Consider the following 144,179-nt stretch of genomic DNA (forward strand, 5'->3'; position numbering starts at 1 on the left):
AACAAACTGTAGAGAGAGAACGTGAAACTATTTTACTTTGTCAAGTTTCAAGAAGCTAGCACAAACCGTGTTGGATTTAGAGTTCCAAATACATGTATCAATATAGGAGAAAACACAGTGATTCCTAAAAATTCAAACTGTTACTGGAAATGAACGCTTCAACATAGAAGAACGAAATTTGGGGAACCAAGTCGCCTTAGTGTACTGATCATTACCTGAAAGTATCATCCAGTTTGGGTGAAAAAATATTTGCTGAGATTTCTGGAGATTCGTAATTTTTGGAAGCTGGGCAACCCCTTTCCATGAAAGTGTTTCTCGCCAGTCACTGCTTAGGGCTACATCAAGAGGAAACAAAACATAGAGATAGAACGTGAAACTACTTTACTCTGTCAAGTTTCAAGAAGCTAGCACAAACCGTGTTGGATTTAGAGTTCCAAATACATGTATCAATATAGGAGAAAACAGAGTGAAACCTAAAAATTCAAACTGTTACTGGAAATGAACGCTTCAACATAGAAGAACGAAATTTGGGGAACCAAGTCGCCTTAGTGTACTGATCATTACCTGAAAGTATCATCCAGTTTGGGTGAAAAAATATTTGCTGAGATTTCTGGAGATTCGTAATTTTTGGAAGCTTGGCAACCCCTTTCCATGAAAGTGTTTCTCGCCAGACAGTGCTTAGGGCTACATCAAGAGGAAACAAACCGTAGAGAGAGAACGAGAAACTATTTTACTGTGTCAAGTTTCAAGAAGCTAGCACAAACCGTGTTGGATTTAGAGTTCCAAATACATGTATCAATATGGGAGAAAACAGAGTGAAACCCAAAAATTCAAACTGTTACTGGAAATGAACGCTTCAACATAGAAGAACGAAATTTGGGGAACCACGTCGCCTTAGTGTACTGATCATTACCTGAAAGTATCATCCAGTTTGGGTGAAAAAATATTTGCTGAGATTTCTGGAGATTCGTAATTTTTGGAAGCTTGGCAACCCCTACCCATGAAAGTGTTTCTCGCCAGTCAGTGCTTAGGGCTATATCAAGAGGAAACAAACCGTATAGAGAGAACGTGAAACTATTTTACTGTGTCAAGTTTCAAGAAGTTAGCACAAACCGTGTTGGATTTAGAGTTCCAAATACATGTATCAATATAGGAGAAAACACAGTGATACCTAAAAATTCAAACTGTTACTGGAAATGAACGCTTCAACATAGAAGAACGAAATTTGGGGAACCAAGTCGCCTTAGTGTACTGATCATTACCTCAAAGCATTATCCAGTTTGGGTGAAAAAATATTTGCTGAGATTTCTGGAGATTCGTAATTTTTGGAAGCTTGGCAACCCCTTTCCATGAAAGTGTTTCTCGCCAGTCAGTGCTTAGGGCTACATCAAGAGGAAACAAACCGTAGAGAGAGAACGTGAAACTATTTTACTGTGTCAAGTTTCAAGAAGCTAGCACAAACCGTGTTGGATTTAGAGTTCCAAATACATGTATCAATATAGGAGAAAACAGAGTGAAACCTAAAAATTCAAACTGTTACTGGAAATGAACGCTTCAACATAGAAGAACGAAATTTGGGGAACCAAGTCGCCTTAGTGCACTGATCATTACCTGAAAGTATCATCCAGTTTGGGTGAAAAAATATTGGCTGAGATTTCTGGAGTTTCGTAATTTTTGGAAGCTGGGCAACCCCTTTCCATGAAAGTGTTTCTCGCCAGTCGCTGCTTAGGGCTACATCAAGAGGAAACAAAACATAGAGATAGAACGTGAAACTACTTTACTCTGTCAAGTTTCAAGAAGCTAGCACAAACCGTGTTGGATTTAGAGTTGCAAATACATGTATCAATATAGGAGAAAACAGAGTGAAACCTAAAAATTCAAACTGTTACTGGAAATGAACGCTTCAACATAGAAGAACGAAATTTGGGGAACCAAGTCGCCTTAGTGTACTGATCATTACCTGAAAGTATCATCCAGTTTGGGTGAAAAAATATTTGCTGAGATTTCTGGAGATTCGTAATTTTTGGAAGCTTGGCAACCCCTTTCCATGAAAGTGTTTCTCGCCAGTCAGTGCTTAGGGCTACATCAAGAGGAAACAAACCGTAGAGAGAGAACGTGAAACTATTTTACTGTGTCAAGTTTCAAGAACCTAGCACAAACCGTGTTGGATTTAGAGTTCCAAATACATGTATCAATATGGGAGAAAACAGAGTGAAACCTAAAAATTCAAACTGTTACTGGAAATGAACGCTTCAACATAGAAGAACGAAATTTGGGGAACCAAGTCGCCTTAGTGTAATGATCATTACCTGAAAGTATCATCCAGTTTGGGTGAAAAAATATTTGCTGAGATTTCTGGAGATTCGTAATTTTTGGAAGCTTGGCAACCCCTTTCCATGAAAGTGTTTCTCGCCAGTCAGTGCTTAGGGCTACATCAAGAGGAAACAAACCATGGAGATAGAACGTGAAACTACTTTACTGTGTCAAGTTTCAAGAAGCTAGCACAAACCGTGTTGGATTTAGAGTTCCAAATACATGTATCAATATAGGAGAAAACAGAGTGAAACCTAAAAATTCAAACTGTTACTGGAAATGAACGCTTCAACATAGAAGAACGAAATTTGGGGAACCAAGTCGCCTTAGTGTACTGATCATTACCTGAAAGTATCATCCAGTTTGGGTGAAAAAATATTTGCTGAGATTTCTGGAGATTCGTAATTTTTGGAAGCTTGGCAACCCCTACCCATGAAAGTGTTTCTCGCCAGTCAGTGCTTAGGGCTACATCAAGAGGAAACAAACCGTAGAGAGAGAACTTGAAACTATTTTACTGTGTCAAGTTTCAAGAAGCTAGCACAAACCGTGTTGGATTTAGAGTTCCAAATACATGTATCAATATAGGAGAAAACAGAGTGAAACCTAAAAATTCAAACTGTTACTGGAAATGAACGCTTCAACATAGAAGAACGAAATTTGGGGAACCAAGTCGCCTTAGTGTACTGATCATTACCTGAAAGTATCATCCAGTTTGGGTGAAAAAATATTTGCTGAGATTTCTGGAGATTCGTAATTTTTGGAAGCTTGGCAACCCCTTTCCATGAAAGTGTTTCTCGCCAGACAGTGCTTAGGGCTACATCAAGAGGAAACAAACCGTAGAGAGAGAACGTGAAACTATTTTACTGTGTCAAGTTTCAAGAAGCTAGCACAAACCGTGTTGGATTTAGAGTTCCAAATACATGTATCAATATGGGAGAAAACAGAGTGAAACCCAAAAATTCAAACTGTTACTGGAAATGAACGCTTCAACATAGAAGAACGAAATTTGGGGAACCAAGTCGCCTTAGTGTACTGATCATTACCTGAAAGTATCATCCAGTTTGGGTTAAAAAATATTTGCTGAGATTTCTGGAAATTCGTAATTTTTGGAAGCTTGGCAACCCCTTTCCATGAAAGTGTTTCTCGCCAGTCAGTGCTTAGGGCTATATCAAGAGGAAACAAACCGTATAGAGAGAACGTGAAACTATTTTACTGTGTCAAGTTTCAAGAAGTTAGCACAAACCGTGTTGGATTTAGAGTTCCAAATACATGTATCAATATAGGAGAAAACACAGTGATACCTAAAAATTCAAACTGTTACTGGAAATGAACGCTTCAACATAGAAGAACGAAATTTGGGGAACCAAGTTGCCTTAGTGTACTGATCATTACCTCAAAGCATTATCCAGTTTGGGTGAAAAAATATTTGCTGAGATTTCTGGAGATTCGTAATTTTTGGAAGCTTTTCAACCCCTTTCCATGAAAGTGTTTCTCGCCAGTCAGTGCTTAGGGCTACATCAAGAGGAAACAAACCGTAGAGAGAGAACGTGAAACTATTTTACTGTGTCAAGTTTCAAGAAGCTAGCACAAACCGTGTTGGATTTAGAGTTCCAAATACATGTATCAATATAGGAGAAAACAGAGTGAAACCTAAAAATTCAAACTGTTACTGGAAATGAACGCTTCAACATAGAAGAACGAAATTTGGGGAACCAAGTCGCCTTAGTGCACTGATCATTACCTGAAAGTATCATCCAGTTTGGGTGAAAAAATATTGGCTGAGATTTCTGGAGTTTCGTAATTTTTGGAAGCTGGGCAACCCCTTTCCATGAAAGTGTTTCTCGCCAGTCGCTGCTTAGGGCTACATCAAGAGGAAACAAAACATAGAGATAGAACGTGAAACTACTTTACTCTGTCAAGTTTCAAGAAGCTAGCACAAACCGTGTTGGATTTAGAGTTCCAAATACATGTATCAATATAGGAGAAAACAGAGTGAAACCTAAAAATTCAAACTGTTACTGGAAATGAACGCTTCAACATAGAAGAACGAAATTTGGGGAACCAAGTCGCCTTAGTGTACTGATCATTACCTGAAAGTATCATCCAGTTTGGGTGAAAAAATATTTGCTGAGATTTCTGGAGATTCGTAATTTTTGGAAGCTTGGCAACCCCTTTCCATGAAAGTGTTTCTCGCCAGTCAGTGCTTAGGGCTACATCAAGAGGAAACAAACCGTAGAGAGAGAACGTGAAACTATTTTACTGTGTCAAGTTTCAAGAACCTAGCACAAACCGTGTTGGATTTAGAGTTCCAAATACATGTATCAATATGGGAGAAAACAGAGTGAAACCTAAAAATTCAAACTGTTACTGGAAATGAACGCTTCAACATAGAAGAACGAAATTTGGGGAACCAAGTCGCCTTAGTGTACTGATCATTACCTGAAAGTATCATCCAGTTTGGGTGAAAAAATATTTGCTGAGATTTCTGGAGATTCGTAATTTTTGGAAGCTTGGCAACCCCTACCCATGAAAGTGTTTCTCGCCAGTCAGTGCTTAGGGCTACATCAAGAGGAAACAAACCGTAGAGAGAGAACGTGAAACTACTTTACTGTGTCAAGTTTCAAGAAGCTAGCACAAACCGTGTTGGATTTAGAGTTCCAAATACATGTATCAATATAGGAGAAAACAGAGGGAAACCTAAAAATTCAAACTGTTACTGGAAATGAACGCTTCAACATAGAAGAACGAAATTTGGGGAACCAAGTCGCCTTAGTGCACTGATCATTACCTGAAAGTATCATCCAGTTTGGGTGAAAAAATATTGGCTGAGATTTCTGGAGATTCGTAATTTTTGGAAGCTGGGCAACCCCTTTCCATGAAAGTGTTTCTCGCCAGTCGCTGCTTAGGGCTACATCAAGAGGAAACAAAACATAGAGATAGAACGTGAAACTACTTTACTCTGTCAAGTTTCAAGAAGCTAGCACAAACCGTGTTGGATTTAGAGTTCCAAATACATGTATCAATATAGGAGAAAACAGAGTGAAACCTAAAAATTCAAACTGTTACTGGAAATGAACGCTTCAACATAGAAGAACGAAATTTGGGGAACCAAGTCGCCTTAGTGTACTGATCATTACCTGAAAGTATCATCCAGTTTGGGTGAAAAAATATTTGCTGAGATTTCTGGAGATTCGTAATTTTTGGAAGCTTGGAAACCCCTTTCCATGAAAGTGTTTCTCGCCAGTCAGTGCTTAGGGCTACATCAAGAGGAAACAAACCATAGAGATAGAACGTGAAACTATTTTACTGTGTCAAGTTTCAAGAAGCTAGCACAAACCGTGTTGGATTTAGAGTTCCAAATACATGTATCAATATAGGAGAAAACACAGTGATTCCTAAAAATTCAAACTGTTACTGGAAATGAACGCTTCAACATAGAAGAACGAAATTTGGGGAACCAAGTCGCCTTAGTGTACTGATCATTACCTGAAAGTATCATCCAGTTTGGGTGAAAAAATATTTGCTGAGATTTCTGGAGATTCGTAATTTTTGGAAGCTTGGCAACCCTTTCCATGAAAGTGTTTCTCGCCAGTCAGTGCTTAGGGCTACATCAAGAGGAAACAAACCGTAGAGAGAGAACGTGAAACTATTTTACTGTGTCAAGTTTCAAGAAGCTAGCACAAACCGTGTTGGATTTAGAGTTCCAAATACATGTATCAATATAGGAGAAAACAGAGTGAAACCTAAAAATTCAAACTGTTACTGGAAATGAACGCTTCAACATAGAAGAACGAAATTTGGGGAACCAAGTCGCCTTAGTGTAATGATCATTACCTGAAAGTATCATCCAGTTTGGGTGAAAACTTATTTGCTGAGATTTCTGGAGATTCGTAATTTTTGGAAGCTTGGCAACCCCTTTCCATGAAAGTGTTTCTCGCCAGTCAGTGCTTAGGGCTACATCAAGAGGAAACAAACTGTAGAGAGAGAACGTGAAACTATTTTACTTTGTCAAGTTTCAAGAAGCTAGCACAAACCGTGTTGGATTTAGAGTTCCAAATACATGTATCAATATAGGAGAAAAAACAGTGATTCCTAAAAATTCAAACTGTTACTGGAAATCAACGCTTCAACATAGAAGAACGACATTTGGGGAACCAAGTCGCCTTAGTGTACTGATCATTACCTGAAAGTATCATCCAGTTTGGGTGAAAAAATATTTGCTGAGATTTCTGGAGATTCGTAATTTTTGGAAGCTGGGCAACCCCTTTCCATGAAAGTGTTTCTCGCCAGTCAGTGCTTAGGGCTACATCAAGAGGAAACAAACCATAGAGATAGAACGTGAAACTACTTTACTGTGTCAAGTTTCAAGAAGCTAGCACAAACCGTGTTGGATTTAGAGTTCCAAATACATGTATCAATATAGGAGAAAACAGAATGAAACCTAAAAATTCAAACTGTTACTGGAAATGAACGCTTCAACATACAAGAACGAAATTTGGGGAACCAAGTCGCCTTCGTGTACTGATCATTACCTGAAAGTATCATCCAGTGTGGGTCAAAAAATATTTGCTGAGATTTCTGGAGATTCGTAATTTTTGGAAGCTTGGCAACCCCTTTCCATGAAAGTGTTTCTCGCCAGTCACTTCTTTGGACTACATCAAGAGGAAACAAAACATAGAGATAGAACGTGAAACTACTTTACTGTGTCAAGTTTCAAGAAGCTAGCACAAACCGTGTGCGATTTAGAGTTCCAAATACATGTATCAATATAGGAGAAAACAGAGTGAAACCTAAAAATTAAAACTGTTACTGGAAATGAACGCTTCAACATAGAAGAACGAAATTTGGGGAACCAAGTCGCCTTAGTGTACTGATCATTACCTGAAAGTATCATCCAGTTTGGGTGAAAAAATATTGGCTGAGATTTCTGGAGATTCGTAATTTTTGGAAGCTGGGCAACCCCTTTCCATGAAAGTGTTTCTCGCCAGTCAGTGCTTAGGGCTACATCAAGAGGAAACAAACCATAGAGAGAGAACGTGAAACTACTTTACTGTGTCAAGTTTGAAGAAGCTAGCACAAACCGTGTTGGATTTAGAGTTCCAAATACATGTTTCAATATAGGAGAAAACAGAGTGAAACCTAAAAATTCAAACTGTTACTGGAAATGAACGCTTCAACATAGAAGAACGACATTTGGGGAACCAAGTCGCCTTAGTGTACTGATCATTACCTGAAAGTATCATCCAGTTTGGGTGAAAAAATATTGGCTGAGATTTCTGGAGATTCGTAATTTTTGGAAGCTTGGCAACCCCTTTCCATGAAAGTGTTTCTCGCCAGTCAGTGCTTAGGGCTACATCAAGAGGAAACAAACCATAGAGATAGAACGTGAAACTACTTTACTGTGTCAAGTTTCAAGAAGCTAGCCCAAACCGTGTTGGATTTAGAGTTCCAAATACATGTATCATTATAGGAGAAAACAGAGTGATACCTAAAAATTCAAACTGTTACTGGAAATGAACGCTTCAACATAGAAGAACGAAATTTGGGGAACCAAGTCGCCTTCGTGTACTGATCATTACCTGAAAGTATCATCCAGTGTGGGTCAAAAAATATTTGCTGAGATTTCTGGAGATTCGTAATTTTTGGAAGCTTGGCAACCCCTTTCCATGAAAGTGTTTCTCGGCAGTCACTTCTTAGGACTACATCAAGAGGAAACAAAACATAGAGATAGAACGTGAAACTACTTTACTGTGTCAAGTTTCAAGAAGCTAGCACAAACCGTGTTGGATTTAGAGTTCCAAATACATGTATCAATATAGGAGAAAACAGAGTGAAACCTAAAAATTCAAACTGTTACTGGAAATGAACGCTTCAACATAGAAGAACGAAATTTGGGGAACCAAGTCGCCTTAGTGTACTGATCATTACCTGAAAGTATCACCCAGTTTGGGTGAAAAAATATTGGCTGAGATTTCTGGAGATTCGTAATTTTTGGAAGCTTGGCAACCCCTTTCCATGAAAGTGTTTCTTGCCAGTCAGTGCTTAGGGCTACATCAAGAGGAAACAAACCATAGAGATAGAACGTGAAACTACTTTACTGTGTCAAGTTTCAAGAAGCTAGCCCAAACCGTGTTGGATTTAGAGTTCCAAATACATGTATCAATATAGGAGAAAACAGAGTGAAACCTAAAAATTCAAACTGTTACTGGAAATGAACGCTTCAACATAGAAGAACGAAATTTGGGGAACCAAGTCGCCTTAGTGTACTGATCATTACCTGAAAGTATCATCCAGTTTGGGTGAAAAAATATTTGCTGAGATTTCTGGAGATTCGTAATTTTTGGAAGCTGGGCAACCCCTTTCCATGAAAGTGTTTCTCGCCAGTCAGTGCTTAGGGCTACATCAAGAGGAAACAAACCATAGAGAGAGAACGTGAAACTACTTTACTGTGTCAAGTTTCAAGAAGCTTGCACAAACCGTGTTGGATTTAGAGTTCCAAATACATGTTTCAATATAGGAGAAAACAGAGTGAAACCTAAAAATTCAAACTGTTACTGGAAATGAACGCTTCAACATAGAAGAACGACATTTGGGGAACCAAGTCGCCTTAGTGTACTGATCATTACCTGAAAGTATCATCCAGTTTGGGTGAAAAAATATTGGCTGAGATTTCTGGAGATTCGTAATTTTTGGAAGCTTGGCAACCCCTTTCCATGAAAGTGTTTCTCGCCAGTCAGTGCTTAGGGCTACATCAAGAGGAAACAAACCATAGAGATAGAACGTGAAACTACTTTACTGTGTCAAGTTTCAAGAAGCTAGCACAAACCGTGTTGGATTTAGAGTTCCAAATACATGTATCAATATAGGAGAAAACAGAATGAAACCTAAAAATTCAAACTGTTACTGGAAATGAACGCTTCAACATACAAGAACGAAATTTGGGGAACCAAGTCGCCTTCGTGTACTGATCATTACCTGAAAGTATCATCCAGTGTGGGTCAAAAAATATTTGCTGAGATTTCTGGAGATTCGTAATTTTTGGAAGCTTGGCAACCCCTTTCCATGAAAGTGTTTCTCGCCAGTCACTTCTTTGGACTACATCAAGAGGAAACAAAACATAGAGATAGAACGTGAAACTACTTTACTGTGTCAAGTTTCAAGAAGCTAGCACAAACCGTGTGCGATTTAGAGTTCCAAATACATGTATCAATATAGGAGAAAACAGAGTGAAACCTAAAAATTAAAACTGTTACTGGAAATGAACGCTTCAACATAGAAGAACGAAATTTGGGGAACCAAGTCGCCTTAGTGTACTGATCATTACCTGAAAGTATCATCCAGTTTGGGTGAAAAAATATTGGCTGAGATTTCTGGAGATTCGTAATTTTTGGAAGCTGGGCAACCCCTTTCCATGAAAGTGTTTCTCGCCAGTCAGTGCTTAGGGCTACATCAAGAGGAAACAAACCATAGAGAGAGAACGTGAAACTACTTTACTGTGTCAAGTTTGAAGAAGCTAGCACAAACCGTGTTGGATTTAGAGTTCCAAATACATGTTTCAATATAGGAGAAAACAGAGTGAAACCTAAAAATTCAAACTGTTACTGGAAATGAACGCTTCAACATAGAAGAACGACATTTGGGGAACCAAGTCGCCTTAGTGTACTGATCATTACCTGAAAGTATCATCCAGTTTGGGTGAAAAAATATTGGCTGAGATTTCTGGAGATTCGTAATTTTTGGAAGCTTGGCAACCCCTTTCCATGAAAGTGTTTCTCGCCAGTCAGTGCTTAGGGCTACATCAAGAGGAAACAAACCATAGAGATAGAACGTGAAACTACTTTACTGTGTCAAGTTTCAAGAAGCTAGCCCAAACCGTGTTGGATTTAGAGTTCCAAATACATGTATCATTATAGGAGAAAACAGAGTGATACCTAAAAATTCAAACTGTTACTGGAAATGAACGCTTCAACATAGAAGAACGAAATTTGGGGAACCAAGTCGCCTTCGTGTACTGATCATTACCTGAAAGTATCATCCAGTGTGGGTCAAAAAATATTTGCTGAGATTTCTGGAGATTCGTAATTTTTGGAAGCTTGGCAACCCCTTTCCATGAAAGTGTTTCTCGGCAGTCACTTCTTAGGACTACATCAAGAGGAAACAAAACATAGAGATAGAACGTGAAACTACTTTACTGTGTCAAGTTTCAAGAAGCTAGCACAAACCGTGTTGGATTTAGAGTTCCAAATACATGTATCAATATAGGAGAAAACAGAGTGAAACCTAAAAATTCAAACTGTTACTGGAAATGAACGCTTCAACATAGAAGAACGAAATTTGGGGAACCAAGTCGCCTTAGTGTACTGATCATTACCTGAAAGTATCACCCAGTTTGGGTGAAAAAATATTGGCTGAGATTTCTGGAGATTCGTAATTTTTGGAAGCTTGGCAACCCCTTTCCATGAAAGTGTTTCTTGCCAGTCAGTGCTTAGGGCTACATCAAGAGGAAACAAACCATAGAGATAGAACGTGAAACTACTTTACTGTGTCAAGTTTCAAGAAGCTAGCCCAAACCGTGTTGGATTTAGAGTTCCAAATACATGTATCAATATAGGAGAAAACAGAGTGAAACCTAAAAATTCAAACTGTTACTGGAAATGAACGCTTCAACATAGAAGAACGAAATTTGGGGAACCAAGTCGCCTTAGTGTACTGATCATTACCTGAAAGTATCATCCAGTTTGGGTGAAAAAATATTTGCTGAGATTTCTGGAGATTCGTAATTTTTGGAAGCTTGGCAACCCCTTTCCATGAAAGTGTTTCTCGCCAGTCAGTGCTTAGGGCTACATCAAGAGGAAACAAACCATAGAGATAGAACGTGAAACTACTTTACTGTGTCAAGTTTCAAGAAGCTAGCCCAAACCGTGTTGGATTTAGAGTTCCAAATACATGTATCAATATAGGAGAAAACAGAGTGAAACCTAAAAATTCAAACTGTTACTGGAAATGAACGCTTCAACATAGAAGAACGAAATTTGGGGAACCAAGTCGCCTTAGTGTACTGATCATTACCTGAAAGTATCATCCAGTTTGGGTGAAAAAATATTTGCTGAGATTTCTGGAGATTCGTAATTTTAGGAAGCTTGGCAACCCCTTTCCATGAAAGTGTTTCTCGCCAGTCAGTGCTTAGGGCTACATCAAGAGGAAACAAACCATAGAGAGAGAACGTGAAACTATTTTACTGTGTCAAGTTTCAAGAAGCTAGCACAAACCGTGTTGGATTTAGAGTTCCAAATACATGTATCAATATAGGAGAAAACAGAGTGAAACCTAAAAATTCAAACTGTTACTGGAAATGAACGCTTCAACATAGAAGAACGAAATTTGGGGAACCAAGTCGCCTTCGTGTACTGATCATTACCTGAAAGTATCATCCAGTGTGGGTCAAAAAATATTTGCTGAGATTTCTGGAGACGTAATTTTTGGAAGCTTGGCAACCCCTTTCCATGAAAGTGTTTCTCGGCAGTCACTTCTTAGGACTACATCAAGAGGAAACAAAACATAGAGATAGAACGTGAAACTACTTTACTGTGTCAAGTTTCAAGAAGCTAGCACAAACCGTGTTGGATTTAGAGTTCCAAATACATGTATCAATATAGGAGAAAACAGAGTGAAACCTAAAAATTCAAACTGTTACTGGAAATGAACGCTTCAACATAGAAGAACGAAATTTGGGGAACCAAGTCGCCTTAGTGTACTGATCATTACCTGAAAGTATCACCCAGTTTGGGTGAAAAAATATTGGCTGAGATTTCTGGAGATTCGTAATTTTTGGAAGCTTGGCAACCCCTTTCCATGAAACTGTTTCTTGCCAGTCAGTGCTTAGGGCTACATCAAGAGGAAACAAACCATAGAGATAGAACGTGAAACTACTTTACTGTGTCAAGTTTCAAGAAGCTAGCCCAAACCGTGTTGGATTTAGAGTTCCAAATACATGTATCAATATAGGAGAAAACAGAGTGAAACCTAAAAATTCAAACTGTTACTGGAAATGAACGCTTCAACATAGAAGAACGAAATTTGGGGAACCAAGTCGCCTTAGTGTACTGATCATTACCTGAAAGTATCATCCAGTTGGGGTGAAAAAATATTGGCTGAGATTACTGGAGATTCGTAATTTTTGGAAGCTGGGCAACCCCTTTCCATGAAAGTGTTTCTCGCCAGTCACTGCTTAGGGCTACATCAAGAGGAAACAAAACATAGAGATAGAACGTGAAACTACTTTACTGTGTCAAGTTTCAAGAAGCTTGCACAAACCGTGTTGGATTTAGAGTTCCAAATACATGTATCAATATAGGAGAAAACAGAGTGAAACCTAAAAATTCAAACTGTTACTGGAAATGAACGCTTCAACATAGAAGAACGAAATTTGGGGAACCGTGTCGCCTTAGTGTACAGATCATTACCTGAAAGTATCATCCAGTTTGGGTGAAAAAATATTGGCTGAGATTTCTGGAGATTCGTAATTTTTGGAAGCTTGGCAACCCCTTTCCATGAAAGTGTTTCTCGCCAGTCAGTGCTTAGGGCTACATCAAAAGGAAACAAACCATAGAGAGAGAACGTGAAACTACTTTACTGTGTCAAGTTTCAAGAAGCTAGCACAAACCGTGTTGGATTTAGAGTTCCAAATACATGTATTAATATAGGAGAAAACAGAGTGAAACATAAAAATTCAAACTGTTACTGGAAATGAACGCTTCAACATAGAAGAACGAAATTTGGGGAACCAAGTTGCCTTAGTGTACTGATCATTACCTGAAAGTATCATCCAGTTTGGGTGAAAAAATATTTGCTGAGATTTCTGGAGATTCGTAATTTTTGGAAGCTTGGCAACCCCTTTCCATGAAAGTGTTTCTCGCCAGTCAGTGCTTAGGGCTACATCAAGAGGAAACAAACCATAGAGATAGAACGTGAAACTACTTTACTGTGTCAAGTTTCAAGAAGCTAGCACAAACTGTGTTGGATTTAGAGTTCCAAATACATGTATCAATATAGGAGAAAACAGAGTGAAACCTAAAAATTCAAACTGTTACTGGAAATGAACGCTTCAACATAGAAGAACGAAATTTGGGGAACCAAGTCGCCTTAGTGTACTGATCATTACCTGAAAGTATCATCCAGTTTGGGTGAAAAAATATTGGCTGAGATTTCTGGAGATTCGTAATTTTTGGAAACTTGGCAACCCCTTTCCATGAAAGTGTTTCTCGCCAGTCAGTGCTTAGGGCTACATCAAAAGAAAACAAACCATAGAGAGAGAACGTGAAACTACTTTACTGTGTCAAGTTTCAAGAAGCTAGCACAAACCGTGTTGGATTTAGAGTTCCAAATACATGTATCAATATAGGAGAAAACAGAGTGAAACCTAAAAATTCAAACTGTTACTGGAAATGAACGCTTCAACATAGAAGAACGAAATTTGGGGAACCAAGTCGCCTTAGTGTACTGATCATTACCTGAAAGTATCATCCAGTTTGGGTGAAAAGATATTTGCTGAGATTTCTGGAGATTCGTAATTTTTGGAAGCTTGGCAACCCCTTTCCATGAAAGTGTTTCTCGCCAGTCAGTGCTTAGGGCTACATCAAAAGGAAACAAACCATAGAGAGAGAACGTGAAACTACTTTACTGTGTCAAGTTTCAAGAAGCTAGCACAAACCGTGTTGGATTTAGAGTTCCAAATACATGTATTAATATAGGAGAAAACAGAGTGAAACCTAAAAATTCAAACTGTTACTGGAAATGAACGCTTCAACATAGAAGAACGAAATTTGGGGAACCAAGTCGCCTTAGTGTACTGATCATTACCTGAAAGTATCATCCAGTTTGGGTGAAAAAATATTGGCTGAGATTTCTGGAGATTCGTAATTTTTGGAAGCTTGGCAACCCCTTTCCATGAAAGTGTTTCTCGCCAGTCAGTGCTTAGGGCTACATCAAGAGGAAACAAACCATAGAGAGAGAACGTGAAACTACTTTACTGTGTCAAGTTTCAAGAAGCTAGCACAAACCGTGTTGGATTTAGAGTTCCAAATACATGTATCAATATAGGAGAAAACAGAGTGAAACCTAAAAATTCAAACTGTTACTGGAAATGAACGCTTCAACATAGAAGAACGAAATTTGGGGAACCAAGTCGCCTTAGTGTACAGATCATTACCTGAAAGTATCATCCAGTTTGGGTGAAAAAATATTGGCTGAGATTTCTGGAGATTCGTAATTTTTGGAAGCTGGGCAACCCCTTTCCATGAAAGTGTTTCTCGCCAGTCACTGCTTAGGGCTACATCAAGAGGAAACAAAACATAGAGATAGAACGTGAAACTACTTTACTGTGTCAAGTTTCAAGAAGCTTGCACAAACCGTGTTGGATTTAGAGTTCCAAATACATGTATCAATATAGGAGAAAACAGAGTGAAACCTAAAAATTCAAACTGTTACTGGAAATGAACGCTTCAACATAGAAGAACGAAATTTGGGGAACCAAGTCGCCTTAGTGTACTGATCATTACCTGAAAGTATCATCCAGTTTGGGTGAAAAAATATTGGCTGAGATTTCTGGAGATTCGTAATTTTTGGAAGCTGGGCAACCCCTTTCCATGAAAGTGTTTCTCGCCAGTCAGTGCTTAGGGCTACATCAAGAGGAAACAAACCATAGAGATAGAACGTGAAACTACTTTACTGTGTCAAGTTTCAAGAAGCTTGCACAAACCGTGTTGGATTTAGAGTTCCAAATACATGTTTCAATATAGGAGAAAACAGAGTGAAACCTAAAAATTCAAACTGTTACTGGAAATGAACGCTTCAACATAGAAGAACGACATTTGGGGAACCAAGTCGCCTTAGTGTACTGATCATTACCTGAAAGTATCATCCAGTTTGTGTGAAAAAATATTGGCTGAGATTTCTGGAGATTCGTAATTTTTGGAAGCTTGGCAACCCCTTTCCATGAAAGTGTTTCTCGCCAGTCAGTGCTTAGGGCTACATCAAGAGGAAACAAACCATAGAGATAGAACGTGAAACTACTTTACTGTGTCAAGTTTCAAGAAGCTAGCCCAAACCGTGTTGGATTTAGAGTTCCAAATACATGTATCATTATAGGAGAAAACAGAGTGATACCTAAAAATTCAAACTGTTACTGGAAATGAACGCTTCAACATAGAAGAACGAAATTTGGGGAACCAAGTCGCCTTCGTGTACTGATCATTACCTGAAAGTATCATCCAGTGTGGGTCAAAAAATATTTGCTGAGATTTCTGGAGATTCGTAATTTTTGGAAGCTTGGCAACCCCTTTCCATGAAAGTGTTTCTCGGCAGTCACTTCTTAGGACTACATCAAGAGGAAACAAAACATAGAGATAGAACGTGAAACTACTTTACTCTGTCAAGTTTCAAGAAGCTAGCACAAACCGTGTTGGATTTAGAGTTCCAAATACATGTATCAATATAGGAGAAAACAGAGTGAAACCTAAAAATTCAAACTGTTACTGGAAATGAACGCTTCAACATAGAAGAACGAAATTTGGGGAACCAAGTCGCCTTAGTGTACTGATCATTACCTGAAAGTATCACCCAGTTTGGGTGAAAAAATATTGGCTGAGATTTCTGGAGATTCGTAATTTTTGGAAGCTTGGCAACCCCTTTCCATGAAAGTGTTTCTTGCCAGTCAGTGCTTAGGGCTACATCAAGAGGAAACAAACCATAGAGATAGAACGTGAAACTACTTTACTGTGTCAAGTTTCAAGAAGCTAGCCCAAACCGTGTTGGATTTAGAGTTCCAAATACATGTATCAATATAGGAGAAAACAGAGTGAAACCTAAAAATTCAAACTGTTACTGGAAATGAACGCTTCAACATAGAAGAACGAAATTTGGGGAACCAAGTCGCCTTACTGTACTGATCATTACCTGAAAGTATCATCCAGTTTGGGTGAAAAAATATTTCCTGAGATTTCTGGAGATTCTTAATTTTTGGAAGCTTGGCAACCCCTTCCCATGAAAGTGTTTCTCGCCAGTCAGTGCTTAGGGCTACATCAAGAGGAAACAAACCATAGAGATAGAACGTGAAACTACTTTACTGTGTCAAGTTTCAAGAAGCTAGCCCAAACCGTGTTCGATTTAGAGTTCCAAATACATGTATCAATATAGGAGAAAACAGAGTGAAACCTAAAAATTCAAACTGTTACTGGAAATGAACGCTTCAACATAGAAGAACGAAATTTGGGCAACCAAGTTGCCTTAGTGTACTGATCATTACCTGAAAGTATCATCCAGTTTGGGTGAAAAAATATTTGCTGAGATTTCTGGAGATTCGTAATTTTAGGAAGCTTGGCAACCCCTTTCCATGAAAGTGTTTCTCGCCAGTCAGTGCTTAGGGCTACATCAAGAGGAAACAAACCATAGAGAGAGAACGTGAAACTATTTTACTGTGTCAAGTTTCAAGAAGCTAGCACAAACCGTGTTGGATTTAGAGTTCCAAATACATGTATCAATATAGGAGAAAACAGAGTGAAACCTAAAAATTCAAACTGTTACTGGAAATGAACGCTTCAACATAGAAGAATGAAATTTGGGGAACCAAGTCGCCTTAGTGTACTGATCATTACCTGAAAGTATCATCCAGTTTGGGTGAAAAAATATTGGCTGAGATTTCTGGAGATTCGTAATTTTTGGAAGCTGGGCAACCCCTTTCCATGAAAGTGTTTCTCGCCAGTCACTGCTTAGGGCTACATCAAGAGGAATCAAAACATAGAGATAGAACGTGAAACTACTTTACTGTGTCAAGTTTCAAGAAGCTTGCACAAACCGTGTTGGATTTAGAGTTCCAAATACATGTATCAATATAGGAGAAAACAGAGTGAAACCTAAAAATTCAAACTGTTACTGGAAATGAACGCTTCAACATAGAAGAACGAAATTTGGGGAACCGTGTCGCCTTAGTGTACAGATCATTACCTGAAAGTATCATCCAGTTTGGGTGAAAAAATATTGGCTGAGATTTCTGGAGATTCGTAATTTTTGGAAGCTTGGCAACCCCTTTCCATGAAAGTGTTTCTCGCCAGTCAGTGCTTAGGGCTACATCAAGAGGAAACAAAACATAGAGATAGAACGTGAAACTACTTTACTGTGTCAAGTTTCAAGAAGCTAGCACAAACCGTGTTGGATTTAGAGTTCCAAATACATGTATCAATATAGGAGAAAACAGAGTGAAACCTAAAAATTCAAACTGTTACTGGAAATGAACGCTTCAACATAGAAGAACGAAATTTGGGGAACCAAGTCGCCTTAGTGTACTGATCATTACCTGAAAGTATCATCCAGTTTGGGTGAAAAAATATTGGCTGAGATTTCTGGAGATTCGTAATTTTTGGAAACTTGGCAACCCCTTTCCATGAAAGTGTTTCTCGCCAGTCAGTGCTTAGGGCTACATCAAAAGAAAACAAACCATAGAGAGAGAACGTGAAACTACTTTACTGTGTCAAGTTTCAAGAAGCTAGCACAAACCGTGTTGGATTTAGAGTTCCAAATACATGTATCAATATAGGAGAAAACAGAGTGAAACCTAAAAATTCAAACTGTTACTGGAAATGAACGCTTCAACATAGAAGAACGAAATTTGGGGAACCAAGTCGCCTTAGTGTACTGATCATTACCTGAAAGTATCATCCAGTTTGGGTGAAAAGATATTTGCTGAGATTTCTGGAGATTCGTAATTTTTGGAAGCTTGGCAACCCCTTTCCATGAAAGTGTTTCTCGCCAGTCAGTGCTTAGGGCTACATCAAGAGGAAACAAACCATAGAGATAGAACGTGAAACTACTTTACTGTGTCAAGTTTCAAGAAGCTAGCACAAACCGTGTTGGATTTAGAGTTCCAAATACATGTATCAATATAGGAGAAAACAGAGTGAAACCTAAAAATTCAAACTGTTACTGGAAATGAACGCTTCAACATAGAAGAACGAAATTTGGGGAACCAAGTCGCCTTCGTGTACTGATCATTACCTGAAAGTATCATCCAGTGTGTGTCAAAAAATATTTGCTGAGATTTCTGGAGATTCGTAATTTTTGGAAGCTTGGCAACCCCTTTCCATGAAAGTGTTTCTCGCCAGTCACTTCTTTGGACTACATCAAGAGGAAACAAAACATAGAGACAGAACGTGAAACTACTTTACTGTGTCAAGTTTCAAGAAGCTAGCACAAACCGTGTGCGATTTAGAGTTCCAAATACATGTATCAATATAGGAGAAAACAGAGTGAAACCTAAAAATTCAAACTGTTACTGGAAATGAACGCTTCAACATAGAAGAACGAAATTTGGGGAACCAAGTCGCCTTAGTGTACTGATCATTACCTGAAAGTATCATCCAGTTTGGGTGAAAAAATATTGGCTTAGATTTCTGGAGATTCGTAATTTTTGGAAGCTGGGCAACCCCTTTCCATGAAAGTGTTTCTCGCCATTCAGTGCTTAGGGCTACATCAAGAGGAAACAAACCATAGAGAGAGAACGTGAAACTACTTTACTGTGTCAAGTTTCAAGAAGCTTGCACAAACCGTGTTGGATTTAGAGTTCCAAATACATGTTTCAATATAGGAGAAAACAGAGTGAAATCTAAAAATTCAAACTGTTACTGGAAATGAACGCTTCAACATAGAAGAACGACATTTGGGGAACCAAGTCGCCTTAGTGTACTGATCATTACCTGAAAGTATCATCCAGTTTGTGTGAAAAAATATTGGCTGAGATTTCTGGAGATTCGTAATTTTTGGAAGCTTGGCAACCCCTTTCCATGAAAGTGTTTCTCGCCAGTCAGTGCTTAGGGCTACATCAAGATGAAACAAACCATAGAGAGAGAACGTGAAACTATTTTACTGTGTCAAGTTTCAAGAAGCTAGCACAAACCGTGTTGGATTTAGAGTTCCAAATACATGTATCAATATAGGAGAAAACAGAGTGAAACCTAAAAATTCAAACTGTTACTGGAAATGAACGCTTCAACATAGAAGAATGAAATTTGGGGAACCAAGTCGCCTTAGTGTACTGATCATTACCTGAAAGTATCATCCATTTTGGGTGAAAAAATATTGGCTGAGATTTCTGGAGATTCGTAATTTTTGGAAGCTGGGCAACCCCTTTCCATGAAAGTGTTTCTCGCCAGTCACTGCTTAGGGCTACATCAAGAGGAAACAAAACATAGAGATAGAACGTGAAACTACTTTACTGTGTCAAGTTTCAAGAAGCTTGCACAAACCGTGTTGGATTTAGAGTTCCAAATACATGTATCAATATAGGAGAAAACAGAGTGAAACCTAAAAATTCAAACTGTTACTGGAAATGAACGCTTCAACATAGAAGAACGAAATTTGGGGAACCGTGTCGCCTTAGTGTACAGATCATTACCTGAAAGTATCATCCAGTTTGGGTGAAAAAATATTGGCTGAGATTTCTGGAGATTCGTAATTTTTGGAAGCTTGGCAACCCGTTTCCATGAAAGTGTTTCTCGCCAGTCAGTGCTTAGGGCTACATCAAGAGGAAACAAACCATAGAGACAGAACGTGAAACTACTTTACTGTGTCAAGTTTCAAGAAGCTAGCACAAACTGTGTTGGATTTAGAGTTCCAAATACATGTATCAATATAGGAGAAAACAGAGTGAAACCTAAAAATTCAAACTGTTACTGGAAATGAACGCTTCAACATAGAAGAACGAAATTTGGGGAACCAAGTCGCCTTAGTGTACTGATCATTACCTGAAAGTATCATCCAGTTTGGGTGAAAAAATATTGGCTGAGATTTCTGGAGATTCGTAATTTTTGGAAGCTTGGCAACCCCTTTCCATGAAAGTGTTTCTCGCCAGTCAGTGCTTAGGGCTACATCAAAAGGAAACAAACCATAGAGAGAGAACGTGAAACTACTTTACTGTGTCAAGTTTCAAGAAGCTAGCACAAACCGTGTTGGATTTAGAGTTCCAAATACATGTATTAATATAGGAGAAAACAGAGTGAAACATAAAAATTCAAACTGTTACTGGAAATGAACGCTTCAACATAGAAGAACGAAATTTGGGGAACCAAGTTGCCTTAGTGTACTGATCATTACCTGAAAGTATCATCCAGTTTGGGTGAAAAAATATTTGCTGAGATTTCTGGAGATTCGTAATTTTTGGAAGCTTGGCAACCCCTTTCCATGAAAGTGTTTCTCGCCAGTCAGTGCTTAGGGCTACATCAAGAGGAAACAAACCATAGAGATAGAACGTGAAACTACTTTACTGTGTCAAGTTTCAAGAAGCTAGCACAAACTGTGTTGGATTTAGAGTTCCAAATACATGTATCAATATAGGAGAAAACAGAGTGAAACCTAAAAATTCAAACTGTTACTGGAAATGAACGCTTCAACATAGAAGAACGAAATTTGGGGAACCAAGTCGCCTTAGTGTACTGATCATTACCTGAAAGTATCATCCAGTTTGGGTGAAAAAATATTGGCTGAGATTTCTGGAGATTCGTAATTTTTGGAAACTTGGCAACCCCTTTCCATGAAAGTGTTTCTCGCCAGTCAGTGCTTAGGGCTACATCAAAAGAAAACAAACCATAGAGAGAGAACGTGAAACTACTTTACTGTGTCAAGTTTCAAGAAGCTAGCACAAACCGTGTTGGATTTAGAGTTCCAAATACATGTATCAATATAGGAGAAAACAGAGTGAAACCTAAAAATTCAAACTGTTACTGGAAATGAACGCTTCAACATAGAAGAACGAAATTTGGGGAACCAAGTCGCCTTAGTGTACTGATCATTACCTGAAAGTATCATCCAGTTTGGGTGAAAAGATATTTGCTGAGATTTCTGGAGATTCGTAATTTTTGGAAGCTTGGCAACCCCTTTCCATGAAAGTGTTTCTCGCCAGTCAGTGCTTAGGGCTACATCAAGAGGAAACAAACCATAGAGATAGAACGTGAAACTACTTTACTGTGTCAAGTTTCAAGAAGCTAGCACAAACCGTGTTGGATTTAGAGTCCCAAATACATGTATCAATATAGGAGAAAACAGAGTGAAACCTAAAAATTCAAACTGTTACTGGAAATGAACGCTTCAACATAGAAGAACGAAATTTGGGGAACCAAGTCGCCTTAGTGTACTGATCATTACCTGAAAGTATCATCCAGTTTGGGTGAAAAAATATTGGCTGAGATTTCTGGAGATTCGTAATTTTTGGAAGCTGGGCAACCCCTTTCCATGAAAGTGTTTCTCGCCAGTCACTGCTTAGGGCTACATCAAGAGGAAACAAAACATAGAGATAGAACGTGAAACTACTTTACTGTGTCAAGTTTCAAGAAGCTTGCACAAACCGTGTTGGATTTAGAGTTCCAAATACATGTATCAATATAGGAGAAAACAGAGTGAAACCTAAAAATTCAAACTGTTACTGGAAATGAACGCTTCAACATAGAAGAACGAAATTTGGGGAACCAAGTCGCCTTCGTGTACTGATCATTACCTGAAAGTATCATCCAGTGTGGGTCAAAAAATATTTGCTGAGATTTCTGGAGATTCGTAATTTTTGGAAGCTTGGCAACCCCTTTCCATGAAAGTGTTTCTCGCCAGTCACTTCTTTGGACTACATCAAGAGGAAACAAAACATAGAGATAGAACGTGAAACTACTTTACTGTGTCAAGTTTCAAGAAGCTAGCACAAACCGTGTGCGATTTAGAGTTCCAAATACATGTATCAATATAGGAGAAAACAGAGTGAAACCTAAAAATTCAAACTGTTACTGGAAATGAACGCTTCAACATAGAAGAACGAAATTTGGGGAACCAAGTCGCCTTAGTGTACTGATCATTACCTGAAAGTATCATCCAGTTTGGGTGAAAAAATATTGGCTGAGATTTCTGGAGATTCGTAATTTTTGGAAGCTGGGCAACCCCTTTCCATGAAAGTGTTTCTCGCCAGTCAGTGCTTAGGGCTACATCAAGAGGAAACAAACCATAGAGATAGAACGTGAAACTACTTTACTGTGTCAAGTTTCAAGAAGCTTGCACAAACCGTGTTGGATTTAGAGTTCCAAATACATGTTTCAATATAGGAGAAAACAGAGTGAAACCTAAAAATTCAAACTGTTACTGGAAATGAACGCTTCAACATAGAAGAACGACATTTGGGGAACCAAGTCGCCTTAGTGTACTGATCATTACCTGAAAGTATCATCCAGTTTGTGTGAAAAAATATTGGCTGAGATTTCTGGAGATTCGTAATTTTTGGAAGCTTGGCAACCCCTTTCCATGAAAGTGTTTCTCGCCAGTCAGTGCTTAGGGCTACATCAAGAGGAAACAAACCATAGAGATAGAACGTGAAACTACTTTACTGTGTCAAGTTTCAAGAAGCTAGCCCAAACCGTGTTGGATTTAGAGTTCCAAATACATGTATCATTATAGGAGAAAACAGAGTGATACCTAAAAATTCAAACTGTTACTGGAAATGAACGCTTCAACATAGAAGAACGAAATTTGGGGAACCAAGTCGCCTTCGTGTACTGATCATTACCTGAAAGTATCATCCAGTGTGGGTCAAAAAATATTTGCTGAGATTTCTGGAGATTCGTAATTTTTGGAAGCTTGGCAACCCCTTTCCATGAAAGTGTTTCTCGGCAGTCACTTCTTAGGACTACATCAAGAGGAAACAAAACATAGAGATAGAACGTGAAACTACTTTACTCTGTCAAGTTTCAAGAAGCTAGCACAAACCGTGTTGGATTTAGAGTTCCAAATACATGTATCAATATAGGAGAAAACAGAGTGAAACCTAAAAATTCAAACTGTTACTGGAAATGAACGCTTCAACATAGAAGAACGAAATTTGGGGAACCAAGTCGCCTTAGTGTACTGATCATTACCTGAAAGTATCACCCAGTTTGGGTGAAAAAATATTGGCTGAGATTTCTGGAGATTCGTAATTTTTGGAAGCTTGGCAACCCCTTTCCATGAAAGTGTTTCTTGCCAGTCAGTGCTTAGGGCTACATCAAGAGGAAACAAACCATAGAGATAGAACGTGAAACTACTTTACTGTGTCAAGTTTCAAGAAGCTAGCCCAAACCGTGTTGGATTTAGAGTTCCAAATACACGTATCAATATAGGAGAAAACAGAGTGAAACCTAAAAATTCAAACTGTTACTGGAAATGAACGCTTCAACATAGAAGAACGAAATTTGGGGAACCAAGTCGCCTTACTGTACTGATCATTACCTGAAAGTATCATCCAGTTTGGGTGAAAAAATATTTCCTGAGATTTCTGGAGATTCGTAATTTTTGGAAGCTTGGCAACCCCTTCCCATGAAAGTGTTTCTCGCCAGTCAGTGCTTAGGGCTACATCAAGAGGAAACAAACCATAGAGATAGAACGTGAAACTACTTTACTGTGTCAAGTTTCAAGAAGCTAGCCCAAACCGTGTTGGATTTAGAGTTCCAAATACATGTATCAATATAGGAGAAAACAGAGTGAAACCTAAAAATTCAAACTGTTACTGGAAATGAACGCTTCAACATAGAAGAACGAAATTTGGGCAACCAAGTTGCCTTAGTGTACTGATCATTACCTGAAAGTATCATCCAGTTTGGGTGAAAAAATATTTGCTGAGATTTCTGGAGATTCGTAATTTTAGGAAGCTTGGCAACCCCTTTCCATGAAAGTGTTTCTCGCCAGTCAGTGCTTAGGGCTACATCAAGAGGAAACAAACCATAGAGAGAGAACGTGAAACTATTTTACTGTGTCAAGTTTCAAGAAGCTAGCACAAACCGTGTTGGATTTAGAGTTCCAAATACATGTATCAATATAGGAGAAAACAGAGTGAAACCTAAAAATTCAAACTGTTACTGGAAATGAACGCTTCAACATAGAAGAATGAAATTTGGGGAACCAAGTCGCCTTAGTGTACTGATCATTACCTGAAAGTATCATCCAGTTTGGGTGAAAAAATATTGGCTGAGATTTCTGGAGATTCGTAATTTTTGGAAGCTGGGCAACCCCTTTCCATGAAAGTGTTTCTCGCCAGTCACTGCTTAGGGCTACATCAAGAGGAATCAAAACATAGAGATAGAACGTGAAACTACTTTACTGTGTCAAGTTTCAAGAAGCTTGCACAAACCGTGTTGGATTTAGAGTTCCAAATACATGTATCAATATAGGAGAAAACAGAGTGAAACCTAAAAATTCAAACTGTTACTGGAAATGAACGCTTCAACATAGAAGAACGAAATTTGGGGAACCGTGTCGCCTTAGTGTACAGATCATTACCTGAAAGTATCATCCAGTTTGGGTGAAAAAATATTGGCTGAGATTTCTGGAGATTCGTAATTTTTGGAAGCTTGGCAACCCCTTTCCATGAAAGTGTTTCTCGCCAGTCAGTGCTTAGGGCTACATCAAGAGGAAACAAACCATAGAGATAGAACGTGAAACTACTTTACTGTGTCAAGTTTCAAGAAGCTAGCACAAACCGTGTTGGATTTAGAGTTCCAAATACATGTATCAATATAGGAGAAAACAGAGTGAAACCTAAAAATTCAAACTGTTACTGGAAATGAACGCTTCAACATAGAAGAACGAAATTTGGGGAACCAAGTCGCCTTAGTGTACTGATCATTACCTGAAAGTATCATCCAGTTTGGGTGAAAAAATATTGGCTGAGATTTCTGGAGATTCGTAATTTTTGGAAACTTGGCAACCCCTTTCCATGAAAGTGTTTCTCGCCAGTCAGTGCTTAGGGCTACATCAAAAGAAAACAAACCATAGAGAGAGAACGTGAAACTACTTTACTGTGTCAAGTTTCAAGAAGCTAGCACAAACCGTGTTGGATTTAGAGTTCCAAATACATGTATCAATATAGGAGAAAACAGAGTGAAACCTAAAAATTCAAACTGTTACTGGAAATGAACGCTTCAACATAGAAGAACGAAATTTGGGGAACCAAGTCGCCTTAGTGTACTGATCATTACCTGAAAGTATCATCCAGTTTGGGTGAAAAGATATTTGCTGAGATTTCTGGAGATTCGTAATTTTTGGAAGCTTGGCAACCCCTTTCCATGAAAGTGTTTCTCGCCAGTCAGTGCTTAGGGCTACATCAAGAGGAAACAAACCATAGAGATAGAACGTGAAACTACTTTACTGTGTCAAGTTTCAAGAAGCTAGCACAAACCGTGTTGGATTTAGAGTTCCAAATACATGTATCAATATAGGAGAAAACAGAGTGAAACCTAAAAATTCAAACTGTTACTGGAAATGAACGCTTCAACATAGAAGAACGAAATTTGGGGAACCAAGTCGCCTTCGTGTACTGATCATTACCTGAAAGTATCATCCAGTGTGTGTCAAAAAATATTTGCTGAGATTTCTGGAGATTCGTAATTTTTGGAAGCTTGGCAACCCCTTTCCATGAAAGTGTTTCTCGCCAGTCACTTCTTTGGACTACATCAAGAGGAAACAAAACATAGAGACAGAACGTGAAACTACTTTACTGTGTCAAGTTTCAAGAAGCTAGCACAAACCGTTTTGGATTTAGAGTTCCAAATACATGTATCAATATAGGAGAAAACAGAGTGAAACCTAAAAATTCAAACTGTTACTGGAAATGAACGCTTCAACATAGAAGAACGAAATTTGGGGAACCAAGTCGCCTTAGTGTACTGATCATTACCTGAAAGTATCATCCAGTTTGGGTGAAAAAATATTGGCTTAGATTTCTGGAGATTCGTAATTTTTGGAAGCTGGGCAACCCCTTTCCATGAAAGTGTTTCTCGCCATTCAGTGCTTAGGGCTACATCAAGAGGAAACAAACCATAGAGAGAGAACGTGAAACTACTTTACTGTGTCAAGTTTCAAGAAGCTTGCACAAACCGTGTTGGATTTAGAGTTCCAAATACATGTTTCAATATAGGAGAAAACAGAGTGAAATCTAAAAATTCAAACTGTTACTGGAAATGAACGCTTCAACATAGAAGAACGACATTTGGGGAACCAAGTCGCCTTAGTGTACTGATCATTACCTGAAAGTATCATCCAGTTTGTGTGAAAAAATATTGGCTGAGATTTCTGGAGATTCGTAATTTTTGGAAGCTTGGCAACCCCTTTCCATGAAAGTGTTTCTCGCCAGTCAGTGCTTAGGGCTACATCAAGATGAAACAAACCATAGAGAGAGAACGTGAAACTATTTTACTGTGTCAAGTTTCAAGAAGCTAGCACAAACCGTGTTGGATTTAGAGTTCCAAATACATGTATCAATATAGGAGAAAACAGAGTGAAACCTAAAAATTCAAACTGTTACTGGAAATGAACGCTTCAACATAGAAGAATGAAATTTGGGGAACCAAGTCGCCTTAGTGTACTGATCATTACCTGAAAGTATCATCCATTTTGGGTGAAAAAATATTGGCTGAGATTTCTGGAGATTCGTAATTTTTGGAAGCTGGGCAACCCCTTTCCATGAAAGTGTTTCTCGCCAGTCACTGCTTAGGGCTACATCAAGAGGAAACAAAACATAGAGATAGAACGTGAAACTACTTTACTGTGTCAAGTTTCAAGAAGCTTGCACAAACCGTGTTGGATTTAGAGTTCCAAATACATGTATCAATATAGGAGAAAACAGAGTGAAACCTAAAAATTCAAACTGTTACTGGAAATGAACGCTTCAACATAGACGAACGAAATTTGGGGAACCGTGTCGCCTTAGTGTACAGATCATTACCTGAAAGTATCATCCAGTTTGGGTGAAAAAATATTGGCTGAGATTTCTGGAGATTCGTAATTTTTGGAAGCTTGGCAACCCCTTTCCATGAAAGTGTTTCTCGCCAGTCAGTGCTTAGGGCTACATCAAGAGGAAACAAACCATAGAGACAGAACGTGAAACTACTTTACTGTGTCAAGTTTCAAGAAGCTAGCACAAACTGTGTTGGATTTAGAGTTCCAAATACATGTATCAATATAGGAGAAAACAGAGTGAAACCTAAAAATTCAAACTGTTACTGGAAATGAACGCTTCAACATAGAAGAACGAAATTTGGGGAACCAAGTCGCCTTAGTGTACTGATCATTACCTGAAAGTATCATCCAGTTTGGGTGAAAAAATATTTGCTGAGATTTCTGGAGATTCGTAATTTTTGGAAGCTTGGCAACCCCTTTCCATGAAAGTGTTTCTCGCCAGTCAGTGCTTAGGGCTACATCAAAAGAAAACAAACCATAGAGAGAGAACGTGAAACTACTTTACTGTGTCAAGTTTCAAGAAGCTAGCACAAACCGTGTTGGATTTAGAGTTCCAAATACATGTATCAATATAGGAGAAAACAGAGTGAAACCTAAAAATTCAAACTGTTACTGGAAATGAACGCTTCAACATAGAAGAACGAAATTTGGGGAACCAAGTCGCCTTAGTGTACTGATCATTACCTGAAAGTATCATCCAGTTTGGGTGAAAAGATATTTGCTGAGATTTCTGGAGATTCGTAATTTTTGGAAGCTTGGCAACCCCATTCCATGAAAGTGTTTCTCGCCAGTCAGTGCTTAGGGCTACATCAAAAGGAAACAAACCATAGAGAGAGAACGTGAAACTACTTTACTGTGTCAAGTTTCAAGAAGCTAGCACAAACCGTGTTGGATTTAGAGTTCCAAATACATGTATTAATATAGGAGAAAACAGAGTGAAACCTAAAAATTCAAACTGTTACTGGAAATGAACGCTTCAACATAGAAGAACGAAATTTGGGGAACCAAGTCGCCTTAGTGTACTGATCATTACCTGAAAGTATCATCCAGTTTGGGTGAAAAAATATTGGCTGAGATTTCTGGAGATTCGTAATTTTTGGAAGCTTGGCAACCCCTTTCCATGAAAGTGTTTCTCGCCAGTGAGTGCTTAGGGCTACATCAAGAGGAAACAAACCATAGAGATAGAACGTGAAACTACTTTACTGTGTCAAGTTTCAAGAAGCTAGCACAAACCGTGTTGGATTTAGAGTTCCAAATACATGTATCAATATAGGAGAAAACAGAGTGAAACCTAAAAATTCAAACTGTTACTGGAAATGAACGCTTCAACATAGAAGAACGAAATTTGGGGAACCAAGTCGCCTTAGTGTACAGATCATTACCTGAAAGTATCATCCAGTTTGGGTGAAAAAATATTGGCTGAGATTTCTGGAGATTCGTAATTTTTGGAAGCTTGGCAACCCCTTTCCATGAAAGTGTTTCTCGCCAGTCAGTGCTTAGGGCTACATCAAGAGGAAACAAACCATAGAGATAGAACGTGAAACTACTTTACTGTGTCAAGTTTCAAGAAGCTAGCACAAACTGTGTTGGATTTAGAGTTCCAAATACATGTATCAATATAGGAGAAAACAGAGTGAAACCTAAAAATTCAAACTGTTACTGGAAATGAACGCTTCAACATAGAAGAATGAAATTTGGGGAACCAAGTCGCCTTAGTGTACTGATCATTACCTGAAAGTATCATCCATTTTGGGTGAAAAAATATTGGCTGAGATTTCTGGAGATTCGTAATTTTTGGAAGCTGGGCAACCCCTTTCCATGAAAGTGTTTCTCGCCAGTCACTGCTTAGGGCTACATCAAGAGGAAACAAAACATAGAGATAGAACGTGAAACTACTTTACTGTGTCAAGTTTCAAGAAGCTTGCACAAACCGTGTTGGATTTAGAGTTCCAAATACATGTATCAATATAGGAGAAAACAGAGTGAAACCTAAAAATTCAAACTGTTACTGGAAATGAACGCTTCAACATAGAAGAACGAAATTTGGGGAACCGTGTCGCCTTAGTGTACAGATCATTACCTGAAAGTATCATCCAGTTTGGGTGAAAAAATATTGGCTGAGATTTCTGGAGATTCGTAATTTTTGGAAGCTTGGCAACCCGTTTCCATGAAAGTGTTTCTCGCCAGTCAGTGCTTAGGGCTACATCAAGAGGAAACAAACCATAGAGACAGAACGTGAAACTACTTTACTGTGTCAAGTTTCAAGAAGCTAGCACAAACTGTGTTGGATTTAGAGTTCCAAATACATGTATCAATATAGGAGAAAACAGAGTGAAACCTAAAAATTCAAACTGTTACTGGAAATGAACGCTTCAACATAGAAGAACGAAATTTGGGGAACCAAGTCGCCTTAGTGTACTGATCATTACCTGAAAGTATCATCCAGTTTGGGTGAAAAAATATTGGCTGAGATTTCTGGAGATTCGTAATTTTTGGAAGCTTGGCAACCCCTTTCCATGAAAGTGTTTCTCGCCAGTCAGTGCTTAGGGCTACATCAAAAGGAAACAAACCATAGAGAGAGAACGTGAAACTACTTTACTGTGTCAAGTTTCAAGAAGCTAGCACAAACCGTGTTGGATTTAGAGTTCCAAATACATGTATTAATATAGGAGAAAACAGAGTGAAACATAAAAATTCAAACTGTTACTGGAAATGAACGCTTCAACATAGAAGAACGAAATTTGGGGAACCAAGTTGCCTTAGTGTACTGATCATTACCTGAAAGTATCATCCAGTTTGGGTGAAAAAATATTTGCTGAGATTTCTGGAGATTCGTAATTTTTGGAAGCTTGGCAACCCCTTTCCATGAAAGTGTTTCTCGCCAGTCAGTGCTTAGGGCTACATCAAGAGGAAACAAACCATAGAGATAGAACGTGAAACTACTTTACTGTGTCAAGTTTCAAGAAGCTAGCACAAACTGTGTTGGATTTAGAGTTCCAAATACATGTATCAATATAGGAGAAAACAGAGTGAAACCTAAAAATTCAAACTGTTACTGGAAATGAACGCTTCAACATAGAAGAACGAAATTTGGGGAACCAAGTCGCCTTAGTGTACTGATCATTACCTGAAAGTATCATCCAGTTTGGGTGAAAAAATATTGGCTGAGATTTCTGGAGATTCGTAATTTTTGGAAACTTGGCAACCCCTTTCCATGAAAGTGTTTCTCGCCAGTCAGTGCTTAGGGCTACATCAAAAGAAAACAAACCATAGAGAGAGAACGTGAAACTACTTTACTGTGTCAAGTTTCAAGAAGCTAGCACAAACCGTGTTGGATTTAGAGTTCCAAATACATGTATCAATATAGGAGAAAACAGAGTGAAACCTAAAAATTCAAACTGTTACTGGAAATGAACGCTTCAACATAGAAGAACGAAATTTGGGGAACCAAGTCGCCTTAGTGTACTGATCATTACCTGAAAGTATCATCCAGTTTGGGTGAAAAGATATTTGCTGAGATTTCTGGAGATTCGTAATTTTTGGAAGCTTGGCAACCCCTTTCCATGAAAGTGTTTCTCGCCAGTCAGTGCTTAGGGCTACATCAAGAGGAAACAAACCATAGAGATAGAACGTGAAACTACTTTACTGTGTCAAGTTTCAAGAAGCTAGCACAAACCGTGTTGGATTTAGAGTCCCAAATACATGTATCAATATAGGAGAAAACAGAGTGAAACCTAAAAATTCAAACTGTTACTGGAAATGAACGCTTCAACATAGAAGAACGAAATTTGGGGAACCAAGTCGCCTTAGTGTACAGATCATTACCTGAAAGTATCATCCAGTTTGGGTGAAAAAATATTGGCTGAGATTTCTGGAGATTCGTAATTTTTGGAAGCTGGGCAACCCCTTTCCATGAAAGTGTTTCTCGCCAGTCACTGCTTAGGGCTACATCAAGAGGAAACAAAACATAGAGATAGAACGTGAAACTACTTTACTGTGTCAAGTTTCAAGAAGCTTGCACAAACCGTGTTGGATTTAGAGTTCCAAATACATGTATCAATATAGGAGAAAACAGAGTGAAACCTAAAAATTCAAACTGTTACTGGAAATGAACGCTTCAACATAGAAGAACGAAATTTGGGGAACCAAGTCGCCTTCGTGTACTGATCATTACCTGAAAGTATCATCCAGTGTGGGTCAAAAAATATTTGCTGAGATTTCTGGAGATTCGTAATTTTTGGAAGCTTGGCAACCCCTTTCCATGAAAGTGTTTCTCGCCAGTCACTTCTTTGGACTACATCAAGAGGAAACAAAACATAGAGATAGAACGTGAAACTACTTTACTGTGTCAAGTTTCAAGAAGCTAGCACAAACCGTGTGCGATTTAGAGTTCCAAATACATGTATCAATATAGGAGAAAACAGAGTGAAACCTAAAAATTCAAACTGTTACTGGAAATGAACGCTTCAACATAGAAGAACGAAATTTGGGGAACCAAGTCGCCTTAGTGTACTGATCATTACCTGAAAGTATCATCCAGTTTGGGTGAAAAAATATTGGCTGAGATTTCTGGAGATTCGTAATTTTTGGAAGCTGGGCAACCCCTTTCCATGAAAGTGTTTCTCGCCAGTCAGTGCTTAGGGCTACATCAAGAGGAAACAAACCATAGAGATAGAACGTGAAACTACTTTACTGTGTCAAGTTTCAAGAAGCTTGCACAAACCGTGTTGGATTTAGAGTTCCAAATACATGTTTCAATATAGGAGAAAACAGAGTGAAACCTAAAAATTCAAACTGTTACTGGAAATGAACGCTTCAACATAGAAGAACGACATTTGGGGAACCAAGTCGCCTTAGTGTACTGATCATTACCTGAAAGTATCATCCAGTTTGTGTGAAAAAATATTGGCTGAGATTTCTGGAGATTCGTAATTTTTGGAAGCTTGGCAACCCCTTTCCATGAAAGTGTTTCTCGCCAGTCAGTGCTTAGGGCTACATCAAGAGGAAACAAACCATAGAGATAGAACGTGAAACTACTTTACTGTGTCAAGTTTCAAGAAGCTAGCCCAAACCGTGTTGGATTTAGAGTTCCAAATACATGTATCATTATAGGAGAAAACAGAGTGATACCTAAAAATTCAAACTGTTACTGGAAATGAACGCTTCAACATAGAAGAACGAAATTTGGGGAACCAAGTCGCCTTCGTGTACTGATCATTACCTGAAAGTATCATCCAGTGTGGGTCAAAAAATATTTGCTGAGATTTCTGGAGATTCGTAATTTTTGGAAGCTTGGCAACCCCTTTCCATGAAAGTGTTTCTCGGCAGTCACTTCTTAGGACTACATCAAGAGGAAACAAAACATAGAGATAGAACGTGAAACTACTTTACTCTGTCAAGTTTCAAGAAGCTAGCACAAACCGTGTTGGATTTAGAGTTCCAAATACATGTATCAATATAGGAGAAAACAGAGTGAAACCTAAAAATTCAAACTGTTACTGGAAATGAACGCTTCAACATAGAAGAACGAAATTTGGGGAACCAAGTCGCCTTAGTGTACTGATCATTACCTGAAAGTATCACCCAGTTTGGGTGAAAAAATATTGGCTGAGATTTCTGGAGATTCGTAATTTTTGGAAGCTTGGCAACCCCTTTCCATGAAAGTGTTTCTTGCCAGTCAGTGCTTAGGGCTACATCAAGAGGAAACAAACCATAGAGATAGAACGTGAAACTACTTTACTGTGTCAAGTTTCAAGAAGCTAGCCCAAACCGTGTTGGATTTAGAGTTCCAAATACACGTATCAATATAGGAGAAAACAGAGTGAAACCTAAAAATTCAAACTGTTACTGGAAATGAACGCTTCAACATAGAAGAACGAAATTTGGGGAACCAAGTCGCCTTACTGTACTGATCATTACCTGAAAGTATCATCCAGTTTGGGTGAAAAAATATTTCCTGAGATTTCTGGAGATTCGTAATTTTTGGAAGCTTGGCAACCCCTTCCCATGAAAGTGTTTCTCGCCAGTCAGTGCTTAGGGCTACATCAAGAGGAAACAAACCATAGAGATAGAACGTGAAACTACTTTACTGTGTCAAGTTTCAAGAAGCTAGCCCAAACCGTGTTGGATTTAGAGTTCCAAATACATGTATCAATATAGGAGAAAACAGAGTGAAACCTAAAAATTCAAACTGTTACTGGAAATGAACGCTTCAACATAGAAGAACGAAATTTGGGCAACCAAGTTGCCTTAGTGTACTGATCATTACCTGAAAGTATCATCCAGTTTGGGTGAAAAAATATTTGCTGAGATTTCTGGAGATTCGTAATTTTAGGAAGCTTGGCAACCCCTTTCCATGAAAGTGTTTCTCGCCAGTCAGTGCTTAGGGCTACATCAAGAGGAAACAAACCATAGAGAGAGAACGTGAAACTATTTTACTGTGTCAAGTTTCAAGAAGCTAGCACAAACCGTGTTGGATTTAGAGTTCCAAATACATGTATCAATATAGGAGAAAACAGAGTGAAACCTAAAAATTCAAACTGTTACTGGAAATGAACGCTTCAACATAGAAGAATGAAATTTGGGGAACCAAGTCGCCTTAGTGTACTGATCATTACCTGAAAGTATCATCCAGTTTGGGTGAAAAAATATTGGCTGAGATTTCTGGAGATTCGTAATTTTTGGAAGCTGGGCAACCCCTTTCCATGAAAGTGTTTCTCGCCAGTCACTGCTTAGGGCTACATCAAGAGGAATCAAAACATAGAGATAGAACGTGAAACTACTTTACTGTGTCAAGTTTCAAGAAGCTTGCACAAACCGTGTTGGATTTAGAGTTCCAAATACATGTATCAATATAGGAGAAAACAGAGTGAAACCTAAAAATTCAAACTGTTACTGGAAATGAACGCTTCAACATAGAAGAACGAAATTTGGGGAACCGTGTCGCCTTAGTGTACAGATCATTACCTGAAAGTATCATCCAGTTTGGGTGAAAAAATATTGGCTGAGATTTCTGGAGATTCGTAATTTTTGGAAGCTTGGCAACCCCTTTCCATGAAAGTGTTTCTCGCCAGTCAGTGCTTAGGGCTACATCAAGAGGAAACAAACCATAGAGATAGAACGTGAAACTACTTTACTGTGTCAAGTTTCAAGAAGCTAGCACAAACCGTGTTGGATTTAGAGTTCCAAATACATGTATCAATATAGGAGAAAACAGAGTGAAACCTAAAAATTCAAACTGTTACTGGAAATGAACGCTTCAACATAGAAGAACGAAATTTGGGGAACCAAGTCGCCTTAGTGTACTGATCATTACCTGAAAGTATCATCCAGTTTGGGTGAAAAAATATTGGCTGAGATTTCTGGAGATTCGTAATTTTTGGAAACTTGGCAACCCCTTTCCATGAAAGTGTTTCTCGCCAGTCAGTGCTTAGGGCTACATCAAAAGAAAACAAACCATAGAGAGAGAACGTGAAACTACTTTACTGTGTCAAGTTTCAAGAAGCTAGCACAAACCGTGTTGGATTTAGAGTTCCAAATACATGTATCAATATAGGAGAAAACAGAGTGAAACCTAAAAATTCAAACTGTTACTGGAAATGAACGCTTCAACATAGAAGAACGAAATTTGGGGAACCAAGTCGCCTTAGTGTACTGATCATTACCTGAAAGTATCATCCAGTTTGGGTGAAAAGATATTTGCTGAGATTTCTGGAGATTCGTAATTTTTGGAAGCTTGGCAACCCCTTTCCATGAAAGTGTTTCTCGCCAGTCAGTGCTTAGGGCTACATCAAGAGGAAACAAACCATAGAGATAGAACGTGAAACTACTTTACTGTGTCAAGTTTCAAGAAGCTAGCACAAACCGTGTTGGATTTAGAGTTCCAAATACATGTATCAATATAGGAGAAAACAGAGTGAAACCTAAAAATTCAAACTGTTACTGGAAATGAACGCTTCAACATAGAAGAACGAAATTTGGGGAACCAAGTCGCCTTCGTGTACTGATCATTACCTGAAAGTATCATCCAGTGTGTGTCAAAAAATATTTGCTGAGATTTCTGGAGATTCGTAATTTTTGGAAGCTTGGCAACCCCTTTCCATGAAAGTGTTTCTCGCCAGTCACTTCTTTGGACTACATCAAGAGGAAACAAAACATAGAGACAGAACGTGAAACTACTTTACTGTGTCAAGTTTCAAGAAGCTAGCACAAACCGTGTGCGATTTAGAGTTCCAAATACATGTATCAATATAGGAGAAAACAGAGTGAAACCTAAAAATTCAAACTGTTACTGGAAATGAACGCTTCAACATAGAAGAACGAAATTTGGGGAACCAAGTCGCCTTAGTGTACTGATCATTACCTGAAAGTATCATCCAGTTTGGGTGAAAAAATATTGGCTTAGATTTCTGGAGATTCGTAATTTTTGGAAGCTGGGCAACCCCTTTCCATGAAAGTGTTTCTCGCCATTCAGTGCTTAGGGCTACATCAAGAGGAAACAAACCATAGAGAGAGAACGTGAAACTACTTTACTGTGTCAAGTTTCAAGAAGCTTGCACAAACCGTGTTGGATTTAGAGTTCCAAATACATGTTTCAATATAGGAGAAAACAGAGTGAAATCTAAAAATTCAAACTGTTACTGGAAATGAACGCTTCAACATAGAAGAACGACATTTGGGGAACCAAGTCGCCTTAGTGTACTGATCATTACCTGAAAGTATCATCCAGTTTGTGTGAAAAAATATTGGCTGAGATTTCTGGAGATTCGTAATTTTTGGAAGCTTGGCAACCCCTTTCCATGAAAGTGTTTCTCGCCAGTCAGTGCTTAGGGCTACATCAAGATGAAACAAACCATAGAGAGAGAACGTGAAACTATTTTACTGTGTCAAGTTTCAAGAAGCTAGCACAAACCGTGTTGGATTTAGAGTTCCAAATACATGTATCAATATAGGAGAAAACAGAGTGAAACCTAAAAATTCAAACTGTTACTGGAAATGAACGCTTCAACATAGAAGAATGAAATTTGGGGAACCAAGTCGCCTTAGTGTACTGATCATTACCTGAAAGTATCATCCATTTTGGGTGAAAAAATATTGGCTGAGATTTCTGGAGATTCGTAATTTTTGGAAGCTGGGCAACCCCTTTCCATGAAAGTGTTTCTCGCCAGTCACTGCTTAGGGCTACATCAAGAGGAAACAAAACATAGAGATAGAACGTGAAACTACTTTACTGTGTCAAGTTTCAAGAAGCTTGCACAAACCGTGTTGGATTTAGAGTTCCAAATACATGTATCAATATAGGAGAAAACAGAGTGAAACCTAAAAATTCAAACTGTTACTGGAAATGAACGCTTCAACATAGACGAACGAAATTTGGGGAACCGTGTCGCCTTAGTGTACAGATCATTACCTGAAAGTATCATCCAGTTTGGGTGAAAAAATATTGGCTGAGATTTCTGGAGATTCGTAATTTTTGGAAGCTTGGCAACCCCTTTCCATGAAAGTGTTTCTCGCCAGTCAGTGCTTAGGGCTACATCAAGAGGAAACAAACCATAGAGACAGAACGTGAAACTACTTTACTGTGTCAAGTTTCAAGAAGCTAGCACAAACTGTGTTGGATTTAGAGTTCCAAATACATGTATCAATATAGGAGAAAACAGAGTGAAACCTAAAAATTCAAACTGTTACTGGAAATGAACGCTTCAACATAGAAGAACGAAATTTGGGGAACCAAGTCGCCTTAGTGTACTGATCATTACCTGAAAGTATCATCCAGTTTGGGTGAAAAAATATTTGCTGAGATTTCTGGAGATTCGTAATTTTTGGAAGCTTGGCAACCCCTTTCCATGAAAGTGTTTCTCGCCAGTCAGTGCTTAGGGCTACATCAAAAGAAAACAAACCATAGAGAGAGAACGTGAAACTACTTTACTGTGTCAAGTTTCAAGAAGCTAGCACAAACCGTGTTGGATTTAGAGTTCCAAATACATGTATCAATATAGGAGAAAACAGAGTGAAACCTAAAAATTCAAACTGTTACTGGAAATGAACGCTTCAACATAGAAGAACGAAATTTGGGGAACCAAGTCGCCTTAGTGTACTGATCATTACCTGAAAGTATCATCCAGTTTGGGTGAAAAGATATTTGCTGAGATTTCTGGAGATTCGTAATTTTTGGAAGCTTGGCAACCCCATTCCATGAAAGTGTTTCTCGCCAGTCAGTGCTTAGGGCTACATCAAAAGGAAACAAACCATAGAGAGAGAACGTGAAACTACTTTACTGTGTCAAGTTTCAAGAAGCTAGCACAAACCGTGTTGGATTTAGAGTTCCAAATACATGTATTAATATAGGAGAAAACAGAGTGAAACCTAAAAATTCAAACTGTTACTGGAAATGAACGCTTCAACATAGAAGAACGAAATTTGGGGAACCAAGTCGCCTTAGTGTACTGATCATTACCTGAAAGTATCATCCAGTTTGGGTGAAAAAATATTGGCTGAGATTTCTGGAGATTCGTAATTTTTGGAAGCTTGGCAACCCCTTTCCATGAAAGTGTTTCTCGCCAGTGAGTGCTTAGGGCTACATCAAGAGGAAACAAACCATAGAGATAGAACGTGAAACTACTTTACTGTGTCAAGTTTCAAGAAGCTAGCACAAACCGTGTTGGATTTAGAGTTCCAAATACATGTATCAATATAGGAGAAAACAGAGTGAAACCTAAAAATTCAAACTGTTACTGGAAATGAACGCTTCAACATACAAGAACGAAATTTGGGGAACCAAGTCGCCTTAGTGTACAGATCATTACCTGAAAGTATCATCCAGTTTGGGTGAAAAAATATTGGCTGAGATTTCTGGAGATTCGTAATTTTTGGAAGCTTGGCAACCCCTTTCCATGAAAGTGTTTCTCGCCAGTCAGTGCTTAGGGCTACATCAAGAGGAAACAAACCATAGAGATAGAACGTGAAACTACTTTACTGTGTCAAGTTTCAAGAAGCTAGCACAAACCGTGTTGGATTTAGAGTTCCAAATACATGTATCAATATAGGAGAAAACAGAGTGAAACCTAAAAATTCAAACTGTTACTGGAAATGAACGCTTCAACATAGAAGAACGAAATTTGGGGAACCAAGTCGCCTTCGTGTACTGATCATTACCTGAAAGTATCATCCAGTGTGGGTCAAAAAATATTTGCTGAGATTTCTGGAGATTCGTAATTTTTGGAAGCTTGGCAACCCCTTTCCATGAAAGTGTTTCTCGCCAGTCACTTCTTTGGACTACATCAAGAGGAAACAAAACATAGAGATAGAACGTGAAACTACTTTACTGTGTCAAGTTTCAAGAAGCTAGCACAAACCGTGTGCGATTTAGAGTTCCAAATACATGTATCAATATAGGAGAAAACAGAGTGAAATCTAAAAATTCAAACTGTTACTGGAAATGAACGCTTCAACATAGAAGAACGACATTTGGGGAACCAAGTCGCCCTAGTGTACTGATCATTACCTGAAAGTATCATCCAGTTTGTGTGAAAAAATATTGGCTTAGATTTCTGGAGATTCGTAATTTTTGGAAGCTTGGCAACCCCTTTCCATGAAAGTGTTTCTCGCCAGTCAGTGCTTAGGGCTACATCAAGAGGAAACAAACCATAGAGATAGAACGTGAAACTACTTTACTGTGTCAAGTTTCAAGAAGCTAGCCCAAACCGTGTTGGATTTAGAGTTCCAAATACATGTATCATTATAGGAGAAAACAGAGTGATACCTAAAAATTCAAACTGTTACTGGAAATGAATGCTTCAACATAGAAGAACGAAATTTGGGGAACCAAGTCGCCTTCGTGTACTGATCATTACCTGAAAGTATCATCCAGTGTGGGTCAAAAAATATTTGCTGAGATTTCTGGAGATTCGTAATTTTTGGAAGCTTGGCAACCCCTTTCCATGAAAGTGTTTCTCGGCAGTCACTTCTTAGGACTACATCAAGAGGAAACAAAACATAGAGATAGAACGTGAAACTACTTTACTGTGTCAAGTTTCAAGAAGCTAGCACAAACCGTGTTGGATTTAGAGTTCCAAATACATGTATCAATATAGGAGAAAACCGAGTGAAACCTAAAAATTCAAACTGTTACTGGAAATGAACGCTTCAACATAGAAGAACGAAATTTGGGGAACCAAGTCACCTTAGTGTACTGATCATTACCTGAAAGTATCACCCAGTTTGGGTGAAAAAATATTGGCTGAGATTTCTGGAGATTCGTAATTTTTGGAAGCTTGGCAACCCCTTTCCATGAAAGTGTTTCTTGCCAGTCAGTGCTTAGGGCTACATCAAGAGGAAACAAACCATAGAGATAGAACGTGAAACTACTTTACTGTGTCAAGTTTCAAGAAGCTAGCCCAAACCGTGTTGGATTTAGAGTTCCAAATACATGTATCAATATAGGAGAAAACAGAGTGAAACCTAAAAATTCAAACTGTTACTGGAAATGAATGCTTCAACATAGAAGAACGAAATTTGGGGAACCAAGTCGCCTTAGTGTACTGATCATTACCTGAAAGTATCATCCAGTTTGGGTGAAAAAATATTTGCTGAGATTTCTGGAGATTCGTAATTTTTGGAAGCTTGGCAACCCCTTTCCATGAAAGTGTTTCTCGCCAGTCAGTGCTTAGGGCTACATCAAGAGGAAACAAACCATAGAGATAGAACGTGAAACTACTTTACTGTGTCAAGTTTCAAGAAGCTAGCACAAACCGTGTTGGATTTAGAGTTCCAAATACATGTATCAATATAGGAGAAAACAGAGTGAAACCTAAAAATTCAAACTGTTACTGGAAATGAACGCTTCAACATAGAAGAACGAAATTTGGGGAACCAAGTCGCCTTAGTGTACTGATCATTACCTGAAAGTATCATCCAGTTTGGGTGAAAAAATATTTGCTGAGATTTCTGGAGATTCGTAATTTTAGGAAGCTTGGCAACCCCTTTCCATGAAAGTGTTTCTCGCCAGACAGTGCTTAGGGCTACATCAAGAGGAAACAAACCATAGAGAGAGAACGTGAAACTATTTTACTGTGTCAAGTTTCAAGAAGCTAGCACAAACCGTGTTGGATTTAGAGTTCCAAATACATGTATCAATATAGGAGAAAACAGAGTGAAACCTAAAAATTCAAACTGTTACTGGAAATGAACGCTTCAACATAGAAGAATGAAATTTGGGGAACCAAGTCGCCTTAGTGTACTGATCATTACCTGAAAGTATCATCCAGTTTGGGTGAAAAAATATTGGCTGAGATTTCTGGAGATTCGTAATTTTTGGAAGCTGGGCAACCCCTTTCCATGAAAGTGTTTCTCGCCAGTCACTGCTTAGGGCTACATCAAGAGGAAACAAAACATAGAGATAGAACGTGAAACTACTTTACTGTGTCAAGTTTCAAGAAGCTTGCACAAACCGTGTTGGATTTAGAGTTCCAAATACATGTATCAATATAGGAGAAAACAGAGTGAAACCTAAAAATTCAAACTGTTACTGGAAATGAACGCTTCAACATAGAAGAACGAAATTTGGGGAACCGTGTCGCCTTAGTGTACAGATCATTACCTGAAAGTATCATCCAGTTTGGGTGAAAAAATATTGGCTGAGATTTCTGGAGATTCGTAATTTTTGGAAGCTTGGCAACCCCTTTCCATGAAAGTGTTTCTCGCCAGTCAGTGCTTAGGGCTACATCAAAAGGAAAAAAACCATAGAGAGAGAACGTGAAACTACTTTACTGTGTCAAGTTTCAAGAAGCTAGCACAAACCGTGTTGGATTTAGAGTTCCAAATACATGTATTAATATAGGAGAAAACAGAGTGAAACCTAAAAATTCAAACTGTTACTGGAAATGAACGCTTCAACATAGAAGAACGAAATTTGGGGAACCAAGTCGCCTTAGTGTACTGATCATTACCTGAAAGTATCATCCAGTTTGGGTGAAAAAATATTTGCTGAGATTTCTGGAGATTCGTAATTTTTGGAAGCTTGGCAACCCCTTTCCATGAAAGTGTTTCTCGCCAGTCAGTGCTTAGGGCTACATCAAGAGGAAACAAACCATAGAGATAGAACGTGAAACTACTTTACTGTGTCAAGTTTCAAGAAGCTAGCACAAACCGTGTTGGATTTAGAGTTCCAAATACATGTATCAATATAGGAGAAAACAGAGTGAAACCTAAAAATTCAAACTGTTACTGGAAATGAACGCTTCAACATAGAAGAACGAAATTTGGGGAACCAAGTCGCCTTAGTGTACTGATCATTACCTGAAAGTATCATCCAGTTTGGGTGAAAAAATATTGGCTGAGATTTCTGGAGATTCGTAATTTTTGGAAACTTGGCAACCCCTTTCCATGAAAGTGTTTCTCGCCAGTCAGTGCTTAGGGCTACATCAAAAGAAAACAAACCATAGAGAGAGAACGTGAAACTACTTTACTGTGTCAAGTTTCAAGAAGCTAGCACAAACCGTGTTGGATTTAGAGTTCCAAATACATGTATCAATATAGGAGAAAACAGAGTGAAACCTAAAAATTCAAACTGTTACTGGAAATGAACGCTTCAACATAGAAGAACGAAATTTGGGGAACCAAGTCGCCTTAGTGTACTGATCATTACCTGAAAGTATCATCCAGTTTGGGTGAAAAGATATTTGCTGAGATTTCTGGAGATTCGTAATTTTTGGAATCTTGGCAACCCCTTTCCATGAAAGTGTTTCTCGCCAGTCAGTGCTTAGGGCTACATCAAGAGGAAACAAACCATAGAGATAGAACGTGAAACTACTTTACTGTGTCAAGTTTCAAGAAGCTAGCACAAACCGTGTTGGATTTTGAGTTCCAAATACATGTATCAATATAGGAGAAAACAGAGTGAAACCTAAAAATTCAAACTGTTACTGGAAATGAACGCTTCAACATAGAAGAACGAAATTTGGGGAACAAAGTCGCCTTCGTGTACTGATCATTACCTGAAAGTATCATCCAGTGTGGGTCAAAAAATATTTGCTGAGATTTCTGGAGATTCGTAATTTTTGGAAGCTTGGCAACCCCTTTCCATGAAAGTGTTTCTCGCCAGTCACTTCTTTGGACTACATCAAGAGGAAACAAAACATAGAGACAGAACGTGAAACTACTTTACTGTGTCAAGTTTCAAGAAGCTAGCACAAACCGTGTGCGATTTAGAGTTCCAAATACATGTATCAATATAGGAGAAAACAGAGTGAAACCTAAAAATTCAAACTGTTACTGGAAATGAACGCTTCAACATAGAAGAACGAAATTTGGGGAACCAAGTCGCCTTAGTGTACTGATCATTACCTGAAAGTATCATCCAGTTTGGGTGAAAAAATATTGGCTGAGATTTCTGGAGATTCGTAATTTTTGGAAGCTGGGCAACCCCTTTCCATGAAAGTGTTTCTCGCCAGTCAGTGCTTAGGGCTACATCAAGAGGAAACAAACCATAGAGAGAGAACGTGAAACTACTTTACTGTGTCAAGTTTCAAGAAGCTTGCACAAACCGTGTTGGATTTAGAGTTCCAAATACATGTTTCAATATAGGAGAAAACAGAGTGAAACCTAAAAATTCAAACTGTTACTGGAAATGAACGCTTCAACATAGAAGAACGACATTTGGGGAACCAAGTCGCCTTAGTGTACTGATCATTACCTGAAAGTATCATCCAGTTTGTGTGAAAAAATATTGGCTGAGATTTCTGGAGATTCGTAATTTTTGGAAGCTTGGCAACCCCTTTCCATGAAAGTGTTTCTCGCCAGTCAGTGCTTAGGGCTACATCAAGAGGAAACAAACCATAGAGATAGAACGTGACACTACTTTACTGTGTCAAGTTTCAAGAAGCTAGCCCAAACCGTGTTGGATTTAGAGTTCCAAATACATGTATCATTATAGGAGAAAACAGAGTGATACCTAAAAATTCAAACTGTTACTGGAAATGAACGCTTCAACATAGAAGAACGAAATTTGGGGAACCAAGTCGCCTTCGTGTACTGATCATTACCTGAAAGTATCATCCAGTGTGGGTCAAAAAATATTTGCTGAGATTTCTGGAGATTCGTAATTTTTGGAAGCTTGGCAACCCCTTTCCATGAAAGTGTTTCTCGGCAGTCACTTCTTAGGACTACATCAAGAGGAAACAAAACATAGAGATAGAACGTGAAACTACTTTACTCTGTCAAGTTTCAAGAAGCTAGCACAAACCGTGTGCGATTTAGAGTTCCAAATACATGTATCAATATAGGAGAAAACAGAGTGAAACCTAAAAATTCAAACTGTTACTGGAAATGAACGCTTCAACATAGAAGAACGAAATTTGGGGAACCAAGTCGCCTTAGTGTACTGATCATTACCTGAAAGTATCATCCAGTTTGGGTGAAAAAATATTTGCTGAGATTTCTGGAGATTCGTAATTTTTGGAAGCTTGGCAACCCCTTTCCATGAAAGTGTTTCTCGCCAGTCAGTGCTTAGGGCTACATCAAGAGGAAACAAACCATAGAGATAGAACGTGAAACTACTTTACTGTGTCAAGTTTCAAGAAGCTAGCACAAACCGTGTTGGATTTAGAGTTCCAAATACATGTATCAATATAGGAGAAAACAGAGTGAAACCTAAAAATTCAAACTGTTACTGGAAATGAACGCTTCAACATAGAAGAACGAAATTTGGGGAACCAAGTCGCCTTAGTGTACTGATCATTACCTGAAAGTATCATCCAGTTTGGGTGAAAAAATATTTGCTGAGATTTCTGGAGATTCGTAATTTTAGGAAGCTTGGCAACCCCTTTCCATGAAAGTGTTTCTCGCCAGTCAGTGCTTAGGGCTACATCAAGAGGAAACAAACCATAGAGAGAGAACGTGAAACTATTTTACTGTGTCAAGTTTCAAGAAGCTAGCACAAACCGTGTTGGATTTAGAGTTCCAAATACATGTATCAATATAGGAGAAAACAGAGTGAAACCTAAAAATTCAAACTGTTACTGGAAATGAACGCTTCAACATAGAAGAATGAAATTTGGGGAACCAAGTCGCCTTAGTGTACTGATCATTACCTGAAAGTATCATCCAGTTTGGGTGAAAAAATATTGGCTGAGATTTCTGGAGATTCGTAATTTTTGGAAGCTGGGCAACCCCTTTCCATGAAAGTGTTTCTCGCCAGTCACTGCTTAGGGCTACATCAAGAGGAAACAAAACATAGAGATAGAACGTGAAACTACTTTACTGTGTCAAGTTTCAAGAAGCTTGCACAAACCGTGTTGGATTTAGAGTTCCAAATACATGTATCAATATAGGAGAAAACAGAGTGAAACCTAAAAATTCAAACTGTTACTGGAAATGAACGCTTCAACATAGAAGAACGAAATTTGGGGAACCGTGTCGCCTTAGTGTACAGATCGTTACCTGAAAGTATCATCCAGTTTGGGTGAAAAAATATTGGCTGAGATTTCAGTAGATTCGTAATTTTTGGAAGCTTGGCAACCCCTTTCCATGAAAGTGTTTCTCGCCAGTCAGTGCTTAGGGCTACATCAAAAGGAAACAAACCATAGAGAGAGAACGTGAAACTACTTTACTGTGTCAAGTTTCAAGAAGCTAGCACAAACCGTGTTGGATTTAGAGTTCCAAATACATGTATCAATATAGGAGAAAACAGAGTGAAACCTAAAAATTCAAACTGTTACTGGAAATGAACGCTTCAACATAGAAGAACGGAATTTGGGGAACCAAGTCGCCTTAGTGTACTGATCATTACCTGAAAGTATCATCCAGTTTGGGTGAAAAGATATTTGCTGAGATTTCTGGAGATTCGTAATTTTTGGAAGCTTGGCAACCCCTTTCCATGAAAGTGTTTCTCGCCAGTCAGTGCTTAGGGCTACATCAAGAGGAAACAAACCATAGAGATAGAACGTGAAACTACTTTACTGTGTCAAGTTTCAAGAAGCTACCACAAACCGTGTTGGATTTAGAGTTCCAAATACATGTATCAATATAGGAGAAAACAGAGTGATACCTAAAAATTCAAACTGTTACTGGAAATGAACGCTTCAACATAGAAGAACGAAATTTGGGGAACCAAGTCGCCTTAGTGTACTGATCATTACCTGAAAGTATCATCCAGTTTGGGTGAAAACATATTTGCTGAGATTTCTGGAGATTCGTAATTTTTGGAAGCTTGGCAACCCCTTTCCATGAAAGTGTTTCTCGCCAGTCAGTGCTTAGGGCTACATCAAGAGGAAACAAACCATAGAGATAGAACGTGAAACTACTTTACTGTGTCAAGTTTCAAGAAGCTAGCACAAACCGTGTTGGATTTAGAGTTCCAAATACATGTTGGATTTAGAGTTCCAAATACATGTATCAATATAGGAGAAAACAGAGTGAAACCTAAAAATTCAAACTGTTACTGGAAATGAACGCTTCAACATAAAAGAATGAAATTTGGGGAACCAAGTCGCCTTAGTGTACTGATCATTACCTGAAAGTATCATCCAGTTTGGGTGAAAAAATATTGGCTGAGATTTCTGGAGATTCGTAATTTTTGGAAGCTGGGCAACCCCTTTCCATGAAAGTGTTTCTCGCCAGTCACTGCTTAGGGCTACATCAAGAGGAAACAAAACATAGAGATAGAACGTGAAACTACTTTACTGTGTCAAGTTTCAAGAAGCTAGCACAAACCGTGTTGGATTTAGAGTTCCAAATACATGTATCAATATAGGAGAAAACAGAGTGAAACCTAAAAATTCAAACTGTTACTGGAAATGAACGCTTCAACATAGAAGAACGAAATTTGGGGAACCAAGTCGCCTTAGTGTACTGATCATTACCTGAAAGTATCATCCAGTTTGGGTGAAAAAATATTGGCTGAGATTTCTGGAGATTCGTAATTTTTGGAAACTTGGCAACCCCTTTCCATGAAAGTGTTTCTCGCCAGTCAGTGCTTAGGGCTACATCAAAAGAAAACAAACCATAGAGAGAGAACGTGAAACTACTTTACTGTGTCAAGTTTCAAGAAGCTAGCACAAACCGTGTTGGATTTAGAGTTCCAAATACATGTATCAATATAGGAGAAAACAGAGTGAAACCTAAAAATTCAAACTGTTACTGGAAATGAACGCTTCAACATAGAAGAACGAAATTTGGGGAACCAAGTCGCCTTAGTGTACTGATCATTACCTGAAAGTATCATCCAGTTTGGGTGAAAAGATATTTGCTGAGATTTCTGGAGATTCGTAATTTTTGGAATCTTGGCAACCCCTTTCCATGAAAGTGTTTCTTGCCAGTCAGTGCTTAGGGCTACATCAAGAGGAAACAAACCATAGAGATAGAACGTGAAACTACTTTACTGTGTCAAGTTTCAAGAAGCTAGCACAAACCGTGTTGGATTTTGAGTTCCAAATACATGTATCAATATAGGAGAAAACAGAGTGAAACCTAAAAATTCAAACTGTTACTGGAAATGAACGCTTCAACATAGAAGAACGAAATTTGGGGAACCAAGTCGCCTTCGTGTACTGATCATTACCTGAAAGTATCATCCAGTGTGGGTCAAAAAATATTTGCTGAGATTTCTGGAGATTCGTAATTTTTGGAAGCTTGGCAACCCCTTTCCATGAAAGTGTTTCTCGCCAGTCACTTCTTTGGACTACATCAAGAGGAAACAAAACATAGAGACAGAACGTGAAACTACTTTACTGTGTCAAGTTTCAAGAAGCTAGCACAAACCGTGTGCGATTTAGAGTTCCAAATACATGTATCAATATAGGAGAAAACAGAGTGAAACCTAAAAATTCAAACTGTTACTGGAAATGAACGCTTCAACATAGAAGAACGAAATTTGGGGAACCAAGTCGCCTTAGTGTACTGATCATTACCTGAAAGTATCATCCAGTTTGGGTGAAAAAATATTGGCTGAGATTTCTGGAGATTCGTAATTTTTGGAAGCTGGGCAACCCCTTTCCATGAAAGTGTTTCTCGCCAGTCAGTGCTTAGGGCTACATCAAGAGGAAACAAACCATAGAGAGAGAACGTGAAACTACTTTACTGTGTCAAGTTTCAAGAAGCTTGCACAAACCGTGTTGGATTTAGAGTTCCAAATACATGTTTCAATATAGGAGAAAACAGAGTGAAACCTAAAAATTCAAACTGTTACTGGAAATGAACGCTTCAACATAGAAGAACGACATTTGGGGAACCAAGTCGCCTTAGTGTACTGATCATTACCTGAAAGTATCATCCAGTTTGTGTGAAAAAATATTGGCTGAGATTTCTGGAGATTCGTAATTTTTGGAAGCTTGGCAACCCCTTTCCATGAAAGTGTTTCTCGCCAGTCAGTGCTTAGGGCTACATCAAGAGGAAACAAACCATAGAGATAGAACGTGAAACTACTTTACTGTGTCAAGTTTCAAGAAGCTAGCCCAAACCGTGTTGGATTTAGAGTTCCAAATACATGTATCATTATAGGAGAAAACAGAGTGATACCTAAAAATTCAAACTGTTACTGGAAATGAACGCTTCAACATAGAAGAACGAAATTTGGGGAACCAAGTCGCCTTCGTGTACTGATCATTACCTGAAAGTATCATCCAGTGTGGGTCAAAAAATATTTGCTGAGATTTCTGGAGATTCGTAATTTTTGGAAGCTTGGCAACCCCTTTCCATGAAAGTGTTTCTCGGCAGTCACTTCTTAGGACTACATCAAGAGGAAACAAAACATAGAGATAGAACGTGAAACTACTTTACTCTGTCAAGTTTCAAGAAGCTAGCACAAACCGTGTGCGATTTAGAGTTCCAAATACATGTATCAATATAGGAGAAAACAGAGTGAAACCTAAAAATTCAAACTGTTACTGGAAATGAACGCTTCAACATAGAAGAACGAAATTTGGGGAACCAAGTCGCCTTAGTGTACTGATCATTACCTGAAAGTATCATCCAGTTTGGGTGAAAAAATATTTGCTGAGATTTCTGGAGATTCGTAATTTTTGGAAGCTTGGCAACCCCTTTCCATGAAAGTGTTTCTCGCCAGTCAGTGCTTAGGGCTACATCAAGAGGAAACAAACCATAGAGATAGAACGTGAAACTACTTTACTGTGTCAAGTTTCAAGAAGCTAGCACAAACCGTGTTGGATTTAGAGTTCCAAATACATGTATCAATATAGGAGAAAACAGAGTGAAACCTAAAAATTCAAACTGTTACTGGAAATGAACGCTTCAACATAGAAGAACGAAATTTGGGGAACCAAGTCGCCTTAGTGTACTGATCATTACCTGAAAGTATCATCCAGTTTGGGTGAAAAAATATTTGCTGAGATTTCTGGAGATTCGTAATTTTAGGAAGCTTGGCAACCCCTTTCCATGAAAGTGTTTCTCGCCAGTCAGTGCTTAGGGCTACATCAAGAGGAAACAAACCATCGAGAGAGAACGTGAAACTATTTTACTGTGTCAAGTTTCAAGAAGCTAGCACAAACCGTGTTGGATTTAGAGTTCCAAATACATGTATCAATATAGGAGAAAACAGAGTGAAACCTAAAAATTCAAACTGTTACTGGAAATGAACGCTTCAACATAGAAGAATGAAATTTGGGGAACCAAGTCGCCTTAGTGTACTGATCATTACCTGAAAGTATCATCCAGTTTGGGTGAAAAAATATTGGCTGAGATTTCTGGAGATTCGTAATTTTTGGAAGCTGGGCAACCCCTTTCCATGAAAGTGTTTCTCGCCAGTCACTGCTTAGGGCTACATCAAGAGGAAACAAAACATAGAGATAGAACGTGAAACTACTTTACTGTGTCAAGTTTCAAGAAGCTTGCACAAACCGTGTTGGATTTAGAGTTCCAAATACATGTATCAATATAGGAGAAAACAGAGTGAAACCTAAAAATTCAAACTGTTACTGGAAATGAACGCTTCAACATAGAAGAACGAAATTTGGGGAACCGTGTCGCCTTAGTGTACAGATCATTACCTGAAAGTATCATCCAGTTTGGGTGAAAAAATATTGGCTGAGATTTCTGTAGATTCGTAATTTTTGGAAGCTTGGCAACCCCTTTCCATGAAAGTGTTTCTCGCCAGTCAGTGCTTAGGGCTACATCAAAAGGAAACAAACCATAGAGAGAGAACGTGAAACTACTTTACTGTGTCAAGTTTCAAGAAGCTAGCACAAACCGTGTTGGATTTAGAGTTCCAAATACATGTATCAATATAGGAGAAAACAGAGTGAAACCTAAAAATTCAAACTGTTACTGGAAATGAACGCTTCAACATAGAAGAACGGAATTTGGGGAACCAAGTCGCCTTAGTGTACTGATCATTACCTGAAAGTATCATCCAGTTTGGGTGAAAAGATATTTGCTGAGATTTCTGGAGATTCGTAATTTTTGGAAGCTTGGCAACCCCTTTCCATGAAAGTGTTTCTCGCCAGTCAGTGCTTAGGGCTACATCAAGAGGAAACAAACCATAGAGATAGAACGTGAAACTACTTTACTGTGTCAAGTTTCAAGAAGCTACCACAAACCGTGTTGGATTTAGAGTTCCAAATACATGTATCAATATAGGAGAAAACAGAGTGATACCTAAAAATTCAAACTGTTACTGGAAATGAACGCTTCAACATAGAAGAACGAAATTTGGGGAACCAAGTCGCCTTAGTGTACTGATCATTACCTGAAAGTATCATCCAGTTTGGGTGAAAACATATTTGCTGAGATTTCTGGAGATTCGTAATTTTTGGAAGCTTGGCAACCCCTTTCCATGAAAGTGTTTCTCGCCAGTCAGTGCTTAGGGCTACATCAAGAGGAAACAAACCATAGAGATAGAACGTGAAACTACTTTACTGTGTCAAGTTTCAAGAAGCTAGCACAAACCGTGTTGGATTTAGAGTTCCAAATACATGTTGGATTTAGAGTTCCAAATACATGTATCAATATAGGAGAAAACAGAGTGAAACCTAAAAATTCAAACTGTTACTGGAAATGAACGCTTCAACATAAAAGAATGAAATTTGGGGAACCAAGTCGCCTTAGTGTACTGATCATTACCTGAAAGTATCATCCAGTTTGGGTGAAAAAATATTGGCTGAGATTTCTGGAGATTCGTAATTTTTGGAAGCTGGGCAACCCCTTTCCATGAAAGTGTTTCTCGCCAGTCACTGCTTAGGGCTACATCAAGAGGAAACAAAACATAGAGATAGAACGTGAAACTACTTTACTGTGTCAAGTTTCAAGAAGCTTGCACAAACCGTGTTGGATTTAGAGTTCCAAATACATGTATCAATATAGGAGAAAACAGAGTGAAACCTAAAAATTCAAACTGTTACTGGAAATGAACGCTTCAACATAGAAGAACGAAATTTGGGGAACCAAGTCGCCTTAGTGTACTGATCATTACCTGAAAGTATCATCCAGTTTGGGTGAAAAAATATTGGCTGAGATTTCTGGAGATTCGTAATTTTTGGAAGCTTGGCAACCCCTTTCCATGAAAGTGTTTCTCGCCAGTCAGTGCTTAGGGCTACATCAAGAGGAAACAAACCATAGAGATAGAACGTGAAACTACTTTACTGTGTCAAGTTTCAAGAAGCTAGCACAAACCGTGTTGGATTTAGAGTTCCAAATACATGTATCAATATAGGAGAAAACAGAGTGAAACCTAAAAATTCAAACTGTTACTGGAAATGAACGCTTCAACATAGAAGAACGAAATTTGGGGAACCAAGTCGCCTTCGTGTACTGATCATTACCTGAAAGTATCATCCAGTGTGGGTCAAAAAATATTTGCTGAGATTTCTGGAGATTCGTAATTTTTGGAAGCTTGGCAACCCCTTTCCATGAAAGTGTTTCTCGCCAGTCACTTCTTTGGACTACATCAAGAGGAAACAAACCATAGAGATAGAACGTGAAACTACTTTACTGTGTCAAGTTTCAAGAAGCTAGCACAAACCGTGTGCGATTTAGAGTTCCAAATACATGTATCAATATAGGAGAAAACAGAGTGAAACCTAAAAATTCAAACTGTTACTGGAAATGAACGCTTCAACATAGAAGAACGAAATTTGGGGAACCAAGTCGCCTTAGTGTACTGATCATTACCTGAAAGTATCATCCAGTTTGGGTGAAAAAATATTGGCTGAGATTTCTGGAGATTCGTAATTTTTGGAAGCTGGGCAACCCCTTTCCATGAAAGTGTTTCTCGCCAGTCAGTGCTTAGGGCTACATCAAGAGGAAACAAACCATAGAGAGAGAACGTGAAACTACTTTACTGTGTCAAGTTTCAAGAAGCTTGCACAAACCGTGTTGGATTTAGAGTTCCAAATACATGTTTCAATATAGGAGAAAACAGAGTGAAACCTAAAAATTCAAACTGTTACTGGAAATGAACGCTTCAACATAGAAGAACGACATTTGGGGAACCAAGTCGCCTTAGTGTACTGATCATTACCTGAAAGTATCATCCAGTTTGGGTGAAAAAATATTTGCTGAGATTTCTGGAGATTCGTAATTTTTGGAAGCTTGGCAACCCCTTTCCATGAAAGTGTTTCTCGCCAGTCAGTGCTTAGGGCTACATCAAGAGGAAACAAACCATAGAGATAGAACGTGAAACTACTTTACTGTGTCAAGTTTCAAGAAGCTAGCACAAACCGTGTTGGATTTAGAGTTCCAAATACATGTATCAATATAGGAGAAAACAGAGTGAAACCTAAAAATTCAAACTGTTACTGGAAATGAACGCTTCAACATAGAAGAACGAAATTTGGGGAACCAAGTCGCCTTAGTGTACTGATCATTACCTGAAAGTATCATCCAGTTTGGGTGAAAAAATATTGGCTGAGATTTCTGGAGATTCGTAATTTTTGGAAACTTGGCAACCCCTTTCCATGAAAGTGTTTCTCGCCAGTCAGTGCTTAGGGCTACATCAAGAGGAAACAAACCATAGAGATAGAACGTGAAACTACTTTACTGTGTCAAGTTTCAAGAAGCTTGCACAAACCGTGTTGGATTTAGAGTTCCAAATACATGTTTCAATATAGGAGAAAACAGAGTGAAACCTAAAAATTCAAACTGTTACTGGAAATGAACGCTTCAACATAGAAGAACGACATTTGGGGAACCAAGTCGCCTTAGTGTACTGATCATTACCTGAAAGTATCATCCAGTTTGTGTGAAAAAATATTGGCTGAGATTTCTGGAGATTCGTAATTTTTGGAAGCTTGGCAACCCCTTTCCATGAAAGTGTTTCTCGCCAGTCAGTGCTTAGGGCTACATCAAGAGGAAACAAACCATAGAGATAGAACGTGAAACTACTTTACTGTGTCAAGTTTCAAGAAGCTAGCCCAAACCGTGTTGGATTTAGAGTTCCAAATACATGTATCATTATAGGAGAAAACAGAGTGATACCTAAAAATTCAAACTGTTACTGGAAATGAACGCTTCAACATAGAAGAACGAAATTTGGGGAACCAAGTCGCCTTCGTGTACTGATCATTACCTGAAAGTATCATCCAGTGTGGGTCAAAAAATATTTGCTGAGATTTCTGGAGATTCGTAATTTTTGGAAGCTTGGCAACCCCTTTCCATGAAAGTGTTTCTCGGCAGTCACTTCTTAGGACTACATCAAGAGGAAACAAAACATAGAGATAGAACGTGAAACTACTTTACTCTGTCAAGTTTCAAGAAGCTAGCACAAACCGTGTTGGATTTAGAGTTCCAAATACATGTATCAATATAGGAGAAAACAGAGTGAAACCTAAAAATTCAAACTGTTACTGGAAATGAACGCTTCAACATAGAAGAACGAAATTTGGGGAACCAAGTCGCCTTAGTGTACTGATCATTACCTGAAAGTATCACCCAGTTTGGGTGAAAAAATATTGGCTGAGATTTCTGGAGATTCGTAATTTTTGGAAGCTTGGCAACCCCTTTCCATGAAAGTGTTTCTTGCCAGTCAGTGCTTAGGGCTACATCAAGAGGAAACAAACCATAGAGATAGAACGTGAAACTACTTTACTGTGTCAAGTTTCAAGAAGCTAGCCCAAACCGTGTTGGATTTAGAGTTCCAAATACACGTATCAATATAGGAGAAAACAGAGTGAAACCTAAAAATTCAAACTGTTACTGGAAATGAACGCTTCAACATAGAAGAACGAAATTTGGGGAACCAAGTCGCCTTACTGTACTGATCATTACCTGAAAGTATCATCCAGTTTGGGTGAAAAAATATTTCCTGAGATTTCTGGAGATTCGTAAATTTTGGAAGCTTGGCAACCCCTTCCCATGAAAGTGTTTCTCGCCAGTCAGTGCTTAGGGCTACATCAAGAGGAAACAAACCATAGAGATAGAACGTGAAACTACTTTACTGTGTCAAGTTTCAAGAAGCTAGCCCAAACCGTGTTGGATTTAGAGTTCCAAATACATGTATCAATATAGGAGAAAACAGAGTGAAACCTAAAAATTCAAACTGTTACTGGAAATGAACGCTTCAACATAGAAGAACGAAATTTGGGCAACCAAGTTGCCTTAGTGTACTGATCATTACCTGAAAGTATCATCCAGTTTGGGTGAAAAAATATTTGCTGAGATTTCTGGAGATTCGTAATTTTAGGAAGCTTGGCAACCCCTTTCCATGAAAGTGTTTCTCGCCAGTCAGTGCTTAGGGCTACATCAAGAGGAAACAAACCATAGAGAGAGAACGTGAAACTATTTTACTGTGTCAAGTTTCAAGAAGCTAGCACAAACCGTGTTGGATTTAGAGTTCCAAATACATGTATCAATATAGGAGAAAACAGAGTGAAACCTAAAAATTCAAACTGTTACTGGAAATGAACGCTTCAACATAGAAGAATGAAATTTGGGGAACCAAGTCGCCTTAGTGTACTGATCATTACCTGAAAGTATCATCCAGTTTGGGTGAAAAAATATTGGCTGAGATTTCTGGAGATTCGTAATTTTTGGAAGCTGGGCAACCCCTTTCCATGAAAGTGTTTCTCGCCAGTCACTGCTTAGGGCTACATCAAGAGGAATCAAAACATAGAGATAGAACGTGAAACTACTTTACTGTGTCAAGTTTCAAGAAGCTTGCACAAACCGTGTTGGATTTAGAGTTCCAAATACATGTATCAATATAGGAGAAAACAGAGTGAAACCTAAAAATTCAAACTGTTACTGGAAATGAACGCTTCAACATAGAAGAACGAAATTTGGGGAACCGTGTCGCCTTAGTGTACAGATCATTACCTGAAAGTATCATCCAGTTTGGGTGAAAAAATATTGGCTGAGATTTCTGGAGATTCGTAATTTTTGGAAGCTTGGCAACCCCTTTCCATGAAAGTGTTTCTCGCCAGTCAGTGCTTAGGGCTACATCAAGAGGAAACAAACCATAGAGATAGAACGTGAAACTACTTTACTGTGTCAAGTTTCAAGAAGCTAGCACAAACCGTGTTGGATTTAGAGTTCCAAATACATGTATCAATATAGGAGAAAACAGAGTGAAACCTAAAAATTCAAACTGTTACTGGAAATGAACGCTTCAACATAGAAGAACGAAATTTGGGGAACCAAGTCGCCTTAGTGTACTGATCATTACCTGAAAGTATCATCCAGTTTGGGTGAAAAAATATTGGCTGAGATTTCTGGAGATTCGTAATTTTTGGAAACTTGGCAACCCCTTTCCATGAAAGTGTTTCTCGCCAGTCAGTGCTTAGGGCTACATCAAAAGAAAACAAACCATAGAGAGAGAACGTGAAACTACTTTACTGTGTCAAGTTTCAAGAAGCTAGCACAAACCGTGTTGGATTTAGAGTTCCAAATACATGTATCAATATAGGAGAAAACAGAGTGAAACCTAAAAATTCAAACTGTTACTGGAAATGAACGCTTCAACATAGAAGAACGAAATTTGGGGAACCAAGTCGCCTTAGTGTACTGATCATTACCTGAAAGTATCATCCAGTTTGGGTGAAAAGATATTTGCTGAGATTTCTGGAGATTCGTAATTTTTGGAAGCTTGGCAACCCCTTTCCATGAAAGTGTTTCTCGCCAGTCAGTGCTTAGGGCTACATCAAGAGGAAACAAACCATAGAGATAGAACGTGAAACTACTTTACTGTGTCAAGTTTCAAGAAGCTAGCACAAACCGTGTTGGATTTAGAGTTCCAAATACATGTATCAATATAGGAGAAAACAGAGTGAAACCTAAAAATTCAAACTGTTACTGGAAATGAACGCTTCAACATAGAAGAACGAAATTTGGGGAACCAAGTCGCCTTCGTGTACTGATCATTACCTGAAAGTATCATCCAGTGTGTGTCAAAAAATATTTGCTGAGATTTCTGGAGATTCGTAATTTTTGGAAGCTTGGCAACCCCTTTCCATGAAAGTGTTTCTCGCCAGTCACTTCTTTGGACTACATCAAGAGGAAACAAAACATAGAGACAGAACGTGAAACTACTTTACTGTGTCAAGTTTCAAGAAGCTAGCACAAACCGTGTGCGATTTAGAGTTCCAAATACATGTATCAATATAGGAGAAAACAGAGTGAAACCTAAAAATTCAAACTGTTACTGGAAATGAACGCTTCAACATAGAAGAACGAAATTTGGGGAACCAAGTCGCCTTAGTGTACTGATCATTACCTGAAAGTATCATCCAGTTTGGGTGAAAAAATATTGGCTTAGATTTCTGGAGATTCGTAATTTTTGGAAGCTGGGCAACCCCTTTCCATGAAAGTGTTTCTCGCCATTCAGTGCTTAGGGCTACATCAAGAGGAAACAAACCATAGAGAGAGAACGTGAAACTACTTTACTGTGTCAAGTTTCAAGAAGCTTGCACAAACCGTGTTGGATTTAGAGTTCCAAATACATGTTTCAATATAGGAGAAAACAGAGTGAAATCTAAAAATTCAAACTGTTACTGGAAATGAACGCTTCAACATAGAAGAACGACATTTGGGGAACCAAGTCGCCTTAGTGTACTGATCATTACCTGAAAGTATCATCCAGTTTGTGTGAAAAAATATTGGCTGAGATTTCTGGAGATTCGTAATTTTTGGAAGCTTGGCAACCCCTTTCCATGAAAGTGTTTCTCGCCAGTCAGTGCTTAGGGCTACATCAAGATGAAACAAACCATAGAGAGAGAACGTGAAACTATTTTACTGTGTCAAGTTTCAAGAAGCTAGCACAAACCGTGTTGGATTTAGAGTTCCAAATACATGTATCAATATAGGAGAAAACAGAGTGAAACCTAAAAATTCAAACTGTTACTGGAAATGAACGCTTCAACATAGAAGAATGAAATTTGGGGAACCAAGTCGCCTTAGTGTACTGATCATTACCTGAAAGTATCATCCATTTTGGGTGAAAAAATATTGGCTGAGATTTCTGGAGATTCGTAATTTTTGGAAGCTGGGCAACCCCTTTCCATGAAAGTGTTTCTCGCCAGTCACTGCTTAGGGCTACATCAAGAGGAAACAAAACATAGAGATAGAACGTGAAACTACTTTACTGTGTCAAGTTTCAAGAAGCTTGCACAAACCGTGTTGGATTTAGAGTTCCAAATACATGTATCAATATAGGAGAAAACAGAGTGAAACCTAAAAATTCAAACTGTTACTGGAAATGAACGCTTCAACATAGACGAACGAAATTTGGGGAACCGTGTCGCCTTAGTGTACAGATCATTACCTGAAAGTATCATCCAGTTTGGGTGAAAAAATATTGGCTGAGATTTCTGGAGATTCGTAATTTTTGGAAGCTTGGCAACCCCTTTCCATGAAAGTGTTTCTCGCCAGTCAGTGCTTAGGGCTACATCAAGAGGAAACAAACCATAGAGACAGAACGTGAAACTACTTTACTGTGTCAAGTTTCAAGAAGCTAGCACAAACTGTGTTGGATTTAGAGTTCCAAATACATGTATCAATATAGGAGAAAACAGAGTGAAACCTAAAAATTCAAACTGTTACTGGAAATGAACGCTTCAACATAGAAGAACGAAATTTGGGGAACCAAGTCGCCTTAGTGTACTGATCATTACCTGAAAGTATCATCCAGTTTGGGTGAAAAAATATTTGCTGAGATTTCTGGAGATTCGTAATTTTTGGAAGCTTGGCAACCCCTTTCCATGAAAGTGTTTCTCGCCAGTCAGTGCTTAGGGCTACATCAAAAGAAAACAAACCATAGAGAGAGAACGTGAAACTACTTTACTGTGTCAAGTTTCAAGAAGCTAGCACAAACCGTGTTGGATTTAGAGTTCCAAATACATGTATCAATATAGGAGAAAACAGAGTGAAACCTAAAAATTCAAACTGTTACTGGAAATGAACGCTTCAACATAGAAGAACGAAATTTGGGGAACCAAGTCGCCTTAGTGTACTGATCATTACCTGAAAGTATCATCCAGTTTGGGTGAAAAGATATTTGCTGAGATTTCTGGAGATTCGTAATTTTTGGAAGCTTGGCAACCCCATTCCATGAAAGTGTTTCTCGCCAGTCAGTGCTTAGGGCTACATCAAAAGGAAACAAACCATAGAGAGAGAACGTGAAACTACTTTACTGTGTCAAGTTTCAAGAAGCTAGCACAAACCGTGTTGGATTTAGAGTTCCAAATACATGTATTAATATAGGAGAAAACAGAGTGAAACCTAAAAATTCAAACTGTTACTGGAAATGAACGCTTCAACATAGAAGAACGAAATTTGGGGAACCAAGTCGCCTTAGTGTACTGATCATTACCTGAAAGTATCATCCAGTTTGGGTGAAAAAATATTGGCTGAGATTTCTGGAGATTCGTAATTTTTGGAAGCTTGGCAACCCCTTTCCATGAAAGTGTTTCTCGCCAGTGAGTGCTTAGGGCTACATCAAGAGGAAACAAACCATAGAGATAGAACGTGAAACTACTTTACTGTGTCAAGTTTCAAGAAGCTAGCACAAACCGTGTTGGATTTAGAGTTCCAAATACATGTATCAATATAGGAGAAAACAGAGTGAAACCTAAAAATTCAAACTGTTACTGGAAATGAACGCTTCAACATACAAGAACGAAATTTGGGGAACCAAGTCGCCTTAGTGTACAGATCATTACCTGAAAGTATCATCCAGTTTGGGTGAAAAAATATTGGCTGAGATTTCTGGAGATTCGTAATTTTTGGAAGCTTGGCAACCCCTTTCCATGAAAGTGTTTCTCGCCAGTCAGTGCTTAGGGCTACATCAAGAGGAAACAAACCATAGAGATAGAACGTGAAACTACTTTACTGTGTCAAGTTTCAAGAAGCTAGCACAAACCGTGTTGGATTTAGAGTTCCAAATACATGTATCAATATAGGAGAAAACAGAGTGAAACCTAAAAATTCAAACTGTTACTGGAAATGAACGCTTCAACATAGAAGAACGAAATTTGGGGAACCAAGTCGCCTTCGTGTACTGATCATTACCTGAAAGTATCATCCAGTGTGGGTCAAAAAATATTTGCTGAGATTTCTGGAGATTCGTAATTTTTGGAAGCTTGGCAACCCCTTTCCATGAAAGTGTTTCTCGCCAGTCACTTCTTTGGACTACATCAAGAGGAAACAAAACATAGAGATAGAACGTGAAACTACTTTACTGTGTCAAGTTTCAAGAAGCTAGCACAAACCGTGTGCGATTTAGAGTTCCAAATACATGTATCAATATAGGAGAAAACAGAGTGAAATCTAAAAATTCAAACTGTTACTGGAAATGAACGCTTCAACATAGAAGAACGACATTTGGGGAACCAAGTCGCCCTAGTGTACTGATCATTACCTGAAAGTATCATCCAGTTTGTGTGAAAAAATATTGGCTTAGATTTCTGGAGATTCGTAATTTTTGGAAGCTTGGCAACCCCTTTCCATGAAAGTGTTTCTCGCCAGTCAGTGCTTAGGGCTACATCAAGAGGAAACAAACCATAGAGATAGAACGTGAAACTACTTTACTGTGTCAAGTTTCAAGAAGCTAGCCCAAACCGTGTTGGATTTAGAGTTCCAAATACATGTATCATTATAGGAGAAAACAGAGTGATACCTAAAAATTCAAACTGTTACTGGAAATGAATGCTTCAACATAGAAGAACGAAATTTGGGGAACCAAGTCGCCTTCGTGTACTGATCATTACCTGAAAGTATCATCCAGTGTGGGTCAAAAAATATTTGCTGAGATTTCTGGAGATTCGTAATTTTTGGAAGCTTGGCAACCCCTTTCCATGAAAGTGTTTCTCGGCAGTCACTTCTTAGGACTACATCAAGAGGAAACAAAACATAGAGATAGAACGTGAAACTACTTTACTGTGTCAAGTTTCAAGAAGCTAGCACAAACCGTGTTGGATTTAGAGTTCCAAATACATGTATCAATATAGGAGAAAACCGAGTGAAACCTAAAAATTCAAACTGTTACTGGAAATGAACGCTTCAACATAGAAGAACGAAATTTGGGGAACCAAGTCACCTTAGTGTACTGATCATTACCTGAAAGTATCACCCAGTTTGGGTGAAAAAATATTGGCTGAGATTTCTGGAGATTCGTAATTTTTGGAAGCTTGGCAACCCCTTTCCATGAAAGTGTTTCTTGCCAGTCAGTGCTTAGGGCTACATCAAGAGGAAACAAACCATAGAGATAGAACGTGAAACTACTTTACTGTGTCAAGTTTCAAGAAGCTAGCCCAAACCGTGTTGGATTTAGAGTTCCAAATACATGTATCAATATAGGAGAAAACAGAGTGAAACCTAAAAATTCAAACTGTTACTGGAAATGAATGCTTCAACATAGAAGAACGAAATTTGGGGAACCAAGTCGCCTTAGTGTACTGATCATTACCTGAAAGTATCATCCAGTTTGGGTGAAAAAATATTTGCTGAGATTTCTGGAGATTCGTAATTTTTGGAAGCTTGGCAACCCCTTTCCATGAAAGTGTTTCTCGCCAGTCAGTGCTTAGGGCTACATCAAGAGGAAACAAACCATAGAGATAGAACGTGAAACTACTTTACTGTGTCAAGTTTCAAGAAGCTAGCACAAACCGTGTTGGATTTAGAGTTCCAAATACATGTATCAATATAGGAGAAAACAGAGTGAAACCTAAAAATTCAAACTGTTACTGGAAATGAACGCTTCAACATAGAAGAACGAAATTTGGGGAACCAAGTCGCCTTAGTGTACTGATCATTACCTGAAAGTATCATCCAGTTTGGGTGAAAAAATATTTGCTGAGATTTCTGGAGATTCGTAATTTTAGGAAGCTTGGCAACCCCTTTCCATGAAAGTGTTTCTCGCCAGTCAGTGCTTAGGGCTACATCAAGAGGAAACAAACCATAGAGAGAGAACGTGAAACTATTTTACTGTGTCAAGTTTCAAGAAGCTAGCACAAACCGTGTTGGATTTAGAGTTCCAAATACATGTATCAATATAGGAGAAAACAGAGTGAAACCTAAAAATTCAAACTGTTACTGGAAATGAACGCTTCAACATAGAAGAATGAAATTTGGGGAACCAAGTCGCCTTAGTGTACTGATCATTACCTGAAAGTATCATCCAGTTTGGGTGAAAAAATATTGGCTGAGATTTCTGGAGATTCGTAATTTTTGGAAGCTGGGCAACCCCTTTCCATGAAAGTGTTTCTCGCCAGTCACTGCTTAGGGCTACATCAAGAGGAAACAAAACATAGAGATAGAACGTGAAACTACTTTACTGTGTCAAGTTTCAAGAAGCTTGCACAAACCGTGTTGGATTTAGAGTTCCAAATACATGTATCAATATAGGAGAAAACAGAGTGAAACCTAAAAATTCAAACTGTTACTGGAAATGAACGCTTCAACATAGAAGAACGAAATTTGGGGAACCGTGTCGCCTTAGTGTACAGATCATTACCTGAAAGTATCATCCAGTTTGGGTGAAAAAATATTGGCTGAGATTTCTGGAGATTCGTAATTTTTGGAAGCTTGGCAACCCCTTTCCATGAAAGTGTTTCTCGCCAGTCAGTGCTTAGGGCTACATCAAAAGGAAAAAAACCATAGAGAGAGAACGTGAAACTACTTTACTGTGTCAAGTTTCAAGAAGCTAGCACAAACCGTGTTGGATTTAGAGTTCCAAATACATGTATTAATATAGGAGAAAACAGAGTGAAACCTAAAAATTCAAACTGTTACTGGAAATGAACGCTTCAACATAGAAGAACGAAATTTGGGGAACCAAGTCGCCTTAGTGTACTGATCATTACCTGAAAGTATCATCCAGTTTGGGTGAAAAAATATTTGCTGAGATTTCTGGAGATTCGTAATTTTTGGAAGCTTGGCAACCCCTTTCCATGAAAGTGTTTCTCGCCAGTCAGTGCTTAGGGCTACATCAAGAGGAAACAAACCATAGAGATAGAACGTGAAACTACTTTACTGTGTCAAGTTTCAAGAAGCTAGCACAAACCGTGTTGGATTTAGAGTTCCAAATACATGTATCAATATAGGAGAAAACAGAGTGAAACCTAAAAATTCAAACTGTTACTGGAAATGAACGCTTCAACATAGAAGAACGAAATTTGGGGAACCAAGTCGCCTTAGTGTACTGATCATTACCTGAAAGTATCATCCAGTTTGGGTGAAAAAATATTGGCTGAGATTTCTGGAGATTCGTAATTTTTGGAAACTTGGCAACCCCTTTCCATGAAAGTGTTTCTCGCCAGTCAGTGCTTAGGGCTACATCAAAAGAAAACAAACCATAGAGAGAGAACGTGAAACTACTTTACTGTGTCAAGTTTCAAGAAGCTAGCACAAACCGTGTTGGATTTAGAGTTCCAAATACATGTATCAATATAGGAGAAAACAGAGTGAAACCTAAAAATTCAAACTGTTACTGGAAATGAACGCTTCAACATAGAAGAACGAAATTTGGGGAACCAAGTCGCCTTAGTGTACTGATCATTACCTGAAAGTATCATCCAGTTTGGGTGAAAAGATATTTGCTGAGATTTCTGGAGATTCGTAATTTTTGGAATCTTGGCAACCCCTTTCCATGAAAGTGTTTCTCGCCAGTCAGTGCTTAGGGCTACATCAAGAGGAAACAAACCATAGAGATAGAACGTGAAACTACTTTACTGTGTCAAGTTTCAAGAAGCTAGCACAAACCGTGTTGGATTTTGAGTTCCAAATACATGTATCAATATAGGAGAAAACAGAGTGAAACCTAAAAATTCAAACTGTTACTGGAAATGAACGCTTCAACATAGAAGAACGAAATTTGGGGAACAAAGTCGCCTTCGTGTACTGATCATTACCTGAAAGTATCATCCAGTGTGGGTCAAAAAATATTTGCTGAGATTTCTGGAGATTCGTAATTTTTGGAAGCTTGGCAACCCCTTTCCATGAAAGTGTTTCTCGCCAGTCACTTCTTTGGACTACATCAAGAGGAAACAAAACATAGAGACAGAACGTGAAACTACTTTACTGTGTCAAGTTTCAAGAAGCTAGCACAAACCGTGTGCGATTTAGAGTTCCAAATACATGTATCAATATAGGAGAAAACAGAGTGAAACCTAAAAATTCAAACTGTTACTGGAAATGAACGCTTCAACATAGAAGAACGAAATTTGGGGAACCAAGTCGCCTTAGTGTACTGATCATTACCTGAAAGTATCATCCAGTTTGGGTGAAAAAATATTGGCTGAGATTTCTGGAGATTCGTAATTTTTGGAAGCTGGGCAACCCCTTTCCATGAAAGTGTTTCTCGCCAGTCAGTGCTTAGGGCTACATCAAGAGGAAACAAACCATAGAGAGAGAACGTGAAACTACTTTACTGTGTCAAGTTTCAAGAAGCTTGCACAAACCGTGTTGGATTTAGAGTTCCAAATACATGTTTCAATATAGGAGAAAACAGAGTGAAACCTAAAAATTCAAACTGTTACTGGAAATGAACGCTTCAACATAGAAGAACGACATTTGGGGAACCAAGTCGCCTTAGTGTACTGATCATTACCTGAAAGTATCATCCAGTTTGTGTGAAAAAATATTGGCTGAGATTTCTGGAGATTCGTAATTTTTGGAAGCTTGGCAACCCCTTTCCATGAAAGTGTTTCTCGCCAGTCAGTGCTTAGGGCTACATCAAGAGGAAACAAACCATAGAGATAGAACGTGACACTACTTTACTGTGTCAAGTTTCAAGAAGCTAGCCCAAACCGTGTTGGATTTAGAGTTCCAAATACATGTATCATTATAGGAGAAAACAGAGTGATACCTAAAAATTCAAACTGTTACTGGAAATGAACGCTTCAACATAGAAGAACGAAATTTGGGGAACCAAGTCGCCTTCGTGTACTGATCATTACCTGAAAGTATCATCCAGTGTGGGTCAAAAAATATTTGCTGAGATTTCTGGAGATTCGTAATTTTTGGAAGCTTGGCAACCCCTTTCCATGAAAGTGTTTCTCGGCAGTCACTTCTTAGGACTACATCAAGAGGAAACAAAACATAGAGATAGAACGTGAAACTACTTTACTCTGTCAAGTTTCAAGAAGCTAGCACAAACCGTGTGCGATTTAGAGTTCCAAATACATGTATCAATATAGGAGAAAACAGAGTGAAACCTAAAAATTCAAACTGTTACTGGAAATGAACGCTTCAACATAGAAGAACGAAATTTGGGGAACCAAGTCGCCTTAGTGTACTGATCATTACCTGAAAGTATCATCCAGTTTGGGTGAAAAAATATTTGCTGAGATTTCTGGAGATTCGTAATTTTTGGAAGCTTGGCAACCCCTTTCCATGAAAGTGTTTCTCGCCAGTCAGTGCTTAGGGCTACATCAAGAGGAAACAAACCATAGAGATAGAACGTGAAACTACTTTACTGTGTCAAGTTTCAAGAAGCTAGCACAAACCGTGTTGGATTTAGAGTTCCAAATACATGTATCAATATAGGAGAAAACAGAGTGAAACCTAAAAATTCAAACTGTTACTGGAAATGAACGCTTCAACATAGAAGAACGAAATTTGGGGAACCAAGTCGCCTTAGTGTACTGATCATTACCTGAAAGTATCATCCAGTTTGGGTGAAAAAATATTTGCTGAGATTTCTGGAGATTCGTAATTTTAGGAAGCTTGGCAACCCCTTTCCATGAAAGTGTTTCTCGCCAGTCAGTGCTTAGGGCTACATCAAGAGGAAACAAACCATAGAGAGAGAACGTGAAACTATTTTACTGTGTCAAGTTTCAAGAAGCTAGCACAAACCGTGTTGGATTTAGAGTTCCAAATACATGTATCAATATAGGAGAAAACAGAGTGAAACCTAAAAATTCAAACTGTTACTGGAAATGAACGCTTCAACATAGAAGAATGAAATTTGGGGAACCAAGTCGCCTTAGTGTACTGATCATTACCTGAAAGTATCATCCAGTTTGGGTGAAAAAATATTGGCTGAGATTTCTGGAGATTCGTAATTTTTGGAAGCTGGGCAACCCCTTTCCATGAAAGTGTTTCTCGCCAGTCACTGCTTAGGGCTACATCAAGAGGAAACAAAACATAGAGATAGAACGTGAAACTACTTTACTGTGTCAAGTTTCAAGAAGCTTGCACAAACCGTGTTGGATTTAGAGTTCCAAATACATGTATCAATATAGGAGAAAACAGAGTGAAACCTAAAAATTCAAACTGTTACTGGAAATGAACGCTTCAACATAGAAGAACGAAATTTGGGGAACCGTGTCGCCTTAGTGTACAGATCGTTACCTGAAAGTATCATCCAGTTTGGGTGAAAAAATATTGGCTGAGATTTCAGTAGATTCGTAATTTTTGGAAGCTTGGCAACCCCTTTCCATGAAAGTGTTTCTCGCCAGTCAGTGCTTAGGGCTACATCAAAAGGAAACAAACCATAGAGAGAGAACGTGAAACTACTTTACTGTGTCAAGTTTCAAGAAGCTAGCACAAACCGTGTTGGATTTAGAGTTCCAAATACATGTATCAATATAGGAGAAAACAGAGTGAAACCTAAAAATTCAAACTGTTACTGGAAATGAACGCTTCAACATAGAAGAACGGAATTTGGGGAACCAAGTCGCCTTAGTGTACTGATCATTACCTGAAAGTATCATCCAGTTTGGGTGAAAAGATATTTGCTGAGATTTCTGGAGATTCGTAATTTTTGGAAGCTTGGCAACCCCTTTCCATGAAAGTGTTTCTCGCCAGTCAGTGCTTAGGGCTACATCAAGAGGAAACAAACCATAGAGATAGAACGTGAAACTACTTTACTGTGTCAAGTTTCAAGAAGCTACCACAAACCGTGTTGGATTTAGAGTTCCAAATACATGTATCAATATAGGAGAAAACAGAGTGATACCTAAAAATTCAAACTGTTACTGGAAATGAACGCTTCAACATAGAAGAACGAAATTTGGGGAACCAAGTCGCCTTAGTGTACTGATCATTACCTGAAAGTATCATCCAGTTTGGGTGAAAACATATTTGCTGAGATTTCTGGAGATTCGTAATTTTTGGAAGCTTGGCAACCCCTTTCCATGAAAGTGTTTCTCGCCAGTCAGTGCTTAGGGCTACATCAAGAGGAAACAAACCATAGAGATAGAACGTGAAACTACTTTACTGTGTCAAGTTTCAAGAAGCTAGCACAAACCGTGTTGGATTTAGAGTTCCAAATACATGTTGGATTTAGAGTTCCAAATACATGTATCAATATAGGAGAAAACAGAGTGAAACCTAAAAATTCAAACTGTTACTGGAAATGAACGCTTCAACATAAAAGAATGAAATTTGGGGAACCAAGTCGCCTTAGTGTACTGATCATTACCTGAAAGTATCATCCAGTTTGGGTGAAAAAATATTGGCTGAGATTTCTGGAGATTCGTAATTTTTGGAAGCTGGGCAACCCCTTTCCATGAAAGTGTTTCTCGCCAGTCACTGCTTAGGGCTACATCAAGAGGAAACAAAACATAGAGATAGAACGTGAAACTACTTTACTGTGTCAAGTTTCAAGAAGCTAGCACAAACCGTGTTGGATTTAGAGTTCCAAATACATGTATCAATATAGGAGAAAACAGAGTGAAACCTAAAAATTCAAACTGTTACTGGAAATGAACGCTTCAACATAGAAGAACGAAATTTGGGGAACCAAGTCGCCTTAGTGTACTGATCATTACCTGAAAGTATCATCCAGTTTGGGTGAAAAAATATTGGCTGAGATTTCTGGAGATTCGTAATTTTTGGAAACTTGGCAACCCCTTTCCATGAAAGTGTTTCTCGCCAGTCAGTGCTTAGGGCTACATCAAAAGAAAACAAACCATAGAGAGAGAACGTGAAACTACTTTACTGTGTCAAGTTTCAAGAAGCTAGCACAAACCGTGTTGGATTTAGAGTTCCAAATACATGTATCAATATAGGAGAAAACAGAGTGAAACCTAAAAATTCAAACTGTTACTGGAAATGAACGCTTCAACATAGAAGAACGAAATTTGGGGAACCAAGTCGCCTTAGTGTACTGATCATTACCTGAAAGTATCATCCAGTTTGGGTGAAAAGATATTTGCTGAGATTTCTGGAGATTCGTAATTTTTGGAATCTTGGCAACCCCTTTCCATGAAAGTGTTTCTCGCCAGTCAGTGCTTAGGGCTACATCAAGAGGAAACAAACCATAGAGATAGAACGTGAAACTACTTTACTGTGTCAAGTTTCAAGAAGCTAGCACAAACCGTGTTGGATTTTGAGTTCCAAATACATGTATCAATATAGGAGAAAACAGAGTGAAACCTAAAAATTCAAACTGTTACTGGAAATGAACGCTTCAACATAGAAGAACGAAATTTGGGGAACCAAGTCGCCTTCGTGTACTGATCATTACCTGAAAGTATCATCCAGTGTGGGTCAAAAAATATTTGCTGAGATTTCTGGAGATTCGTAATTTTTGGAAGCTTGGCAACCCCTTTCCATGAAAGTGTTTCTCGCCAGTCACTTCTTTGGACTACATCAAGAGGAAACAAAACATAGAGACAGAACGTGAAACTACTTTACTGTGTCAAGTTTCAAGAAGCTAGCACAAACCGTGTGCGATTTAGAGTTCCAAATACATGTATCAATATAGGAGAAAACAGAGTGAAACCTAAAAATTCAAACTGTTACTGGAAATGAACGCTTCAACATAGAAGAACGAAATTTGGGGAACCAAGTCGCCTTAGTGTACTGATCATTACCTGAAAGTATCATCCAGTTTGGGTGAAAAAATATTGGCTGAGATTTCTGGAGATTCGTAATTTTTGGAAGCTGGGCAACCCCTTTCCATGAAAGTGTTTCTCGCCAGTCAGTGCTTAGGGCTACATCAAGAGGAAACAAACCATAGAGAGAGAACGTGAAACTACTTTACTGTGTCAAGTTTCAAGAAGCTTGCACAAACCGTGTTGGATTTAGAGTTCCAAATACATGTTTCAATATAGGAGAAAACAGAGTGAAACCTAAAAATTCAAACTGTTACTGGAAATGAACGCTTCAACATAGAAGAACGACATTTGGGGAACCAAGTCGCCTTAGTGTACTGATCATTACCTGAAAGTATCATCCAGTTTGTGTGAAAAAATATTGGCTGAGATTTCTGGAGATTCGTAATTTTTGGAAGCTTGGCAACCCCTTTCCATGAAAGTGTTTCTCGCCAGTCAGTGCTTAGGGCTACATCAAGAGGAAACAAACCATAGAGATAGAACGTGAAACTACTTTACTGTGTCAAGTTTCAAGAAGCTAGCCCAAACCGTGTTGGATTTAGAGTTCCAAATACATGTATCATTATAGGAGAAAACAGAGTGATACCTAAAAATTCAAACTGTTACTGGAAATGAACGCTTCAACATAGAAGAACGAAATTTGGGGAACCAAGTCGCCTTCGTGTACTGATCATTACCTGAAAGTATCATCCAGTGTGGGTCAAAAAATATTTGCTGAGATTTCTGGAGATTCGTAATTTTTGGAAGCTTGGCAACCCCTTTCCATGAAAGTGTTTCTCGGCAGTCACTTCTTAGGACTACATCAAGAGGAAACAAAACATAGAGATAGAACGTGAAACTACTTTACTCTGTCAAGTTTCAAGAAGCTAGCACAAACCGTGTGCGATTTAGAGTTCCAAATACATGTATCAATATAGGAGAAAACAGAGTGAAACCTAAAAATTCAAACTGTTACTGGAAATGAACGCTTCAACATAGAAGAACGAAATTTGGGGAACCAAGTCGCCTTAGTGTACTGATCATTACCTGAAAGTATCATCCAGTTTGGGTGAAAAAATATTTGCTGAGATTTCTGGAGATTCGTAATTTTTGGAAGCTTGGCAACCCCTTTCCATGAAAGTGTTTCTCGCCAGTCAGTGCTTAGGGCTACATCAAGAGGAAACAAACCATAGAGATAGAACGTGAAACTACTTTACTGTGTCAAGTTTCAAGAAGCTAGCACAAACCGTGTTGGATTTAGAGTTCCAAATACATGTATCAATATAGGAGAAAACAGAGTGAAACCTAAAAATTCAAACTGTTACTGGAAATGAACGCTTCAACATAGAAGAACGAAATTTGGGGAACCAAGTCGCCTTAGTGTACTGATCATTACCTGAAAGTATCATCCAGTTTGGGTGAAAAAATATTTGCTGAGATTTCTGGAGATTCGTAATTTTAGGAAGCTTGGCAACCCCTTTCCATGAAAGTGTTTCTCGCCAGTCAGTGCTTAGGGCTACATCAAGAGGAAACAAACCATCGAGAGAGAACGTGAAACTATTTTACTGTGTCAAGTTTCAAGAAGCTAGCACAAACCGTGTTGGATTTAGAGTTCCAAATACATGTATCAATATAGGAGAAAACAGAGTGAAACCTAAAAATTCAAACTGTTACTGGAAATGAACGCTTCAACATAGAAGAATGAAATTTGGGGAACCAAGTCGCCTTAGTGTACTGATCATTACCTGAAAGTATCATCCAGTTTGGGTGAAAAAATATTGGCTGAGATTTCTGGAGATTCGTAATTTTTGGAAGCTGGGCAACCCCTTTCCATGAAAGTGTTTCTCGCCAGTCACTGCTTAGGGCTACATCAAGAGGAAACAAAACATAGAGATAGAACGTGAAACTACTTTACTGTGTCAAGTTTCAAGAAGCTTGCACAAACCGTGTTGGATTTAGAGTTCCAAATACATGTATCAATATAGGAGAAAACAGAGTGAAACCTAAAAATTCAAACTGTTACTGGAAATGAACGCTTCAACATAGAAGAACGAAATTTGGGGAACCGTGTCGCCTTAGTGTACAGATCATTACCTGAAAGTATCATCCAGTTTGGGTGAAAAAATATTGGCTGAGATTTCTGTAGATTCGTAATTTTTGGAAGCTTGGCAACCCCTTTCCATGAAAGTGTTTCTCGCCAGTCAGTGCTTAGGGCTACATCAAAAGGAAACAAACCATAGAGAGAGAACGTGAAACTACTTTACTGTGTCAAGTTTCAAGAAGCTAGCACAAACCGTGTTGGATTTAGAGTTCCAAATACATGTATCAATATAGGAGAAAACAGAGTGAAACCTAAAAATTCAAACTGTTACTGGAAATGAACGCTTCAACATAGAAGAACGGAATTTGGGGAACCAAGTCGCCTTAGTGTACTGATCATTACCTGAAAGTATCATCCAGTTTGGGTGAAAAGATATTTGCTGAGATTTCTGGAGATTCGTAATTTTTGGAAGCTTGGCAACCCCTTTCCATGAAAGTGTTTCTCGCCAGTCAGTGCTTAGGGCTACATCAAGAGGAAACAAACCATAGAGATAGAACGTGAAACTACTTTACTGTGTCAAGTTTCAAGAAGCTACCACAAACCGTGTTGGATTTAGAGTTCCAAATACATGTATCAATATAGGAGAAAACAGAGTGATACCTAAAAATTCAAACTGTTACTGGAAATGAACGCTTCAACATAGAAGAACGAAATTTGGGGAACCAAGTCGCCTTAGTGTACTGATCATTACCTGAAAGTATCATCCAGTTTGGGTGAAAACATATTTGCTGAGATTTCTGGAGATTCGTAATTTTTGGAAGCTTGGCAACCCCTTTCCATGAAAGTGTTTCTCGCCAGTCAGTGCTTAGGGCTACATCAAGAGGAAACAAACCATAGAGATAGAACGTGAAACTACTTTACTGTGTCAAGTTTCAAGAAGCTAGCACAAACCGTGTTGGATTTAGAGTTCCAAATACATGTTGGATTTAGAGTTCCAAATACATGTATCAATATAGGAGAAAACAGAGTGAAACCTAAAAATTCAAACTGTTACTGGAAATGAACGCTTCAACATAAAAGAATGAAATTTGGGGAACCAAGTCGCCTTAGTGTACTGATCATTACCTGAAAGTATCATCCAGTTTGGGTGAAAAAATATTGGCTGAGATTTCTGGAGATTCGTAATTTTTGGAAGCTGGGCAACCCCTTTCCATGAAAGTGTTTCTCGCCAGTCACTGCTTAGGGCTACATCAAGAGGAAACAAAACATAGAGATAGAACGTGAAACTACTTTACTGTGTCAAGTTTCAAGAAGCTTGCACAAACCGTGTTGGATTTAGAGTTCCAAATACATGTATCAATATAGGAGAAAACAGAGTGAAACCTAAAAATTCAAACTGTTACTGGAAATGAACGCTTCAACATAGAAGAACGAAATTTGGGGAACCAAGTCGCCTTAGTGTACTGATCATTACCTGAAAGTATCATCCAGTTTGGGTGAAAAAATATTGGCTGAGATTTCTGGAGATTCGTAATTTTTGGAAGCTTGGCAACCCCTTTCCATGAAAGTGTTTCTCGCCAGTCAGTGCTTAGGGCTACATCAAGAGGAAACAAACCATAGAGATAGAACGTGAAACTACTTTACTGTGTCAAGTTTCAAGAAGCTAGCACAAACCGTGTTGGATTTAGAGTTCCAAATACATGTATCAATATAGGAGAAAACAGAGTGAAACCTAAAAATTCAAACTGTTACTGGAAATGAACGCTTCAACATAGAAGAACGAAATTTGGGGAACCAAGTCGCCTTCGTGTACTGATCATTACCTGAAAGTATCATCCAGTGTGGGTCAAAAAATATTTGCTGAGATTTCTGGAGATTCGTAATTTTTGGAAGCTTGGCAACCCCTTTCCATGAAAGTGTTTCTCGCCAGTCACTTCTTTGGACTACATCAAGAGGAAACAAACCATAGAGATAGAACGTGAAACTACTTTACTGTGTCAAGTTTCAAGAAGCTAGCACAAACCGTGTGCGATTTAGAGTTCCAAATACATGTATCAATATAGGAGAAAACAGAGTGAAACCTAAAAATTCAAACTGTTACTGGAAATGAACGCTTCAACATAGAAGAACGAAATTTGGGGAACCAAGTCGCCTTAGTGTACTGATCATTACCTGAAAGTATCATCCAGTTTGGGTGAAAAAATATTGGCTGAGATTTCTGGAGATTCGTAATTTTTGGAAGCTGGGCAACCCCTTTCCATGAAAGTGTTTCTCGCCAGTCAGTGCTTAGGGCTACATCAAGAGGAAACAAACCATAGAGAGAGAACGTGAAACTACTTTACTGTGTCAAGTTTCAAGAAGCTTGCACAAACCGTGTTGGATTTAGAGTTCCAAATACATGTTTCAATATAGGAGAAAACAGAGTGAAACCTAAAAATTCAAACTGTTACTGGAAATGAACGCTTCAACATAGAAGAACGACATTTGGGGAACCAAGTCGCCTTAGTGTACTGATCATTACCTGAAAGTATCATCCAGTTTGGGTGAAAAAATATTTGCTGAGATTTCTGGAGATTCGTAATTTTTGGAAGCTTGGCAACCCCTTTCCATGAAAGTGTTTCTCGCCAGTCAGTGCTTAGGGCTACATCAAGAGGAAACAAACCATAGAGATAGAACGTGAAACTACTTTACTGTGTCAAGTTTCAAGAAGCTAGCACAAACCGTGTTGGATTTAGAGTTCCAAATACATGTATCAATATAGGAGAAAACAGAGTGAAACCTAAAAATTCAAACTGTTACTGGAAATGAACGCTTCAACATAGAAGAACGAAATTTGGGGAACCAAGTCGCCTTAGTGTACTGATCATTACCTGAAAGTATCATCCAGTTTGGGTGAAAAAATATTGGCTGAGATTTCTGGAGATTCGTAATTTTTGGAAACTTGGCAACCCCTTTCCATGAAAGTGTTTCTCGCCAGTCAGTGCTTAGGGCTACATCAAAAGAAAACAAACCATAGAGAGAGAACATGAAACTACTTTACTGTGTCAAGTTTCAAGAAGCTAGCACAAACCGTGTTGGATTTAGAGTTCCAAATACATGTATCAATATAGGAGAAAACAGAGTGAAACCTAAAAATTCAAACTGTTACTGGAAATGAACGCTTCAACATAGAAGAACGAAATTTGGGGAACCAAGTCGCCTTCGTGTACTGATCATTACCTGAAAGTATCATCCAGTTTGGGTGAAAAGATATTTGCTGAGATTTCTGGAGATTCGTAATTTTTGGAAGCTTGGCAACCCCTTTCCATGAAAGAGTTTCTCGCCAGTCAGTGCTTAGGGCTACATCAAGAGGAAACAAACCATAGAGATAGAACGTGAAACTACTTTACTGTGTCAAGTTTCAAGAAGCTAGCACAAACCGTGTTGGATTTAGAGTTCCAAATACATGTATCAATATAGGAGAAAACAGAGTGAAACCTAAAAATTCAAACTGTTACTGGAAATGAACGCTTCAACATAGAAGAACGAAATTTGGGGAACCAAGTCGCCTTTGTGTACTGATCATTACCTGAAAGTATCATCCAGTTTGGGTGAAAACATATTTGCTGAGATTTCTGGAGATTCGTAATTTTTGGAAGCTTGGCAACCCCTTTCCATGAAAGTGTTTCTCGCCAGTCAGTGCTTAGGGCTACATCAAGAGGAAACAAACCATAGAGATAGAACGTGAAACTACTTTACTGTGTCAAGTTTCAAGAAGCTAGCACAAACCGTGTTGGATTTAGAGTTCCAAATACATGTTGGATTTAGAGTTCCAAATACATGTATCAATATAGGAGAAAACAGAGTGAAACCTAAAAATTCAAACTGTTACTGGAAATGAACGCTTCAACATAAAAGAATGAAATTTGGGGAACCAAGTCGCCTTAGTGTACTGATCATTACCTGAAAGTATCATCCAGTTTGGGTGAAAAAATATTGGCTGAGATTTCTGGAGATTCGTAATTTTTGGAAGCTGGGCAACCCCTTTCCATGAAAGTGTTTCTCGCCAGTCACTGCTTAGGGCTACATCAAGAGGAAACAAAACATAGAGATAGAACGTGAAACTACTTTACTGTGTCAAGTTTCAAGAAGCTTGCACAAACCGTGTTGGATTTAGAGTTCCAAATACATGTATCAATATAGGTGAAAACAGAGTGAAACCTAAAAATTCAAACTGTTACTGGAAATGAACGCTTCAACATACAAGAACGAAATTTGGGGAACCAAGTCGCCTTAGTGTACAGATCATTACCTGAAATTATCATCCAGTTTGGGTGAAAAAATATTGGCTGAGATTTCTGGAGATTCGTAATTTTTGGAAGCTTGGCAACCCCTTTCCATGAAAGTGTTTCTCGCCAGTCACTGCTTAGGGCTACATCAAGAGGAAACAAACCATAGAGATAGAACGTGAAACTACTTTACTGTGTCAAGTTTCAAGAAGCTAGCACAAACCGTGTTGGATTTAGAGTTCCAAATACATGTTGGATTTAGAGTTCCAAATACATGTATCAATATAGGAGAAAACAGAGTGAAACCTAAAAATTCAAACTGTTACTGGAAATGAACGCTTCAACATAAAAGAATGAAATTTGGGGAACCAAGTCGCCTTAGTGTACTGATCATTACCTGAAAGTATCATCCAGTTTGGGTGAAAAAATATTGGCTGAGATTTCTGGAGATTCGTAATTTTTGGAAGCTGGGCAACCCCTTTCCATGAAAGTGTTTCTCGCCAGTCACTGCTTAGGGCTACATCAAGAGGAAACAAAACATAGAGATAGAACGTGAAACTACTTTACTGTGTCAAGTTTCAAGAAGCTTGCACAAACCGTGTTGGATTTAGAGTTCCAAATACATGTATCAATATAGGTGAAAACAGAGTGAAACCTAAAAATTCAAACTGTTACTGGAAATGAACGCTTCAACATACAAGAACGAAATTTGGGGAACCAAGTCGCCTTAGTGTACTGATCATTACCTGAAAGTATCATCCAGTTTGGGTGAAAAGATATTGGCTGAGATTTCTGGAGATTCGTAATTTTTGGAAGCTTGGCAACCCCTTTCCATGAAAGTGTTTCTCGCCAGTCAGTGCTTAGGGCTACATCAAAAGGAAACAAACCATAGAGAGAGAACGTGAAACTACTTTACTGTGTCAAGTTTCAAGAAGCTAGCACAAACCGTGTTGGATTTAGAGTTCCAAATACATGTATCAATATAGGAGAAAACAGAGTGAAACCTAAAAATTCAAACTGTTACTGGAAATGAACGCTTCAACATAGAAGAACGAAATTTGGGGAACCAAGTCGCCTTCGTGTACTGATCATTACCTGAAAGTATCATCCAGTGTGGGTCAAAAAATATTTGCTGAGATTTCTGGAGATTCGTAATTTTTGGAAGCTTGGCAACCCCTTTCCATGAAAGTGTTTCTCGACAGTCACTTCTTTGGACTACATCAAGAGGAAACAAAACATAGAGACAGAACGTGAAACTACTTTACTGTGTCAAGTTTCAAGAAGCTAGCACAAACCGTGTGCGATTTAGAGTTCCAAATACATGTATCAATATAGGAGAAAACAGAGTGAAACCTAAAAATTCAAACTGTTACTGGAAATGAACGCTTCAACATAGAAGAACGAAATTTGGGGAACCAAGTCGCCTTAGTGTACTGATCATTACCTGAAAGTATCATCCAGTTTGGGTGAAAAAATATTGGCTGAGATTTCTGGAGATTCGTAATTTTTGGAAGCTGGGCAACCCCTTTCCATGAAAGTGTTTCTCGCCAGTCAGTGCTTAGGGCTACATCAAGAGGAAACAAACCATAGAGAGAGAACGTGAAACTACTTTACTGTGTCAAGTTTCAAGAAGCTTGCACAAACCGTGTTGGATTTAGAGTTCCAAATACATGTTTCAATATAGGAGAAAACAGAGTGAAACCTAAAAATTCAAACTGTTACTGGAAATGAACGCTTCAACATAGAAGAACGACATTTGGGGAACCAAGTCGCCTTAGTGTACTGATCATTACCTGAAAGTATCATCCAGTTTGGGTGAAAAAATATTTGCTGAGATTTCTGGAGATTCGTAATTTTTGGAATCTTGGCAACCCCTTTCCATGAAAGTGTTTCTCGCCAGTCAGTGCTTAGGGCTACATCAAGAGGAAACAAACCATAGAGATAGAACGTGAAACTACTTTACTGTGTCAAGTTTCAAGAAGCTAGCCCAAACCGTGTTGGATTTAGAGTTCCAAATACATGTATCATTATAGGAGAAAACAGAGTGATACCTAAAAATTCAAACTGTTACTGGAAATGAACGCTTCAACATAGAAGAACGAAATTTGGGGAACCAAGTCGCCTTCGTGTACTGATCATTACCTGAAAGTATCATCCAGTGTGGGTCAAAAAATATTTGCTGAGATTTCTGGAGATTCGTAATTTTTGGAAGCTTGGCAACCCCTTTCCATGAAAGTGTTTCTCGGCAGTCACTTCTTAGGACTACATCAAGAGGAAACAAAACATAGAGATAGAACGTGAAACTACTTTACTCTGTCAAGTTTCAAGAAGCTAGCACAAACCGTGTGCGATTTAGAGTTCCAAATACATGTATCAATATAGGAGAAAACAGAGTGAAACCTAAAAATTCAAACTGTTACTGGAAATGAACGCTTCAACATAGAAGAACGAAATTTGGGGAACCAAGTCGCCTTAGTGTACTGATCATTACCTGAAAGTATCATCCAGTTTGGGTGAAAAAATATTTGCTGAGATTTCTGGAGATTCGTAATTTTTGGAAGCTTGGCAACCCCTTTCCATGAAAGTGTTTCTCGCCAGTCAGTGCTTAGGGCTACATCAAAAGGAAACAAACCATAGAGAGAGAACGTGAAACTACTTTACTGTGTCAAGTTTCAAGAAGCTAGCACAAACCGTGTTGGATTTAGAGTTCCAAATACATGTATTAATATAGGAGAAAACAGAGTGAAACCTAAAAATTCAAACTGTTACTGGAAATGAACGCTTCAACATAGAAGAACGAAATTTGGGGAACCAAGTCGCCTTAGTGTACTGATCATTACCTGAAAGTATCATCCAGTTTGGGTGAAAAAATATTGGCTGAGATTTCTGGAGATTCGTAATTTTTGGAAGCTTGGCAACCCCTTTCCATGAAAGTGTTTCTCGCCAGTCAGTGCTTAGGGCTACATCAAGAGGAAACAAACCATAGAGATAGAACGTGAAACTACTTTACTGTGTCAAGTTTCAAGAAGCTAGCACAAACCGTGTTGGATTTAGAGTTCCAAATACATGTATCAATATAGGAGAAAACAGAGTGAAACCTAAAAATTCAAACTGTTACTGGAAATGAACGCTTCAACATAGAAGAACGAAATTTGGGGAACCAAGTCGCCTTAGTGTACTGATCATTACCTGAAAGTATCATCCAGTTTGGGTGAAAAAATATTGGCTGAGATTTCTGGAGATTCGTAATTTTTGGAAACTTGGCAACCCCTTTCCATGAAAGTGTTTCTCGCCAGTCAGTGCTTAGGGCTACATCAAAAGATAACAAACCATAGAGAGAGAACGTGAAACTACTTTACTGTGTCAAGTTTCAAGAAGCTAGCACAAACCGTGTTGGATTTAGAGTTCCAAATACATGTATCAATATAGGAGAAAACAGAGTGAAACCTAAAAATTCAAACTGTTACTGGAAATGAACGCTTCAACATAGAAGAACGAAATTTGGGGAACCAAGTCGCCTTAGTGTACTGATCATTACCTGAAAGTATCATCCAGTTTGGGTGAAAAGATATTTGCTGAGATTTCTGGAGATTCGTAATTTTTGGAAGCTTGGCAACCCCTTTCCATGAAAGTGTTTCTCGCCAGTCAGTGCTTAGGGCTACATCAAGAGGAAACAAACCATAGAGATAGAACGTGAAACTACTTTACTGTGTCAAGTTTCAAGAAGCTAGCACAAACCGTGTTGGATTTAGAGTTCCAAATACATGTATCAATATAGGAGAAAACAGAGTGAAACCTAAAAATTCAAACTGTTACTGGAAATGAACGCTTCAACATAGAAGAACGAAATTTGGGGAACCAAGTCGCCTTCGTGTACTGATCATTACCTGAAAGTATCATCCAGTGTGGGTCAAAAAATATTTGCTGAGATTTCTGGAGATTCGTAATTTTTGGAAGTTTGGCAACCCCTTTCCATGAAAGTGTTTCTCGCCAATCACTTCTTTGGACTACATCAAGAGGAAACAAAACATAGAGACAGAACGTGAAACTACTTTACTGTGTCAAGTTTCAAGAAGCTAGCACAAACCGTGTGCGATTTAGAGTTCCAAATACATGTATCAATATAGGAGAAAACAGAGGGAAACCTAAAAATTCAAACTGTTACTGGAAATGAGCGCTTCAACATAGAAGAACGAAATTTGGGGAACCAAGTCGCCTTAGTGTACTGATCATTACCTGAAAGTATCATCCAGTTTGGGTGAAAAAATATTGGCTGAGATTTCTGGAGATTCGTAATTTTGGAAGCTGGGCAACCCCTTTCCATGAAAGTGTTTCTCGCCAGTCAGTGCTTAGGGCTACATCAAGAGGAAACAAACCATAGAGAGAGAACGTGAAACTACTTTACTGTGTCAAGTTTCAAGAAGCTTGCACAAACCGTGTTGGATTTAGAGTTCCAAATACATGTTTCAATATAGGAGAAAACAGAGTGAAACCTAAAAATTCAAACTGTTACTGGAAATGAACGCTTCAACATAGAAGAACGAAATTTGGGGAACCGTGTCGCCTTAGTGTACATATCATTACCTGAAAGTATCATCCAGTTTGGGTGAAAAAATATTGGCTGAGATTTCTGGAGATTCGTAATTTTTGGAAGCTTGGCAACCCCTTTCCATGAAAGTGTTTCTCGCCAGTCAGTGCTTAGGGCTATATCAAAAGGAAACAAACCATAGAGAGAGAACGTGAAACTACTTTACTGTGTCAAGTTTCAAGAAGCTAGCACAAACCGTGTTGGATTTAGAGTTCCAAATACATGTATTAATATAGGAGAAAACAGAGTGAAACCTAAAAATTCAAACTGTTACTGGAAATGAACGCTTCAACATAGAAGAACGAAATTTGGGGAACCAAGTCGCCTTAGTGTACTGATCATTACCTGAAAGTATCATCCAGTTTGGGTGAAAAAATATTTGCTGAGATTTCTGGAGATTCGTAATTTTTGGAAGCTTGGCAACCCCTTTCCATGAAAGTGTTTCTCGCCAGTCAGTGCTTAGGGCTACATCAAGAGGAAACAAACCATAGAGATAGAACGTGAAACTACTTTACTGTGTCAAGTTTCAAGAAGCTAGCACAAACCGTGTTGGATTTAGAGTTCCAAATACATGTATCATTATAGGAGAAAACAGAGTGATACCTAAAAATTCAAACTGTTACTGGAAATGAACGCTTCAACATAGAAGAACGAAATTTGGGGAACCAAGTCGCCTTCGTGTACTGATCATTACCTGAAAGTATCATCCAGTGTGGGTGAAAAAATATTGGCTGAGATTTCTGGAGATTCGTAATTTTTGGAAACTTGGCAACCCCTTTCCATGAAAGTGTTTCTCGCCAGTCAGTGCTTAGGGCTACATCAAAAGAAAACAAACCATAGAGAGAGAACGTGAAACTACTTTACTGTGTCAAGTTTCAAGAAGCTAGCACAAACCGTGTTGGATTTAGAGTTCCAAATACATGTATCAATATAGGAGAAAACAGAGTGAAACCTAAAAATTCAAACTGTTACTGGAAATGAACGCTTCAACATAGAAGAACGAAATTTGGGGAACCAAGTCGCCTTAGTGTACTGATCATTACCTGAAAGTATCATCCAGTTTGGGTGAAAAGATATTTGCTGAGATTTCTGGAGATTCGTAATTTTTGGAAGCTTGGCAACCCCTTTCCATGAAAGTGTTTCTCGCCAGTCAGTGCTTAGGGCTACATCAAGAGGAAACAAACCATAGAGATAGAACGTGAAACTACTTTACTGTGTCAAGTTTCAAGAAGCTAGCACAAACCGTGTTGGATTTAGAGTTCCAAATACATGTATCAATATAGGAGAAAACAGAGTGAAACCTAAAAATTCAAACTGTTACTGGAAATGAACGCTTCAACATAGAAGAACGACATTTGGGGAACCAAGTCGCCTTCGTGTACTGATCATTACCTGAAAGTATCATCCAGTGTGGGTCAAAAAATATTTGCTGAGATTTCTGGAGATTCGTAATTTTTGGAAGCTTGGCAACCCCTTTCCATGAAAGTGTTTCTCGCCAGTCACTTCTTTGGACTACATCAAGAGGAAACAAAACATAGAGACAGAACGTGAAACTACTTTACTGTGTCAAGTTTCAAGAAGCTAGCACAAACCGTGTGCGATTTAGAGTTCCAAATACATGTATCAATATAGGAGAAAACAGAGTGAAACCTAAAAATTCAAACTGTTACTGGAAATGAACGCTTCAACATAGAAGAACGAAATTTGGGGAACCAAGTCGCCTTAGTGTACTGATCATTACCTGAAAGTATCATCCAGTTTGGGTGAAAAAATATTGGCTGAGATTTCTGGAGATTCGTAATTTTTGGAAGCTGGGCAACCCCTTTCCATGAAAGTGTTTCTCGCCAGTCAGTGCTTAGGGCTACATCAAGAGGAAACAAACCATAGAGAGAGAACGTGAAACTACTTTACTGTGTCAAGTTTCAAGAAGCTTGCACAAACTGTGTTGGATTTAGAGTTCCAAATACATGTATCATTATAGGAGAAAACAGAGTGATACCTAAAAATTCAAACTGTTACTGGAAATGAACGCTTCAACATAGAAGAACGAAATTTGGGGAACCAAGTCGCCTTCGTGTACTGATCATTACCTGAAAGTATCATCCAGTGTGGGTCAAAAAATATTTGCTGAGATTTCTGGAGATTCGTAATTTTTGGAAGCTTGGCAACCCCTTTCCATGAAAGTGTTTCTCGACAGTCACTTCTTAGGACTACATCAAGAGGAAACAAAACAGAGATAGAACGTGAAACTACTTTACTCTGTCAAGTTTCAAGAAGCTAGCACAAACCGTGTGCGATTTAGAGTTCCAAATACATGTATCAATATAGGAGAAAACAGAGTGAAACCTAAAAATTCAAACTGTTACTGGAAATGAACGCTTCAACATAGAAGAACGACATTTGGGGAACCAAGTCGCCTTAGTGTACTGATCATTACCTGAAAGTATCATCCAGTTTGTGTGAAAAAATATTGGCTGAGATTTCTGGAGATTCGTAATTTTTGGAAGCTTGGCAACCCCTTTCCATGAAAGTGTTTCTCGCCAGTCAGTGCTTAGGGCTACATCAAGAGGAAACAAACCATAGAGAGAGAACGTGAAACTACTTTACTGTGTCAAGTTTCAAGAAGCTAGCCCAAACCGTGTTGGATTTAGAGTTCCAAATACATGTATCATTATAGGAGAAAACAGAGTGATACCTAAAAATTCAAACTGTTACTGGAAATGAACGCTTCAACATAGAAGAACGAAATTTGGGGAACCAAGTCGCCTTCGTGTACTGATCATTACCTGAAAGTATCATCCAGTGTGGGTGAAAAAATATTGGCTGAGATTTCTGGAGATTCGTAATTTTTGGAAACTTGGCAACCCCTTTCCATGAAAGTGTTTCTCGCCAGTCAGTGCTTAGGGCTACATCAAAAGAAAACAAACCATAGAGAGAGAACGTGAAACTACTTTACTGTGTCAAGTTTCAAGAAGCTAGCACAAACCGTGTTGGATTTAGAGTTCCAAATACATGTATCAATATAGGAGAAAACAGAGTGAAACCTAAAAATTCAAACTGTTACTGGAAATGAACGCTTCAACATAGAAGAACGAAATTTGGGGAACCAAGTCGCCTTAGTGTACTGATCATTACCTGAAAGTATCATCCAGTTTGGGTGAAAAGATATTTGCTGAGATTTCTGGAGATTCGTAATTTTTGGAAGCTTGGCAACCCCTTTCCATGAAAGTGTTTCTCGCCAGTCAGTGCTTAGGGCTACATCAAGAGGAAACAAACCATAGAGATAGAACGTGAAACTACTTTACTGTGTCAAGTTTCAAGAAGCTAGCACAAACCGTGTTGGATTTAGAGTTCCAAATACATGTATCAATATAGGAGAAAACAGAGTGAAACCTAAAAATTCAAACTGTTACTGGAAATGAACGCTTCAACATAGAAGAACGACATTTGGGGAACCAAGTCGCCTTCGTGTACTGATCATTACCTGAAAGTATCATCCAGTGTGGGTCAAAAAATATTTGCTGAGATTTCTGGAGATTCGTAATTTTTGGAAGCTTGGCAACCCCTTTCCATGAAAGTGTTTCTCGCCAGTCACTTCTTTGGACTACATCAAGAGGAAACAAAACATAGAGACAGAACGTGAAACTACTTTACTGTGTCAAGTTTCAAGAAGCTAGCACAAACCGTGTGCGATTTAGAGTTCCAAATACATGTATCAATATAGGAGAAAACAGAGTGAAACCTAAAAATTCAAACTGTTACTGGAAATGAACGCTTCAACATAGAAGAACGAAATTTGGGGAACCAAGTCGCCTTAGTGTACTGATCATTACCTGAAAGTATCATCCAGTTTGGGTGAAAAAATATTGGCTGAGATTTCTGGAGATTCGTAATTTTTGGAAGCTGGGCAACCCCTTTCCATGAAAGTGTTTCTCGCCAGTCAGTGCTTAGGGCTACATCAAGAGGAAACAAACCATAGAGAGAGAACGTGAAACTACTTTACTGTGTCAAGTTTCAAGAAGCTTGCACAAACTGTGTTGGATTTAGAGTTCCAAATACATGTATCATTATAGGAGAAAACAGAGTGATACCTAAAAATTCAAACTGTTACTGGAAATGAACGCTTCAACATAGAAGAACGAAATTTGGGGAACCAAGTCGCCTTCGTGTACTGATCATTACCTGAAAGTATCATCCAGTGTGGGTCAAAAAATATTTGCTGAGATTTCTGGAGATTCGTAATTTTTGGAAGCTTGGCAACCCCTTTCCATGAAAGTGTTTCTCGACAGTCACTTCTTAGGACTACATCAAGAGGAAACAAAACAGAGATAGAACGTGAAACTACTTTACTCTGTCAAGTTTCAAGAAGCTAGCACAAACCGTGTGCGATTTAGAGTTCCAAATACATGTATCAATATAGGAGAAAACAGAGTGAAACCTAAAAATTCAAACTGTTACTGGAAATGAACGCTTCAACATAGAAGAACGAAATTTGGGGAACCAAGTCGCCTTAGTGTACTGATCATTACCTGAAAGTATCATCCAGTTTGGGTGAAAACATATTGGCTGAGATTTCTGGAGATTCGTAATTTTTGGAAGCTTGGCAACCCCTTTCCATGTAAGTGTTTCTCGCCAGTCAGTGCTTAGGGCTACATCAAGAGGAAACAAACCATAGAGATAGAACGTGAAACTACTTTACTGTGTCAAGTTTCAAGAAGCTAGCACAAACCGTGTTGGATTTAGAGTTCCAAATACATGTATCAATATAGGAGAAAACAGAGTGAAACCTAAAAATTCAAACTGTTACTGGAAATGAACGCTTCAACATAGAAGAACGAAATTTGGGGAACCAAGTCGCCTTAGTGTACTGATCATTACCTGAAAGTATCATCCAGTTTGGGTGAAAAAATATTTGCTGAGATTTCTGGAGATTCGTAATTTTTGGAAGCTGGGCAACCCCTTTCCATGAAAGTGTTTCTCGCCAGTCACTGCTTAGGGCTACATCAAGAGGAAACAAAACATAGAGATAGAACGTGAAACTACTTTACTGTGTCAAGTTTCAAGAAGCTTGCACAAACCGTGTTGGATTTAGAGTTCCAAATACATGTATCAATATAGGAGAAAACAGAGTGAAACCTAAAAATTCAAACTGTTACTGGAAATGAACGCTTCAACATAGAAGAACGACATTTGGGGAACCAAGTCGCCTTAGTGTACTGATCATTACCTGAAAGTATCATCCAGTTTGTGTGAAAAAATATTGGCTGAGATTTCTGGAGATTCGTAATTTTTGGAAGCTTGGCAACCCCTTTCCATGAAAGTGTTTCTCGCCAGTCAGTGCTTAGGGCTACATCAAGAGGAAACAAACCATAGAGATAGAACGTGAAACTACTTTACTGTGTCAAGTTTCAAGAAGCTAGCACAAACCGTGTTGGATTTAGAGTTCCAAATACATGTATCAATATAGGAGAAAACAGAGTGATACCTAAAAATTCAAACTGTTACTGGAAATGAACGCTTCAACATAGAAGAACGAAATTTGGGGAACCAAGTCGTCTTAGTGTACTGATCGTTACCTGAAAGTATCATCCAGTTTGGGTGAAAACATATTGGCTGAGATTTCTGGAGATTCGTAATTTTTGGAAGCTTGGCAACCCCTTTCCATGAAAGTGTTTCTCGCCAGTCAGTGCTTAGGGCTACATCAAGAGGAAACAAACCATACAGATAGAACGTGAAACTACTTTACTGTGTCAAGTTTCAAGAAGCTAGCCCAAACCGTGTTGGATTTAGAGTTCCAAATACATGTATCATTATAGGAGAAAACAGAGTGATACCTAAAAATTCAAACTGTTACTGGAAATGAACGCTTCAACATAGAAGAACGAAATTTGGGGAACCAAGTCGCCTTAGTGTACTGATCATTACCTGAAAGTATCATCCAGTTTGGGTGAAAAAATATTTGCTGAGATTTCTGGAGATTCGTAATTTTTGGAAGCTTGGCAACCCCTTTCCATGAAAGTGTTTCTCGCCAGTCAGTGCTTAGGGCTACATCAAGAGGAAACAAACCATAGAGATAGAAGGTGAAACTACTTTACTGTGTCAAGTTTCAAGAAGCTAGCACAAACCGTGTTGGATTTAGAGTTCCAAATACATGTATCAATATAGGAGAAAACAGAGTGAAACCTAAAAATTCAAACTGTTACTGGAAATGAACGCTTCAACATAGAAGAACGAAATTTGGGGAACCAAGTCGCCTTAGTGTACTTATCATTACCTGAAAGTATCATCCAGTTTGGGTGAAAAAATATTTGCTGAGATTTCTGGAGATTCGTAATTTTTGGAAGCTTGGCAACCCCTTTCCATGAAAGTGTTTCTCGCCAGTCAGTGCTTAGGGCTACATCAAGAGGAAACAAACCATAGAGAGAGAACGTGAAACTATTTTATTGTGTCAAGTTTCAAGAAGCTAGCACAAACCGTGTTGGATTTAGAGTTCCAAATACATGTATCAATATAGGAGAAAACAGAGTGAAACCTAAAAATTCAAACTGTTACTGGAAATGAACGCTTCAACATAGAAGAATGAAATTTGGGGAACCAAGTCGCCTTAGTGTACTGATCATTACCTGAAAGTATCATCCAGTTTTGGTGAAAAAATATTGGCTGAGATTTCTGGAGATTCGTAATTTTTGGAAGCTGGGCAACCCCTTTCCATGAAAGTGTTTCTCGCCAGTCACTGCTTAGGGCTACATCAAGAGGAAACAAAACATAGAGATAGAACGTGAAACTACTTTACTGTGTCAAGTTTCAAGAAGCTTGCACAAACCGTGTTGGATTTAGAGTTCCAAATACATGTATCAATATAGGAGAAAACAGAGTGAAACCTAAAAATTCAAACTGTTACTGGAAATGAACGCTTCAACATAGAAGAACGAAATTTGGGGAACCGTGTCGCCTTACTGTACAGATCATTACCTGAAAGTATCATCCAGTTTGTGTGAAAAAATATTGGCTGAGATTTCTGGAGATTCGTAATTTTTGGAAGCTTGGCAACCCCTTTCCATGAAAGTGTTTCTCGCCAGTCAGTGCTTAGGGCTACATCAAGAGGAAACAAACCATAGAGATAGAACGTGAAACTACTTTACTGTGTCAAGTTTCAAGAAGCTAGCCCAAACCGTGTTGGATTTAGAGTTCCAAATACATGTATCATTATAGGAGAAAACAGAGTGATACCTAAAAATTCAAACTGTTACTGGAAATGAACGCTTCAACATAGAAGAACGAAATTTGGGGAACCAAGTCGCCTTAGTGTACTGATCATTACCTGAAAGTATCATCCAGTTTGGGTGAAAAAATATTTGCTGAGATTTCTGGAGATTCGTAATTTTTGGAAGCTTGGCAACCCCTTTCCATGAAAGTGTTTCTCGCCAGTCAGTGCTTAGGGCTACATCAAGAGGAAACAAACCATAGAGATAGAAGGTGAAACTACTTTACTGTGTCAAGTTTCAAGAAGCTAGCACAAACCGTGTTGGATTTAGAGTTCCAAATACATGTATCAATATAGGAGAAAACAGAGTGAAACCTAAAAATTCAAACTGTTACTGGAAATGAACGCTTCAACATAGAAGAACGAAATTTGGGGAACCAAGTCGCCTTAGTGTACTTATCATTACCTGAAAGTATCATCCAGTTTGGGTGAAAAAATATTTGCTGAGATTTCTGGAGATTCGTAATTTTTGGAAGCTTGGCAACCCCTTTCCATGAAAGTGTTTCTCGCCAGTCAGTGCTTAGGGCTACATCAAGAGGAAACAAACCATAGAGAGAGAACGTGAAACTATTTTATTGTGTCAAGTTTCAAGAAGCTAGCACAAACCGTGTTGGATTTAGAGTTCCAAATACATGTATCAATATAGGAGAAAACAGAGTGAAACCTAAAAATTCAAACTGTTACTGGAAATGAACGCTTCAACATAGAAGAATGAAATTTGGGGAACCAAGTCGCCTTAGTGTACTGATCATTACCTGAAAGTATCATCCAGTTTTGGTGAAAAAATATTGGCTGAGATTTCTGGAGATTCGTAATTTTTGGAAGCTGGGCAACCCCTTTCCATGAAAGTGTTTCTCGCCAGTCACTGCTTAGGGCTACATCAAGAGGAAACAAAACATAGAGATAGAACGTGAAACTACTTTACTGTGTCAAGTTTCAAGAAGCTTGCACAAACCGTGTTGGATTTAGAGTTCCAAATACATGTATCAATATAGGAGAAAACAGAGTGAAACCTAAAAATTCAAACTGTTACTGGAAATGAACGCTTCAACATAGAAGAACGAAATTTGGGGAACCGTGTCGCCTTACTGTACAGATCATTACCTGAAAGTATCATCCAGTTTGTGTGAAAAAATATTGGCTGAGATTTCTGGAGATTCGTAATTTTTGGAAGCTTGGCAACCCCTTTCCATGAAAGTGTTTCTCGCCAGTCAGTGCTTAGGGCTACATCAAGAGGAAACAAACCATAGAGATAGAACGTGAAACTACTTTACTGTGTCAAGTTTCAAGAAGCTAGCCCAAACCGTGTTGGATTTAGAGTTCCAAATACATGTATCATTATAGGAGAAAACAGAGTGATACCTAAAAATTCAAACTGTTACTGGAAATGAACGCTTCAACATAGAAGAACGAAATTTGGGGAACCAAGTCGCCTTAGTGTACTGATCATTACCTGAAAGTATCATCCAGTTTGGGTGAAAAAATATTGGCTGAGATTTCTGGAGATTCGTAATTTTTGGAAGCTTGGCAACCCCTTTCCATGAAAGTGTTTCTCGCCAGTCAGTGCTTAGGGCTACATCAAGAGGAAACAAACCATAGCGATAGAACATGAAACTACTTTACTGTGTCAAGTTTCAAGAAGCTAGCACAAACCGTGTTGGATTTAGAGTTCCAAATACATGTATCAATATAGGAGAAAACAGAGTGAAACCTAAAAATTCAAACTGTTACTGGAAATGAACGCTTCAACATAGAAGAACGAAATTTGGGGAACCAAGTCGCCTTCGTGTACTGATCATTACCTGAAAGTATCATCCAGTGTGGGTCAAAAAATATTTGCTGAGATTTCTGGAGATTCGTAATTTTTGGAAGCTTGGCAACCCCTTTCCATGAAAGTGTTTCTCGCCAGTCACTTCTTTGGACTACATCAAGAGGAAACAAAACATAGAGATAGAACGTGAAACTACTTTACTGTGTCAAGTTTCAAGAAGCTTGCACAAACCGTGTTGGATTTAGAGTTCCAAATACATGTTTCAATATAGGAGAAAACAGAGTGAAACCTAAAAATTCAAACTGTTACTGGAAATGAACGCTTCAACATAGAAGAACGACATTTGGGGAACCAAGTCGCCTTAGTGTACTGATCATTACCTGAAAGTATCATCCAGTTTGTGTGAAAAAATATTGGCTGAGATTTCTGGAGATTCGTAATTTTTGGAAGCTTGGCAACCCCTTTCCATGAAAGTGTTTCTCGCCAGTCAGTGCTTAGGGCTACATCAAGATGAAACAAACCATAGAGATAGAACGTGAAACTACTTTACTGTGTCAAGTTTCAAGAAGCTAGCACAAACCGTGTGCGATTTAGAGTTCCAAATACATGTATCAATATAGGAGAAAACAGAGTGATACCTAAAAATTCAAACTGTTACTGGAAATGAACGCTTCAACATAGAAGAACGAAATTTGGGGAACCAAGTCGCCTTAGTGTACTGATCGTTACCTGAAAGTATCATCCAGTTTGGGTGAAAACATATTGGCTGAGATTTCTGGAGATTCGTAATTTTTGGAAGCTTGGCAACCCCTTTCCATGAAAGTGTTTCTCGCCAGTCAGTGCTTAGGGCTACATCAAGAGGAAACAAACCATACAGATAGAACGTGAAACTACTTTACTGTGTCAAGTTTCAAGAAGCTAGCCCAAACCGTGTTGGATTTAGAGTTCCAAATACATGTATCATTATAGGAGAAAACAGAGTGATACCTAAAAATTCAAACTGTTACTGGAAATGAACGCTTCAACATAGAAGAACGAAATTTGGGGAACCAAGTCGCCTTAGTGTACTGATCATTACCTGAAAGTATCATCCAGTTTGGGTGAAAAAATATTTGCTGAGATTTCTGGAGATTCGTAATTTTTGGAAGCTTGGCAACCCCTTTCCATGAAAGTGTTTCTCGCCAGTCAGTGCTTAGGGCTACATCAAGAGGAAACAAACCATAGAGATAGAAGGTGAAACTACTTTACTGTGTCAAGTTTCAAGAAGCTAGCACAAACCGTGTTGGATTTAGAGTTCCAAATACATGTATCAATATAGGAGAAAACAGAGTGAAACCTAAAAATTCAAACTGTTACTGGAAATGAACGCTTCAACATAGAAGAACGAAATTTGGGGAACCAAGTCGCCTTAGTGTACTTATCATTACCTGAAAGTATCATCCAGTTTGGGTGAAAAAATATTTGCTGAGATTTCTGGAGATTCGTAATTTTTGGAAGCTTGGCAACCCCTTTCCATGAAAGTGTTTCTCGCCAGTCAGTGCTTAGGGCTACATCAAGAGGAAACAAACCATAGAGAGAGAACGTGAAACTATTTTATTGTGTCAAGTTTCAAGAAGCTAGCACAAACCGTGTTGGATTTAGAGTTCCAAATACATGTATCAATATAGGAGAAAACAGAGTGAAACCTAAAAATTCAAACTGTTACTGGAAATGAACGCTTCAACATAGAAGAATGAAATTTGGGGAACCAAGTCGCCTTAGTGTACTGATCATTACCTGAAAGTATCATCCAGTTTGGGTGAAAAAATATTGGCTGAGATTTCTGGAGATTCGTAATTTTTGGAAGCTGGGCAACCCCTTTCCATGAAAGTGTTTCTCGCCAGTCACTGCTTAGGGCTACATCAAGAGGAAACAAAACATAGAGATAGAACGTGAAACTACTTTACTGTGTCAAGTTTCAAGAAGCTAGCACAAACCGTGTTGGATTTAGAGTTCCAAATACATGTATCAATATAGGAGAAAGCAGAGTGAAACCTAAAAATTCAAACTGTTACTGGAAATGAACGCTTCAACATAGAAGAACGAAATTTGGGGAACCGTGTCGCCTTACTGTACAGATCATTACCTGAAAGTATCATCCAGTTTGGGTGAAAAAATATTGGCTGAGATTTCTGGAGATTCGTAATTTTTGGAAGCTTGGCAACCCCTTTCCATGAAAGTGTTTCTCGCCAGTCAGTGCTTAGGGCTACATCAAAAGGAAACAAACCATAGAGAGAGAACGTGAAACTACTTTACTGTGTCAAGTTTCAAGAAGCTAGCACAAACCGTGTTGGATTTAGAGTTCCAAATACATGTATTAATATAGGAGAAAACAGAGTGAAACCTAAAAATTCAAACTGTTACTGGAAATGAACGCTTCAACATAGAAGAACGAAATTTGGGGAACCAAGTCGCCTTAGTGTACTGATCATTACCTGAAAGTATCATCCAGTGTGGGTCAAAAAATATTTGCTGAGATTTCTGGAGATTCGTAATTTTTGGAAGCTTGGCAACCCCTTTCCATGAAAGTGTTTCTCGCCAGTCACTTCTTTGGACTACATCAAGAGGAAACAAAACATAGAGAGAGAACGTGAAACTACTTTACTGTGTCAAGTTTCAAGAAGCTAGCACAAACCGTGTGCGATTTAGAGTTCCAAATACATGTATCAATATAGGAGAAAACATAGTGAAACCTAAAAATTCAAACTGTTACTGGAAATGAACGCTTCAACATAGAAGAACGACATTTGGGGAACCAAGTCGCCTTAGTGTACTGATCATTACCTGAAAGTATCATCCAGTTTGTGTGAAAAAATATTGGCTGAGATTTCTGGAGATTCGTAATTTTTGGAAGCTTGGCAACCCATTTCCATGAAAGTGTTTCTCGCCAGTCAATGCTTAGGGCTACATCAAGAGGAAACAAACCATAGAGATAGAACGTGAAACTACTTTACTGTGTCAAGTTTCAAGAAGCTAGCCCAAACCGTGTTGGATTTAGAGTTCCAAATACATGTATCATTATAGGAGAAAACAGAGTGATACCTAAAAATTCAAACTGTTACTGGAAATGAACGCTTCAACATAGAAGAACGAAATTTGGGGAACCAAGTCGCCTTAGTGTACTGATCATTACCTGAAAGTATCATCCAGTTTGGGTGAAAAAATATTTGCTGAGATTTCTGGAGATTCGTAATTTTTGGAAGCTTGGCAACCCCTTTCCATGAAAGTGTTTCTCGCCAGTCAGTGCTTAGGGCTACATCAAGAGGAAACACACCATAGAGATAGAACGTGAAACTACTTTACTGTGTCAAGTTTGAAGAAGCTAGCACAAACCGTGTTGGATTTAGAGTTCCAAATACATGTATCAATATAGGAGAAAACAGAGTGAAACCTAAAAATTCAAACTGTTACTGGAAATGAACGCTTCAACATAGAAGAACGAAATTTGGGGAACCAAGTCGCCTTCGTGTACTGATCATTACCTGAAAGTATCATCCAGTGTGGGTCAAAAAATATTTGCTGAGATTTCTGGAGATTCGTAATTTTTGGAAGCTTGGCAACCCCTTTCCATGAAAGTGTTTCTCGCCAGTCACTTCTTTGGACTACATCAAGAGGAAACAAAACATAGAGATAGAACGTGAAACTACTTTACTGTGTCAAGTTTCAAGAAGCTAGCACAAACCGTGTGCGATTTAGAGTTCCAAATACATGTATCAATATAGGAGAAAACAGAGTGAAACCTAAAAATTCAAACTGTTACTGGAAATGAACGCTTCAACATAGAAGAACGAAATTTGGGGAACCAAGTCGCCTTAGTGTACTGATCATTACCTGAAAGTATCATCCAGTTTGGGTGAAAAAATATTGGCTGAGATTTCTGGAGATTCGTAATTTTTGGAAGCTGGGCAACACCTTTCCATGAAAGTGTTTCTCGCCAGTCAGTGCTTAGGGCTACATCAAGAGGAAACAAACCATAGAGAGAGAACGTGAAACTACTTTACTGTGTCAAGTTTCAAGAAGCTTGCACAAACCGTGTTGGATTTAGAGTTCCAAATACATGTTTCAATATAGGAGAAAACAGAGTGAAACCTAAAAATTCAAACTGTTACTGGAAATGAACGCTTCAACATAGAAGAACGACATTTGGGGAACCAAGTCGCCTTAGTGTACTGATCATTACCTGAAAGTATCATCCAGTTTGTGTGAAAAAATATTGGCTGAGATTTCTGGAGATTCGTAATTTTTGGAAGCTTGGCAACCCCTTTCCATGAAAGTGTTTCTCGCCAGTCAGTGCTTAGGGCTACATCAAGAGGAAACAAACCATAGAAATAGAACGTGAAACTACTTTACTGTGTCAAGTTTCAAGAAGCTAGCCCAAACCGTGTTGGATTTAGAGTTCCAAATACATGTATCATTATAGGAGAAAACAGAGTGATACCTAAAAATTCAAACTGTTACTGGAAATGAACGCTTCAACATAGAAGAACGAAATTTGGGGAACCAAGTCGCCTTCGTGTACTGATCATTACCTGAAAGTATCATCCAGTGTGGGTCAAAAAATATTTGCTGAGATTTCTGGAGATTCGTAATTTTTGGAAGCTTGGCAACCCCTTTCCATGAAAGTGTTTCTCGGCAGTCACTTCTTAGGACTACATCAAGAGGAAACAAAACATAGAGATAGAACGTGAAACTACTTTACTGTGTCAAGTTTCAAGAAGCTAGCACAAACCGTGTTGGATTTAGAGTTCCAAATACATGTATCAATATAGGAGAAAACAGAGTGAAACCTAAAAATTCAAACTGTTACTGGAAATGAACGCTTCAACATAGAAGAACGAAATTTGGGGAACCAAGTCGCCTTAGTGTACTGATCATTACCTGAAAGTATCATCCAGTTTGGGTGAAAAAATATTGGCTGAGATTTCTGGAGATTCGTAATTTTTGGAAGCTTGGCAACCCCTTTCCATGAAAGTGTTTCTCGCCAGTCAGTGCTTAGGGCTACATCAAGAGGAAACAAACCATAGAGATAGAACGTGAAACTACTTTACTGTGTCAAGTTTCAAGAAGCTAGCACAAACCGTGTTGGATTTAGAGTTCCAAATACATGTATCAATATAGGAGAAAACAGAGTGATACCTAAAAATTCAAACTGTTACTGGAAATGAACGCGTCAACATAGAAGAACGAAATTTGGGGAACCAAGTCGCCTTAGTGTACTGATCATTACCTGAAAGTATCATCCAGTTTGGGTGAAAACATATTTGCTGAGATTTCTGGAGATTCGTAATTTTTGGAAGCTTGGCAACCCCTTTCCATGAAAGTGTTTCTCGCCAGTCAGTGCTTAGGGCTACATCAAGAGGAAACAAACCATAGAGATAGAACGTGAAACTACTTTACTGTGTCAAGTTTCAAGAAGCTAGCACAAACCGTGTTGGATTTAGAGTTCCAAATACATGTATCAATATAGGAGAAAACAGAGTGAAACCTAAAAATTCAAACTGTTACTGGAAATGAACGCTTCAACATAGAAGAACGTAATTTGGGGAACCAAGTCGCCTTAGTGTACTGATCATTACCTGAAAGTATCATCCAGTTTGGGTGAAAAAATATTTGCTGAGATTTCTGGAGATTCGTAATTTTAGGAAGCTGGGCAACCTCTTTCCATGAAAGTGTTTCTCGCCAGTCACTGCTTAGGGCTACATCAAGAGGAAACAAAACATAGAGATAGAACGTGAAACTACTTTACTGTGTCAAGTTTCAAGAAGCTTGCACAAACCGTGTTGGATTTAGAGTTCCAAATACATGTATCAATATAGGAGAAAACAGAGTGAAACCTAAAAATTCAAACTGTTACTGGAAATGAACGCTTCAACATAGAAGAACGAAATTTGCGGAACCGTGTCGCCTTAGTGTACAGATCATTACCTGAAAGTATCATCCAGTTTGGGTGAAAAAATATTGGCTGAGATTTCTGGAGATTCGTAATTTTTGGAAGCTTGGCAACCCCTTTCCATGAAAGTGTTTCTCGCCAGTCAGTGCTTAGGGCTACATCAAAAGGAAACAAACCATAGAGAGAGAACGTGAAACTACTTTACTGTGTCAAGTTTCAAGAAGCTAGCACAAACCGTGTTGGATTTAGAGTTCCAAATACATGTATTAATATAGGAGAAAACAGAGTGAAACCTAAAAATTCAAACTGTTACTGGAAATGAACGCTTCAACATAGAAGAACGAAATTTGGGGAACCAAGTCGCCTTAGTGTACTGATCATTACCTGAAAGTATCATCCAGTTTGGGTGAAAAAATATTGGCTGAGATTTCTGGAGATTCGTAATTTTTGGAAACTTGGCAACCCCTTTCCATGAAAGTGTTTCTCGCCAGTCAGTGCTTAGGGCTACATCAAAAGAAAACAAACCATAGAGAGAGAACGTGAAACTACTTTACTGTGTCAAGTTTCAAGAAGCTAGCACAAACCGTGTTGGATTTAGAGTTCCAAATACATGTATCAATATAGGAGAAAACAGAGTGAAACCTAAAAATTCAAACTGTTACTGGAAATGAACGCTTCAACATAGAAGAACGAAATTTGGGGAACCAAGTCGCCTTAGTGTACTGATCATTACCTGAAAGTATCACCCAGTTTGGGTGAAAAAATATTGGCTGAGATTTCTGGAGATTCGTAATTTTTGGAAGCTTGGCAACCCCTTTCCATGAAAGTGTTTCTCGCCAGTCAGTGCTTAGGGCTACATCAAGAGGAAACAAACCATAGAGATAGAACGTGAAACTACTTTACTGTGTCAAGTTTCAAGAAGCTACCACAAACCGTGTTGGATTTAGAGTTCCAAATACATGTATCAATATAGGAGAAAACAGAGTGATACCTAAAAATTCAAACTGTTACTGGAAATGAACGCTTCAACATAGAAGAACGAAATTTGGGGAACCAAGTCGCCTTAGTGTACTGATCATTACCTGAAAGTATCATCCAGTTTGGGTGAAAACATATTTGCTGAGATTTCTGGAGATTCGTAATTTTTGGAAGCTTGGCAACCCCTTTCCATGAAAGTGTTTCTCGCCAGTCAGTGCTTAGGGCTACATCAATAGGAAACAAACCATAGAGATAGAACGTGAAACTACTTTACTGTGTCAAGTTTCAAGAAGCTAGCACAAACCGTGTTGGATTTAGAGTTCCAAATACATGTTGGATTTAGAGTTCCAAATACATGTATCAATATAGGAGAAAACAGAGTGAAACCTAAAAATTCAAACTGTTACTGGAAATGAACGCTTCAACATAAAAGAATGAAATTTGGGGAACCAAGTCGCCTTAGTGTACTGATCATTACCTGAAAGTATCATCCAGTTTGGGTGAAAAAATATTGGCTGAGATTTCTGGAGATTCGTAATTTTTGGAAGCTGGGCAACCCCTTTCCATGAAAGTGTTTCTCGCCAGTCACTGCTTAGGGCTACATCAAGAGGAAACAAAACATAGAGATAGAACGTGAAACTACTTTACTGTGTCAAGTTTCAAGAAGCTTGCACAAACCGTGTTGGATTTAGAGTTCCAAATACATGTATCAATATAGGAGAAAACAGAGTGAAACCTAAAAATTCAAACTGTTACTGGAAATGAACGCTTCAACATAGAAGAACGAAATTTGGGGAACCAAGTCGCCTTAGTGTACAGATCATTACCTGAAAGTATCATCCAGTTTGGGTGAAAAAATATTGGCTGAGATTTCTGGAGATTCGTAATTTTTGGAAGCTTGGCAACCCCTTTCCATGAAAGTGTTTCTCGCCAGTCAGTGCTTAGGGCTACATCAAAAGGAAACAAACCATAGAGAGAGAACGTGAAACTACTTTACTGTGTCAAGTTTCAAGAAGCTAGCACAAACCGTGTTGGATTTAGAGTTCCAAATACATGTATTAATATAGGAGAAAACAGAGTGAAACCTAAAAATTCAAACTGTTACTGGAAATGAACGCTTCAACATAGAAAAACGAAATTTGGGGAACCAAGTCGCCTTAGTGTACTGATCATTACCTGAAAGTATCATCCAGTTTGGGTGAAAAAATATTGGCTGAGATTTCTGGAGATTCGTAATTTTTGGAAGCTTGGCATCCCCTTTCCATGAAAGTGTTTCTCGCCAGTCAGTGCTTAGGGCTACATCAAGAGGAAACAAACCATAGAGATAGAACGTGAAACAACTTTACTGTGTCAAGTTTCAAGAAGCTAGCACAAACCGTGTTGGATTTAGAGTTCCAAATACATGTATCAATATAGGAGAAAACAGAGTGAAACCTAAAAATTCAAACTGTTACTGGAAATGAACGCTTCAACATAGAAGAACGAAATTTGGGGAACCAAGTCGCCTTCGTGTACTGATCATTACCTGAAAGTATCATCCAGTGTGGGTCAAAAAATATTTGCTGAGATTTCTGGAGATTCGTAATTTTTGGAAGCTTGGCAACCCCTTTCCATGAAAGTGTTTCTCGCCAGTCACTTCTTTGGACTACATCAAGAGGAAACAAAACATAGAGACAGAACGTGAAACTACTTTACTGTGTCAAGTTTCAAGAAGCTAGCACAAACCGTGTGCGATTTAGAGTTCCAAATACATGTATCAATATAGGAGAAAACAGAGTGAAACCTAAAAATTCAAACTGTTACTGGAAATGAACGCATCAACATAGAAGAACGAAATTTGGGGAACCAAGTCGCCTTAGTGTACTGATCATTACCTGAAAGTATCATCCACTTTGGGTGAAAAAATATTGGCTGACATTTCTGGAGATTCGTAATTTTTGGAAGCTGGGCAACCGCTTTCCAAGAAAGTGTTTCTCGCCATTCAGTGCTTAGGGCTACATCAAGAGGAAACAATCCATAGAGAGAGAACGTGAAACTACTTTACTGTGTCAAGTTTCAAGAAGCTTGCACAAACCGTGTTGGATTTAGAGTTCCAAATACATGTTTCAATATAGGAGAAAACAGAGTGAAATCTAAAAATTCAAACTGTTACTGGAAATGAACGCTTCAACATAGAAGAACGACATTTGGGGAACCAAGTCGCCTTAGTGTACTGATCATTACCTGAAAGTATCATCCAGTTTGTGTGAAAAAATATTGGCTGAGATTTCTGGAGATTCGTAATTTTTGGAAGCTTGGCAACCCCTTTCCATGAAAGTGTTTCTCGCCAGTCAGTGCTTAGGGCTACATCAAGAGGAAACAAAACATAGAGATAGAATGTGAAACTACTTTACTCTGTCAAGTTTCAAGAAGCTAGCACAAACCGTGTGCGATTTAGAGTTCCAAATACATGTATCAATATAGGAGAAAACAGAGTGAAACCTAAAAATTCAAACTGTTACTGGAAATGAACGCTTCAACATAGAAGAACGAAATTTGGGGAACCAAGTCGCCTTAGTGTACTGATCATTACCTGAAAGTATCATCCAGTTTGGGTGAAAACATGTTGGCTGAGATTTCTGGAGATTCGTAATTTTTGGAAGCTTGGCAACCCCTTTCCATGAAAGTGTTTCTCGCCAGTGAGTGCTTAGGGCTACATCAAGAGGAAACAAACCATAGAGATAGAACGTGAAACTACTTTACTGTGTCAAGTTTCAAGAAGCTAGCACAAACCGTGTTGGATTTAGAGTTCCAAATACATGTATCAATATAGGAGAAAACAGAGTGAAACCTAAAAATTCAAACTGTTACTGGAAATGAACGCTTCAACATAGAAGAACGAAATTTGGGGAACCAAGTCGCCTTAGTGTACTGATCATTACCTGAAAGTATCATCCAGTTTGGGTGAAAAAATATTTGCTGAGATTTCTGGAGATTCGTAATTTTAGGAAGCTTGGCAACCCCTTTCCATGAAAGTGTTTCTCGCCAGTCAGTGCTTAGGGCTACATCAAGAGGAAACAAACCATAGAGAGAGAACGTGAAACTATTTTACTGTGTCAAGTTTCAAGAAGCTAGCACAAACCGTGTTGGATTTAGAGTTCCAAATACATGTATCAATATAGGAGAAAACAGAGTGAAACCTAAAAATTCAAACTGTTACTGGAAATGAACGCTTCAACATAGAAGAATGAAATTTGGGGAACCAAGTCGCCTTAGTGTACTGATCATTACCTGAAAGTATCATCCAGTTTGGGTGAAAAAATATTGGCTGAGATTTCTGGAGATTCGTAATTTTTGGAAGCTGGGCAACCCCTTTCCATGAAAGTGTTTCTCGCCAGTCACTGCTTAGGGCTACATCAAGAGGAAACAAAACATAGAGATAGAACGTGAAACTACTTTACTGTGTCAAGTTTCAAGAAGCTTGCACAAACCGTGTTGGATTTAGAGTTCCAAATACATGTATCAATATAGGAGAAAACAGAGTGAAACCTAAAAATTCAAACTGTTACTGGAAATGAACGCTTCAACATAGAAGAACGAAATTTGGGGAACCAAGTCGCCTTAGTGTACTGATCATTACCTGAAAGTATCATCCAGTTTGGGTGAAAACATATTTGCTGAGATTTCTGGAGATTCCTAATTTTTGGAAGCTTGGCAACCCCTTTCCATGAAAGTGTTTCTCGCCAGTCAGTGCTTAGGGCTACATCAAGAGGAAACAAACCATAGAGATAGAACGTGAAACTACTTTACTGTGTCAAGTTTCAAGAAGCTAGCACAAACCGTGTTGGATTTAGAGTTCCAAATACATGTTGGATTTAGAGTTCCAAATACATGTATAGGAGAAAACAGAGTGAAACCTAAAAATTCAAACTGTTACTGGAAATAAACGTTCAACATACAAGAACGAAATTTGGGGAACCAAGTCGCCTTAGTGTACAGATCATTACCTGAAAGTATCATCCAGTTTGGGTGAAAAAATATTGGCTGAGATTTCTGGAGATTCGTAACTTTTGGAAGCTTGGCAACCCCTTTCCATGAAAGTGTTTCTCGCCAGTCAGTGCTTAGGGCTACATCAAAAGGAAACAAACCATAGAGAGAGAACGTGAAACTACTTTACTGTGTCAAGTTTCAAGAAGCTAGCACAAACCGTGATGGATTTAGAGTTCCAAATACATGTTTCAATATAGGAGAAAACAGAGTGAAACCTAAAAATTCAAACTGTTAGTGGAAATGAACGCTTCAACATAGAAGAACGACATTTGGGGAACCAAGTCGCCTTAGTGTACTGATCATTACCTGAAAGTATCATCCAGTTTGTGTGAAAAAATATTGGCTGAGATTTCTGGAGATTCGTAATTTTTGGAAGCTTGGCAACCCCTTTCCATGAAAGTGTTTCTCGCCAGTCAGTGCTTAGGGCTACATCAAGAGGAAACAAACCATAGAGATAGAACGTGAAACTACTTTACTGTGTCAAGTTTCAAGAAGCTAGCCCAAACCGTGTTGGATTTAGAGTTCCAAATACATGTATCATTATAGGAGAAAACAGAGTGATACCTAAGAATTCAAACTGTTACTGGAAATGAACGCTTCAACATAGAAGAACGAAATTTGGGGAACCAAGTCGCCTTCGTGTACTGATCATTACCTGAAAGTATCATCCAGTGTGGGTCAAAAAATATTTGCTGAGATTTCTGGAGATTCGTAATTTTTGGAAGCTTGGCAACCCCTTTCCATGAAAGTGTTTCTCGGCAGTCACTTCTTAGGACTACATCAAGAGGAAACAAAACATAGAGATAGAACGTGAAACTACTTTACTCTGTCAAGTTTCAAGAAGCTAGCACAAACCGTGTGCGATTTAGAGTTCCAAATACATGTATCAATATAGGAGAAAACAGAGTGAAACCTAAAAATTCAAACTGTTACTGGAAATGAACGCTTCAACATAGAAGAACGAAATTTGGGGAACCAAGTCGCCTTAGTGTACTGATCATTACCTGAAAGTATCATCCAGTTTGGGTGAAAAAATATTTGCTGAGATTTCTGGAGATTCGTAATTTTTGGAAGCTGGGCAACCCCTTTCCATGAAAGTGTTTCTCGCCAGTCAGTGCTTAGGGCTACATCAAGAGGAAACAAACCATAGAGATAGAACGTGAAACTACTTTACTGTGTCAAGTTTCAAGAAGCTAGCACAAACCGTGTTGGATTTAGAGTTCCAAATACATGTATCAATATAGGAGAAAACAGAGTGAATCCTAAAAATTCAAACTGTTACTGGAAATGAACGCTTCAACATAGAAGAACGAAATTTGGGGAACCAAGTCGCCTTAGTGTACTGATCATTACCTGAAAGTATCATCCAGTTTGGGTGAAAACATATTTGCTGAGATTTCTGGAGATTCCTAATTTTTGGAAGCTTGGCAACCCCTTTCCATGAAAGTGTTTCTCGCCAGTCAGTGCTTAGGGCTACATCAAGAGGAAACAAACCATAGAGATAGAACGTGAAACTACTTTACTGTGTCAAGTTTCAAGAAGCTAGCACAAACCGTGTTGGATTTAGAGTTCCAAATACATGTTGGATTTAGAGTTCCAAATACATGTATAGGAGAAAACAGAGTGAAACCTAAAAATTCAAACTGTTACTGGAAATAAACGCTTCAACATACAAGAACGAAATTTGGGGAACCAAGTCGCCTTAGTGTACAGATCATTACCTGAAAGTATCATCCAGTTTGGGTGAAAAAATATTGGCTGAGATTTCTGGAGATTCGTAACTTTTGGAAGCTTGGCAACCCCTTTCCATGAAAGTGTTTCTCGCCAGTCAGTGCTTAGGGCTACATCAAAAGGAAACAAACCATAGAGAGAGAACGTGAAACTACTTTACTGTGTCAAGTTTCAAGAAGCTAGCACAAACCGTGTTGGATTTAGAGTTCCAAATACATGTTTCAATATAGGAGAAAACAGAGTGAAACCTAAAAATTCAAACTGTTACTGGAAATGAACGCTTCAACATAGAAGAACGATATTTGGGGAACCAAGTCGCCTTAGTGTACTGATCATTACCTGAAAGTATCATCCAGTTTGTGTGAAAAAATATTGGCTGAGATTTCTGGAGATTCGTAATTTTTGGAAGCTTGGCAACCCCTTTCCATGAAAGTGTTTCTCGCCAGTCAGTGCTTAGGGCTACATCAAGAGGAAACAAACCATAGAGATAGAACGTGAAACTACTTTACTGTGTCAAGTTTCAAGAAGCTAGCCCAAACCGTGTTGGATTTAGAGTTCCAAATACATGTATCATTATAGGAGAAAACAGAGTGATACCTAAGAATTCAAACTGTTACTGGAAATGAACGCTTCAACATAGAAGAACGAAATTTGGGGAACCAAGTCGCCTTCGTGTACTGATCATTACCTGAAAGTATCATCCAGTGTGGGTCAAAAAATATTTGCTGAGATTTCTGGAGATTCGTAATTTTTGGAAGCTTGGCAACCCCTTTCCATGAAAGTGTTTCTCGGCAGTCACTTCTTAGGACTACATCAAGAGGAAACAAAACATAGAGATAGAACGTGAAACTACTTTACTCTGTCAAGTTTCAAGAAGCTAGCACAAACCGTGTGCGATTTAGAGTTCCAAATACATGTATCAATATAGGAGAAAACAGAGTGAAACCTAAAAATTCAAACTGTTACTGGAAATGAACGCTTCAACATAGAAGAACGAAATTTGGGGAACCAAGTCGCCTTAGTGTACTGATCATTACCTGAAAGTATCATCCAGTTTGGGTGAAAAAATATTTGCTGAGATTTCTGGAGATTCGTAATTTTTGGAAGCTGGGCAACCCCTTTCCATGAAAGTGTTTCTCGCCAGTCAGTGCTTAGGGCTACATCAAGAGGAAACAAACCATAGAGATAGAACGTGAAACTACTTTACTGTGTCAAGTTTCAAGAAGCTAGCACAAACCGTGTTGGATTTAGAGTTCCAAATACATGTATCAATATAGGAGAAAACAGAGTGATACCTAAAAATTCAAACTGTTACTGGAAATGAACGCTTCAACATAGAAGAACGAAATTTGGGGAACCAAGTCGCCTTAGTGTACTGATCATTACCTGAAAGTATCATCCAGTTTGGGTGAAAAAATATTGGCTGAGATTTCTGGAGATTCGTAATTTTTGGAAGCTTGGCAACCCCTTTCCATGAAAGTGTTTCTCGCCAGTCAGTGCTTAGGGCTACATCAAGAGGAAACAAACCATAGAGATAGAACGTGAAACTACTTTACTGTGTCAAGTTTCAAGAAGCTAGCACAAACCGTGTTGGATTTAGATTTCCAAATACATGTATCAATATAGGAGAAAACAGAGTGAAACCTAAAAATTCAAACTGTTACTGGAAATGAACGCTTCAACATAGAAGAACGAAATTTGGGGAACCAAGTCGCCTTAGTGTACTGATCATTACCTGAAAGTATCATACAGTTTGGGTAAAAAAATATTTGCTGAGATTTCTGGAGATTCGTAATTTTAGGAAGCTTGGCAACCCCTTTCCATGAAAGTGTTTCTCGCCAGTCAGTGCTTAGGGCTACATCAAGAGGAAACAAACCATAGAGAGAGAACGTGAAACTATTTTACTGTGTCAAGTTTCAAGAAGCTAGCACAAACCGTGTTGGATTTAGAGTTCCAAATACATGTATCAATATAGGAGAAAACAGAGTGAAACCTAAAAATTCAAACTGTTACTGGAAATGAACGCTTCAACATAGAAGAATGAAATTTGGGGAACCAAGTCGCCTTAGTGTACTGATCATTACCTAAAAGTATCATCCAGTTTGGGTGAAAAAATATTGGCTGAGATTTCTGGAGATTCGTAATTTTTGGAAGCTGGGCAACCCCGTTCCATGAAAGTGTTTCTCGCCAGTCACTGCTTAGGGCTACATCAAGAGGAAACAAAACATAGAGATAGAACGTGAAACTACTTTACTGTGTCAAGTTTCAAGAAGCTTGCACAAACCGTGTTGGATTTAGAGTTCCAAATACATGTATCAATATAGGAGAAAACAGAGTGAAACCTAAAAATTCAAACTGTTACTGGAAATGAACGCTTCAACATAGAAGAACGAAATTTGGGGAACCAAGTCGCCTTAGTGTACTGATCATTACCTGAAAGTATCATCCAGTTTGGGTGAAAAAATATTGGCTGAGATTTCTGGAGATTCGTAATTTTTGGAAGCTGGGCAACCCCTTTCCATGAAAGTGTTTCTCGCCTGTCAGTGCTTAGGGCTACATCAAAAGGAAACAAACCATAGAGAGAGAACGTGAAACTACTTTACTGTGTCAAGTTTCAAGAAGCTAGCACAAACCGTGTTGGATTTAGAGTTCCAAATACATGTATTAATATAGGAGAAAACAGAGTGAAACCTAAAAATTCAAACTGTTACTGGAAATGAACGCTTCAACATAGAAGAACGAAATTTGGGGAACCAAGTCGCCTTAGTGTACTGATCATTACCTGAAAGTATCATCCAGTTTGGGTGAAAAAATATTGGCTGAGATTTCTGGAGATTCGTAATTTTTGGAAGCTTGGCAACCCCTTTCCATGAAAGTGTTTCTCGCCAGTCAGTGCTTAGGGCTACATCAAGAGGAAACAAACCATAGAGATAGAACGTGAAACTACTTTACTGTGTCAAGTTTCAAGAAGCTAGCACAAACCGTGTTGGATTTAGAGTTCCAAACACATGTATCGATATAGGAGAAAACAGAGTGAAACCTAAAAATTCAAACTGTTACTGGAAATGAACGCTTCAACATGGAAGAACGAAATTTGGGGAACCAAGTCGCCTTAGTGTACTGATCATTACCTGAAAGTATCATCCAGTTTGGGTGAAAAAATATTGGCTGAGATTTCTGGAGATTCGTAATTTTTGGAAACTTGGCAACCCCTTTCCATGAAAGTGTTTCTCGCCAGTCAGTGCTTAGGGCTACATCAAAAGAAAACAAACCATAGAGAGAGAACGTGAAACTACTTTACTGTGTCAAGTTTCAAGAAGCTAGCACAAACCGTGTTGGATTTAGAGTTCCAAATACATGTATCAATATAGGAGAAAACAGAGTGAAACCTAAAAATTCAAACTGTTACTGGAAATCAACGCTTCAACATAGAAGAACGATATTTGGGGAACCAAGTCGCCTTAGTGTACTGATCATTACCTGAAAGTATCATCCAGTTTGGGTGAAAAGATATTAGCTGAGATTTCTGGAGATTCGTAATTTTTGGAAGCTTGGCAACCCCTTTCCATGAAAGTGTTTCTCGCCAGTCAGTGCTTAGGGCTACATCAAGAGGAAACAAACCATAGAGATAGAACGTGAAACTACTTTACTGTGTCAAGTTTCAAGAAGCTAGCACAAACCGTGTTGGATTTAGAGTTCCAAATACATGTATCAATATAGGAGAAAACAGAGTGAAACCTAAAAATTCAAACTGTTACTGGAAATGAACGCTTCAACATAGAAGAACGAAATTTGGGGAACCAAGTCGCCTTCGTGTACTGATCATTACCTGAAAGTATCATCCAGTGTGGGTCAAAAAATATTTGCTGAGATTTCTGGAGATTCGTAATTTTTGGAAGCTTGGCAACCCCTTTCCATGAAAGTGTTTCTCGCCAGTCACTTCTTTGGACTACATCAAGAGGAAACAAAACATAGAGACAGAACGTGAAACTACTTTACTGTGTCAAGTTTCAAGAAGCTAGCACAAACCGTGTGCGATTTAGAGTTCCAAATACATGTATCAATATAGGAGAAAACAGAGTGAAACCTAAAATTTCAAACTGTTACTGGAAATGAACGCTTCAACATAGAAGAACGAAATTTGGGGAACCAAGTCGCCTTAGTGTACTGATCATTACCTGAAAGTATCATCCAGTTTGGGTGAAAAAATATTGGCTGAGATTTCTGGAGATTCGTAATTTTTGGAAGCTGGGCAACCCCTTTCCATGAAAGTGTTTCTCGCCAGTCAGTGCTTAGGGCTACATCAAGAGGAAACAAACCATAGAGAGAGAACGTGAAACTACTTTACTGTGTCAAGTTTCAAGAAGCTTGCACAAACCGTGTTGGATTTAGAGTTCCAAATACATGTTTCAATATAGGAGAAAACAGAGTGAAACCTAAAAATTCAAACTGTTACTGGAAATGAACGCTTCAACATAGAAGAACGACATTTGGGGAACCAAGTCGCCTTAGTGTACTGATCATTACCTGAAAGTATCATCCAGTTTGTGTGAAAAAATATTGGCTGAGATTTCTGGAGATTCGTAATTTTTGGAAGCTTGGCAACCCCTTTCCATGAAAGTGTTTCTCGCCAGTCAGTGCTTAGGGCTACATCAAGAGGAAACAAACCATAGAGATAGAACGTGAAACTACTTTACTGTGTCAAGTTTCAAGAAGCTAGCCCAAACCGTGTTGGATTTAGAGTTCCAAATACATGTATCATTATAGGAGAAAACAGAGTGATACCTAAGAATTCAAACTGTTACTGGAAATGAACGCTTCAACATAGAAGAACGAAATTTGGGGAACCAAGTCGCCTTCGTGTACTGATCATTACCTGAAAGTATCATCCAGTGTGGGTCAAAAAATATTTGCTGAGATTTCTGGAGATTCGTAATTTTTGGAAGCTTGGCAACCCCTTTCCATGAAAGTGTTTCTCGGCAGTCACATCTTAGGACTACATCAAGAGGAAACAAAACATAGAGATAGAACGTGAAACTACTTTACTCTGTCAAGTTTCAAGAAGCTAGCACAAACCGTGTGCGATTTAGAGTTCCAAATACATGTATCAATATAGGAGAAAACAGAGTGAAACCTAAAAATTCAAACTGTTACTGGAAATGAACGCTTCAACATAGAAGAACGAAATTTGGGGAACCAAGTCGCCTTAGTGTACTGATCATTACCTGAAAGTATCATCCAGTTTGGGTGAAAACATATTGGCTGAGATTTCTGGAGATTCGTAATTTTTGGAAGCTTGGCAACCCCTTTCCATGAAAGTGTTTCTCGCCAGTCAGTGCTTAGGGCTACATCAAGAGGAAACAAACCATAGAGATAGAACGTGAAACTACTTTACTGTGTCAAGTTTCAAGAAGCTAGCACAAACCGTGTTGGATTTAGAGTTCCAAATACATGTATCAATATAGGAGAAAACAGAGTGAAACCTAAAAATTCAAACTGTTACTGGAAATGAACGCTTCAACATAGAAGAACGAAATTTGGGGAACCAAGTCACCTTAGTGTACTGATCATTACCTGAAAGTATCATCCAGTTTGGGTGAAAAAATATTTGCTGAGATTTCTGGAGATTCGTAATTTTAGGAAGCTTGGCAACCCCTTTCCATGAAAGTGTTTCTCGCCAGTCAGTGCTTAGGGCTACATCAAGAGGAAACAAACCATAGAGAGAGAACGTGAAACTAGTTTACTGTGTCAAGTTTCAAGAAGCTAGCACAAACCGTGTTGGATTTAGAGTTCCAAATACATGTATCAATATAGGAGAAAACAGAGTGAAACCTAAAAATTCAAACTGTTACTGGAAATGAACGCTTCAACATAGAAGAACGAAATTTGGGGAACCGTGTCGCCTTAGTGTACAGATCATTACCTGAAAGTATCATCCAGTTTGGGTGAAAAAATATTGGCTGAGATTTCTGTAGATTCGTAATTTTTGGAAGCTTGGCAACCCCTTTCCATGAAAGTGTTTCTCGCCAGTCAGTGCTTAGGGCTACGTCAAAAGGAAACAAACCATAGAGAGAGAACGTGAAACTACTTTACTGTGTCAAGTTTCAAGAAGCTAGCACAAACCGTGTTGGATTTAGAGTTCCAAATACATGTATCAATATAGGAGAAAACAGAGTGAAACCTAAAAATTCAAACTGTTACTGGAAATGAACGCTTCAACATAGAAGAACGAAATTTGGGGAACCAAGTCGCCTTAGTGTACTGATCATTACCTGAAAGTATCATCCAGTTTGGGTGAAAAGATATTTGCTGAGATTTCTGGAGATTCGTAATTTTTGGAAGCTTGGCAACCCCTTTCCATGAAAGTGTTTCTCGCCAGTCAGTGCTTAGGGCTACATCAAGAGGAAACAAACCATAGAGATAGAACGTGAAACTACTTTACTGTGTCAAGTTTCAAGAAGCTACCACAAACCGTGTTGGATTTAGAGTTCCAAATACATGTATCAATATAGGAGAAAACAGAGTGATACCTAAAAATTCAAACTGTTACTGGAAATGAACGCTTCAACATAGAAGAACGAAATTTGGGGAACCAAGTCGCCTTAGTGTACTGATCATTACCTGAAAGTATCATCCAGTTTGGGTGAAAACATATTTGCTGAGATTTCTGGAGATTCGTAATTTTTGGAAGCTTGGCAACCCCTTTCCATGAAAGTGTTTCTCGCCAGTCAGTGCTTAGGGCTACATCAAGAGGAAACAAACCATAGAGATAGAACGTGAAACTACTTTACTGTGTCAAGTTTCAAGAAGCTAGCCCAAACCGTGTTGGATTTAGAGTTCCAAATACATGTTGGATTTAGAGTTCCAAATACATGTATAGGAGAAAACAGAGTGAAACCTAAAAATTCAAACTGTTACTGGAAATGAACGCTTCAACATACAAGAACGAAATTTGGGGAACCAAGTCGCCTTAGTGTACTGATCATTACCTGAAAGTATCATCCAGTTTGGGTGAAAAGATATTTGCTGAGATTTCTGGAGATTCGTAATTTTTGGAAGCTTGGCAACCCCTTTCCATGAAAGTGTTTCTCGCCAGTCAGTGCTTAGGGCTACATCAAAAGGAAACAAACCATAGAGAGAGAACGTGAAACTACTTTACTGTGTCAAGTTTCAAGAAGCTAGCACAAACCGTGTTGGATTTAGAGTTCCAAATACATGTATCAATATAGGAGAAAACAGAGTGAAACCTAAAAATTCAAACTGTTACTGGAAATGAACGCTTCAACATAGAAGAACGAAATTTGGGGAACCAAGTCGCCTTAGTGTACTGATCATTACCTGAAAGTATCATCCAGTTTGGGTGAAAAAATATTTGCTGAGATTTCTGGAGATTCGTAATTTTTGGAAGCTGGGCAACCCCTTTCCATGAAAGTGTTTCTCGCCAGTCAGTGCTTAGGGCTACATCAAGAGGAAACAAACCATAGAGATAGAACGTGAAACTACTTTACTGTGTCAAGTTTCAAGAAGCTAGCACAAACCGTGTTGGATTTAGAGTTCCAAATACATGTATCAATATAGGAGAAAACAGAGTGATACCTAAAAATTCAAACTGTTACTGGAAATGAACGCTTCAACATAGAAGAACGAAATTTGGGGAACCAAGTCGCCTTAGTGTACTGATCATTACCTGAAAGTATCATCCAGTTTGGGTGAAAAAATATTGGCTGAGATTTCTGGAGATTCGTAATTTTTGGAAGCTTGGCAACCCCTTTCCATGAAAGTGTTTCTCGCCAGTCAGTGCTTAGGGCTACATCAAGAGGAAACAAACCATAGAGATAGAACGTGAAACTACTTTACTGTGTCAAGTTTCAAGAAGCTAGCACAAACCGTGTTGGATTTAGATTTCCAAATACATGTATCAATATAGGAGAAAACAGAGTGAAACCTAAAAATTCAAACTGTTACTGGAAATGAACGCTTCAACATAGAAGAACGAAATTTGGGGAACCAAGTCGCCTTAGTGTACTGATCATTACCTGAAAGTATCATACAGTTTGGGTGAAAAAATATTTGCTGAGATTTCTGGAGATTCGTAATTTTAGGAAGCTTGGCAACCCCTTTCCATGAAAGTGTTTCTCGCCAGTCAGTGCTTAGGGCTACATCAAGAGGAAACAAACCATAGAGAGAGAACGTGAAACTATTTTACTGTGTCAAGTTTCAAGAAGCTAGCACAAACCGTGTTGGATTTAGAGTTCCAAATACATGTATCAATATAGGAGAAAACAGAGTGAAACCTAAAAATTCAAACTGTTACTGGAAATGAACGCTTCAACATAGAAGAATGAAATTTGGGGAACCAAGTCGCCTTAGTGTACTGATCATTACCTAAAAGTATCATCCAGTTTGGGTGAAAAAATATTGGCTGAGATTTCTGGAGATTCGTAATTTTTGGAAGCTGGGCAACCCCGTTCCATGAAAGTGTTTCTCGCCAGTCACTGCTTAGGGCTATATCAAGAGGAAACAAAACATAGAGATAGAACGTGAAACTACTTTACTGTGTCAAGTTTCAAGAAGCTTGCACAAACCGTGTTGGATTTAGAGTTCCAAATACATGTATCAATATAGGAGAAAACAGAGTGAAACCTAAAAATTCAAACTGTTACTGGAAATGAACGCTTCAACATAGAAGAACGAAATTTGGGGAACCAAGTCGCCTTAGTGTACTGATCATTACCTGAAAGTATCATCCAGTTTGGGTGAAAAAATATTGGCTGAGATTTCTGGAGATTCGTAATTTTTGGAAGCTGGGCAACCCCTTTCCATGAAAGTGTTTCTCGCCAGTCAGTGCTTAGGGCTACATCAAAAGGAAACAAACCATAGAGAGAGAACGTGAAACTACTTTACTGTGTCAAGTTTCAAGAAGCTAGCACAAACCGTGTTGGATTTAGAGTTCCAAATACATGTATTAATATAGGAGAAAACAGAGTGAAACCTAAAAATTCAAACTGTTACTGGAAATGAACGCTTCAACATAGAAGAACGAAATTTGGGGAACCAAGTCGCCTTAGTGTACTGATCATTACCTGAAAGTATCATCCAGTTTGGGTGAAAAAATATTGGCTGAGATTTCTGGAGATTCGTAATTTTTGGAAGCTTGGCAACCCCTTTCCATGAAAGTGTTTCTCGCCAGTCAGTGCTTAGGGCTACATCAAGAGGAAACAAACCATAGAGATAGAACGTGAAACTACTTTACTGTGTCAAGTTTCAAGAAGCTAGCACAAACCGTGTTGGATTTAGAGTTCCAAATACATGTATCAATATAGGAGAAAACAGAGTGAAACCTAAAAATTCAAACTGTTACTGGAAATGAACGCTTCAACATGGAAGAACGAAATTTGGGGAACCAAGTCGCCTTAGTGTACTGATCATTTCCTGAAAGTATCATCCAGTTTGGGTGAAAAAATATTGGCTGAGATTTCTGGAGATTCGTAATTTTTGGAAACTTGGCAACCCCTTTCCATGAAAGTGTTTCTCGCCAGTCAGTGCTTAGGGCTACATCAAAAGAAAACAAACCATAGAGAGAGAACGTGAAACTACTTTACTGTGTCAAGTTTCAAGAAGCTAGCACAAACCGTGTTGGATTTAGAGTTCCAAATACATGTATCAATATAGGAGAAAACAGAGTGAAACCTAAAAATTCAAACTGTTACTGGAAATCAACGCTTCAACATAGAAGAACGATATTTGGGGAACCAAGTCGCCTTAGTGTACTGATCATTACCTGAAAGTATCATCCAGTTTGGGTGAAAAGATATTAGCTGAGATTTCTGGAGATTCGTAATTTTTGGAAGCTTGGCAACCCCTTTCCATGAAAGTGTTTCTCACCAGTCAGTGCTTAGGGCTACATCAAGAGGAAACAAACCATAGAGATAGAACGTGAAACTACTTTACTGTGTCAAGTTTCAAGAAGCTAGCACAAACCGTGTTGGATTTAGAGTTCCAAATACATGTATCAATATAGGAGAAAACAGAGTGAAACCTAAAAATTCAAACTGTTACTGGAAATGAACGCTTCAACATAGAAGAACGAAATTTGGGGAACCAAGTCGCCTTCGTGTACTGATCATTACCTGAAAGTATCATCCAGTGTGGGTCAAAAAATATTTGCTGAGATTTCTGGAGATTCGTAATTTTTGGAAGCTTGGCAACCCCTTTCCATGAAAGTGTTTCTCGCCAGTCACTTCTTTGGACTACATCAAGAGGAAACAAAACATAGAGACAGAACGTGAAACTACTTTACTGTGTCAAGTTTCAAGAAGCTAGCACAAACCGTGTGCGATTTAGAGTTCCAAATACATGTATCAATATAGGAGAAAACAGAGTGAAACCTAAAAATTCAAACTGTTACTGGAAATGAACGCTTCAACATAGAAGAACGAAATTTGGGGAACCAAGTCGCCTTAGTGTACTGATCATTACCTGAAAGTATCATCCAGTTTGGGTGAAAAAATATTGGCTGAGATTTCTGGAGATTCGTAATTTTTGGAAGCTGGGCAACCCCTTTCCATGAAAGTGTTTCTCGCCAGTCAGTGCTTAGGGCTACATCAAGAGGAAACAAACCATAGAGAGAGAACGTGAAACTACTTTACTGTGTCAAGTTTCAAGAAGCTTGCACAAACCGTGTTGGATTTAGAGTTCCAAATACATGTTTCAATATAGGAGAAAACAGAGTGAAACCTAAAAATTCAAACTGTTACTGGAAATGAACGCTTCAACATAGAAGAACGACATTTGGGGAACCAAGTCGCCTTAGTGTACTGATCATTACCTGAAAGTATCATCCAGTTTGTGTGAAAAAATATTGGCTGAGATTTCTGGAGATTCGTAATTTTTGGAAGCTTGGCAACCCCTTTCCATGAAAGTGTTTCTCGCTAGTCAGTGCTTAGGGCTACATCAAGAGGAAACAAACCATAGAGATAGAACGTGAAACTACTTTACTGTGTCAAGTTTCAAGAAGCTAGCCCAAACCGTGTTGGATTTAGAGTTCCAAATACATGTATCATTATAGGAGAAAACAGAGTGATACCTAAAAATTCAAACTGTTACTGGAAATGAACGCTTCAACATAGAAGAACGAAATTTGGGGAACCAAGTCGCCTTCGTGTACTGATCATTACCTGAAAGTATCATCCAGTGTGGGTCAAAAAATATTTGCTGAGATTTCTGGAGATTCGTAATTTTTGGAAGCTTGGCAACCCCTTTCCATGAAAGTGTTTCTCGGCAGTCACATCTTAGGACTACATCAAGAGGAAACAAAACATAGAGATAGAACGTGAAACTACTTTACTCTGTCAAGTTTCAAGAAGCTAGCACAAACCGTGTGCGATTTAGAGTTCCAAATACATGTATCAATATAGGAGAAAACAGAGTGAAACCTAAAAATTCAAACTGTTACTGGAAATGAACGCTTCAACATAGAAGAACGAAATTTGGGGAACCAAGTCGCCTTAGTGTACTGATCATTACCTGAAAGTATCATCCAGTTTGGGTGAAAACATATTGGCTGAGATTTCTGGAGATTCGTAATTTTTGGAAGCTTGGCAACCCCTTTCCATGAAAGTGTTTCTCGCCAGTCAGTGCTTAGGGCTACATCAAGAGGAAACAAACCATAGAGATAGAACGTGAAACTACTTTACTGTGTCAAGTTTCAAGAAGCTAGCACAAACCGTGTTGGATTTAGAGTTCCAAATACATGTATCAATATAGGAGAAAACAGAGTGAAACCTAAAAATTCAAACTGTTACTGGAAATGAACGCTTCAACATAGAAGAACGAAATTTGGGGAACCAAGTCGCCTTAGTGTACTGATCATTACCTGAAAGTATCATCCAGTTTGGGTGAAAAAATATTTGCTGAGATTTCTGGAGATTCGTAATTTTAGGAAGCTTGGCAACCCCTTTCCATGAAAGTGTTTCTCGCCAGTCAGTGCTTAGGGCTACATCAAGAGGAAACAAACCATAGAGAGAGAACATGAAACTAGTTTACTGTGTCAAGTTTCAAGAAGCTAGCACAAACCGTGTTGGATTTAGAGTTCCAAATACATGTATCAATATAGGAGAAAACAGAGTGAAACCTAAAAATTCAAACTGTTACTGGAAATGAACGCTTCAACATAGAAGAACGAAATTTGGGGAACCGTGTCGCCTTAGTGTACAGATCATTACCTGAAAGTATCATCCAGTTTGGGTGAAAAAATATTGGCTGAGATTTCTGTAGATTCGTAATTTTTGGAAGCTTGGCAACCCCTTTCCATGAAAGTGTTTCTCGCCAGTCAGTGCTTAGGGCTACATCAAAAGGAAACAAACCATAGAGAGAGAACGTGAAACTACTTTACTGTGTCAAGTTTCAAGAAGCTAGCACAAACCGTGTTGGATTTAGAGTTCCAAATACATGTATCAATATAGGAGAAAACAGAGTGAAACCTAAAAATTCAAACTGTTACTGGAAATGAACGCTTCAACATAGAAGAACGAAATTTGGGGAACCAAGTCGCCTTAGTGTACTGATCATTACCTGAAAGTATCATCCAGTTTGGGTGAAAAGATATTTGCTGAGATTTCTGGAGATTCGTAATTTTTGGAAGCTTGGCAACCCCTTTCCATGAAAGTGTTTCTCGCCAGTCAGTGCTTAGGGCTACATCAAGAGGAAACAAACCATAGAGATAGAACGTGAAACTACTTTACTGTGTCAAGTTTCAAGAAGCTACCACAAACCGTGTTGGATTTAGAGTTCCAAATACATGTATCAATATAGGAGAAAACAGAGTGATACCTAAAAATTCAAACTGTTACTGGAAATGAACGCTTCAACATAGAAGAACGAAATTTGGGGAACCAAGTCGCCTTAGTGTACTGATCATTACCTGAAAGTATCATCCAGTTTGGGTGAAAACATATTTGCTGAGATTTCTGGAGATTCGTAATTTTTGGAAGCTTGGCAACCCCTTTCCATGAAAGTGTTTCTCGCCAGTCAGTGCTTAGGGCTACATCAAGAGGAAACAAACCATAGAGATAGAACGTGAAACTACTTTACTGTGTCAAGTTTCAAGAAGCTAGCCCAAACCGTGTTGGATTTAGAGTTCCAAATACATGTTGGATTTAGAGTTCCAAATACATGTATAGGAGAAAACAGAGTGAAACCTAAAAATTCAAACTGTTACTGGAAATGAACGCTTCAACATACAAGAACGAAATTTGGGGAACCAAGTCGCCTTAGTGTACTGATCATTACCTGAAAGTATCATCCAGTTTGGGTGAAAACATATTGGCTGAGATTTCTGGAGATTCGTAATTTTTGGAAGCTTGGCAACCCCTTTCCATGAAAGTGTTTCTCGCCAGTCAGTGCTTAGGGCTACATCAAGAGGAAACAAACCATAGAGATAGAACGTGAAACTACTTTACTGTGTCAAGTTTCAAGAAGCTAGCACAAACCGTGTTGGATTTAGAGTTCCAAATACATGTATCAATATAGGAGAAAACAGAGTGAAACCTAAAAATTCAAACTGTTACTGGAAATGAACGCTTCAACATAGAAGAACGAAATTTGGGGAACCAAGTCGCCTTAGTGTACTGATCATTACCTGAAAGTATCATCCAGTTTGGGTGAAAAAATATTTGCTGAGATTTCTGGAGATTCGTAATTTTAGGAAGCTTGGCAACCCCTTTCCATGAAAGTGTTTCTCGCCAGTCAGTGCTTAGGGCTACATCAAGAGGAAACAAACCATAGAGAGAGAACATGAAACTAGTTTACTGTGTCAAGTTTCAAGAAGCTAGCACAAACCGTGTTGGATTTAGAGTTCCAAATACATGTATCAATATAGGAGAAAACAGAGTGAAACCTAAAAATTCAAACTGTTACTGGAAATGAACGCTTCAACATAGAAGAACGAAATTTGGGGAACCGTGTCGCCTTAGTGTACAGATCATTACCTGAAAGTATCATCAAGTTTGGGTGAAAAAATATTGGCTGAGATTTCTGTAGATTCGTAATTTTTGGAAGCTTGGCAACCCCTTTCCATGAAAGTGTTTCTCGCCAGTCAGTGCTTAGGGCTACATCAAAAGGAAACAAACCATAGAGAGAGAACGTGAAACTACTTTACTGTGTCAAGTTTCAAGAAGCTAGCACAAACCGTGTTGGATTTAGAGTTCCAAATACATGTATCAATATAGGAGAAAACAGAGTGAAACCTAAAAATTCAAACTGTTACTGGAAATGAACGCTTCAACATAGAAGAACGAAATTTGGGGAACCAAGTCGCCTTAGTGTACTGATCATTACCTGAAAGTATCATCCAGTTTGGGTGAAAAGATATTTGCTGAGATTTCTGGAGATTCGTAATTTTTGGAAGCTTGGCAACCCCTTTCCATGAAAGTGTTTCTCGCCAGTCAGTGCTTAGGGCTACATCAAGAGGAAACAAACCATAGAGATAGAACGTGAAACTACTTTACTGTGTCAAGTTTCAAGAAGCTACCACAAACCGTGTTGGATTTAGAGTTCCAAATACATGTATCAATATAGGAGAAAACAGAGTGATACCTAAAAATTCAAACTGTTACTGGAAATGAACGCTTCAACATAGAAGAACGAAATTTGGGGAACCAAGTCGCCTTAGTGTACTGATCATTACCTGAAAGTATCATCCAGTTTGGGTGAAAACATATTTGCTGAGATTTCTGGAGATTCGTAATTTTTGGAAGCTTGGCAACCCCTTTCCATGAAAGTGTTTCTCGCCAGTCAGTGCTTAGGGCTACATCAAGAGGAAACAAACCATAGAGATAGAACGTGAAACTACTTTACTGTGTCAAGTTTCAAGAAGCTAGCCCAAACCGTGTTGGATTTAGAGTTCCAAATACATGTTGGATTTAGAGTTCCAAATACATGTATAGGAGAAAACAGAGTGAAACCTAAAAATTCAAACTGTTACTGGAAATGAACGCTTCAACATACAAGAACGAAATTTGGGGAACCAAGTCGCCTTAGTGTACTGATCATTACCTGAAAGTATCATCCAGTTTGGGTGAAAAGATATTTGCTGAGATTTCTGGAGATTCGTAATTTTTGGAAGCTTGGCAACCCCTTTCCATGAAAGTGTTTCTCGCCAGTCAGTGCTTAGGGCTACATCAAAAGGAAACAAACCATAGAGAGAGAACGTGAAACTACTTTACTGTGTCAAGTTTCAAGAAGCTAGCACAAACCGTGTTGGATTTAGAGTTCCAAATACATGTTTCAATATAGGAGAAAACAGAGTGAAACCTAAAAATTCAAACTGTTACTGGAAATGAACGCTTCAACATAGAAGAACGAAATTTGGGGAACCAAGTCGCCTTAGTGTACTGATCATTACCTGAAAGTATCATCCAGTTTGGGTGAAAAAATATTGGCTGAGATTTCTGGAGATTCGTAATTTTTGGAAGCTTGGCAACCCCTTTCCATGAAAGTGTTTCTCGCCAGTCAGTGCTTAGGGCTACATCAAGAGGAAACAAACCATAGAGATAGAACGTGAAACTACTTTACTGTGTCAAGTTTCAAGAAGCTAGCACAAACCGTGTTGGATTTAGAGTTCCAAATACATGTATCAATATAGGAGAAAACAGAGTGAAACCTAAAAATTCAAACTGTTACTGGAAATGAACGCTTCAACATAGAAGAACGAAATTTGGGGAACCAAGTCGCCTTAGTGTACAGATCATTACCTGAAAGTATCATCCAGTTTTGGTGAAAAAATATTGGCTGAGATTTCTGGAGATTCGTAATTTTTGGAAGCTTGGCAACCCCTTTCCATGAAAGTGTTTCTCGCCAGTCAGTGCTTAGGGCTACATCAAGAGGAAACAAACCATAGAGATAGAACGTGAAACTACTTTACTGTGTCAAGTTTCAAGAAGCTTGCACAAACCGTGTTGGATTTAGAGTTCCAAATACATGTATCAATATAGGAGAAAACAGAGTGAAACCTAAAAATTCAAACTGTTACTGGAAATGAACGTATCAACATAGAAGAACGAAATTTGGGGAACCAAGTCGCCTTCGTGTACTGATCATTACCTGAAAGTATCATCCAGTGTGGGTCAAAAAATATTTGCTGAGATTTCTGGAGATTCGTAATTTTTGGAAGCTTGGCAACCCCTTTCCATGAAAGTGTTTCTCGCCAGTCACTTCTTTGGACTACATCAAGAGGAAACAAAACATAGAGATAGAACGTGAAACTACTTTACTGTGTCAAGTTTCAAGAAGCTAGCACAAACCGTGTTGGATTTAGAGTTCCAAATACATGTATCAATATAGGAGAAAACAGAGTGAAACCTAAAAATTCAAACTGTTACTGGAAATGAACGCTTCAACATAGAAGAACGAAATTTGGGGAACCAAGTCGCCTTAGTGTACTGATCATTACCTGAAAGTATCATCCAGTTTGGGTGAAAAAATATTGGCTGAGATTTCTGGAGATTCGTAATTTTTGGAAGCTGGGCAACCCCTTTCCATGAAAGTGTTTCTCGCCAGTCAGTGCTTAGGGCTACATCAAGAGGAAACAAACCATAGAGAGAGAACGTGAAACTACTTTACTGTGTCAAGTTTCAAGAAGCTTGCACAAACCGTGTTGGATTTAGAGTTCCAAATACATGTTTCAATATAGGAGAAAACAGAGTGAAACCTAAAAATTCAAACTGTTACTGGAAATGAACGCTTCAACATAGAAGAACGACATTTGGGGAACCAAGTCGCCTTAGTGTACTGATCATTACCTGAAAGTATCATCCAGTTTGTGTGAAAAAATATTGGCTGAGATTTCTGGAGATTCGTAATTTTTGGAAGCTTGGCAACCCCTTTCCATGAAAGTGTTTCTCGCCAGTCAGTGCTTAGGGCTACATCAAGAGGAAACAAACCATAGAGATAGAACGTGAAACTACTTTACTGTGTCAAGTTTCAAGAAGCTAGCCCAAACCGTGTTGGATTTAGAGTTCCAAATACATGTATCATTATAGGAGAAAACAGAGTGATACCTAAAAATTCAAACTGTTACTGGAAATGAACGCTTCAACATAGAAGAACGAAATTTGGGGAACCAAGTCGCCTTCGTGTACTGATCATTACCTGAAAGTATCATCCAGTGTGGGTCAAAAAATATTTGCTGAGATTTCTGGAGATTCGTAATTTTTGGAAGCTTGGCAACCCCTTTCCATGAAAGTGTTTCTCGGCAGTCACTTCTTAGGACTACATCAAGAGGAAACAAAACATAGAGATAGAACGTGAAACTACTTTACTCTGTCAAGTTTCAAGAAGCTAGCACAAACCGTGTGCGATTTAGAGTTCCAAATACATGTATCAATATAGGAGAAAACAGAGTGAAACCTAAAAATTCAAACTGTTACTGGAAATGAACGCTTCAACATAGAAGAACGAAATTTGGGGAACCGTGTCGCCTTAGTGTACAGATCATTACCTGAAAGTATCATCCAGTTTGGGTGAAAAAATATTGGCTAAGATTTCTGTAGATTCGTAATTTTTGGAAGCTTGGCAACCCCTTTCCATGAAAGTGTTTCTCGCCAGTCAGTGCTTAGGGCTACATCAAAAGGAAACAAACCATAGAGAGAGAACGTGAAACTACTTTACTGTGTAAAGTTTCAAGAAGCTAGCACAAACCGTGTTGGATTTAGAGTTCCAAATACATGTATCAATATAGGAGAAAACAGAGTGAAACCTAAAAATTCAAACTGTTACTGGAAATGAACGCTTCAACATAGAAGAACGAAATTTGGGGAACCAAGTCGCCTTAGTGTACTGATCATTACCTGAAAGTATCATCCAGTTTGGGTGAAAAGATATTTGCTGAGATTTCTGGAGATTCGTAATTTTTGGAAGCTTGGCAACCCCTTTCCATGAAAGTGTTTCTCGCCAGTCAGTGCTTAGGGCTACATCAAGAGGAAACAAACCATAGAGATAGAACGTGAAACTACTTTACTGTGTCAAGTTTCAAGAAGCTACCACAAACCGTGTTGTATTTAGAGTTCCAAATACATGTATCAATATAGGAGAAAACAGAGTGATACCTAAAAATTCAAACTGTTACTGGAAATGAACGCTTCAACATAGAAGAACGAAATTTGGGGAACCAAGTCGCCTTATTGTACTGATCATTACCTGAAAGTATCATCCAGTTTGGGTGAAAACATATTTGCTGAGATTTCTGGAGATTCGTAATTTTTGGAAGCTTGGCAACCCCTTTCCATGAAAGTGTTTCTCGCCAGTAGTGCTTAGGGCTACATCAAGAGGAAACAAACCATAGAGATAGAACGTGAAACTACTTTACTGTGTCAAGTTTCAAGAAGCTAGCACAAACCGTGTTGGATTTAGAGTTCCAAATACATGTTGGATTTAGAGTTCCAAATACATGTATCAATATAGGAGAAAACAGAGTGAAACCTAAAAATTCAAACTGTTACTGGAAATGAACGCTTCAACATACAAGAACGAAATTTGGGGAACCAAGTCGCCTTAGTGTACAGATCATTACCTGAAAGTATCATCCAGTTTGGGTGAAAAAATATTGGCTGAGATTTCTGGAGATTCGTAATTTTTGGAAGCTAGGCAACCCCTTTCCATGAAAGTGTTTCTCGCCAGTCAGTGCTTAGGGCTACATCAAAAGGAAACAAACCATAGAGAGAGAACATGAAACTACTTTACTGTGTCAAGTTTCAAGAAGCTAGCACAAACCGTGTTGGATTTAGAGTTCCAAATACATGTATTAATATAGGAGAAAACAGAGTGAAACCTAAAAATTCAAACTGTTACTGGAAATGAACGCTTCAACATAGAAGAACGAAATTTGGGGTCCAAGTCGCCTTAGTGTACTGATCATTACCTGAAAGTATCATCCAGTTTGGGTGAAAAAAATATTGGCTGAGATTTCTGGAGATTCGTAATTTTTGGAAGCTTGGCAACCCCTTTCCATGAAAGTGTTTCTCGCCAGTCAGTGCTTAGGGCTACATCAAGAGGAAACAAACCATAGAGATAGAACGTGAAACTACTTTACTGTGTCAAGTTTCAAGAAGCTACCACAAACCGTGTTGTATTTAGAGTTCCAAATACATGTATCAATATAGGAGAAAACAGAGTGATACCTAAAAATTCAAACTGTTACTGGAAATGAACGCTTCAACATAGAAGAACGAAATTTGGGGAACCAAGTCGCCTTATTGTACTGATCATTACCTGAAAGTATCATCCAGTTTGGGTGAAAACATATTTGCTGAGATTTCTGGAGATTCGTAATTTTTGGAAGCTTGGCAACCCCTTTCCATGAAAGTGTTTCTCGCCAGTCAGTGCTTAGGGCTACATCAAGAGGAAACAAACCATAGAGATAGAACGTGAAACTACTTTACTGTGTCAAGTTTCAAGAAGCTAGCACAAACCGTGTTGGATTTAGAGTTCCAAATACATGTTGGATTTAGAGTTCCAAATACATGTATCAATATAGGAGAAAACAGAGTGAAACCTAAAAATTCAAACTGTTACTGGAAATGAACGCTTCAACATACAAGAACGAAATTTGGGGAACCAAGTCGCCTTAGTGTACAGATCATTACCTGAAAGTATCATCCAGTTTGGGTGAAAAAATATTGGCTGAGATTTCTGGAGATTCGTAATTTTTGGAAGCTGGGCAACCCCTTTCCATGAAAGTGTTTCTCGCCAGTCAGTGCTTAGGGCTACATCAAAAGGAAACAAACCATAGAGAGAGAACATGAAACTACTTTACTGTGTCAAGTTTCAAGAAGCTAGCACAAACCGTGTTGGATTTAGAGTTCCAAATACATGTATTAATATAGGAGAAAACAGAGTGAAACCTAAAAATTCAAACTGTTACTGGAAATGAACGCTTCAACATAGAAGAACGAAATTTGGGGTCCAAGTCGCCTTAGTGTACTGATCATTACCTGAAAGTATCATCCAGTTTGGGTGAAAAAATATTGGCTGAGATTTCTGGAGATTCGTAATTTTTGGAAGCTTGGCAACCCCTTTCCATGAAAGTGTTTCTCGCCAGTCAGTGCTTAGGGCTACATCAAGAGGAAACAAACCATAGAGATAGAACGTGAAACTACTTTACTGTGTCAAGTTTCAAGAAGCTAGCACAAACCGTGTTGGATTTAGAGTTCCAAATACATGTATCAATATAGGAGAAAACAGAGTGAAACCTAAAAATTCAAACTGTTACTGGAAATGAACGCTTCAACATAGAAGAACGAAATTTGGGGAACCAAGTCGCCTTGGTGTACTGATCATTACCTGAAAGTATCATCCAGTGTGGGTCAAAAAATATTTGCTGAGATTTCTCGAGATTCGTAATTTTTGGAAGCTTGGCAACCCCTTTCCATGAAAGTGTTTCTCGCCAGTCACTTCTTTGGACTACATCAAGAGGAAACAAAACATAGAGACAGAACGTGAAACTACTTTACTGTGTCAAGTTTCAAGAAGCTAGCACAAACCGTGTGCGATATAGAGTTCCAAATACATGTATCAATATAGGAGAAAACAGAGTGAAACCTAAAAATTCAAACTGTTACTGGAAATGAACGCTTCAACATAGAAGAACGAAATTTGGGGAACCAAGTCGCCTTAGTGTACTGATCATTACCTGAAAGTATCATCCAGTTTGGGTGAAAAAATATTGGCTGAGATTTCTGGAGATTCATAATTTTTGGAAGCTGGGCAACCCCTTTCCATGAAAGTGTTTCTCGCCAGTCAGTGCTTAGGGCTACATCAAGAGGAAACAAACCATAGAGAGAGAACGTGAAACTACTTTACTGTGTCAAGTTTCAAGAAGCTTGCAGAAACCGTGTTGGATTTAGAGTTCCAAATACATGTTTCAATATAGGAGAAAACAGAGTGAAACCTAAAAATTCAAACTGTTACTGGAAATGAACGCTTCAACATAGAAGAACGACATTTGGGGAACCAAGTCGCCTTAGTGTACTGATCATTACCTGAAAGTATCATTCAGTTTGTGTGAAAAAATATTGGCTGAGATTTCTGGAGATTCGTAATTTTTGGAAGCTTGGCAACCCCTTTCCATGAAAGTGTTTCTCGCCAGTCAGTGCTTAGGGCTACATCAAGAGGAAACAAACCATAGAGATAGAACGTGAAACTACTTTACTGTGTCAAGTTTCAAGAAGCTAGCCCAAACCGTGTTGGATTTAGAGTTCCAAATACATGTATCATTATAGGAGAAAACAGAGTGATACCTAAAAATTCAAACTGTTACTGGAAATGAACGCTTCAACATAGAAGAACGAAATTTGGGGAACCAAGTCGCCTTCGTGTACTGATCATTACCTGAAAGTATCATCCAGTGTGGGTCAAAAAATATTTGCTGAGATTTCTGGAGATTCGTAATTTTTGGAAGCTTGGCAACCCCTTTCCATGAAAGTGTTTCTCGGCAGTCACTTCTTAGGACTACATCAAGAGGAAACAAAACATAGAGATAGAACGTGAAACTACTTTACTCTGTCAAGTTTCAAGAAGCTAGCACAAACCGTGTGCGATTTAGAGTTCCAAATACATGTATCAATATAGGAGAAAACAGAGTGAAACCTAAAAATTCAAACTGTTACTGGAAATGAACGCTTCAACATAGAAGAACGAAATTTGGGGAACCAAGTCGCCTTAGTGTACTGATCATTACCTGAAAGTATCATCCAGTTTGGGTGAAAAAATATTGGCTGAGATTTCTGGAGATTCGTAATTTTTGGAAGCTGGGCAACCCCTTTCCATGAAAGTGTTTCTCGCCAGTCAGTGCTTAGGGCTACATCAAGAGGAAACAAACCATAGAGAGAGAACGTGAAACTACTTTACTGTGTCAAGTTTCAAGAAGCTTGCACAAACCGTGTTGGATTTAGAGTTCCAAATACATGTTTCCATATAGGAGAAAACAGAGTGAAACCTAAAAATTCAAACTGTTACTGGAAATGAACGCTTCAACATAGAAGAACGACATTTGGGGAACCAAGTCGCCTTAGTGTACTGATCATTACCTGAAAGTATCATCCAGTTTGTGTGAAAAAATATTGGCTGAGATTTCTGGAGATTCGTAATTTTTGGAAGCTTGGCAACCCCTTTCCATGAAAGTGTTTCTCGCCAGTCAGTGCTTAGGGCTACATCAAGAGGAAACAAACCATAGAGATAGAACGTGAAACTACTTTACTGTGTCAAGTTTCAAGAAGCTAGCCCAAACCGTGTTGGATTTAGAGTTCCAAATACATGTATCATTATAGGAGAAAACAGAGTGATACCTAAAAATTCAAACTGTTACTGGAAATGAACGCTTCAACATAGAAGAACGAAATTTGGGGAACCAAGTCGCCTTCGTGTACTGATCATTACCTGAAAGTATCATCCAGTGTGGGTCAAAAAATATTTGCTGAGATTTCTGGAGATTCGTAATTTTTGGAAGCTTGGCAACCCCTTTCCATGAAAGTGTTTCTCGGCAGTCACTTCTTAGGACTACATCAAGAGGAAACAAAACATAGAGATAGAACGTGAAACTACTTTACTGTGTCAAGTTTCAAGAAGCTAGCACAAACCGTGTGCGATTTAGAGTTCCAAATACATGTATCAATATAGGAGAAAACAGAGTGAAACCTAAAAATTCAAACTGTTACTGGAAATGAACGCTTCAACATAGAAGAACGACATTTGGGGAACCAAGTCGCCTTAGTGTACTGATCATTACCTGAAAGTATCATCCAGTTTGGGTGAAAAAATATTGGCTGAGATTTCTGGAGATTCGTAATTTTTGGAAGCTTGGCAACCCCTTTCCATGAAAGTGTTTCTCGCCAGTCAGTGCTTAGGGCTACATCAAGATGAAACAAACCATAGAGAGAGAACGTGAAACTATTTTACTGTGTCAAGTTTCAAGAAGCTAGCACAAACCGTGTTGGATTTAGAGTTCCAAATACATGTATCAATATAGGAGAAAACAGAGTGAAACCTAAAAATTCAAACTGTTACTGGAAATGAACGCTTCAACATAGAAGAATGAAATTTGGGGAACCAAGTCGCCTTAGTGAACTGATCATTACCTGAAAGTATCATCCAGTTTGGGTGAAAAAATATTGGCTGAGATTTCTGGAGATTCGTAATTTTTGGAAGCTGGGCAACCCCTTTCCATGAAAGTGTTTCTCGCCAGTCACTGCTTAGGGCTACATCAAGAGGAAACAAAACATAGAGATAGAACGTGAAACTACTTTACTGTGTCAAGTTTCAAGAAGCTAGCACAAACCGTGTGCGATTTAGAGTTCCAAATACATGTATCAATATAGGAGAAAACAGAGTGAAACCTAAAAATTCAAACTGTTACTGGAAATGAACGCTTCAACATAGAAGAACGAAATTTGGGGAACCAAGTCGCCTTAGTGTACTGATCATTACCTGAAAGTATCATCCAGTTTGGGTGAAAAAATATTGGCTGAGATTTCTGGAGATTCGTAATTTTTGGAAGCTTGGCAACCCCTTTCCATGAAAGTGTTTCTCGCCAGTCAGTGCTTAGGGCTACATCAAGAGGAAACAAACCATAGAGATAGAACGTGAAACTACTTTACTGTGTCAAGTTTCAAGAAGCTAGCACAAACCGTGTTGGATTTAGAGTTCCAAATACATGTATCAATATAGGAGAAAACAGAGTGAAACCTAAAAATTCAAACTGTTACTGGAAATGAACGCTTCAACATAGAAGAACGAAATTTGGGGAACCAAGTCGCCTTAGTGTACAGATCATTACCTGAAAGTATCATCCAGTTTGGGTGAAAAAATATTGGCTGAGATTTCTGCAGATTCGTAATTTTTGGAAGCTTGGCAACCCCTTTCCATGAAAGTGTTTCTCGCCAGTCAGTGCTTAGGGCTACATCAAGAGGAAACAAACCATAGAGATAGAACGTGAAACTACTTTACTGTGTCAAGTTTCAAGAAGCTAGCACAAACCGTGTTGGATTTAGAGTTCCAAATACATGTATCAATATAGGAGAAAACAGAGTGAAACCTAAAAATTCAAACTGTTACTGGAAATGAACGCTTCAACATAGAAGAACGAAATTTGGGGAACCAAGTCGCCTTCGTGTACTGATCATTACCTGAAAGTATCATCCAGTGTGGGTCAAAAAATATTTGCTGAGATTTCTGGAGATTCGTAATTTTTGGAAGCTTGGCAACCCCTTTCCATGAAAGTGTTTCTCGCCAGTCACTTCTTTGGACTACATCAAGAGGAAACAAAACATAGAGATAGAACGTGAAACTACTTTACTGTGTCAAGTTTCAAGAAGCTAGCACAAACCGTGTGCGATTTAGAGTTCCAAATACATGTATCAATATAGGAGAAAACAGAGTGAAACCTAAAAATTCAAACTGTTACTGGAAATGAACGCTTCAACATAGAAGAACGAAATTTGGGGAACCAAGTCGCCTTAGTGTACTGATCATTACCTGAAAGTATCATCCAGTTTGGGTGAAAAAATATTGGCTGAGATTTCTGGAGATTCGTAATTTTTGGAAGCTGGGCAACCCCTTTCCATGAAAGTGTTTCTCGCCAGTCAGTGCTTAGGGCTACATCAAGAGGAAACAAACCATAGAGAGAGAACGTGAAACTACTTTACTGTGTCAAGTTTCAAGAAGCTTGCACAAACCGTGTTGGATTTAGAGTTCCAAATACATGTTTCAATATAGGAGAAAACAGAGTGAAACCTAAAAATTCAAACTGTTACTGGAAATGAACGCTTCAACATAGAAAACGACATTTGGGGAACCAAGTCGCCTTAGTGTACTGATCATTACCTGAAAGTATCATCCAGTTTGTGTGAAAAAATATTGGCTGAGATTTCTGGAGATTCGTAATTTTTGGAAGCTTGGCAACCCCTTTCCATGAAAGTGTTTCTCGCCAGTCAGTGCTTAGGGCTACATCAAGAGGAAACAAACCATAGAGATAGAACGCGAAACTACTTTACTGTGTCAAGTTTCAAGAAGCTAGCCCAAACCGTGTTGGATTTAGAGTTCCAAATGCATGTATCATTATAGGAGAAAACAGAGTGATACCTAAAAATTCAAACTGTTACTGGAAATGAACGCTTCAACATAGAAGAACGAAATTTGGGGAACCAAGTCGCCTTCGTGTACTGATCATTACCTGAAAGTATCATCCAGTGTGGGTCAAAAAATATTTGCTGAGATTTCTGGAGATTCGTAATTTTTGGAAGCTTGGCAACCCCTTTCCATGAAAGTGTTTCTCGGCAGTCACTTCTTAGGACTACATCAAGAGGAAACAAAACATAGAGATAGAACGTGAAACTACTTTACTGTGTCAAGTTTCAAGAAGCTAGCACAAACCGTGTTGGATTTAGAGTTCCAAATACATGTATCAATATAGGAGAAAACAGAGTGAAACCTAAAAATTCAAACTGTTACTGGAAATGAACGCTTCAACATAGAAGAACGAAATTTGGGGAACCAAGTCGCCTTAGTGTACTGATCATTACCTGAAAGTATCACCCAGTTTGGGTGAAAAAATATTGGCTGAGATTTCTGGAGATTCGTAATTTTTGGAAGCTTGGCAACCCCTTTCAATGAAAGGGTTTTTTTCCAGTCAGTGCTTAGGGCTACATCAAGAGGAAACAAACCATAGAGATAGAACGTGAAACTACTTTACTGTGTCAAGTTTCAAGAAGCTAGCCCAAACCGTGTTGGATTTAGAGTTCCAAATACATGTATCATTATAGGAGAAAACAGAGTGATACCTAAAAATTCAAACTGTTACTGGAAATGAACGCTTCAACATAGAAGAACGAAATTTGGGGAACCAAGTCTCCTTCGTGTACTGATCATTACCTGAAAGTATCATCCAGTGTGGGTCAAAAAATATTTGCTGAGATTTCTGGAGATTCGTAATTTTTGGAAGCTTGGCAACCCCTTTCCATGAAAGTGTTTCTCGGCAGTCACTTCTTAGGACTACATCAAGAGGAAACAAAACATAGAGATAGAACGTGAAACTACTTTACTCTGTCAAGTTTCAAGAAGCTAGCACAAACCGTGTGCGATTTAGAGTTCCAAATACATGTATCAATATAGGAGAAAACAGAGTGAAACCTAAAAATTCAAACTGTTACTGGAAATGAACGCTTCAAGATAGAAGAACGAAATTTGGGGAACCAAGTCGCCTTAGTGTACTGATCATTACCTGAAAGTATCATCCAGTTTGGGTGAAAAAATATTGGCTGAGATTTCAGGAGATTCGTAATTTTTGGAAGCTGGGCAACCCCTTTCCATGAAAGTGTTTCTCGCCAGTCAGTGCTTAGGGCTACATCAAGAGGAAACAAACCATAGAGAGAGAACGTGAAACTACTTTACTGTGTCAAGTTTCAAGAAGCTTGCACAAACCGTGTTGGATTTAGAGTTCCAAATACATGTTTCAATATAGGAGAAAACAGAGTGAAATCTAAAAATTCAAACTGTTACTGGAAATGAACGCTTCAACATAGAAGAACGACATTTGGGAAACCAAGTCGCCTTAGTGTACTGATCATTACCTGAAAGTATCATCCAGTTTGTGTGAAAAAATATTGGCTGAGATTTCTGGAGATTCGTAATTTTTGGAAGCTTGGCAACCCTTTTCCATGAAAGTGTTTCTCGCCAGTCAGTGCTTATGGCTACATCAAGAGGAAACAAACCATAGAGATAGAACGTGCAACTACTTTACTGTGTCAATTTTCAAGAAGCTAGCCCAAACCGTGTTGGATTTAGAGTTCCAAATACATGTATCATTATAGGAGAAAACAGAGTGATACCTAAAAATTCAAACTGTTACTGGAAATGAACGCTTCAACATAGAAGAACGAAATTTGGGGAACCAAGTCGCCTTCGTGTACTGATCATTACCTGAAAGTATCATCCAGTGTGGGTCAAAAAATATTTGCTGAGATTTCTGGAGATTCGTAATTTTTGGAAGCTTGGCAACCCCTTTCCATGAAAGTGTTTCTCGGCAGTCACTTCTTAGGACTACATCAAGAGGAAACAAAACATAGAGATAGAACGTGAAACTACTTTACTGTGTCAAGTTTCAAGAAGCTAGCCCAAACCGTGTTGGATTTAGAGTTCCAAATACATGTATCAATATAGGAGAAAACAGAGTGAAACCTAAAAATTCAAACTGTTACTGGAAATGAACGCTTCAACATAGAAGAACGAAATTTGGGGAACCAAGTCGCCTTAGTGTACTGATCATTACCTGAAAGTATCATCCAGTTTGGGTGAAAAAATATTTGCTGAGATTTCTGGAGATTCGTAATTTTTGGAAGCTTGGCAACCCCTTTCCATGAAAGTGTTTCTCGCCAGTGAGTGCTTAGGGCTACATCAAGAGGAAACAAACCATAGAGATAGAACGTGAAACTACTTTACTGTGTCAAGTTTCAAGAAGCTAGCACAAACCGTGTTGGATTTAGAGTTCCAAATACATGTATCAATATAGGAGAAAACAGAGTGATACCTAAAAATTCAAACTGTTACTGGAAATGAACGCTTCAACATAGAAGAACGAAATTTGGGGAACCAAGTCGCCTTAGTGTACTGATCATTACCTGAAAGTATCATCCAGTTTGGGTGAAAACATATTTGCTGAGATTTCTGGAGATTCGTAATTTTTGGAAGCTTGGCAACCCCTTTCCATGAAAGTGTTTCTCGCCAGTCAGTGCTTAGGGCTACATCAAGAGGAAACAAACCATAGAGATAGAACGTGAAACTACTTTACTGTGTCAAGTTTCAAGAAGCTAGCACAAACCGTGTTGGATTTAGAGTTCCAAATACATGTATCAATATAGGAGAAAACAGAGTGAAACCTAAAAATTCAAACTGTTACTGGAAATGAACGCTTCAACATAGAAGAACGAAATTTGGGGAACCAAGTCGCCTTAGTGTACTGATCATTACCTGAAAGTATCATCCAGTTTGGGTGAAAAAATATTTGCTGAGATTTCTGGAGATTCGTAATTTTTGGAAGCTTGGCAACCCCTTTCCATGAAAGTGTTTCTCGCCAGTCACTGCTTAGGGCTACATCAAGAGGAAACAAACCATAGAGAGAGAACGTGAAACTATTTTACTGTGTCAAGTTTCAAGAAGCTAGCACAAACCGTGTTGGATTTAGAGTTCCAAATACATGTATCAATATAGGAGAAAACAGAGTGAAACCTAAAAATTCAAACTGTTACTGGAAATGAACGCTTCAACATAGAAGAACGAAATATGGGGAACCTTGTCGCCTTAGTGTACAGATCATTACCTGAAAGTATCATCCAGTTTGGGTGAAAAAATATTTGCTGAGATTTCTGGAGATTCGTAATTTTTGGAAGCTTGGCAACCCCTTTCCATGAAAGTGTTTCTCGCCAGTCAGTGCTTAGGGCTACATCAAGAGGAAACAAACCATAGAGATAGAACGTGAAACTACTTTACTGTGTCAAGTTTCAAGAAGCTAGCACAAACCGTGTTGGATTTAGAGTTCCAAATACATGTATCAATATAGGAGAAAACAGAGTGAAACCTAAAAATTCAAACTGTTACTGGAAATGAACGCTTCAACATAGAAGAACGAAATTTGGGGAACCAAGTCGCCTTAGTGTACTGATCATTACCTGAAAGTATCATCCAGTTTGGGTGAAAAGATATTTGCTGAGATTTCTGGAGATTCGTAATTTTTGGAAGCTTGGCAACCCCTTTCCATGAAAGTGTTTCTCGCCAGTCAGTGCTTAGGGCTACATCAAGAGGAAACAAACCATAGAGATAGAACGTGAAACTACTTTACTGTGTCAAGTTTCAAGAAGCTACCACAAACCGTGTTGGATTTAGAGTTCCAAATACATGTATCAATATAGGAGAAAACAGAGTGATACCTAAAAATTCAAACTGTTACTGGAAATGAACGCTTCAACATAGAAGAACGAAATTTGGGGAACCAAGTCGCCTTAGTGTACTGATCATTACCTGAAAGTATCATCCAGTTTGGGTGAAAACATATTTGCTGAGATTTCTGGAGATTCGTAATTTTTGGAAGCTTGGCAACCCCTTTCCATGAAAGTGTTTCTCGCCAGTGAGTGCTTAGGGCTACATCAAGAGGAAACAAACCATAGAGATAGAACGTGAAACTACTTTACTGTGTCAAGTTTCAAGAAGCTAGCACAAACCGTGTTGGATTTAGAGTTCCAAATACATGTATCAATATAGGAGAAAACAGAGTGAAACCTAAAAATTCAAACTGTTACTGGAAATGAACGCTTCAACATAAAAGAATGAAATATGGGGAACCAAGTCGACTTAGTGTACTGATCATTACCTGAAAGTATCATCCAGTTTGGGTGAAAAAATATTGGCTGAGATTTCTGGAGATTCGTAATTTTTGGAAGCTGGGCAACCCCTTTCCATGAAAGTGTTTCTCGCCAGTCACTGCTTAGGGCTACATCAAGAGGAAACAAAACATAGAGATAGAACGTGAAACTACTTTACTGTGTCAAGTTTCAAGAAGCTTGCACAAACCGTGTTGGATTTAGAGTTCCAAATACATGTATCAATATAGGAGAAAACAGAGTGAAACCTAAAAATTCAAACTGTTACTGGAAATGAACGCTTCAACATAGAAGAACGAAATTTGGGGAACCAAGTCGCCTTAGTGTACAGATCATTACCTGAAAGTATCATCCAGTTTGGGTGAAAAAATATTGGCTGAGATTTCTGGAGATTCGTAATTTTTGGAAGCTTGGCAACCCCTTTCCATGAAAGTGTTTCTCGCCAGTCAGTGCTTAGGGCTACATCAAAAGGAAACAAACCATAGAGAGAGAACGTGAAACTACTTTACTGTGTCAAGTTTCAAGAAGCTAGCACAAACCGTGTTGGATTTAGAGTTCCAAATACATGTATTAATATAGGAGAAAACAGAGTGAAACCTAAAAATTCAAACTGTTACTGGAAATGAACGCTTCAACATAGAAGAACGAAATTTGGGGAACCAAGTCGCCTTAGTGTACTGATCATTACCTGAAAGTATCATCCAGTTTGGGTGAAAAGATATTTGCTGAGATTTCTGGAGATTCGTAATTTTTGGAAGCTTGGCAACCCCTTTCCATGAAAGTGTTTCTCGCCAGTCAGTGCTTAGGGCTACATCAAGAGGAAACAAACCATAGAGATAGAACGTGAAACTACTTTACTGTGTCAAGTATCAAGAAGCTAGCACAAACCGTGTTGGATTTAGAGTTCCAAATACATGTATCAATATAGGAGAAAACAGAGTGATACCTAAAAATTCAAACTGTTACTGGAAATGAACGCTTCAACATAGAAGAACGAAATTTGGGGAACCAAGTCGCCTTAGTGTACTGATCATTACCTGAAAGTATCATCCAGTTTGGGTGAAAACATATTTGCTGAGATTTCTGGAGATTCGTAATTTTTGGAAGCTTGGCAACCCCTTTCCATGAAAGTGTTTCTCGCCAGTGAGTGCTTAGGGCTACATCAAGAGGAAACAAACCATAGAGATAGAACGTGAAACTACTTTACTGTGTCAAGTTTCAAGAAGCTAGCACAAACCGTGTTGGATTTAGAGTTCCAAATACATGTATCAATATAGGAGAAAACAGAGTGAAACCTAAAAATTCAAACTGTTACTGGAAATGAACGCTTCAACATAAAAGAATGAAATTTGGGGAACCAAGTCGCCTTAGTGTACTGATCATTACCTGAAAGTATCATCCAGTTTGGGTGAAAAAATATTTGCTGAGATTTCTGGAGATTCGTAATTTTTGGAAGCTTGGCAACCCCTTTCCATGAAAGTGTTTCTCGCCAGTCACTGCTTAGGGCTACATCAAGAGGAAACAAACCATAGAGAGAGAACGTGAAACTATTTTACTGTGTCAAGTTTCAAGAAGCTAGCACAAACCGTGTTGGATTTAGAGTTCCAAATACATGTATCAATATAGGAGAAAACAGAGTGAAACCTAAAAATTCAAACTGTTACTGGAAATGAACGCTTCAACATAGAAGAACGAAATATGGGGAACCTTGTCGCCTTAGTGTACAGATCATTACCTGAAAGTATCATCCAGTTTGGGTGAAAAAATATTTGCTGAGATTTCTGGAGATTCGTAATTTTTGGAAGCTTGGCAACCCCTTTCCATGAAAGTGTTTCTCGCCAGTCAGTGCTTAGGGCTACATCAAGAGGAAACAAACCATAGAGAGAGAACGTGAAACTACTTTACTGTGTCAAGTTTCAAGAAGCTAGCACAAACCGTGTTGGATTTAGAGTTCCAAATACATGTATCAATATAGGAGAAAACAGAGTGAAACCTAAAAATTCAAACTGTTACTGGAAATGAACGCTTCAACATAGAAGAACGAAATTTGGGGAACCAAGTCGCCTTAGTGTACTGATCATTACCTGAAAGTATCATCCAGTTTGGGTGAAAAGATATTTGCTGAGATTTCTGGAGATTCGTAATTTTTGGAAGCTTGGCAACCCCTTTCCATGAAAGTGTTTCTCGCCAGTCAGTGCTTAGGGCTACATCAAGAGGAAACAAACCATAGAGATAGAACGTGAAACTACTTTACTGTGTCAAGTTTCAAGAAGCTACCACAAACCGTGTTGGATTTAGAGTTCCAAATACATGTATCAATATAGGAGAAAACAGAGTGAAACCTAAAAATTCAAACTGTTACTGGAAATGAACGCTTCAACATAGAAGAACGAAATTTGGGGAACCAAGTCGCCTTAGTGTACTGATCATTACCTGAAAGTATCATCCAGTTTGGGCGAAAAAATATTGGCTGAGATTTCTGGAGATTCGTAATTTTTGGAAGCTTGGCAACCCCTTTCCATGAAAGTGTTTCTCGCCAGTCAGTGCTTAGGGCTACATCAAAAGGAAACAAACCATAGAGAGAGAACGTGAAACTACTTTACTGTGTCAAGTTTCAAGAAGCTAGCACAAACCGTGTTGGATTTAGAGTTCCAAATACATGTATCAATATAGGAGAAAACAGAGTGAAACCTAAAAATTCAAACTGTTACTGGAAATGAACGCTTCAACATAGAAGAACGAAATTTGGGGAACCAAGTCGCCTTCGTGTACTGATCATTACCTGAAAGTATCATCCAGTGTGGGTCAAAAAATATTTGCTGAGATTTCTGGAGATTCGTAATTTTTGGAAGCTTGGCAACCCCTTTCCATGAAAGTGTTTCTCGCCAGTCACTTCTTTGGACTACATCAAGAGGAAACAAAACATAGAGATAGAACGTGAAACTACTTTACTGTGTCAAGTTTCAAGAAGCTAGCACAAACCGTGTGCGATTTAGAGTTCCAAATACATGTTTCAATATAGGAGAAAACAGAGTGAAACCTAAAAATTCAAACTGTTACTGGAAATGAACGCTTCAACATAGAAGAACGAAATTTGGGGAACCAAGTCGCCTTAGTGTACTGATCATTACCTGAAAGTATCATCCAGTTTGGGTGAAAAAATATTGGCTGAGATTTCTGGAGATTCGTAATTTTTGGAAGCTGGGCAACCCCTTTCCATGAAAGTGTTTCTCGCCAGTCAGTGCTTAGGGCTACATCAAGAGGAAACAAACCATAGAGAGAGAACGTGAAACTACTTTACTGTGTCAAGTTTCAAGAAGCTTGCACAAACCGTGTTGGATTTAGAGTTCCAAATACATGTTTCAATATAGGAGAAAACAGAGTGAAACCTAAAAATTCAAACTGTTACTGGAAATGAACGCTTCAACATAGAAGAACGACATTTGGGGAACCAAGTCGCCTTAGTGTACTGATCATTACCTGAAAGTATCATCCAGTTTGTGTGAAAAAATATTGGCTGAGATTTCTGGAGATTCGTAATTTTTGGAAGCTTGGCAACCCCTTTCCATGAAAGTGTTTCTCGCCAGTCAGTGCTTAGGGCTACATCAAGAGGAAACAAACCATAGAGATAGAACGCGAAACTACTTTACTGTGTCAAGTTTCAAGAAGCTAGCCCAAACCGTGTTGGATTTAGAGTTCCAAATACATGTATCATTATAGGAGAAAACAGAGTGATACCTAAAAATTCAAACTGTTACTGGAAATGAACGCTTCAACATAGAAGAACGAAATTTGGGGAACCAAGTCGCCTTCGTGTACTGATCATTACCTGAAAGTATCATCCAGTGTGGGTCAAAAAATATTTGCTGAGATTTCTGGAGATTCGTAATTTTTGGAAGCTTGGCAACCCCTTTCCATGAAAGTGTTTCTCGGCAGTCACTTCTTAGGACTACATCAAGAGGAAACAAAACATAGAGATAGAACGTGAAACTACTTTACTCTGTCAAGTTTCAAGAAGCTAGCACAAACCGTGTGCGATTTAGAGTTCCAAATACATGTATCAATATAGGAGAAAACAGAGTGAAACCTAAAAATTCAAACTGTTACTGGAAATGAACGCTTCAACATAGAAGAACGAAATTTGGGGAACCAAGTCGCCTTAGTGTACTGATCATTACCTGAAAGTATCATCCAGTTTGGGTGAAAAAATATTGGCTGAGATTTCTGGAGATTCGTAATTTTTGGAAGCTGGGCAACCCCTTTCCATGAAAGTGTTTCTCGCCAGTCAGTGCTTAGGGCTACATCAAGAGGAAACAAACCATAGAGAGAGAACGTGAAACTACTTTACTGTGTCAAGTTTCAAGAAGCTTGCACAAACCGTGTTGGATTTAGAGTTCCAAATACATGTTTCAATATAGGAGAAAACAGAGTGAAATCTAAAAATTCAAACTGTTACTGGAAATGAACGCTTCAACATAGAAGAACGACATTTGGGGAACCAAGTCGCCTTAGTGTACTGATCATTACCTGAAAGTATCATCCAGTTTGTGTGAAAAGATATTGGCTGAGATTTCTGGAGATTCGTAATTTTTGGAAGCTTGGCAACCCTTTTCCATGAAAGTGTTTCTCGCCAGTCAGTGCTTAGGGCTACATCAAGAGGAAACAAACCATAGAGATAGAACGTGCAACTACTTTACTGTGTCAATTTTCAAGAAGCTAGCCCAAACCGTGTTGGATTTAGAGTTCCAAATACATGTATCATTATAGGAGAAAACAGAGTGATACCTAAAAATTCAAACTGTTACTGGAAATGAACACTTCAACATAGAAGAACGAAATTTGGGGAACCAAGTCGCCTTCGTGTACTGATCATTACCTGAAAGTATCATCCAGTGTGGGTCAAAAAATATTTGCTGAGATTTCTGGAGATTCGTAATTTTTGGAAGCTTGGCAACCCCTTTCCATGAAAGTGTTTCTCGGCAGTCACTTCTTAGGACTACATCAAGAGGAAACAAAACATAGAGATAGAACGTGAAACTACTTTACTGTGTCAAGTTTCAAGAAGCTAGCACAAACCGTGTTGGATTTAGAGTTCCAAATACATGTATCAATATAGGAGAAAACAGAGTGAAACCTAAAAATTCAAACTGTTACTGGAAATGAACGCTTCAACATAGAAGAACGAAATTTGGGGAACCAAGTCGCCTTAGTGTACTGATCATTACCTGAAAGTATCACCCAGTTTGGGTGAAAAAATATTGGCTGAGATTTCTGGAGATTCGTAATTTTTGGAAGCTTGGCAACCCCTTTCCATGAAAGGGTTTTTTTCCAGTCAGTGCTTAGGGCTACATCAAGAGGAAACAAACCATAGAGATAGAACGTGAAACTACTTTACTGTGTCAAGTTTCAAGAAGCTAGCCCAAACCGTGTTGGATTTAGAGTTCCAAATACATGTATCATTATAGGAGAAAACAGAGTGATACCTAAAAATTCAAACTGTTACTGGAAATGAACGCTTCAACATAGAAGAACGAAATTTGGGGAACCAAGTCGCCTTCGTGTACTGATCATTACCTGAAAGTATCATCCAGTGTGGGTCAAAAAATATTTGCTGAGATTTCTGGAGATTCGTAATTTTTGGAAGCTTGGCAACCCCTTTCCATGAAAGTGTTTCTCGGCAGTCACTTCTTAGGACTACATCAAGAGGAAACAAAACATAGAGATAGAACGTGAAACTACTTTACTCTGTCAAGTTTCAAGAAGCTAGCACAAACCGTGTGCGATTTAGAGTTCCAAATACATGTATCAATATAGGAGAAAACAGAGTGAAACCTAAAAATTCAAACTGTTACTGGAAATGAACGCTTCAAGATAGAAGAATGAAATTTGGGGAACCAAGTCGCCTTAGTGTACTGATCATTACCTGAAAGTATCATCCAGTTTGGGTGAAAAAATATTGGCTGAGATTTCAGGAGATTCGTAATTTTTGGAAGCTGGGCAACCCCTTTCCATGAAAGTGTTTCTCGCCAGTCAGTGCTTAGGGCTACATCAAGAGGAAACAAACCATAGAGAGAGAACGTGAAACTACTTTACTGTGTCAAGTTTCAAGAAGCTTGCACAAACCGTGTTGGATTTAGAGTTCCAAATACATGTTTCAATATAGGAGAAAACAGAGTGAAATCTAAAAATTCAAACTGTTACTGGAAATGAACGCTTCAACATAGAAGAACGACATTTGGGAAACCAAGTCGCCTTAGTGTACTGATCATTACCTGAAAGTATCATCCAGTTTGTGTGAAAAAATATTGGCTGAGATTTCTGGAGATTCGTAATTTTTGGAAGCTTGGCAACCCTTTTCCATGAAAGTGTTTCTCGCCAGTCAGTGCTTAGGGCTACATCAAGAGGAAACAAACCATAGAGATAGAACGTGCAACTACTTTACTGTGTCAATTTTCAAGAAGCTAGCCCAAACCGTGTTGGATTTAGAGTTCCAAATACATGTATCATTATAGGAGAAAACAGAGTGATACCTAAAAATTCAAACTGTTACTGGAAATGAACGCTTCAACATAGAAGAACGAAATTTGGGGAACCAAGTCGCCTTCGTGTACTGATCATTACCTGAAAGTATCATCCAGTGTGGGTCAAAAAATATTTGCTGAGATTTCTGGAGATTCGTAATTTTTGGAAGCTTGGCAACCCCTTTCCATGAAAGTGTTTCTCGGCAGTCACTTCTTAGGACTACATCAAGAGGAAACAAAACATAGAGATAGAACGTGAAACTACTTTACTGTGTCAAGTTTCAAGAAGCTAGCCCAAACCGTGTTGGATTTAGAGTTCCAAATACATGTATCAATATAGGAGAAAACAGAGTGAAACCTAAAAATTCAAACTGTTACTGGAAATGAACGCTTCAACATAGAAGAACGAAATTTGGGGAACCAAGTCGCCTTAGTGTACTGATCATTACCTGAAAGTATCATCCAGTTTGGGTGAAAAAATATTTGCTGAGATTTCTGGAGATTCGTAATTTTTGGAAGCTTGGCAACCCCTTTCCATGAAAGTGTTTCTCGCCAGTGAGTGCTTAGGGCTACATCAAGAGGAAACAAACCATAGAGATAGAACGTGAAACTACTTTACTGTGTCAAGTTTCAAGAAGCTAGCACAAACCGTGTTGGATTTAGAGTTCCAAATACATGTATCAATATAGGAGAAAACAGAGTGATACCTAAAAATTCAAACTGTTACTGGAAATGAACGCTTCAACATAGAAGAACGAAATTTGGGGAACCAAGTCGCCTTAGTGTACTGATCATTACCTGAAAGTATCATCCAGTTTGGGTGAAAACATATTTGCTGAGATTTCTGGAGATTCGTAATTTTTGGAAGCTTGGCAACCCCTTTCCATGAAAGTGTTTCTCGCCAGTCAGTGCTTAGGGCTACATCAAGAGGAAACAAACCATAGAGATAGAACGTGAAACTACTTTACTGTGTCAAGTTTCAAGAAGCTAGCACAAACCGTGTTGGATTTAGAGTTCCAAATACATGTATCAATATAGGAGAAAACAGAGTGAAACCTAAAAATTCAAACTGTTACTGGAAATGAACGCTTCAACATAGAAGAACGAAATTTGGGGAACCAAGTCGCCTTAGTGTACTGATCATTACCTGAAAGTATCATCCAGTTTGGGTGAAAAAATATTTGCTGAGATTTCTGGAGATTCGTAATTTTTGGAAGCTTGGCAACCCCTTTCCATGAAAGTGTTTCTCGCCAGTCACTGCTTAGGGCTACATCAAGAGGAAACAAACCATAGAGAGAGAACGTGAAACTATTTTACTGTGTCAAGTTTCAAGAAGCTAGCACAAACCGTGTTGGATTTAGAGTTCCAAATACATGTATCAATATAGGAGAAAACAGAGTGAAACCTAAAAATTCAAACTGTTACTGGAAATGAACGCTTCAACATAGAAGAACGAAATATGGGGAACCTTGTCGCCTTAGTGTACAGATCATTACCTGAAAGTATCATCCAGTTTGGGTGAAAAAATATTTGCTGAGATTTCTGGAGATTCGTAATTTTTGGAAGCTTGGCAACCCCTTTCCATGAAAGTGTTTCTCGCCAGTCAGTGCTTAGGGCTACATCAAGAGGAAACAAACCATAGAGATAGAACGTGAAACTACTTTACTGTGTCAAGTTTCAAGAAGCTAGCACAAACCGTGTTGGATTTAGAGTTCCAAATACATGTATCAATATAGGAGAAAACAGAGTGAAACCTAAAAATTCAAACTGTTACTGGAAATGAACGCTTCAACATAGAAGAACGAAATTTGGGGAACCAAGTCGCCTTAGTGTACTGATCATTACCTGAAAGTATCATCCAGTTTGGGTGAAAAGATATTTGCTGAGATTTCTGGAGATTCGTAATTTTTGGAAGCTTGGCAACCCCTTTCCATGAAAGTGTTTCTCGCCAGTCAGTGCTTAGGGCTACATCAAGAGGAAACAAACCATAGAGATAGAACGTGAAACTACTTTACTGTGTCAAGTTTCAAGAAGCTACCACAAACCGTGTTGGATTTAGAGTTCCAAATACATGTATCAATATAGGAGAAAACAGAGTGATACCTAAAAATTCAAACTGTTACTGGAAATGAACGCTTCAACATAGAAGAACGAAATTTGGGGAACCAAGTCGCCTTAGTGTACTGATCATTACCTGAAAGTATCATCCAGTTTGGGTGAAAACATATTTGCTGAGATTTCTGGAGATTCGTAATTTTTGGAAGCTTGGCAACCCCTTTCCATGAAAGTGTTTCTCGCCAGTGAGTGCTAAGGGCTACATCAAGAGGAAACAAACCATAGAGATAGAACGTGAAACTACTTTACTGTGTCAAGTTTCAAGAAGCTAGCACAAACCGTGTTGGATTTAGAGTTCCAAATACATGTATCAATATAGGAGAAAACAGAGTGAAACCTAAAAATTCAAACTGTTACTGGAAATGAACGCTTCAACATAAAAGAATGAAATATGGGGAACCAAGTCGACTTAGTGTACTGATCATTACCTGAAAGTATCATCCAGTTTGGGTGAAAAAATATTGGCTGAGATTTCTGGAGATTCGTAATTTTTGGAAGCTGGGCAACCCCTTTCCATGAAAGTGTTTCTCGCCAGTCACTGCTTAGGGCTACATCAAGAGGAAACAAAACATAGAGATAGAACGTGAAACTACTTTACTGTGTCAAGTTTCAAGAAGCTTGCACAAACCGTGTTGGATTTAGAGTTCCAAATACATGTATCAATATAGGAGAAAACAGAGTGAAACCTAAAAATTCAAACTGTTACTGGAAATGAACGCTTCAACATAGAAGAACGAAATTTGGGGAACCAAGTCGCCTTAGTGTACAGATCATTACCTGAAAGTATCATCCAGTTTGGGTGAAAAAATATTGGCTGAGATTTCTGGAGATTCGTAATTTTTGGAAGCTTGGCAACCCCTTTCCATGAAAGTGTTTCTCGCCAGTCAGTGCTTAGGGCTACATCAAAAGGAAACAAACCATAGAGAGAGAACGTGAAACTACTTTACTGTGTCAAGTTTCAAGAAGCTAGCACAAACCGTGTTGGATTTAGAGTTCCAAATACATGTATTAATATAGGAGAAAACAGAGTGAAACCTAAAAATTCAAACTGTTACTGGAAATGAACGCTTCAACATAGAAGAACGAAATTTGGGGAACCAAGTCGCCTTAGTGTACTGATCATTACCTGAAAGTATCATCCAGTTTGGGTGAAAAAATATTTGCTGAGATTTCTGGAGATTCGTAATTTTTGGAAGCTTGGCAACCCCTTTCCATGAAAGTGTTTCTCGCCAGTCAGTGCTTAGGGCTACATCAAGAGGAAACAAACCATAGAGATAGAACGTGAAACTACTTTACTGTGTCAAGTTTCAAGAAGCTAGCACAAACCGTGTTGGATTTAGAGTTCCAAATACATGTATCAATATAGGAGAAAACAGAGTGATACCTAAAAATTCAAACTGTTACTGGAAATGAACGCTTCAACATAGAAGAACGAAATTTGGGGAACCAAGTCGCCTTAGTGTACTGATCATTACCTGAAAGTATCATCCAGTTTGGGTGAAAACATATTTGCTGAGATTTCTGGAGATTCGTAATTTTTGGAAGCTTGGCAACCCCTTTCCATGAAAGTGTTTCTCGCCAGTGAGTGCTTAGGGCTACATCAAGAGGAAACAAACCATAGAGATAGAACGTGAAACTACTTTACTGTGTCAAGTTTCAAGAAGCTAGCACAAACCGTGTTGGATTTAGAGTTCCAAATACATGTATCAATATAGGAGAAAACAGAGTGAAACCTAAAAATTCAAACTGTTACTGGAAATGAACGCTTCAACATAAAAGAATGAAATTTGGGGAACCAAGTCGCCTTAGTGTACTGATCATTACCTGAAAGTATCATCCAGTTTGGGTGAAAAAATATTTGCTGAGATTTCTGGAGATTCGTAATTTTTGGAAGCTTGGCAACCCCTTTCCATGAAAGTGTTTCTCGCCAGTCACTGCTTAGGGCTACATCAAGAGGAAACAAACCATAGAGAGAGAACGTGAAACTATTTTACTGTGTCAAGTTTCAAGAAGCTAGCACAAACCGTGTTGGATTTAGAGTTCCAAATACATGTATCAATATAGGAGAAAACAGAGTGAAACCTAAAAATTCAAACTGTTACTGGAAATGAACGCTTCAACATAGAAGAACGAAATATGGGGAACCTTGTCGCCTTAGTGTACAGATCATTACCTGAAAGTATCATCCAGTTTGGGTGAAAAAATATTTGCTGAGATTTCTGGAGATTCGTAATTTTTGGAAGCTTGGCAACCCCTTTCCATGAAAGTGTTTCTCGCCAGTCAGTGCTTAGGGCTACATCAAGAGGAAACAAACCATAGAGATAGAACGTGAAACTACTTTACTGTGTCAAGTTTCAAGAAGCTAGCACAAACCGTGTTGGATTTAGAGTTCCAAATACATGTATCAATATAGGAGAAAACAGAGTGAAACCTAAAAATTCAAACTGTTACTGGAAATGAACGCTTCAACATAGAAGAACGAAATTTGGGGAACCAAGTCGCCTTAGTGTACTGATCATTACCTGAAAGTATCATCCAGTTTGGGTGAAAAGATATTTGCTGAGATTTCTGGAGATTCGTAATTTTTGGAAGCTTGGCAACCCCTTTCCATGAAAGTGTTTCTCGCCAGTCAGTGCTTAGGGCTACATCAAGAGGAAACAAACCATAGAGATAGAACGTGAAACTACTTTACTGTGTCAAGTTTCAAGAAGCTACCACAAACCGTGTTGGATTTAGAGTTCCAAATACATGTATCAATATAGGAGAAAACAGACTGATACCTAAAAATTCAAACTGTTACTGGAAATGAACGCTTCAACATAGAAGAACGAAATTTGGGGAACCAAGTCGCCTTAGTGTACTGATCATTACCTGAAAGTATCATCCAGTTTGGGTGAAAACATATTTGCTGAGATTTCTGGAGATTCGTAATTTTTGGAAGCTTGGCAACCCCTTTCCATGAAAGTGTTTCTCGCCAGTGAGTGCTTAGGGCTACATCAAGAGGAAACAAACCATAGAGATAGAACGTGAAACTACTTTACTGTGTCAAGTTTCAAGAAGCTAGCACAAACCGTGTTGGATTTAGAGTTCCAAATACATGTATCAATATAGGAGAAAACAGAGTGAAACCTAAAAATTCAAACTGTTACTGGAAATGAACGCTTCAACATAAAAGAATGAAATATGGGGAACCAAGTCGACTTAGTGTACTGATCATTACCTGAAAGTATCATCCAGTTTGGGTGAAAAAATATTGGCTGAGATTTCTGGAGATTCGTAATTTTTGGAAGCTGGGCAACCCCTTTCCATGAAAGTGTTTCTCGCCAGTCACTGCTTAGGGCTACATCAAGAGGAAACAAAACATAGAGATAGAACGTGAAACTACTTTACTGTGTCAAGTTTCAAGAAGCTAGCACAAACCGTGTTGGATTTAGAGTTCCAAATACATGTATCAATATAGGAGAAAACAGAGTGAAACCTAAAAATTCAAACTGTTACTGGAAATGAACGCTTCAACATAGAAGAACGAAATTTGGGGAACCAAGTCGCCTTAGTGTACAGATCATTACCTGAAAGTATCATCCAGTTTGGGTGAAAAAATATTGGCTGAGATTTCTGGAGATTCGTAATTTTTGGAAGCTTGGCAACCCCTTTCCATGAAAGTGTTTCTCGCCAGTCAGTGCTTAGGGCTACATCAAAAGGAAACAAACCATAGAGAGAGAACGTGAAACTACTTTACTGTGTCAAGTTTCAAGAAGCTAGCACAAACCGTGTTGGATTTAGAGTTCCAAATACATGTATTAATATAGGAGAAAACAGAGTGAAACCTAAAAATTCAAACTGTTACTGGAAATGAACGCTTCAACATAGAAGAACGAAATTTGGGGAACCAAGTCGCCTTAGTGTACTGATCATTACCTGAAAGTATCATCCAGTTTGGGTGAAAAGATATTTGCTGAGATTTCTGGAGATTCGTAATTTTTGGAAGCTTGGCAACCCCTTTCCATGAAAGTGTTTCTCGCCAGTCAGTGCTTAGGGCTACATCAAGAGGAAACAAACCATAGAGAGAGAACGTGAACCTACTTTACTGTGTCAAGTTTCAAGAAGCTAGCACAAACCGTGTTGGATTTAGAGTTCCAAATACATGTATCAATATAGGAGAAAACAGAGTGATACCTAAAAATTCAAACTGTTACTGGAAACGAACGCTTCAACATAGAAGAACGAAATTTGGGGAACCAAGTCGCCTTAGTGTACTGATCATTACCTGAAAGTATCATCCAGTTTGGGTGAAAAAATATTTGCTGAGATTTCTGGAGATTCGTAATTTTTGGAAGCTTGGCAACCCCTTTCCATGAAAGTGTTTCTCGCCAGTCACTGCTTAGGGCTACATCAAGAGGAAACAAACCATAGAGAGAGAACGTGAAACTATTTTACTGTGTCAAGTTTCAAGAAGCTAGCACAAACCGTGTTGGATTTAGAGTTCCAAATACATGTATCAATATAGGAGAAAACAGAGTGAAACCTAAAAATTCAAACTGTTACTGGAAATGAACGCTTCAACATAGAAGAACGAAATTTGGGGAACCTTGTCGCCTTAGTGTACAGATCATTACCTGAAAGTATCATCCAGTTTGGGTGAAAAAATATTTGCTGAGATTTCTGGAGATTCGTAATTTTTGGAAGCTTGGCAACCCCTTTCCATGAAAGTGTTTCTCGCCAGTCAGTGCTTAGGGCTACATCAAGAGGAAACAAACCATAGAGATAGAACGTGAAACTACTTTACTGTGTCAAGTTTCAAGAAGCTAGCACAAACCGTGTTGGATTTAGAGTTCCAAATACATGTATCAATATAGGAGAAAACAGAGTGAAACCTAAAAATTCAAACTGTTACTGGAAATGAACGCTTCAACATAGAAGAACGAAATTTGGGGAACCAAGTCGCCTTAGTGTACTGATCATTACCTGAAAGTATCATCCAGTTTGGGTGAAAAGATATTTGCTGAGATTTCTGGAGATTCGTAATTTTTGGAAGCTTGGCAACCCCTTTCCATGAAAGTGTTTCTCGCCAGTCAGTGCTTAGGGCTACATCAAGAGGAAACAAACCATAGAGATAGAACGTGAAACTACTTTACTGTGTCAAGTTTCAAGAAGCTAGCACAAACCGTGTTGGATTTAGAGTTCCAAATACATGTATCAATATAGGAGAAAACAGAGTGATACCTAAAAATTCAAACTGTTACTGGAAATGAACGCTTCAACATAGAAGAACGAAATTTGGGGAACCAAGTCGCCTTAGTGTACTGATCATTACCTGAAAGTATCATCCAGTTTGGGTGAAAACATATTTGCTGAGATTTCTGGAGATTCGTAATTTTTGGAAGCTTGGCAACCCCTTTCCATGAAAGTGTTTCTCGCCAGTGAGTGCTTAGGGCTACATCAAGAGGAAACAAACCATAGAGATAGAACGTGAAACTACTTTACTGTGTCAAGTTTCAAGAAGCTAGCACAAACCGTGTTGGATTTAGAGTTCCAAATACATGTATCAATATAGGAGAAAACAGAGTGAAACCTAAAAATTCAAACTGTTACTGGAAATGAACGCTTCAACATAAAAGAATGAAATTTGGGGAACCAAGTCGCCTTAGTGTACTGATCATTACCTGAAAGTATCATCCAGTTTGGGTGAAAAAATATTGGCTGAGATTTCTGGAGATTCGTAATTTTTGGAAGCTGGGCAACCCCTTTCCATGAAAGTGTTTCTCGCCAGTCACTGCTTAGGGCTACATCAAGAGGAAACAAAACATAGAGATAGAACGTGAAACTACTTTACTGTGTCAAGTTTCAAGAAGCTTGCACAAACCGTGTTGGATTTAGAGTTCCAAATACATGTATCAATATAGGAGAAAACAGAGTGAAACCTAAAAATTCAAACTGTTACTGGAAATGAACGCTTCAACATAGAAGAACGAAATTTGGGGAACCAAGTCGCCTTAGTGTACAGATCATTACCTGAAAGTATCATCCAGTTTGGGTGAAAAAATATTGGCTGAGATTTCTGGAGATTCGTAATTTTTGGAAGCTTGGCAACCCCTTTCCATGAAAGTGTTTCTCGCCAGTCAGTGCTTAGGGCTACATCAAAAGGAAACAAACCATAGAGAGAGAACGTGAAACTACTTTACTGTGTCAAGTTTCAAGAAGCTAGCACAAACCGTGTTGGATTTAGAGT

The sequence above is a fragment of the Spermophilus citellus genome (genome assembly GCF_964194105.1).
Source record: "Spermophilus citellus genome assembly, chromosome: 12".
Lineage (NCBI taxonomy): Eukaryota > Metazoa > Chordata > Mammalia > Rodentia > Sciuridae > Spermophilus > Spermophilus citellus.